At 44.9% G+C, this 141,953-nt stretch overlaps 5 protein-coding genes and 1 long non-coding RNA gene across 14 annotated transcripts; 3 read left to right on the forward strand and 3 right to left on the reverse strand.

Moving 5' to 3' along the window:
* The first annotated feature begins 1,989 nt into the window (after positions 1 to 1,989).
* On the forward strand, positions 1,990 to 15,937 carry LOC133063538 (uncharacterized). Its single transcript, XR_009694431.1, has 3 exons — positions 1,990 to 4,160; positions 11,098 to 11,242; positions 15,377 to 15,937. It is a non-coding gene; the product is annotated as an uncharacterized LOC133063538 (long non-coding RNA).
* Positions 6,203 to 16,152, reverse strand: NDUFAB1 (NADH:ubiquinone oxidoreductase subunit AB1). The gene is made up of 5 exons (XM_061153014.1): positions 15,948 to 16,152; positions 9,089 to 9,211; positions 8,189 to 8,276; positions 7,159 to 7,258; positions 6,203 to 6,371 (listed from the first exon to the last, which is right to left on the reverse strand). The coding sequence occupies exons 1-4, from the start codon at positions 16,113 to 16,115 to the stop codon at positions 7,167 to 7,169; spliced, it is 471 nt and encodes a 156-aa protein (XP_061008997.1). The 5' UTR covers positions 16,116 to 16,152; the 3' UTR covers positions 6,203 to 6,371; positions 7,159 to 7,166.
* Positions 16,153 to 21,512: 5,360 nt separating this feature from the next.
* PALB2 (partner and localizer of BRCA2) lies at positions 21,513 to 44,615 on the reverse strand. Of its 2 annotated transcripts, XM_061153011.1 has the most exons (13): positions 44,405 to 44,615; positions 42,210 to 42,269; positions 41,971 to 42,073; positions 38,149 to 39,639; positions 35,129 to 35,943; positions 34,725 to 34,796; positions 32,633 to 32,794; positions 31,473 to 31,558; positions 31,058 to 31,219; positions 29,975 to 30,091; positions 27,377 to 27,464; positions 25,162 to 25,310; positions 21,513 to 22,019 (listed from the first exon to the last, which is right to left on the reverse strand). In XM_061153011.1, the coding sequence occupies exons 1-13, from the start codon at positions 44,450 to 44,452 to the stop codon at positions 21,812 to 21,814; spliced, it is 3,561 nt and encodes a 1,186-aa protein (XP_061008994.1). In that variant the 5' UTR covers positions 44,453 to 44,615; the 3' UTR covers positions 21,513 to 21,811. The 2 variants fall into 2 exon arrangements, with proteins under 2 accessions (XP_061008994.1, XP_061008995.1); XM_061153012.1 differs by lacking the exon at positions 32,633 to 32,794.
* A 113-nt stretch (positions 44,616 to 44,728) lies between these two features.
* DCTN5 (dynactin subunit 5) lies at positions 44,729 to 69,547 on the forward strand. Of its 2 annotated transcripts, XM_061153016.1 has the most exons (6): positions 44,729 to 44,883; positions 45,603 to 45,671; positions 55,973 to 56,091; positions 59,108 to 59,219; positions 64,993 to 65,095; positions 68,185 to 69,547. In XM_061153016.1, exons 1-6 carry the CDS (start codon positions 44,836 to 44,838, stop codon positions 68,280 to 68,282), a joined length of 549 nt encoding a protein of 182 aa, XP_061008999.1. In that variant the 5' UTR covers positions 44,729 to 44,835; the 3' UTR covers positions 68,283 to 69,547. The 2 variants fall into 2 exon arrangements, with proteins under 2 accessions (XP_061008999.1, XP_061009000.1); XM_061153017.1 differs by lacking the exon at positions 45,603 to 45,671 and having other exon boundaries at positions 44,735 to 44,883.
* An 11,459-nt stretch (positions 69,548 to 81,006) lies between these two features.
* Positions 81,007 to 91,797, forward strand: PLK1 (polo like kinase 1). Its single transcript, XM_061153025.1, has 10 exons — positions 81,007 to 82,037; positions 82,694 to 82,862; positions 83,954 to 84,098; positions 85,059 to 85,152; positions 86,374 to 86,593; positions 89,216 to 89,371; positions 90,357 to 90,434; positions 90,625 to 90,779; positions 90,880 to 91,062; positions 91,302 to 91,797. The coding sequence occupies exons 1-10, from the start codon at positions 81,636 to 81,638 to the stop codon at positions 91,506 to 91,508; spliced, it is 1,809 nt and encodes a 602-aa protein (XP_061009008.1). The 5' UTR covers positions 81,007 to 81,635; the 3' UTR covers positions 91,509 to 91,797.
* A 90-nt stretch (positions 91,798 to 91,887) lies between these two features.
* ERN2 (endoplasmic reticulum to nucleus signaling 2) lies at positions 91,888 to 115,232 on the reverse strand. 7 transcript variants are annotated; one of them, XM_061153019.1, is made up of 23 exons: positions 115,094 to 115,232; positions 112,682 to 112,787; positions 112,297 to 112,330; positions 112,001 to 112,073; positions 106,978 to 107,050; positions 106,766 to 106,873; positions 106,341 to 106,442; positions 104,788 to 105,052; positions 102,200 to 102,278; positions 101,960 to 102,107; positions 101,739 to 101,860; positions 100,898 to 101,049; positions 100,460 to 100,625; positions 97,634 to 97,721; positions 95,610 to 95,694; positions 95,292 to 95,481; positions 95,111 to 95,210; positions 94,836 to 95,035; positions 93,203 to 93,350; positions 92,986 to 93,113; positions 92,342 to 92,465; positions 92,191 to 92,258; positions 91,888 to 92,100 (listed from the first exon to the last, which is right to left on the reverse strand). In XM_061153019.1, the coding sequence occupies exons 1-23, from the start codon at positions 115,175 to 115,177 to the stop codon at positions 91,888 to 91,890; spliced, it is 2,856 nt and encodes a 951-aa protein (XP_061009002.1). In that variant the 5' UTR covers positions 115,178 to 115,232. The 7 variants fall into 7 exon arrangements, with proteins under 7 accessions (XP_061009002.1, XP_061009001.1, XP_061009006.1 ...); XM_061153018.1 differs by having other exon boundaries at positions 94,836 to 95,210; XM_061153023.1 differs by lacking the exon at positions 97,634 to 97,721 and having other exon boundaries at positions 100,894 to 101,049.
* Between the last annotated feature and the right edge of the window lie 26,721 nt (positions 115,233 to 141,953).

Here is a 141,953-nt window from a genome sequence, read left to right on the forward strand (position 1 = left end):
AGCAGTGACTGTGGTTCTCAGAACTGGTTTTGACCCAGCACTGCTCCCATTGGACCCTCTCTTCTCGTCGCCCTACTTGGTAAATGTTCCTGAAGGTTCTGGTCTCTCTGCCCCTTCTTGGCTCTTTGCAGTTTCCCATTACCTCATAATCCTTGAACCACACCATTAGATTCTTAAGATTCTGACTGTTATGGGGATGGAGGCTGCGCCCCATGCTGTATGTGGCCTGATGCCCCCTGGGAATCTTCTGTCTGTATAGAGGGCACTTCTGAACTGTTACCGCAGGCTCCTTAGACCAGGTAGGGTGATTGAGCCTCCTCAGACGGAGAATGAGATGAACTCCACTCTGAATATCATACCATATTTTGGGGGGAGACACCTTGGCATTTTCTCCACTCTGGGTAGCTATCAGAACACTCGACAGCAGGGACCCCACAAACACGGTGTCGTGAGGGCAGGAGGACTTCTGCCTGCTTTTGTCCGAGGTGGCCTATCTAGCCTGTCCTGCTCATAGGAGGTTGCTCTGCTTTCCACCCAGGAGGCCTTTGCCAACACCACTGGGCTGTTTTCAGCTGGGATTAACCTCTGCCTTTTCCAGTTTCTCGAGGCTATTTTTATTCTGAAGCCTTATTAGCCTGTCTTATTTTACTGATAGGCCCCTCCCTACTCTTCCCTCCATTTTATAACTCCTAACTTTCAAGTTTCTTCTAATTTTACCACTTTCCTCTCTCTCTCATTGTAATCACTTGCTGTCTTCCCTTTTTTGTACATTTTCTTTTTTTTCCCTTTTTTGTACATTTTCAAACCTACAGAAAGTTGAAAAATGCTAGTGACCACATCATGCTTTCATCTGGGTTGACCAGTTGTTAAAACGTTAACTCCATTTGCCTTCTCTTCACGTGCATACTTTATTTTGCTGGATCATTTGACTGCCTTGCAGATGTCATGACATGTTTCGTGTGGATACATAAGCAGCATCTCCGAAGAGTAAGGCCATTGTTACATCTTAGCATGACATGGGTACCTCACCTAAGAAAACGAGTATCAATTCAGTAATATCACCTAATATGTAGATGATGAGAAATTAGTAATACTAGTTAATACATCTTCTAGAATGGTTCTTCCCAATCAATAATCCTTATGTTTCTGAGCCCTGTATTTTTTAAAAAATATCCTTTTAACTTGGTCGTTGCTAGCCTTGCTCTCCCTTTAAAGAAACCTCCCCCGCCATGTGTTTCTAATCATCATTTGTATGCTGACCCACTGCTCTCTTCCCTTCCTGTCTTGAGTGTTAAACTGTTAATTGTGGCTTCTGGAGCTGTGGTTCCGGAGGAGGTGGCCGGGGAACTGGCGCCCCCACCTGGCAGAGTCACCTTGTCCTCTGGCCTCCCTCCCACATGTGAGACTTGCCGACTGCCGGGATCCATGATTGAGGACTCGGTTATTGGTGACAAACCGAGTTCTTGTGAATTACACAAGGGGATTTGGCTCATGTAACCGGAAAGTCCAGTGTCAGACCTAGGCCTGTGCGGGCACCCACGTCACATCGGCACCTGACCCTCCAGCTCCCAGCTCTCCTTTGTTGACTCAGCTTCTAGCAGACGCAACCCCAAGGGGAAGAGAAGTGTTTTCTTCCCCAAGAATTCCAGAGTAGAAATACCAGACAGGGCTCTTAGGGGTGTGTTACCCTGCCCTCCACAAACACACGGACACAGTAACCTTAGCATCCGAGACGTGTTGTTAGCGTTGACCTGAGTTCACTGTGAGCCTGGGGCTTTCAGGTGAACCCTCCAGATTGCAGAAAACAGCAGCTGCGGCAAGGCAGACCAGCCAGCAGGGCTTGGACCTTCATGCTCTGTGCCAGGTCAGTTCCTGGGAAAGGACCTCCTGTAGGGCTCCAGCCTCGGTGAAGAGTGGGTGCTCCTGAACTCTCTCTCTGGTGAGGGGCGGGGGGGTGGGTGGGCACGTGGTTTGACATCATCTCTTTGAGTCTGTCCATTGCCAGGCACTGGGACAGATAAAGTATGTGCGTTCCATTGTCACCACTCCACCACCTCTTGTCAGCCCCTTTACCCATAGGAGGAAACAAGAGAAGGGACCTGGCCAAGGTCACATGCCTGTCACAGACCGAGGCTGTGCTTCAGAATCCAGATGTGCCTGACCCCAGAGTCTGTGCTCCCAGATGCTGGTCTTACTGTTGAGAACTTAGGAAAGAGCTTGGCTACTTTGTTTTGCTTTCATATTTTTTTCTTTTTTCTCCCCGGTTCATTTATCTTAAGGGTACTAACATATATTTGTGAGTTGTTTTTTAAACTTCGAGCCTTGATATTTACTGCTTGGCCACCGTTTAAAAAATCGAGGTAGTAAATAGTACACACACTTGATAAAGAAATCTCAAATAATAAGTAAAGTCTCATGTAGTTCTAGCTCTCTACCCCAGATCTGTTCCATGCCTGAAGGAAACAGAGTTCACTTTAGGCTTAAGCACCAAGAGGCCATCTCATGGGCAGAGGGTGAGTCATTCCCATGTAAATCCTTTATCAGAGTCGGGGTATCCACAAAGGAACTTCAAAGCAGGAGGGAGCGGGTCCAGAGGAAGCACCTCACAAACATACGCCAGCCTAGAGTTCTAGATCATTATCTGTCATCTGATTGGGTATCCCACATGTAAATCCAACATCCCCAAATGAAATGATATCCCTCTTATTTTTCCTTTATGGCCACTCCATGTGGCATGCCAGATCTTCCTTCCCTGATCAGGGACTGAACCCGCATCCCGGTGCAATGGAAGCATGGAGTCTTAACTGGCTGGGCCACCAGGGAAGCCCCTGTATCCCTCTTCAGTCTGACCCTCCTCTCTTCCCTCTTACAGACAGCTTCTCACCCAGGACCAGTAGCCCCAAGCCATGAACTTGAGAGACACCCCAGACTCTCACTTCCTCTGTCATCTGACCACCTGCTATTTTTATCCCCAGAGTATTTTTGCAATCTGTCTCCTCTTCATCCCAACCCTCAAATCTGCATCTTTCTCTTGGGCTCTTCTAGTACCCAACACTTTCATCCCGTTCAGTTTACCCTTTGCACAGCCAGCCGCCAACCACTGAGCTCAAGTATAGTTGGCTGCATCTACTCTGGGAAATTGTGTGCCTACTGCCTGTAAGTTCCTTAGACAAGTGAGGCCCTGCTTCGTGACCTCATTCCAGCCACAGCTTTAACCAGAGGCCACCCCACCCAGGATTTCACCCTCCAGTCAACCCCTGCCTGAACCAATGGCATTTCACCTGTGTGCACGTGGTGCTTGTGGCCCCTGCCCCTGCTACGGGGCTGACCCCGGCGGAGCCTTAGAACACGGCCCAGGCTTCACTGGCTGCGAATGCCTTTCCCAAACCTCGGCTCCTAATGAACCACTCCCAGTTTTCACAGATTTCTTACTTTTTACACAAAATGTGTTTATATTTAGAAAACACTGATAAACAAAAATAAGCCAAGTTATTTCTACCACATGGTGGTAATCTAGCATTTTGGTATGTGTTGTATGGAAGTGGAATCCTGCTGTTTATAGTCTGTTTTGTGGCTCAGCTGGTCAAGAATCCACCAGCAATGCGGGAGACCTGGGTTTGATCCCTGGGCTGGGAAGATCCTCTGGAGAAGGGAAAGGCTACCCACTCCAGTGTTCTGGCCTGGAGAATTCCATGGACTGTATAGTCCAGGGGGTTGCAAAGAGTGGGACACAACTGAGCAACTTTCACTTTCCAGATAAAAGACCAATTTTTCATTGTGTAAAATTGTTCCCATTTAACCAATCCCACACTGTTGGATATCCAGCTGAATGCCATCCATATACTTTTTGTTATACATATCATGTTATCTTCTCTTTAACAAACTTCAAACAGGATAGCTGACAGGCTGTCACTTAGTCACCACTTGTTAACACTGTGCTACCGTCTCTTTTGTTTCTGAACCATTCAAAAATTACCTGGAGGGACTTCCCTGGTGGTCCAGTGGCGAAGGCTTCGAGCTCGCAGTGCCAGGGGCCCAAGTTCAATACCTGATCAGGGAACTACATCCCACATGCCACAACTAACACCCTGAGCAGCCAAATAAACAAAGTCACCTGCAGACATCTTGGTGCTTCACTTCTGAGTTCTCCTGAGAATAAGGTTAGTTTACTACTTAATACTGATTATATGTAAGAAATTTAACATTGATTTATCACCTATGTAGAGTCCAATTGTCCTGAAAATGTCGTTTTTTTCCTCAAAGCTTTCAAGCTTCACATTTCCCATGAAGTTAACGTGTCTCTGGCCTCCTTTAATGTAGTTGCCCTGTCCTTTTTGTTCCACATCACTGAGTGTTTTTAAAGTCCCACCTTCTGGATTTGTTTCATGATCAGTTCGATGAAGAAGACCACAAAGGTGATGTGTCCTCTCATGACTTCAGGAGCAGCTCAATCAATGCTTGTTTATCATTGATGATGCTGAATGTGAAACATCACGTGGATTTTTTTTCACTGTCTCCCTTACCAGATGGTGAGCTTCCTGTAAGCAGACTTTACACTTGTGACCCGAGGCCCAGCCTGGAGGAGTGCTCCGCAATGGCTGGCACACCATAGTTACATTGGGTGCATGAGTGCCCTGGCTCTTTGGGGTGACAGACAAGCACTGGGCCCAGACACAGGTCACAACAGGCCTCCCAGCCACCCTTTCCCCAAGGGACCTGCCTACAGCAGACACACTGATTCTCCTGTTTGTTCTGATTGACACACTTTGGAATGCTGTATTTGGCCAGTTTGCTGCCCATGTATAGGGGCACACCAGTTTCTCAAAAAACTTTACAGCAAGTTTTTAGACCAGAAGGGCCTTTGCTGTTTGAACATGCACCCGATGCTAAATACCACTATCACCAAATCATGTGTGACTGTTTTTCCCCCCTCATTCTGGCTCCTTTAAGACTTAGAACAGTGCTTGCTTCGGCAGCACGTATACTAAAGTAAGACTTAGAACCACCACAGAATGGTTATGAGTGGGCCATTTCACGGCAGGTATGTGGTTAAGATTTTAGCAATCTCTTTAGTGGCCGTACTACTGACTTCAGGATTTTAGGCAGCAACAAACACATCTACAATTTTTGGCAACATGTGTAGCTGCTGTGGGAGATAAAACAGCCAGGACATTTACCCCAGATACTAAATTAAGGTACGTTCCAATTAGGAGTCCTGTGCAGCCTGTTTTTTTGCCTGTTGGATCTCTCGTGCCTAATAAGCACTCAAACTATTTGTTGAATAAATGCAGTTGGGAAAAAGGATGAGGCAGTCCCTTATGTTCCAATTTCGCAGTTTTGCAAGAATATCTTCTTAAGTGCTTAAAAAAATGCAGCATAGCAATGAATACCTCCTGTTGACTTAAAAAGGAGGGAAACATGACCGCTTTCTTGTCAATAGTAGTTCTAAAGCGAAGGACAGAGAAGGAACTGGCCACACTGGGTACCTCCAGGAGCAGGTGTGGCCCAAACCCCAGACCAGACTGCAGAGTCCTGTCACCTCACCTCAGCCATGAGAGTCTCTGCCGGCTGAGGATCACGCAGCCAGTCCCTGCACCTCTGCAATGATGCTACTTCCTACTTAACTACAAGACTTTGAATTCCTTCCTCCTGCATGCCAGAAGTTCCCCTAAAAGTATAGCAAGTATTTTAGGATACGTCTCTCAAGTTAAATCTCCACAAGAGCTGGGCAGTTGCCTACATCAACTCCAAAGACCTAATACAGTGCTGGGAATAACAGGAACAGGGTTGTTACTGATGTATGACAAACAAGACACAAAGTCAAAGTAACCTAGGGGAAAAGAGAACCTTTTATCTTCCCCAAAATTACTAAGTTACCAAAATTACTAAATGCCATTAATTCAGAAATGGATCCTTACGACAGGATGAAAAATTAGTCCCACACACTGGTGTCAACTGATACGAGGAATAATCAGTAAACTAATGGGGGCACAAAGTTTTTTGAGGCAAAACATCCTTTTATCACTAATTCATTCCTCATACTGAAGGTGGTCAGAGAGAAACTGATTTCAAGCACTCTGCTGAAAAAGTTGTACTTCTGATATCCATGAACACCAATGACAAATCAGACAAATCTTTAAAAATGCTAAGCAATGTCAATCTATTAAAAAAAGCACTCTCGACATAAAAAACTGAAGACTGAGAAAAATCTTGGTTTTACAGATTTATTTTCAAAGGGCAAAAACACTTAAGACAATTTAAATACAAGTCTAAACAGAATTACTCTCAAAGTCAGCAATGATGCAGAAATGTGTTCTCACTGCCAGACACTCGCCAGCATCTTCTGAGCCTTCTGAGTGAGGAAAAGGGGTCTGGCAAAAGACAAAGTAAATTCAGTGCCTCTCTCTGGTGTTACTAACTTTAAGTAATAATCTCTGAGTTGCTAAATCCAGGGTAACTAAAGTTATAGACACAAATAAAATGTTTAATTTTTAAAGTCTGATCACTTATTCTACAGCCTAAAGAACAATAGCTAATAGTAAGAGGCTTCTTTACTTCAAGCACTGTATTAAATGACTTACATACACCATACAATTTTACCTTCACAAAAGCCCCAGGTAGGCTCTATCATTACCCCCATTTTACATATGAGGAAACCGAGGCTTATGGAGGCTACATAGCCTACCCAAGATCACAGGCTTACAGGATGTGGCAGAGCTAAGAGTCAACTCAGGTGCCTGCTGCCGGAGTTCATTCTCTTACCCAGACGGCCTCTCCTGCCTAATTAAGAGCCAGGCCATCTCAGCTTCCTGGACAGTAGGCTGCAGGCCTTGGTGGGGGTGGGGTAACTGAGGGAGGCAAAGGTCTCCACTTCGGGGTGACCTTGCTCAGTTTTTTTGTACAAGTCTGCTTTTATGAGGAGGGCTGACAGTCAAAGAGAGTCCTGTCCAGGAATGAAATGCTGTCAATCCCGCTGGAGGAGAAAGATGATCACTAGGGTTGGCCCCCATGGAATGGCAGATAACCAGAAGGTACCTGCATTTTGTAACTACTGAAAATCTTGTCAAGCACTTCCATTTTTCCATTTCTTCCTAAGTTTTTATAGATGAACCATGGAGAGATTAATTCTATGGGAGAACAATAAGTCAAATTATTTACCTGATATTTTATTCATATACATCCTTCTTATCTGCAATGTAATCTACAATTTCTTGTGGGCACATTAACTTCTCCGCATCTATATCAGGAATTTCAAACCCTGAAAGTGAAATTTACAGTAATGCATGAGTGTAGAAAAGGCAAATCCTTTAGGACTGAAAACATCTAACCCTTCAACAACAAGCATAAGCACATCAAAAATGTCCAGCAACCCTGAATCCCATTTAAGGTGTGAGCCTGTTATGTACCAGATGATGTATTTTTAGACATAATCTGCATACTAGAAAACCCCCCATTTAAAGCGCAGCATTCGATGGTTTTCAGTATATTCACAAGGCTGTGCACCGTCACCAGTATCTAATTCTAGAATACTTCCATTACCCCAAAATGAAACCCCAAAGCCCTCACCAGTACCACCCCGCTAGTTAGGATGGTCTCTGAGGAACTGTAATTAAGTTCTGCTCTGTGGGATGGCATACAAGTCCCTTGGCTTCCATTCAGGCAGTTTACCCCCTAAATAAGCCGTGGACCCTTGTAACAGTCTCATTTGTATAACTAACCATCCCAGACAAGGATAACTTGGGAATGTGCATGGGAAGCGCTGCAGGAAGCCGAGACGTGTGTATGGGTGTGTGTACAGGCACACATCCTAACCTAGGCGCACCTAGCACTTTTCTGGACATGGACATTTAGGTCTAGCTCACTGGTCGGGAGGGTGCTACAAGGTGTCATCAGCCCACCACAGGTGGAGGCTATGTCCTTCATCTAGGAGCCCCACCCCAAGAATCTCAGGGCCATGCTCCCCCAGGCCTCTTCTCCTCACTGAGCCCTTGGTACTGCACTGGGCGCTCTGTGGACCTGCTTCCCAAATATTATTAAGTACACTGTCCCTGACGTTTACTTCATCCGATAGTAAGCAGGTGGAGGTGGGGGGGTAGCGCACTACAATTTCAAGTCCCAATCAGACTCCCAGCATTTCTCTGCATTTAATCCACCTAAATCAAGAATCAAGACCCAGCCTGTGCGTTACCAAATTCGTCCTCCATGGCCATGATAATCTCCACTTGGTCCAAACTGTCTAAGCCCAGGTCTTTCATAAAATGGGAATTTACTGAAAGCTGCAAGAAAAGAACACCAAATGCAAAATTCAGTCTATGAGAACACTTGCTTCTCAAATTAAGTGAATGGTGAAATGTCACTTAATCATTACAAAGAATTTTTTTTTTTAATATAAAGAGGTCATATTTTAAATATCAAGAGTCTGTTAAGTAATTAGCCTCCAACTAATAAAAAAAAAAAAAGAAAAAAAAATAAATATCAAGAGTCATAACAAATAATAATATACTTTTAACCTGTGGCAACACACCCTTGGTGTGCTTTGTATGTTAACTTATTCAACCTTAATTTTGAAATAGTTAATAATACATATAAAGCTAATAATGAAGTGACTTTGTACATTTTACAGTGATCTTTGATCACTGTTCTGAATGACATCTGAGAGTCTGCTTCCCTTGCTGCCGGACTGACCACCAAGACACCACACCTCAGAAGTGACGTCCGGCTCCCTCAGGGATGGCACACAGTGTCTGTTACCACCTTGTCTTTAATTCAGACCTCGCCATCACCAGAGAATCCTTCAAACAGTATTCACAGTATACCATCAGTTGTGTTTTATTTTTTAGACGGTGGGCAATAACAGATCACATAGTATGTGTGATATAAACACATGTACTTGTGTATATATGCCCTTCCACATGCATTGAGAAGTCTCCAGAAACACACTCAAGAAGCCAGGTCAGCTGGCACCTCCCAGAAGGAGAACAGGGTTCCTGGGAGCGATTTTTTGCTATATGTCCTTTAGACACTTGGGATTTGTACCATGTGACTGAATACACATTTAAAGAAAAACCATTTAAACCACATCAATTACCTTTTCTGGGTCAATCTTGTCATAGAGTTTCAAGACGTAAAGAACACGGTCCTTGATTCCCTCCAATGTCAAAGGCGGTGCGTCGCTATACTGGCGGCACGGCTGTGTAACTCTGCCTGGAACCTAGAGCAAGGGAGAAGGGAAGTGCTGCTGTGGAGACCCAAATGCCTCTAGAGAAGGCACCGGCTACAGATGTCTTTCACAGAGCTTTCACGGGGCTAGCAAATCCACCTCCAAGGAGTCTCACTGTGGCCACCAGGACACACAGAGGCCTAATGCAGGGTAGAGTCAGAAGCCATAGCAGTTCCACAGCATAAAAATGGATTTCTTGGGACTTCCCTGGCAGTTCAGTGGTTGAAACTCCATGTTTCCAACGCAAGGTGCTCGAGTTCCATCCCGGGTCAGGGAACGAGGATACCACAAGCTGCACGGTGTGGCTGAAAAGAACATCTCCTTTCCTCTCAGAGTCAGGACAGGCACTCTTCTCTCCTCTGGTCGGCCTTCAGGCTTTGGGACATTTGTCCTCCTCAGTGAAACTGCCATTAAAATCATCTAGAGTCTGCAGAGGACCCTAAAGCTTCTCACAACATCTCAAGCAGCCCACTACCACCTTTTAATACCCAAGGCAAAATAACACCTCCAGAGAGCTGTCAGGGTGAAGTGACACTGAGAATCACACCCCAGAAGGGTCTAGTCTGGCCCTGGTGGTCATTATAGACTTTGGCCAAGACAGATGAAGCCAGCTATGAACCCAAAGAAGAGGATGATGAGTTCGCAGGCATTAGTTTCCAATCTGGTTCCCTTCCAGGTGGGCTTGCCTTGTTGCCACCAACTAAATAATGAGACATTCTAATCTTTGCTATGATTGTGTAATATCTCAACTTTCTGATCTTAGCCCACTTGGAATTCAACTAGGTAGAAGGGTCTTGACTGGATTCCTTCACAGAGAGTGAAAGGGGCTCCAAGTCACAGATCAGCAGACTTAAGGCCATGGAAGGCATGGGGCACAAGAGGGGAAAACGAGACAGCCGTCTGGCAGTTCTTAATACAGAAGTCTTTAACCTCAACTGGTGGTTTACCTTCTGAAGCTGATTTTAGGTCTGCAGTTTGGAGTTCTTAGGGGATAGAAACCCATAGAAAGTGGGTTTCCTTTTTGGAGTTAAGGTCCTCCAGTCACAAACGTCTATGAAAAATTGTAAAAAAAACCACTAAAAACAAAAAACCCCAAAAACCAAACAACACTGACAAGACTTCCCTGGTGGCCCAGTGGTTAAGAATCCACCTGCCAGTGCAGGGGACACAGATTCGATTCCCGGCCCAGGAAGATTCCACGCGCCTCAGGGCAGCTAAGCCTGTGTGCCACCATTACTGAGCCCTTGCCCTAGCGCATGTGCCCTGCAGCAAGCAGCCGCCTCAGTGAGAACGCATTTCCGTTAGAGAAGAGCCCCTAGCACAGGCTAGAAGCCTGTGCGCAGCAATAAAGACCCAGTGCAACCAAAATAAAATTAATGTATTTTTAAAAACTGCCAGGACTTCCCTGGTGGCTCAGTGGTAAAGAATCCGCCTGCCAACGCAGGAGACATCAGTTTGATTCCTGATGCGGGAGGATCCCACAGGCACTGAGCAACTAAGCCTGTGTGTCTCAACTATTGAGCCTGTGCTCTAGAGGGGGGAGCCACAGTTACTGAAGCCCGAGCGCCCTAGAGCAGCGAAAGAAACCACTGCAGTGAGAAGACCATGCATTGCAACTAGAGAGCAGTCCATGCTCTCTGCAACTGAAGAAAAGCCCTCACAGCAACAAAGACCCAGCACAACCATAAAAATAAATGATTAAAAAACAAACAAAAAACTGCCAATTAACCAAATCAGTACACATCTGTTTAAGAAACATTTATCTTGCAAAAAAGAAAAATCAAGCGTTGACATCAGGTTTAATCAGCAAGCTAAAGAGATCAGAGCACTTGTTCTTTTTGTTTCCATTTATGGTCTCCCTTCCTTTCCAATTACAGCATGTGAGATTAAGACCGCCTCTGATCTGGAGATGCCTCAAGCCAACTTATCAACAGTGACTAGAAAAGGTTTCCAAACCACAAACAAAAGGGAAGAAGCAAAAAGGACTAAAGAGAAAGAGGGAGAAGACATGAGTTAATACTGGTAATGACAGAAAAGAAATCTGAGGTGGGAGGATCTAACAGCAGCGTCGTCGGGTGTGCACAGCAAGAAGGGGTATGAGGTGAATTACCGCTGGGAAAGGGTGAGAGACGGGAGGCTGACGGGCATGGCACCCAAGGGAAGAGGCTGGTGAGGGCACGTTCACATGCAGCTACCCAAGCGGCCCACCAGGTGTCAGCATCGACCCCAGCAGTGCTGGCAACTGCCTGCAGGGCCCAGGTGAGTTCCCCGTGATTAAAGGTGATTAAATGGGGCCCCACCTGAAAACCACAGGCCAGTCTCAAGAGGTGGCTGCAGCGGGCTGTGCAGGAAACAGGAGGGTGCACCACGTGGGAACTCAGGCTCTGGAAGGAGAAAGTATCCTAGCACTAGCTCTTTGTTACCAGCTGTTTGGCCTTGGGCAAGTTATTTAATCTTGCTATGCCCTAGTTTTCCTTATCTGTTAAGCGACCATAAACAACAAAGGTCCGTTTAGTCAAGGCTATGGTTTTTCCAGTAGTCACGTATGGATGTAAGAGTTGGAATAAAAGGAAAGCTGAGCACAGAAGAATTGATGCTTTTCAACTGTGGTGTTGGAGAAGACTCTTGAGAGTCTCTGGGACTGCAAGGAGATCCACCCAGTCCATCCTAAAGGAGATCCGTCCTGGGTGTTAATTGGAAGGACTGATGCTGAAGCTGAAACTCCAAAACTTTGGCCACCTGATGCAAAGAGCTGACTTTTGAAAAGACCCTGATGCTGGGAAAGATTGAGGGCGGGAGGAGAAGGGGACAACAGACGATGAGATGGTTGGATGGCATCACCAACTCAATGGACATGAGTTTGGGTGGACTCTGGGAGTTGATGGACAGGGAGGCCTGGTGTGCTGCGGTTCATGGGGTCGCGGAGTCAGACACGACTCAGCAACTGAACTGAACTGAAATAGTACCCAAGTTCATAGGATTGTTGTGAGGCATCAAGGAGATAATGAAACGTAGAGGGCTTAGAATACTGCCTGGCACATACAGAGTAAATGTCACTGAGCGCTGTCTAGTAGCCTCAGGATGGCAGTGACCTGCCAGTTTGAGAATGAGGCAATAGTGTAGCCCAAAGTACTTGATGGACTCCTTCCCTTTCTCGCCCCGCTTTCTAGTCTCTTTACTGATTTCCTATCAGGTTATAGTACTGCCAATAGCACTTTAGATATGTCGTCTCCTTTAGAGCTAATAATAACTCTGTTTTACAGATGAGGAAACTGAGACAAAAAGGTTAGGTATCTTGCCCCAGGTCTCCCAGAATGGCCTCCTGAAGGGTCTTACTGCCTCCTTTCCTGCTGGATCTCAGCCATTAAAAACAGATATAGAGTGGACAAGCACTTCTGAAAAGTGTCCCCAACGGCCAACATTGTTTCTGGTGTTAGTCTTCCCCAAGGTCTACACTTAACAATTATATGCAACAAAATCACCTCCCTCAGACATCAGAGAAGCCACTGTGTGCAGGAAAAGAATGAGGACCTGATGCTGTGAACTAGCAGGAATAAACCTGAGTAGTTTCCATTAACATCCATCTTCCCTCGAACTGGGTCCATCTCTGAGGGGAACTCAGAGGAACCTAGGTGGCTTTAAAGCCCATCTCTGCAAATTACCCCCAGGACGGCTCTACCCAGGTAGCAGACATCCCACCCTCAGTTTGGTTATAAATCCCTTACCTGTCTCCAAAACACCTGCTTGCAACCTTCTGTTCCTTCCCCGCCCCCTGGGGCTCCAGCCAGAACCCTCAGCGCCAGCCTCCACTCTGTCAATGCTCTCACCAGCATGTTTACTGTGTCACCCGGCCAAGTGGGAGGAAAGGTCTCAAATGTTCCTTCAACAAACTGCATTTAATCTTTACTCCCTGTGACCCAGACGGAGAACATCCACATTCCTCAGTGGGTGAATGAGCACCCATTCAGCACCCTTCAATGTACCTGTCTTCCCACCTCAACTTAGGTCTCTCCCTTTCACAGGCACCTGAAGGTCAACACTAAGTAAGTGCTGGGCTCATCCTGGCCTCTGCATGTGCCATTACCTCCTTCCCCCACTGCATGAGACACTGCTGCCTTCAGGACCATGCTCACTGGGGTTTTCATCAACCCACTCTTCTTCTGGACTGTACACACACCTGTCCTCAAATGGCAGTACCTTGCCTTTACCTATTACCTGCCTGTCTCAGCAGCCTTTGAGCTCTACCTTATGTGCCAAGCATGGTGCAGTGGGCTGGATCCACAAAGATAAATAAGACATCTACCTTCACAGAAGCCTATGGTCTAATGGAAAAGACCAATCCAAACAGATTTCAATTATAATAAAAATGTGGCTAAGGGCCATGACAGGTATTTGTAGGTTGCTTCAGTAACAGAAGTTGTCATTCAATCCTTGAGAGCCAATGAGGGTACAGATACCAGACTTGGAAATGAGTGATGTGGTCAGATCGCAGCCCCAAGTCCATCACCACCACACATGTCAGTCTGGTTCCAGTACCAGGACCAGCTGAGCTTTCCCTGCACAAGAACTCTTTGGAAATTCTCTGTACTCTGGCTGCCTGTCTAGATTCAGGGCTCTGGGTCAAGTATAAGACTTCAAGGTCCCATTTTAGGCCACTGCATTTTTTTTTTTTTTGGTACCTTCTATTTTCTATTGTTCTATTTTTATACCCAGGAAAGCTGCCTCATCTCCTTTTTTTCAGGGGAAAAAAATCAGAATATAAATCAATAACTAGTTGTTCCAGGGTCTGCATAGTGGATGGATTTGAGGGAAAACCTGACAAAACAAAATAGGCAGAATGAGCAAAGCAAATGTTCAGATGAGATGAACAAAGGCTGGAGGGGGAAGTTTGGGGTGACTGGCATATAGGCAGTAACATAAACCAAGACAGCGAAGAGATGGGTGAGGGAGAGTGTGTGGCAAGTGATCTCTTGACCTTACCAACATTTAATGATTTGGTAGAGAAAGTTCCCAACAAGGTGGAACAAGAGATGAACCAAGGGAAAATAAATGTCAGAAACCTGGGGAAGACAGCACAGCAGGGACTAAGCTGGCAAGGTTAACATAGCTGCCACGTGTCCAATGAAGACATGAACTGATGTCTTTCTTTTGTATGCATCTCTGTATCTCTCAACTGCTAGCATAAGGCCTGGCACACAGTCCCTCAATATCTTTGAAGGAACAAGTATTTACTCTCCAGTTCAATCCAAAAAGGATATAAGGTAGCTAAATGGGAGCACTTAGTCAAAACTACTTTGTAAACATAAAGAAAATGGCTGCTCTGCGGTGTATGTAAACCCAGCAGAGGCAGTGGAACCTCTCTGAGCACCTTGCAATTCAAGGCATGGTCCAAGAAGCAGCAGCAGCAGGATCTTCTGGAAGGCCACTGGAAATGAAGACTCTCAGGCCCCTTTCCAGAATCTATATTTCAATGCAAGTGATCAGAATGCACAATCAAGTTTGAAGAGCAATGCTCCAAGAATAAGGAATCATCACTTTGCCTCTTAGCCTGACACTGAAGTTGATCTCAGGAACAAAACAGTAACTATATACAGTGCTCTTTTAACTTCAAGGTGACACTTAACTTTTTGATTCACTGGCAGGACAATGCCCCCTGGATGAATCTACTACACTGTCAGTAAATCTTGACACAGGCTGCACATAAGAATCACTGACAACTTTTAAAAATAGATGACCACCTTGGACTGCTAGAGATTCTAACTGATTTGGCCTGGGCAGTCTTAGGTTTTATTCTAATACCTTAGCAGAGGTTGAAACCACAATTACATGAAGTCCTAGAGTTTGAAAAGGGCATTCTCTACTTAACTTTGGGAATCTAGTCACCGTTAAGATAATAGTTCTTAACCTTGATGCACTTCAGAGTCATCTGGGGAACTTACAGAGCACACATGTCAGTGCCTCATCACAGAAGAGGTAAACCAGATTGGGGGGAGGGGGCGGGCCACCAGGAACATACTTATTTTTAAGCTACCCAGGTGATTTGAATGTGCAACTAAGGTTGAGAATCACTAACCAAAGGAGAGATTCAGCCTCTAAAAGGTTTCATCAGATTTTTAAAAACTTTAAAACTAACTTTCTTCCTATCCTTATTTGCAGGAGACCCCAAAACAGGCAAAAGGTGCCACAGGGAGAAACCTGGGGAGAGCGCTACTGTGGAGAAGGCTGTAGGGCGGCGTGTCTTCCTCTTTGCACCCAGTCATTAGTTTTTCCCTAGAAAGCTATCACAGTATTTCATTATCACTACGATTAACGCCGACCAGTATTTTGAGAGCTTACAAGCACCGCGCTCGGTATTCTACCAGCATGATCTCCTCTAAACATCGTTGGAACTTCACAAGGTAAGAGTTTTACGATTCGGACTGAGGCTGGGCGACGGTACCTGGTTTGTCCGAAGTTCTGGTCAGAGGCAACCTGCATTCGAACCCCGGGGTGTTTGACTCCAGCTCTGTGCTCTTGTTCACAATCTCTAGGTCACCCGAGTGCCGGCAGGGGTCAACCAAGCACCGTTAGGCAGTGGGAGAGGGAGCGAGCAGTTGTCCCCTGGTCACCCCCACCAACAGGAGCCACAGTAGCCACGGCCCCGCGGCCTGGCCCCTTCCCTCTCACCCGAGTGGGCCCGACGCCCGACCCCAGCCAAGCCCCCCCCAACAAAGTCACCGCCAGTCACCTGCGCGAGCACAAAGGCCGGCAGCGGAGCCCCCGGCCTCTTCCGGGTCTCCGCGGCGAAGAGGGTAGTGCTGAGCGGCCGAGCCGCGGCAAGCGTGGGGAGCCGGGGCAGCGGCGTGAAGGCCGTGGGAAGTCGGCGGACACAGGCGCAAAGGACACGAGCCGCCATGGCTACGCCGACCCAGGATGCACTGCGCCGCACCCTCGGGTTCAGTATCCCGTGCGCTCTGCGCAGGCGACGCACAGAGCGGCGGCTGTCGGGAGCGGCTGGCGGTAGCGGCCCCTGGCGGCTCCTGGCCGCACTGCGCCATCGGGCGGGTGGCCCTGCAGTCCTGGTCCAGAGGCGAGTAGATGCTAGGGCTAAAATGGTGTAAATATTGTCTTTCCCCAAATACTAATCGCCGGCACAAGAAAGGAACTTATTTTTACTTATTCTCTTAAAGTTTTGATGTCGGTGATTCTTATAGGGGCAAAGGGACAAAGTAGGTGATTAAATAGTTAATCCCACTAGGGGATTCTAAGTAGAAAAATATGGTAAACCCCTGTAAGTTAATGATCACTCAAGAAAGCAGGTTTTCTTAACCACAAAACCAAACAGGTTTGCTTAGCAACAAAACCATGCAGAAGAAGCAGGAGACATACCCCCAAACAATAAAATAATGGTGCATGAGACCTACATCCTGCCAACTGAGCTGAGTAAGTTAATGACCCCTAGGTCATGTTCTCTGCACACGTAAAAACAATAACTTACCGAAAGCTAACATTTCAAAGTAAAGACCCTCATTGTACTGAGACCTGAAATATTCCCATAGAACCATAACATTCCTGGCTTGACCCTGTAGGGACAAGAAAACTCCCTTGCCCAACCTGCAGGAGCTGATGATGGAAGCATGATGCCTACCCTACCCAAGAATGAGGAAGAAAGTGGTCTTTTCCCCAGCCCTGCTTTTTCCTTTGATTATAAAACTGTAGCTCACTAAGTTCTCAGGGTGCGGCATCTCTTGCCTGCTGGCTTGTGAGCCTCACAAGCCTATTCTAATAAATCAATTATCTATCACTTTGCCTCTCACTGGATTCTTTCTGAGTGGAGACATAAAGGACTGCTATACCTTTATGGAGTCACCTAAAATGACACCAAATGGTTCCGAGTCTTCCATATTAAGTTTATTGAATAGGTCAAAACTCAGTATAAAAGAGGAATGTGCAAATATGAGTCATGTAAATGTATAACTAAGACTAATAAATCTGGGACTTACAATAAAAACAATGTACATATTTAAGAACTTGACAATGTGTAAATTACATAGCTCACAAAAATGGGAACGTGGGAGTAAGCTGGAGTGCTTACTTCATTCATATTTTTCAGCAGGGAAATCAAAACATTTGAACAATGGCTCCAAATTCGGAATACTGCCTGGATTAACAATCCAATCATGCCTTCAACTTACTTCAGTTTCTTTTTACTTTCATTAAATTCAAGTAAAATAAAATGCACTGCCTTGTAATTTCTATTTATGTATTCATTAAAATGTCAATAATCTGTTGTTATGTGCTAGTTGTTGAGGCTATATCAGTGAGCAAGCCAGACTGGCAATCTATTTTCAGATAGCTTGGGTAGATATACAATAAACAACAAAAAATATAACACCCCCCCCCCAAAAAAAAAACCCTCCAGGAAGTAGTGATAAGTACAATGAAGAACAATAAAGCAGAGAAGAGGGTAGTGAGGGCTATGAGAGGTGTGCTATTTTAGATAGGGTGGTCCTTGAAGGCCTCTCCTAGGAGGTAACACTTGAGCCAAGACTTTCATCAATCAGAAGGATGGAAAAGAAACCCTTGGGCATCACCCTGCTGGTGGTGATGCCAATCAGAGTCCCTATGGCTGTGCTAGCAGTCCACCCCAGGCTTCTCCTGCATCCTGTTTTCAACACCACCACTTCACTGCTTATCAAGCAATTGTATCACCTCTTTGGAATGGTCAGTGAGTAACTGGCCAAGCTCCACATCGAGTAGCAGTCTTTCATTTCTGCAGAAAACTGACAGGCACCTAGAACCTGACTGGAGTCCGAGGACTAGGGCCAATAAGATCTGCTTAAGTCACCAGTGACACATCGGCCTCTTGACTGCCTTCCTGGCCACGCTCTGTGGCAGACCCTGGGATAGACCTATGATGGCCTCAGAAGAGGGAGCAGTCAGGAAGAGCTCTATACCTACCAAGTCCACATACAGGACCCTCTCTTCCCATAACCTCTCTGTATTTCTGTGTTACATTTGATTCTTTTGGTCAGACACACCAAATCGCCTCATTTATTTTTTTAATTTTTTATTTTCTACTGGGGTAGAGCCATTAAAAATGTTGTGGTAGTCTCAGGTGAACAGCGAAAGGACGCAGCCATACACAGACACGTATCCATTCTCCCCCAAACTCCCCTCCCATCCAGGCTGCCCCATAACACTGAGTGGAGTTCCACGTGCTATACAGTAGGTCCTTGTTGGTTATCCATTTTAAATATAGCAGAATCACCTCTTATTTAAATGACATATTTTGGGAGAGCTACTTTTCCTTCAGCAAATACATAAAGAGAAAAATGTCAGCCTACACTGTAGGGCAGAGGTTCATTATTAAGATCGACCCTTAGCAGCTGGGGAAGACTTAAGAGCGCACCGGAGCTCTTCACTAGCACTTCCATCAAAGGGGTGTGAACATAAACTGTGTCAGCTTCCTGCACGCATCACCCCACCGGCCCACCAGTCAGCCCTCCCTCTGCCCAGCACACTTGTACTACTGTCCCATCCCCTCCTGGATCCCCTGGCACCTTATACCACCAATTCTCTCTTCTCCCCTCTATCTTCAACCTTCCCTTCCCTTCTAGCTCTTTCCTTTGCGCCCTTAAACATGCCAAAGTTCCTCCCCGCCTAAAAACAAGGCCAGAGGCCTCCTCCAGTGACCTTTAATATACCTCTAATATCACCATTTTCCCTTCCGTTCTTAACCTCTTTAAAAAAAAAAAAATTTTATTTGGTTGATCTGTGTCTTAGTTGCCGTACGCAGGATCCTCACTGCGTTATGAGAAATACTTAGGTGCAGTGTGCAAACTCTTAGTTGCGGCATGTGGGATCTAGTTTCCTGACCAGGGACTGAACAGGAGCCCCCTGCATTGGGAGCCTGGAGTCTTAAGCCACTGGACCACGAGGGAAGTCCCCCTAATCAACCTTCTTGAAGGAATAATCTACTGTTTTAAACCTTCAATTCCTCACTTCCTATTCATTCTTTTTTCAAATTAATTTTTATTGGAGTACAGTGGATTTACAATGTTGTGTTAGTCTCTGTTGCCCAGCCAAGTGAATCAGTTATACACACACATATAGCCACTCTTTTTAGATTCTTCTCGATACTTTACAGAGTATTGAGTAGACTCCCCTGAATTATACAGTAGGTCCCTACTAGTTATCTATTTTATATCTATTTTATATCTAGTAAGTAGTGTGTAATGTCAATCCCGATCTCCCAATTTGTCCGCCTCCTTTCCCCCTTGGTAGCTACAAGTTTTTCTACATCTGTGACTCTATTTCTGTTTTGTAAATAAGTTCATTTGTCCTATTCACCCTTTAATCCACTCTAATCTAGATAATACTTGACCCCCTACTCCCACCAGTTAAACTTCATAAACCTCACCACTGCATCTTAATTTAAGTCCAGTAGATACAACCTCTCTGACCATTCTTTCTCTGCCATCTTCATGGCCCTATTTTCTCTGCTCATCATTTAAATATTGATCCCTGTGGGGAGGTCTGTCCTTGACCCATTCTTGACTTTAAACATATACGTTTTCAAAATTGATTCACTCTAGAGGCTTTAATTTCCACTTCCATCCAGCCTGGCCTCTTCTTTGGGCTTTGTAGTCCTAGATCCAGCTGCCTGTTGCCAGATGATCTAAAAGCACTCTTTCCCTCCTCTTAAACTCAGGGTATCATGTTTCTCAGGGTTCCAGAGTAAATTAAATCTTTATGAAAATCCCTTTATTATTCATGATGTACTTCCAAAGTTATTAACTCATTTGAGGTTAGAGACTGTGAGGACAGAGTATAGCAGAGAAAGTGAAATCTTGTATGCAAAGGTATTAAAGGGTAGTAACGAAGTTAGCAAAACCCACTATAGACATATCATATAAAGGCATCTTTAAAAGAGAGGTAATGGTGCATGGGACTTCCCTGGCAGTCCAGTGGCTAAGATGCCATGCTTCCACTGCAGGGGATACAGGTTCCATCCCTGTTAAGGGAACTAAGATCCTGCATGCTGTGTGTGGTGTGGCCAAAAAAAAAAGAGATCATGCCTATATACTATCAATATACTCAAGTTAGGCAAATAAATACTTGTGGACTCGGATGAAATTTCCAATGATACTATCAGATTAGGGCTTTAAAAATTGCCATCTCTAGGGCTTCCCTGCTGGCCTAGTGGTTAGGAATCCACCGTGCAATGCAAGGGACATTGGTTCGATCCTTGGTCCGGGAAAATCCCACATGCCCTGGAGCAACTAAGCCCAAGTGCCACAACTACTGAGCTTACCAGCTGCAACTAGTGAAGCCTGCACGCCCTAGATCCTCTGTTCCACCGCAAGAGAAGTCACCACGATGAGAAGCCCATGCGCTGATATGAAGAGTAGCCCCCGCTCATTGCAACTAGAGAAAGTCCGCACAGCAACAAAGACGCATCACAGCCAATAAATAATCTGGAAAAAAAAAACTGCTGTCTCTCAAACCACTTAGGGAAAGGTGAAGATGATGCCCTCAGCACAGCCATGCTGTTGACTAAGTGACTCTTGTGAAAATGCAGGTACTGGTATCAAGGATGCACGTCAGAATGCAAATGAACAACAGCATTTCTAAATAAGCATTTTAAATAGACTTTGCGTTACTATTAGTAGGTATGTGAAAATACTACAAACCTCATAAAAGTATATTGCAGGACTTCCCTGGGCTTCCCTGATAGCTCAGCTGGTAAAGAATCCACCTGCAATGCAGAGACTCTGGTTCGACTCCTGGGTTGGGAAGATCCCCTGGAGAAGGCAAAGGCTACCCACTCTAGTATTCTGGCCTGGAGAATTCCATGGGGTCACAAAGAGTTGGACACAATTGAGCGACTTTCACTTTTTCCCTGGCGGTCCAGTGGTTAAGAATCCATGTGCCCACGCAAGGGAAACGGGTTTGATCCCTGATCTAGGAGATTTCACCTGCTGCGGGGCAACTAAGCCCATGCAATGCAACTACTGAAGGCTGAGAGCCCAAGAACTTGTGCTCTACACTGAGAGAAGCCACATGGATGGGAAGCCCGACCGCCCCAACTAGAGAGCAGCCCCTGCTTGCCACAACTAGAGAAAACCCGTGTGCAGCAACGAAGACTTAGCGTAGTGAGAAACCAAAGTATATTGCCTATCAGTACACTGAGTTAACCGAGATTTACTGTGTAATAAGCATTGCTGACTGAACATTCTAGCTGTAAAAGAATTAGTTCTTCTTCCTGAAAATCATCTTTACAGGACAGGAAAAAATATGCCAAACAGGATGTATCAAAATAAATATTTATTAACATTTCAAGCTTTATGTACATATACCTTTAAAAGGAAATGTGCAAATGGGAGGAATCACAAAAATCCACTTATACACCCTCTCTCCCAAAGTAAGTACAAATGCGCTTTCAAGATCAGTAGTGCCCCCACCATCAGAACACTGTCAGAATGAACACAGATAAGTAAGTGTTTTAAAACCCTTTCAAATAGTTGCTCCTTTAAAGTAGCCACTCCAAAGAGTACTAAGAGACCAAAAATACCCAGAACACTGTGTTTTCCAGGTTACCCTAACTTTTTAGTAGCGGTATACAAATATATTTCCATCTTTTTGTCCAGCCAACAAATGAGAATCTGTACCTGACCATTTAACAAAAGACCAATTCTGGCCAGAGACAGGGGGAAGGAGAGCAGTGCAGTGACCCAGGAGTAAGTCCCAAACGGCAATGGTTCCAGAAGTCAATACTGCTGCTGCGAAGTGGTCTTTCACGTCGCCTTCCAGGAACCTAGCAGCAAGCAGAGAAGTGACAATTCAAATTACATACCAAAAACAAACAAACAAAAACCATCAAAACAAAAACAGGCCAAAACCATGGTCTCTAAAGCAACAAGAACAAAGACATGTGGGAACACGAATGTGTCAGCGTGCAATCCTAGGACTGCTGGCTATGATCACTAGAGGCGCTGCCTGTCTCTTTGATGCACCTTTGTATCTCCTCACACCAGCTCACTGTGGCCTGCTTCCCACTCGTCAAACCAGCCGAGCTTGGCCTCACCTTGGTGTCTTTGCTTTTGCTTGTCCCTCTCTTTGACAGGTCTAACCCCAGGGCATAGCCTGGCTGGATTTTGGTCATTGTTCAGGCCTGTCATCCGCATAGAAAAGTCACACCTATTCAGCAATCTGAGCGTGCACACACACACACACTCTGCTCCCTGTCTACTGCAGCACCTTCTTTTTACCTTCACAGCAATGTGAGATTGTTTGCTTCTGTATCTGTGAGAATATGAATGTGAGATTCTCTTGTTTCCATATTTGGGGGCTGTCTGTCCCACAGAAAATGTAAACATCATGAAACAAATCTGGTTGTCTTTTTTATGTCGGGGCTCTGCAGTCAGCTACCAGGGTTTGAAAGAGTGCCAAATTCTAACCACTAGACCATCAGGGATGGTACTGGGGTTTGAATTCCAACAAAGTAGGAGATGTGTGACCCTGGCAAGTTATTTAACTTCATCAGTAAAATAGAGATAGATGATATGAGTATCTACTTCATAGGACTGCTTTGAAGTTTAATAAAACAGTTGATATAAGAAGCTTAGTGCAGTACCTAACACATAAGAAATGCTTTGTTGTTCAGTCGCTCAGTTGTGTCCGACTCTTTGACACCCCATGGACTGCAGCACGCCAGGTTTCCCAGTCCTTCACCATCTCCTGGAGCTTGCTCAAACTCACGTTCATTGAGTTGGTGATGCCATCCAACCATCTTGTCCTCTTTTGTCCCCTTCTCCTCCTGCCCTCAGTCTCTCCCAGCATCAAGTTCTTTTCTAATGAGTCAGCTCTTTGCCTCAGGAGGCCAAAGTATTGGAGCTTCAGCTTCAGCATCAGTCCTTCCAATGAATATTCAGGACTGATTTCCTTTAGGATTGACTGGTTTGATCTCATTGCAGTCCAAGGGACTCTCAAGAGTCTTCTCTAGTACCACAGTTTGAAAGCATCAGTTCTGTGGCACTCAGCCTTCTTTATGGTCCAACTCTTACATGAGTACTGGAAAAACCACAGCTTTGACTAGATAGACCTTTGTCGGCAAAGTAATGTCTCTGCTTTTTAATATGCTGTCTAGGTTTATCATAGCTTTTCTTCCAAGGAGTAAGCGCCTTTTAATTTCATGGCTGCAGTCATCATCCACAGTGATTTAAGAAATCCTTAATAAAAATTAATTATTCCTCACTGCCACATCACCAGTGCCTTGTAGAGGGCCTGGTACACAGTCAAGTCTAAGTGAATATTCTGAGTGGACCAGATGATGTATTTTATCCCTGGCTCACACCCAACTTTTTTTTTTTGCACTCAACTTTGTGTAGCTGTCTCGTAGCTCATCTTTTGAAAATCCATAACGTTTTCCTTGACAGTCTCTCCCCAGTCCTCCATTGCCAATTAAAGTGCCCTTCCATCCCAAACAGTGCAAGCCTCCTGGCATTATGTCCACCAAACAGCAAAAAAATTTGTTTTTCTTTTCTTTTTTGAGCAGAGAAGGATTTACTATGGGGCCAAGCAAACAAGGAGAACGGTGGCTTGTGCTCAAACACCTGAGCTCATGATTTTCTAACTTCCATGAGATTAGGAACAGTAGTGCTTCCTACAGGACTGGCACCAAATAGGCTTTCAAGATTTGCTAAATAGGTTTGAAAAGGGACAAAAGAAATGCTTGACCTAGTTGTTCCATGTGACTTCAATTACTGGACCAATGACTATGCTTTCTTTATATTCAAGAAAACAAGTTTTATGCAAGCACATATTATAGATGAGTTCTGAGGTTCTTGTTGTGCTAAGAACACTTGCAGAAATGCCACAGCTGGCTACACACACAAGAAGACGGACTCTTAGAACATGCATCACCTAGCAAGCTTAGGACAAGACCCAAAGAAGGAGAAATACATGTTGTAACCATCAAGGTTGCTTACCCTTGTGCGTTATTAAAGTTAAACTTTGTGATCCTGGTCTATTAGGTCTAATAGACCTATACTAGGTCTATTTTCAAACATTAATAAAAGCAGTATTTAGAAATGATACCTTCAATGTTGCTTGGTTCACCTAAGAATACTAGCACTACTTCAAGCTTTAGATAGCTCAGGAAACTGTTGGGATGCCAGTAACTGTGGCATTGGTAAACAGATCTCATCAATCAACAGATAAAATATTTATCAAAAGATAAATGTCAACTGCCTACATGACGGAGGTACAGTCAGTATTTCAAAGTACATATATCTTCTTTTTTTTTTTTTAAATTATTTCTTTATTTTTGGCTGCACTGGGTCTTTCTGTTGCTACACGCAGGCTTTCTCCAGTTGCGGCAAGCAGGGGCTACTCAATAGTGAGTGGTGTGTGAGTTTCTTATTGCGGGGCTTTGCTTGTTGCAGAGCACAGGCTCTAGGCAGTGGGCTCAGTAGTGGCAGCAAGGCTTCACTGCCCCACAGCATGTGGAATTGTCCCAGATTGAACTTGGGGTCTTCTGTATGGGCAGGTGGATTCCTATCCACTGTACCACCAGGGGAGTCTAAGAGATCTTCTTAAGTGCATTTAAAACTTCCTTAATTTATCTTTCATGGAAAGAACATAAATGATAAGTTTCTTGCAGAGAATATTAATTACTCTGAATATAATTACACCAATATTAATTGGTGTGGGGAAAAACAAGGCTTGACTATACATAAAATACCTATCTGGTGCCATACTGGTGGGCAATCATAGGGAATCTGAAGTTTGACTCAGATCTAGTAAACTTCACACTTCAACCTACTTCTTAGTATTCTTTACCATGATCTGTAGTATTTGTTTCCATTCACATCAGTCACAGAAAAATATTTGGTTTCTATATTTGTACAGATGTTTCTCACAATGTCACACTCATTGAACGGCAATCACACACTTGCCTTCCAGCTTGCCCGTGAGGAAGGCAGTAGAGCATCACACCCATACTCAGGGCTGTCTTTGGGTTAATCACAATCAGCTGAAACACAGGGCTTCCCAATAACTCGTTCTCTTTGGCGCAAGGGTGGCTCAGAACAACAAACAGGAGGCCCTGATGTAGGAGAAAAATTAATGACCAAATAAATCATCAAGAGTATGTGGGGGGAAAAGAAAGCATTGGCAGAGACAAAACTACAGAATCATAGGAACGGCCAACAGACTCTTAAGTCTCGAGGGTTTAATCCCTGGATCACTCTTTTTCAGGCAGAACCTCTGAGGGGACCACGGAGCTGGACTTTGGGCTTCTCCGGCACAGGGCTCCCCACGACTTTACAGACAGTCTTTGCAGGTGTGAATCGAGCTGACTTATCGGCTTCCTCAACTTTAGAGCCTACTGACATCCATGCCATCCACTTGGGGAAATGCTGGCGTTAAGAAAAGAGGACACAGAAACACCTGGAGGGAGTCCTCAAACCAGAAACGTTCACCTCTAAATTGGTTTTTGAAAATTTGGAACACATTTTCCCATAAAAACAATCTTTTCAGTGGTGACAGGCTTTTCAGGCCAGTTTGCAATAGCCTGTTTATTTATAGACTAAAAATGATCCAAAAAAGGCACCATCACCTATGGTTGTTTCTGTGGGAAAATGTGTTACAGACCTCCCACGACTTTAAAATTACACATGTTCTAATAATAACATATTTGTGTATGAAAATATATATGTCACACATATGTATAAACACACATGTATATTGTTGAAAGTAATTATTTCAGGGGTAAAATGTGAAAAATTAATTACTGAGCCATCTTAGGATTAGTAACATTCATTTCTAATTCATACATTTCTGTAATGACTGAATTCTTATAAGGAAATTAATTACCATTATAATTTGTTGGTTGTTAAAAAAACAACTGAAAGTCAAAAAATGTGAAATGTTATATACTTAACTAGGGGTTGGCAAACTGGCCTACAGGTCAAATCCGGCTCAATGCTTATCTTCATATGGTTCATAAGCTAAGAGTGGTTTCTGCATTTTGAAATAGTTAGAAAAAAGGAAGAACATTTTGTGTCACATGAAAATTATATATGAAACTCAAGTTTCAGAAAGCTTTATTGTCCAAAAAGTTTTATTGGCACAGAGTCACATGATTTGTTTATATGTTACCTCTGGCTGATCTGGGGCTGTAGTGGTAGAAGAGTTGTGACAGAGACCACATGGCCTGCAAAACGGAAAATATTTACTATCTGGCCCGTCACAGAAAAAGTTTGCCCATTCCTATACTGAACTATTGACTATTATTTCTGGAGGTTGGCTTCATGGTGACATTTTACTTCCTATATCACACATTTCTGCATTAAATGTTTTAATATCAAATAGGTATCAATGTAATAACAAAAATGTAAAATTATTTAAATGCTTAGTAGTGTACTTAATCATTCCAGAGATGAACTTAACCCTCTTATTTTAGAATAAAGAAAGTTAGCCCCAAGATGATGTGATAGGTTATCTAAGATCACACAACTGCTGAGTTCATTTCCACAGAAGTCGCTGGCCTAGGGAGAGATGCCCCCTTCGTGTTCAGAGCCTGCGGGTGCTGGTGAACGCAGGGCTGCCACTGCGCTGGGCAAGTCAGTCTCCGCTCAGCGCTGAGCCGGCTCAGCAATCCCTGTTACTCAGGCAGTTACCTCTGACTCCTGGACAAGTACCTTCAGCCTGTTCAGATGTTAAAACCAGACTGTAAGCCAAGTCTACTAACACAGCGCCTAAGAAGCTGTGTTTGTTTCTATATAGGAATGCTGAAGCCTGAGAGAAAAACGTGTCTAGGACACTTTAATCACCCTTCCTAAGGGGATGCATTCACATCACAAATCATTTATGGCAATGCGGTTGGGAGCCAAATCTGAAAATCAGCATATCATTTCTAGGTACAGCCTAGAAATCAAGGTTTGCCCTTAAGTCATACAGTCAGAAATTTTACCCAGTCATATTGTACCATCACTAACACGCACTCATAAATTTCAAGAAAGAGCAAGCAGTGCTATCCAGTTTTGAAAAAAACAGGCACCAGAGAGAAGGCCTAGTAATTATGACTTACTAAGTTATCACCCTCATTCAGTGAGACCCACAGTAACACACAGACTCGACACGAAGTGGTCCCAGCAGGTCATGACTTACCATTTCAGAGTAAGCTTTGTGACAGACTGAAGCTTGGTAGGAATCATCGATGTGCATCTTTTTTAGGAGCTGACCAGTTTTTAAGTTCCTTCGACACCAAAAATAAATAAGCTCGTATCATTCTTCCAACAAACTGGTTTTCACATAATATTCTCTTATGTATCACAGCATCCTTTGGGAGGTGACCAAGGGAAAAACTAAGGGACACAGGACCTTGGTTTTGATTAGCCACTGATTTAGCTAAAAACCGAACTACGGTTTAACTTTGCCAATAGTGTAATTTGATAGTTTAGCTTTAGACTGAACCTGCTATGCCATCAGGGATGAATCTTTTCAAATTCCAGGAGAAAAGTTTTCCAGGATCTCATTTCATTTCTACTGAAATTAGGCACATGGCATAGCTATATCATTACGATTTTATCACGCTTCTTGTTATGTCTAAATTTTCCATGTAAGTCAATGGTCAGGAAACCAAATTTGGTTAGGAGAGAAACTACACCTAAAATAGACTTATAATTATCTCTCTATAATATGTTAATACTAGAGCTAGACTAAGATAACAGAGAGAGACGGGAAGACTGAGATGGAATAAAAAATGGAAAAAGGAAGACAGAAGAGGGTGAATATAAAAGAAAAAAAAGTTTGTTGGAACCACTCCTTAGTTCTATTGAGGATATGTGACACTGATTACCTGTTCTACCACATGACTCCACTTATGAGAAACCCTCAGTTTTTCGGCCGTGCCACGTGGCATGTGGGATCTTAGTTCCCCCAATCAGAGATAGAACCCACACCTCCTGCAATGGAATCCCAGAGTCTTAACCACTGGACCACCAGGGAAGCACTGAGGCGTTGCAACAGAACTTAAGGCAACTGTGGGGCTGAATATTCCCCCTTAAATGTAGAACTTAAACTGATACTTAGAAGCTCTAAGAATAGTCCCTTCCCTGCCTCGAATTCCACTGTGACCCCTTATCTACAAAATGCCAAAAGGCTATTATTAGAAAAAGACGGAAACTGAAGGATGTAATGAAAAAAGGGAAAGAGTAGGCAACAGCTGGGAAAGAACTTTTGTAATGAAACATTAGGGAAATGGAAGGTGGAGAAAGCAAACATGGACCCCGCTGAAGGTTTTATTTGGAGGGGGGGAGGAGGGATGGGCGCATGAGTATTTATAAAGTGATAGTATAACATATAATCTGGAGGTTGAGTATTGAGACTAATCACTAGATTATACTAATAGTTCAGGAGTCAAACAATGAAAAGCAGACTACAGAAATAGCAGAAAGAACAGAAAAGACAAAGTTTACAAAGAACATTGTCTGAAATAAGACCTATGTGCGGAAACCCTGAGGCAAGTGCCAGAAGTGGAAACCTGGTAGATTAGGTCAGGGTCAAACTCCAGAGGCTCTCTGGTGGGGAGGGGACAAAGTTTCTTTCAGGGGCCACACTTGCCTAGTTTATTCCTAGAGGGTCAGGGTTGAACAATGCAGAACAGGCTTGTAGGAATGACACTCATAACTTTCTCTCACCAAGACCCATTCTGGCCTCAAGGGAATAATTAATGGAGAGTCTTCTGAGAAAAAAAATCAACCTCTTCTCCTACCACAAATTAACCTTGCAAGTGAAAAGGCCTGGTGTGGCTCTCCCCTGTGGTCAGGAAAGAGGTGGCTGGGGACTCTTCAACTGTCATTTCCCTATCACAAATTTGTTCATTTGAATCATCTAATCAAACAAGTTTTAGACATCCAGTAATTTTGGACTGTATTCTAGACACAATGACACATCATATAAACTCTGCATTCTGCTCCTCTGAAGAATACTGATTTTGTTTTTAACTCTAGTCAACAGTTAAATTGGCTAAACTCAAATTCTAAATGCTGAAAACCCAGTTCAGTTCTCTTTGCTTTACCTTTTCTTTGCTTCTGCATTAAAAACAGTATTAAAAATCAAGCCTTTTCTACCAAAGCAGTTTCTAAGCAGCCCTTCTACATATTACTGAACAATGCATGTGTGGAGTTTAAAGGTCAGCCAGACATTTAACCAGAGTTCAGGGCTCCTTCTCTGGCTGTCTATTTTTTGGGATTTTTTTTTCTTGCTTTCTAGCTGCTGCAGTCTCCTTGATTTCTATCCTTTGGTCCTTTAAGGCAGCAGGACAGAAGGTTTCCTGTAACCACGTGTGCCTCACCTTCGAATAGGAAACTTGCCCAGTGACATTTCCTTCCTCCACGTACTGAGCTTCCTCCAGTATATATTTTTTTCTCCCTCTTTAGTGCTTTCAGATAGTTCTTTTCTATCTTTTGCACAGAATTCATAGGTATTTGAAGCAGAAGAGTTAATCTCAGAAAGCTACTCAGCCATTAACCAGAAAGAGTACATTTTTGACAACAATAAAATTTCACTTAAAGTAGTTTGCTTGGACTATTTGAATTAATATGATGTTCTCGTTAAGATAAGTATATAGCATCTGACAGTAACCAAATAATTACACAATCATATTTACAGAGCTTCTTATTTAATCTTAATAACCCTGTGAAATTAAGAGGTATATCCTTATACTACAGATGAGAAAAATAGGGCTCTCAAGGGGAAGCTTACCAAATAACAATGTTGTTCATTATAGTGGTACCAAGCAGAGCTTCCTGCATTCCTTGAACCTCGGCAAAAGTTAGTATGGTCTCTTCAGGGGGCATCAAAAGCTGTTTTTCTTTGCTTCTGCATTAAAAACAGTATTAAAAATCAAACCTTTTCTACCAAAGCAGTTTCTAAGCAGCCTTCTGCATGTTATTGAACAATGCATAATAGACACTAACCTAACGACAAAAAAAAAATTCACCCAGAAAACGTGTATTCTAAACATTCTACAGTGAACATATACTTTCATATTATCTACCTGGATATATTGTAGGCACCTCAGATTCATCATATCCAAAATTAAACTTACCAGCTCTCTCTTTAAACCTGTTTCTTTCAGCACTGCTATCTCAACTAACTGTTCCACCACCTACCCAGGTGAGCAACCCTGAAACTTGGACTTTATCCTTATCTCTTTCCTCTCTATTTACTCAAGCACCCAGTCCTAATGACTTTATTATCTCATCTCTCTCAAATCCACTCTTTCTCCCCATCTCCACTAACATTTTCCTAATTTAAGCCAAATGATTATTTATTTCTTGCCTGTTTTATTTCAACGCAGTCCATGCAGTCACAAAGAGTTGGACATGACTTAGTAAATGAACAATTTTACTGCAACAGGTCATGGATAAAGAAGACAAACAAGGTTCATGCCCTCTGTTATTAGGAAAGAGATAAATCCAATAAAGTGTAATGAGTATACGACAAACATATTAGATGCTCTGAGTTCTGTTTTTAGCATGTTCAATTTGAGGTATCCATGAGATATCTAACAAACAGGCATGCAGGTCCAGAGGCTGAGAAAGAGTTCAGAGTTAGAAATGCATGTTTGTATGCTTGCTGGGCCTCTCGGCTCCACCGCCCTCTTCCCTGCCACGGCCGGCTCCGCCTCCCGACACTGCTCTGTGACAGCCCAGGACAGAGGCAGACCCTGTTGGGCTACACATACGGCAGAGAAAACAAGATGCTACTGATTCAACTTCCTCTGAAGCCCTGTGATGAAATCATTTTTGATCTAACAGTAAAATCAACCAACGCTTTTCTTACCCTCCATCTTCGCCAAATGTCGTAATTTCGACTTGCTGATCACAAAGAGTCCCACTGCTACTGACGAGCCTCCTCTTTGCCAGGCCAAGCACAGCTTTGATATTTCCAGAACTCAGGAGCACTTGCTTTTCACTTTTACCATCGGGAGAACAAAAGAGTGCCCTAAACAAATATAAGGAAAAATGCAGAGCAGTCAGGAGCAAGCCTTTAATATGAGAAGACTGGGCTCAAACTTTAAAAGGAAATTTTAGTCAGGGATGTCACTCTATTGATAGCTTTTTTTTCAAAATGAATCTCTCTTTGGACCTAAATTTAGATTCTTTCAAGACTCAAGTCTAGGTTATAATTTAAACTCAAAACAGGATGACAAAGATCCAGGTAAAGAAAAAAAAACCACGCCTTGAGAATTATTTACCTGATTTCTCTGATTTCCAAATTTCCCAAAGCCACACACACAAGATTGCAAACATCAGGCACTACAACTATCTGTAATACCGGAACCTAAATAAAACAAAGTAGCCCAAAATTATATTTGGTTATTTCATTTTTAATTAATCTAAACTTTCCAAAATTTGTCACATTTCTTTCTAATGTCACTGTACCTAGTTTCAAACACTTGAGGAACTGTGAAAAAGTTCAGCAAACATCCTCTTTTTATAAGATGTAAACTCAAATAAGCTATGTGCGTGATAGTGTTTACTGTGGCATTTATTTAACATAATAAATGCTTCTAGCGATGGGAGAATAATTAAATTCTGGTATGTGGACGAATGGAACAACATGCAACCATTTAAGACAAGCTTATGCACTGAACAAATATTTATGAGCAGCACTCTGCCAAACACACTGCTACCAGCTGTGGGTCTACTGGAGAACAAGAATGAAATTTGCTAAGACAGTCGATCTTAAGCATTCTCACCAAGGAAAAAGGGAAACTGTGAGGTGATATGCTGATTAACTTGATTATGGAAACCCTTTCACAGTGTGTATGTACATCAAATCATCACACTATGCACTTTAAATATATTACATTTGTCAATTATACCTCAATAAAGCTGGAAAAATAAAATTCAAAATAAACAAATAAGTAGGAAGAATATGTAGAAATAAGCAAACATATTTATATAGCAAGAAAAGGCAAGCTTAACAATTTTAAGCATACTCAGACTGCAACCATGAAAAATACATACAAAGGTAGACAAGGACAGAAGAAACTACAGCTAGAAAAAAAAAAGAAATAACATTTTGATGAGAGGTATCACCAAGTTTAGAAGTCAGCATAGACAGGAAATTTCAAGATTCTCCAGCAGGTACAACGTAAAAATCCACCTCTGGATAAACATATGATAAAGCATGGTATTAACTCTAGAATCTAAATGCTGGGCACATGGGTGCTCCCTATATCACTTTCCCATATATTTGGAAATTTTCATAATTAAATACTGGGGGGAAAAAACATCATTTCTCTGCTCTGTCTCGCATAGTCACAGACCCTCTATTTTTGGTAAGCTGCCCATCTGTATTTTCATGCAAATGATTGCAAAGATCTCTTTCAGCTATAAGATTCTGATTTACCTCTGTGAAGTGCCAGGAATAAATTTTTTCCCACTGCCAAGCATCCAGAGGTTTCCAAAGAGAAACGACGTATTCACAAGCAGTTACGATACACGGCTCTTTGAAACCAGCTATTTCCCACCACGTGGCACTCACATCCACAGAACAAGAACCTGAAGGATTCTGACACAGAATAGCAACAACAACAACGTTAAAGGGGTTCCTGGGGGCAGAATAAACATGAAAAGTGATGGATTACAAGGATTAGATGAAATACCAACTGAATGTAATTAAACTTTCATGCAGGTCAAAAGAGACTTGTGGGTCTTATGTAACTACAAAAATTGCCCATACACACTCACAGTGAGAGATTTTACAACGGGTAGCTCCAGACTGGAACAGATTCAGATTTAACCATCACAACAGACCCTAAGACCATAAGAACTAATTGAAATGTTAGTTCCTTAAGAACCTCTGGAAATGAAACATTCTCATGAAACACCCATAGGTTAAAGACAGAATAAAACTGAAACAACATACTATTTCTAAATGAAGATGCAGAATGTGGTGCCCAAAGCAGTACTTAAAAAAAGTCCTATAATTATAAAGGTATTAATATTTATAAAAAATTCATACAGATAAAAATAAAGCAAGCAGCTCAAGAAGTTAGTAAAAGAACAATGAAATAAGCACAATGAAAAACAGAAGGACTTACTAACAATAAAAACAGGGAAAAAAATGAAAGAGGAAACCAAAAACTAAATTAACAATCAACACAGCAAAAAACTAGGTTTTCGTGAAGACTTACAGAATGGACAAACCTCTTAAGTTTGATGAAGGTAAAAAATGCGTTCAGAGGGCTTCCCTGGTGGTCCATTGGTTAAGAATCCATCTTGCAATGCAAGGGACACCAGTTTGATCCCTGGTCCGGGAAGATCCCACATGCTGCAGGTCAACTAAGCCCATGAACCCTACAGCCCAGGCTCCACAATAAGAAAAGTCACTACAATGAGAGCCCACGCCCCGCAACTAGAGAGTAGCCCCTGCTCAGTGCAACTATAGAAAAGCCTGTGCATAGCAACAAAGACCCAGCACAGTCAAAAATACAGTAAATAAATTAAAAAAAAAAAAAGAAACTTTTAGAAATGGGGAGTGAGAAGAGAGAGGCGTAACTGCACACACACAGACCAAAAAACTATGAGAATAAGTGACTTTTTACCTACAAATTTGAAAATGAATCAAATGGCTGATTCCTTTAAGAAACTGTTATTAAAATCGATTTAAGAATAGCTTCAAAACAATATAAGTGTATCTTTTACAGAAAAGGAACCTGGGACTCAGAGGCTAAACAATTTGTGCCAGGTCACATAGCCAGTGATCTGGAGAAACAGTTTATGTGGATTTAAATCTCTTTTGGCTACACCAGTTGTTCTCAATTAGGGGTGGTGATTTTGCAACCCTCCCCAGGGGGGACAGTTAGCAATATCTGGAGACACTGCTGTCATCTGGGGAGGGGGTGTGACGAGTAGAGACCACGGCTGTTGCTAAATGCCATACAGTGCACAGGCCTGTCCCCAGCAACAGAGAATAATCCAGCCCCAAATGTTAACAGTAGTAAGACTGAAGACCCCTGCTCTGTACCATCCTATTTCAAGTATAAAAAGTTTACCAGGACACGGGTCCAATTCACTTCACAGGATTTACCAGAATATTATTTATGTTTCTCAGAACCATATATATCACACAGCCTATGAATATTAACCATTCACTATGTTATAATCAAGAACTGTTACCCATTTTCTTATAAAGTAAGTGATTCTTCTAGAAATACTATATTATTTGGGTAGGAGAGTCATGAATAAACCCTCTCTGTCAAAATGCCTGATTTAAACATAGATACAAAGTTGAGCTCCCTAGCTTCAGTTTTTCTTGGCAATAGCTTGACATAAAAACTTCTTCAGAAGATCTCAGAATATATATAACAGGTAAACATTGCAAAAGAGAATTTAAATGATTTTCTCAATTTATTTTATCAAGGATCAAATTTTTCTGAATTTTCCAACCAGTTCATTGCATTTTTTGCATGTAAGACACAAGAGATAAGTCTTCTGACCTTTAACTTTGAAACCAGCTGTAGGGTGCCTGGGTTTAAGCTATCCCAAGCAGGAACCTCTGCTATTTCAGTCTGTGGAGACAAAAACCACATCATTAATATATACATTATATATGGTACCTGTCTGTATCACTCATTCTTCAAACTATTTCCTATGTTTTATTTTCTGTAAAAGCAGCAAAGCTCCAAACGCAACTGCTTCATGAATAACAAAGAGAACAGCATCCCTTAAAAATACACATATTTTAATTAATCCTAATTTCCCCAGAATGAACTTAATATTTACAGCAAAGTCATATCAAAGAAACATGGTAAAACATTTTAAAACACTGAGGAACTGAGTCCATGTTCACTAAGACACTTCATTCCTTCAGAGAAAACTTCATGAAGAATGCAGTCTGTACCTGCTCAGCGGAATGTCTCGGTGATTCCTGGAGCTGACTTGCTTCGTAGGTCAAAGACTCGGTGGGCAGAGTTGTTGCTTGGGGACCAGAGCCAGGGTCACAGGAAGGATGTCCTGCTCTTCCGGCCACATGCTGGCCGCTATCTAATTTCGGGGGGCTGCTCCAGCTGTCGCATTGTTTACGACTGCTAGCCAAGCTGACTGTGGCTTTGAAGTGAGAAAGATGGGGTGGAGAGCAGGTTTGTCCGACCACCTCTGCAGAGACCTTTTCTCTGTGGGCTTGGGAGCCAAAAGCTGGAGTAGCGCCTAATATGGGGAAAGCAGGTGAGCACAGGTCTGCCGTCAGTCTGTCATTATCATCAGAGGCAACAGTATTCAAAGGAGTGAAAAGTAAAATGGATGAAGAAAGGTCCTTTCTCCGAGGCTGGCTTCTTTGGCTTTGCATTTTAGAATGTGCCTTTCCTGGTAGAATAATTAGTTCCTCTTCCACGTCCTCCTTTTCTATATTGCTTTGTTTAGGGCTTGGCTCCTCCACAACAATATAACTTTCCCCTTTAAGATGCCCCTCTCCATGTACTTTTGATCCAGAAGGCTCCATCAGCTTTTCTGAGCAGGACTTCAGTTTTTCAAGCTTAAGAGACCCAAAGTCTTCGTCAGGTAACTGAAAGTCTGTGATTTTGAGAAAAGACGACAGATGCTTTAAACTCAGCATTTCGCTCCTATGAAATGGAGCACTGAAAGCATCATCTTCCGAAGAGAAATAAGCGTAATCACTGCAAGAAAGGGAGCCTTCTCTTTGACAATGACCTTCCTTCCCTAAAACAGAAAGCAACAACAAAAACAGATCCTCACCAATTCCCACCAGAGAGCGAGTTTCTAAACCCGAATGTCATGCAGTGTTTTCCCACCCAGGGCTCTAAAACTTCTGTGGACAGTTCAACAATCAGACATAGGCTAGTGCATAATGAGCAGCTCTCCCTCTCCCTCCGCAGGACCAATCCCCATGTGGTGCTGACAGCGCTGGCTGGGACCAGTCTGGTGCCAGCTCTGCCACTGGTTCGCTATGTTATCCTGGGCAAGTCAAATTCACTTTATTTCCCCTTGTCCCTTCTGAGGGAGCTGGGTTAAGAATCTCTAAAGTCCCTTCTGATCCACAACTGTCATTCCAACAGGCTATCAGAGTACAGTCTACAACATGCTGGCTCTTCTCACTGAAGAAAACACAGTCCCCTTTTCAAACAAAGATTAATTTATTAGACTTCAAGCAACAGGAATTCTGTATCATTCAAAATGTAGCTACATCCAATACCTTATAAATGGATGAGAGCTGTGCTACATGTATACAATGGAATATTACTCAGCCATGAAAATGAATGAAATGCTGATATGTGCTACAATGTGGATGAATCTCGAAAACTAGCTAAGTAAGGGAAAGCAGCCAGACACGAAAGGTCACATCTTACATACTTCCATTAACATAAAATACCCAAAATAAGTAAATCCACAGAGACAGAATACAGATTAGTAGTTGCCAAGGACTGTCAAGAAAATGGGGAGAAACTGCTTAACAGGTATGGGGTTTCCCTTTGGGATGATGAAAATGTTCTGGAACTACATAGGGGTCATGGTGATAAAACACTGTGAATGTAACTAAATGCCACTGAATTGTTCACTTAACTTAAAATGGTTAACTATGTTATATGAAGGTCACCTCAAGAAAAAAAAATTTTGTATGTACCTGTAGGTTACTGAAATCACAGCAGATTATTTCAAAGTATACAAAACAACATTTCAAGCTTATTACTAGATTGTCCTGCTTTCCAATTCCTTTCTTGTTGGCATAAAAAATGATGATTAAAAAAGTCATGATTATTATTTTTTAAAAATATTTTAAATTTATTTGTTTGGCTGCACTGGGTCTTAGGTGCAGCATGTGAACTCTTTTAAGTTTACATGTGGGATCTAGTTCCCTGACCAGGGAATATGGAGTCTTAGCTAACGGACCACCAGTGGAGTCCCCATGATTATTATTTTTATTTAAATTAATTAATAAATTGTGGCTCATAAGTCAAAGCCTGTCCAATGGTACAGAGCAGCTGGCTGCCTGTTTTTGTAAACAAAGTTTTATTGAGACACAGTCACATTTACACATTGTGTATGGTTACTTCCACATTACACTTGAATAGCTGTGACTGAGCACAGAGACTGCATTTTCTATTTGGCCCTTTATAGAAAGTCTGCTGAGCTCTCACACAGAACTGGAGTGAATTATCTAGATTTTGTGCTCAGTTTATCAGGTACAACTCCCGAGTAAATGAATAAAGAAGTTTAAGTTATAACTTGTCACTTGATATCCTCCAAAATCTTGTGTCCCATGAACCTCAGAGACACTATTAGATAGTTTACCTCCCAAAGTAGCTCAGACGTGTTGCATTTTATTACAGTCATTCTCTAAGGGAGTTTGTCAGTGGATTCTTACTCTGACATGGACTTCATTTCAAATATACTTCCCTGTATTAGTCGTTTCTCCCCATGGACAAAAGACTGTATTGTAGTTGAATAAACACTAATTTTAGGTAAACATCCAATACATTTTCCCTCTCAGTGTCACCTTTTTCAACCATATTTGTGAACTCTGACACCATGCAGCCAGATGTGAATCTTGACCCTGTGGCTTTAAAGACACTTTGATCACCTGGCCTTCGATTCCTCATCTGTAAAGTGAGGATAAAAATATATTCTTGGAACTTCTCTAGTGGTCTAGTGGCTAAAACTCTGCACTCCCAATGCAGGGTGCCTGGTTTCAACCCCTGGTCAAGGAACTAGATCCCACATGCTGCAACTAAAAAAGATTCCATGTACTGCCAGAGATATAAGTAATAAAAAAACAGATTCTGCCTCATGTACAGTCGGCGTGATGATTCAGTGAGTTAGTATCTATATAACATTTAGAAAGTGATGCGCATATAGTGTTAGCTACCACCCTCACCAGCCACCACCACCAACCACATCTCGATTTACCTTTAACTCTCTTCTTACTGTGAATAACTGCCTTTTCATTCTGATCTTTGTGCAAGGCAATTTCTTTCTTGGACTTATTAACACCTGATGTACCAGAAGTTGGCAAAAGTAGTTCATGGTGATCTAACGGAGAGGTGCACGCTGACTTTCTTTTTCCTCTGCATTTTCTACCTGATGGCTTGGTAACTGTCTTCCTAGAAAAGTCATCTTCTGTGGAGCCAGTGGAAGAGCTGACTTCAGTTAATGAGAGAAGTTTCTGAGGACTTCTTGAACTTGGTTGTTCTGCCTGTGTGCCAGACACCTTAATTTCACTTTGCTTAGTTTTTTCGTTGGAAACGTTTAATTTTTTAGCAGATTCCGTCCTCTTATTTTTACAGCCTTTTTTTCTGACACCTAAATGACTCTGAATTACGGCATCCAGTGCTACTTTCCTCTGGCAACTTGACATGCGCCGTGTTGTCCTAACGTAATACTCTGCAGGAAAGAGAAGACCTTCAAGCACCGTGCAAGAATGTATCTGATCTTCTGTAGAAACAGGAGAAATTACTTCCAGGCTAAGATTCTTAGACTGACTTAGAACTTCTTTCTCCAGAAGACTTTCATTTCTACCACCAAGAGCATCACTGGGAGATTTAAGAGACATCTCTGTGTGATTTTGTTCTTTTAAGTTTCGGTTTTCATTTTCCACTAAGTTATCACAAGTGAGTTCATTTATAAAATGTGAATTATCTGCCTCTAAGTTAGGACTTCTAGCTGCCTGGCTACTTGTACGTCCAGCTTTGTTTACCTCTGGGTTATCTGTAGAGACAGTCATTTTTTTCTTCTCTACCTCTAAGTTTACAGGTGAAGCAGAGCTAATGTTTCTTAAGCTGTGAGTAGTAAGTTTGCAGTTACTTTTAGGATGCTTGTGTTCAAGGCGCTGACCACTACTGCTGTCTGATAGCGTAGGCAGAGGAAGAGTAGTCACCTTGGGGAAATCATTTCCTCTAAGGAGGGCATCAACATCTCTCTGTGGTTTGGTGCTTGGTAGAATTAATACACTCCCTACATTAGTTTCTGTAACTGGTGCTGGAGAATTTGGAATGGCAGACTTAGGACTTGAAAGGGGGTAAGTTCTTAGTTCAGTTACAGGTATTCTAGGATTCTCTCTATTGATTTCTTCCTGTTCCTTTAGTCTTTTTCCAGAGAGTATGAGTGAATCAGTGTCAGAGACAGATTCTCTCTCCTGTGAAATACATGTTCTCTCCTCTTTCTTTCTTCTCCCCAGCAGCTTACTCTGCCTTTTCTTAGCATCAGGGCCATTGACCCTGAAAGGAAAATGTTCCTGATTATAATCTGATCCTTGTATGCGTGATCCTTCCACTGAGACGCGTCCAGAGCTAAACGACCCAGGTTCAATGTCAAGTGAGCTGGGTGTCTTTTCTCCAGTTTCTTCATCAACATGGATATTGATTTGCAACGTGTCACGAGGAGATACTATATTTTTAGGTTCTGAAGAAGAAAAATTATATAGTTAATATTTTTAAAATGAAACAAAAACTACCCCATATTTATTTCTAAATATTACATATAAATATTACTAAACATTCATTTAAAAGAGAGTCAATGGTATATCATTTAGGCAGATCAAAGTAAGTTTTTAATAATCTTACGAACTATACTAATATTAAGTAAATGTAACAAAAATGGAATTGTGCTGGAAAAATGATTTTCAAACTAAACAATTATCTATTCTTGGGACTTCCCTGGTGGTCCAGTGGCTAAGAGTCTGTGCTCCCAATGGAGGTGGCCCAGGTTTCATCCCTGGTCAGCAAACTAGATCCCATATGCTGCAATTAAAGATCCCACATGCTGCAACTAAGACCCGGTGCAGCCAAATAAATTGTAAATATTAAAAAAAGATTATTCTTTATTGTAATCGTCTTTTCTTAGTTTTTTCTTCTTTCAAACTTTACTGAACTACAACTGAAAGGTAAACATTGCACATAGTTAAAGTGATGTTTTGATATATGTATACATTGTGAAACGGTGGCACAATCAAGCTAACATATCCATCACTTCATATAGCTATGATTTTTTTGTGTGTGATGAGAAGACTTAAGGTCGGTTCTCTTAGCAAATTTCAAGTATATAATATAGTATTATTAACTACTGTCACCACGCCATACATTACCTCTCTAGGACTTTTTCATTCTGCATAATTGTAACTCTTGACTCTTTGACCAACATATCCCCATTTCCCCCATCTCTTACCTGATTTTTTACTTCATGCCCCCTTTTGGGCTCAAGTAATTTTCATACCACTTTTCTATTTCATTAGCTTCTGATTTTATGATTATAAATTAGCTGACTTTTAATATGAGAAATGACCATTGTTTTTTATTAAAGTATTTTCAGCCAGACTTTCATCTTTTTGCACATATAAACACTTAACTAAAAAGACCATCTTTCCATATTTAAGCAATAAATATAATTTCTAAAAGTTAAAATAGAGAAAAAGAGCAACTAAATAAGCAATCCAAATAAAGTATAGTTTCTTGCTCACAGAATGAGAGGAAATATTTACAAATCATGTGTCTGATAAGGGTCCAATAGCTAGAATACATGAAGAACACTTACAACTCATCAATAAAAAGACAAATAACCTAATAAAAACAGATATTTCTCCAAAGAAGATATACAAACACACGAAAAGATGTTCAATATCATTAGTCACTAGGAAATGCAAATCAAAACCACAATTAGATACCACTTCATATCTATCAGAACAGTTATAATTTTAAAAATAGAAAATCACAAGTATTAACAAGGATGTGGAGAGATTGAAATTCTTGTGCATTGTGGTAGGAAAGTAAAATGGTGAAGTTACTGTAGAAAACAGTTGGGTGGTTCCTCAAAATTAAACACAGAATTATCATATGACCCAGAAATTTCACTCCTAGGTACATATGGAGAGGACTGAAAATATATGTCCACAGAGACAACTTGTACATGAATCTTCATAGCAGCATATAAGCCAAGATTTATAACAGCCAAAAAAGTAGAAATAACCCAAGGGTTCATTAACTAATGAATAAATATACAAATTATATCATATCATATTATATTATGGCTCAGAGCTTCACTGAGTTACACAAGCCCCTTCACCATGACAAGGCTGTGATCCATGAAGGGGAATGAAATATTATTCAGTTGCAAAAGGAGTGGAGTACTGATGCACGCTTAGATGAATGTATAGATGGATAAATAAAGGTTAAAAACATTATGCCAAATGAAAGAAGACAGTCACAAAAGGCCACGTATTGTATGGTTCCATCTATATGAAGTGTCCAGAATAGGAAAATCCACAGAGACAAAAAGCAGATTAGTAGTTGTCCAGGGGTTAAAGGTAGGATGGATACAGGGTTTCTCTTTGAGGTGGTGAAAATGTTCTAGAATTAAGACAGTGATGATGGTTACACAATCTTGATGATAGTTATATAAAGAAGCAATGAATTGTAGACTTTAAAGAGTCTACTGTTACTCCTTATCTTCTGATTGTGAGAAAAAGAACCACAGCCAGGGGATTTCCCTGGTGGCCCAGTGGTTAAGAACCTGCCTTCCAAGGCAGAGGATGGGGGTTCGCTCCCTGGTCAGGGAACTAAGATCCCCCACGACAGGGGACAACTAAGCCTGCGTGCCCCAACGAAAATCCCGCATGCCACAACTAAGACTCGACGCAGCCAAGTCGAGCCAAATATATATATTTAAAAAAAGAACCACAGGCAGATTTACGTGGGAAATGAGTAATCAAGAAAGCATAAGAGAATGGGCTAGCTTTACCTGTGTGGGTTAGCTGTGTTGAAACTTCCTGCTGGAGTGAGGAATCTTGTTCTTCCACTGTTCTCCTAATAGAATTTTTAAACTTCTCGGCTCTTTGGGCACGCTAGAGAAAACAAAAGCAGCTCAAAAAAACAACTTTATGAAAAAGAAATAAATTTTTGTTAATAGCTTAAATAAAGAGCTGTCTTTATATACTTTGTGGCATTAACAGCAATTTGAGAGAATGTGATTTTACTTACTTGAAGGCGGGCCAATGTCTTGGTGTATTCCCTTTTCAGGAATGCTAATTTTTCTTTCAACTGGAAGAGGAAAAATACCAAACAAAACTGAGCAGGTGGAAAGAAGGCATTAGAGAGAAGGGATGCAGGGCCTGTTAGACACCAGGGTGCAGAGGTCAGCAGGTCTCTCAGCTGGAGGTGGGGAGGAAGCAGCACTGCTTCACTCTCCTTTCAGTTCTCACAAGACATCAAGTTCTCTAATGCATCTCTGCATAACTTGTTCTTATCACCTGGAGCAACTCTCCCCAACTTACTTTGCTAATTCCTACTGATTCCTCAAACCTCAGCTTAGATTTTCATTTCCCTGAGAGAAACTTCTAGGCAAGTTTCTAAACTAAGTCCTCCTCCAAATCCAAGTTAGGATTCCACCTCTCCTCTGTGCTTGCTTTATCACAGTACTTACTATACAGACTGTCTACTTCTCTGTTTCCTCCTACCTCACTGGGAGATCCTTGAAGGTAGCAGGGGCTATCATCCTCAGACAATCATTCAACTTATGAGTCAGTTATTCATCCAGGCATCTCCAGTACCAAGAACACTAACTGATGCCCACTATGTCAGTTATAGTTCCAGGTGCTACATCAACAGAGGGGTCAAGGCCACTGCTCTAGGCAGCTTACATACAGTGAGGGATACACATAGTAAGTAAGGAAACAAACAGATAAGATGACTTCATGTGGTAATCAATACCTAGATAAACAGAGTGATGGGAGGTGTCCGGGATACAGGAGAATGGACTACTTTAGAGACAGTGGCCAGGGAGGCATTTCTGAGGAATACCACATGAGCTCCGGCCTGATGGAGCAAAGAGCTAGTTTTGGAAAGATCAGAGGGAAAGCAATTTGTCCAAGACCACACAATTTAAAACCAGCATGACTCAAACCATGCAGTCTGGCTGTAGGATCTGTGCTCGTAACCTCTTCTTACAGCTTATCACCACCCTTATCAACATCTGAGAATTACCTTGTTGATTTGTAAGTGAACTTTTCCACCACCACTGCAAGGCAGGCTGGGATGAGAGGACTGATGAGTTACGGTGAATGAAGAGTTTTAGCACCATGCTTGGAAGAGCCAGTGCAAGATACCTTCAAGTTAACAACACCAGTCAGTTCCCTGGTGGCTCAGTGGCTAAGACTTTGCCATCCCGATGCATCCGGCTGGGTTCCATCCCGGGTCAGGTAACTAGATCCCACATGCCCCAAGGAAGATAGAAGATCCCATGTGCCACAACTAAGAGGGGGGCCTCCAAATAAATAAATATTTTGTAAAAACCACAACGTCTGCTGGAACAAGCACAAGGTGGCATGTATAAGGACAGTCTGAGCAGCACTGTCGTAGAATCAAAACCTGCAAACAAAAGGCTCTCAGCAGAGAAACATATACAGAAAAGATGCCACTTCCATTTGTAGGATACTATACAGAATTTAAAAAATAATTTTAAAAAAGGTAAGTAAACATGACTCAGGTTCCATCCCTCCGTTGGGAAGATCTCCTGAAGGAGGGCATGGCAACCTACTCCAGTATTATTGCCAGAAAATTTCCATGGACAGAGGAGACTCGAGGGCTACAGTCCAGGGGGTCGCAAAGAGTCGGACACGACAGAAGCGACTGAGCAGAAGCAGGAGCAAAGAGGAACTAACGTGGACTTTAAACACGGAGAAGCAAAACGGAAGTTGCAGAACCATCTAGATCATACCATTTATGAACATTCACCTTCCCCCAAAATATATAATTACTCTTTGGTGATTAGAGAATACAAACACGCCCCTCCACACCTCCACCACCCGTCCGATTTGCACATAAAAATATCTGAAGTCCAGATAGTTGAGAGATTTACTTAACGGGTGGGATGGGAAAAGCCAAAACTGACAGTGTGCAGGGTGGAGTGGGGAAGATGTCAAAGAGGACCTTAGCTTTATCTACAGTTTTACATTTTGTACTTTTGCACTTCTGCTGTAAAGAAAATTTGTTCTTTAAACGCCACCAAGGGAGCACGGCGCTCTCCCACAGTTTCACTTCCTGTGTCCCCTCAATCCAGAGAAAAGTGCAGGTTAGAGGTCACTGCCGCCCTTGGACGGTCGAAGGAAGCAAAGACAAGCCTAAAATCCTGGGATGGGGGTCAAAATCGGAGTCAACCCTTCCCGCATCCCCGGCACCTTTTCCTTCTCTTCACAGCTGAGGGTTTTCCCAGGAGGCTCTTCCATCTGGCTGGCGGCCAACAAAAAAGAGCATTCGTCGCTGGCCCCAGGCCTGCGGACAAAAACAGCCCGGCTGGCCCTGGGCCTCAAGGCACCCCGCGAAGGTTTGAGGAGCCCGGAATCCCCACAACACAAGGCCAGATAGCCCACGCCGGACGGGCGCGCCAGCAAACCTGGCCAATCACAGCCGCCGCTCGGCCTGCGCACGCGCAGCCGGAGACGGCAGAGCAATGGAGTGAGGCCGCCTAGCGGAGAACCGAACTATGGATGATAGCCCCGGCCGCGCAGAGCGGAAGTGGTGGAGCCGCCGGAAGTTGCCTGAGTTCAGTCAGAAAGACCGGCGGACAGACTTTGACAGGAGCCAGAGCCGCGCTTGGGAGTTGGTGGTCATGGAGTTGGGCGAGCTGCTCTACAACAAGTCGGAGTACATCGAAACGGTGCGCGTGGCCAGACATCTGCCCTCCCCTCTCCAAGCCTGCGTTCTCTGAGGCCTCCGTCCTGTCTCTGCCCCACCCCTGGTCCTTTCGGCGTTTAGTCCTAGATTACCTAATGAGAGTTCATGTATAGTCTGGTTTTGTTATTTAGTCCTTGCATGGCCAGTTTAGGCTTTTTTAGTTATTTCTGATTTCCTCGTAGAGATAAAATGCCTTCCAGAAAGCAGGACAAGTCTCATTCATTCAGGCCTTGTAAGAAAAAAAAAAATTTTTTTTTTTTTGTTAAACTAATGTGTGGAGATTTATTACTATGTGCTGAAGACTGTTATTAGTTTTTTTTAATAGTCAATACATGATATATGTAAATTGCTCGAAACGGGTTTAGTGCTCAATCAGCATTACTCTTATTTTTTCATTGAATTCTCACAACTCTGTGATATTGGTAAAGTCATTATCCTGGTTTTAGGTCTGTAAAACTGAAGTATGGAAATGAGACTCAATTCATGTCTGCTGCTGCTAGCCTATGTATGTATCACATACAACTCCTGGATCTGATCCTTGAATCCCTAGTTTCCTGATTCATCCTTGCTTTTTTTATATTCTGGACTCATCCCATTGCAGACCTCACCCATCTCAAGTCCTGTTCTCTGCAATATGAGCTTTCTTGGTGGGAATTTGGAGCCTAGAATCCACTCATTTTGCTCACCTCTCTTTTCTTTCAGGCATCTGGGAACAAAGTTAGTCGCCAGTCTGTATTGTGTGGAAGTCAGAACATTGTTCTTAATGGCAAGGTAAGGGACAGAGTCAGCTCCAAGATGCATATTTCTGCTTTCTTTCCACTCATTATCAAATAAGCAAGGCAGATGAAATGTTACCATGTCTCCTGTTTGTTGATGTACATTCTAAAGTTCTGTTTTAAAAAGAATTCTCCAAATTAGATTTATTGGATACAAAAAAAGATTCAGTGAAGGGAGGCAGCAGAAAGTCTTCTTCCTGTTATTCCAGGAACAAAATACAATGGCACCCAGAACTGAAATTATTATATAGTATTGTAGTGTGTTCTATGTTACAGGACACAAAACATAAATAGGCAACATGGTATTTTAGTGTAAAAACTAAAGTGATACTGATATAATTATCCATTTACTAATTAATGGTTCATTGTTAACCAAAACTCTTAAAATTAATGTGAGAATTGGGAAGGATAACTGAAATATGAGATCCTTTTGAAAAAATGGAATGTGAAAGGCTTAGAACACTTAAGAACCAGAGAAAACATCAAGGTATATTTGAGCTTGACAAAAACTGAAGTCCATAGTTTCTTCCTGCCGTTAGGAACACTCAGTTTTCCTTGAAATATTAAATCTCTAACTTCTAGAAGTAAAATAATTTCACTGTAGTCAAAAGGTCACAGATACTTTCAGTAGAGACACAATTACTGTCTCTATTACCCCATCATACCATGAGATTTAATGGAAATATAGTTTGGTGGTTAACTATAATAATTATAGATACACTGTTTCTGCACCAAATTAGAAAATTGAATTAACTCCATCTAACTCTAGCAGGTATGTAGAGTTTTAAGTATACAATTCATTGACATTAATTAGTCACAGTGTTGTGCAGTCATCACCACTATATCTATTTCCAGAATTTTTTCATCACCCAAACCAAAACTCTGTAAGGAACAGCTCCTATTCCCTTCTCCCAGGCCCTGGTAACCTCAGTCCACTTTCTATCTCTATGAATGTGCCTATTCTAGATATGTCGTTTAAGTGGAGTTATATAATACTTGTCATTCTTTGGGCTGGCTTATTGCACTTAGTACTATATTTTAAAGACACATCCATGTTTTAGCATGTATAAGAATTTTATTCCTTTGATGACTGAATAATATTCCATTGTGTCTGTGTACATTTTATCTGTTCATCTGTTGATGAACGTTTGGATTGTTTCTACCATTCTGCTTTTGTGAGTAATGCTGCCATGAACATTGGCATGCAAAGATCTATTTGAGTTGCTGTTTCCAGTTATTTTGTATATACCTAGAGGTGAAGTGGCTGGGTCATATGGTAGTTCCATTTTTTAGCTTTCTGAAGAACTGTCAAGTTGCACCATTTTACATTCCCATGGCCATGCAAGAGAGTACCAATTTCTCCACATCCTCACAAACATGTTATTTTCTCTGTTTTTTTTTTGGATGTGAGTATGAAAGGTATTCAATTGTGTTTTTTTAAACTGATTTTTTTATTGGAGTATCATTGATTTGCAATGTTGTATTAATTTATGCTGTACATCAAAGTGAATCAGCCATGCGTATACATATATCCATTCTCTTCTAGACTCCTTTCCTGTATAGGTTGTTACAGAGCACTGAATAGAGTTCCCTGTGCTATACAGTAGGCTCTTATTAGTTATCTTTGTATGCAGTAGTGTGATTTGCATTTCCTTAATGTCTAATGCGGAGAAGGCAATGGCACCCCACTCCAGTACCCTTGCCTGGAAAATCCCATGGATGGAGGTGCCTGATAGGCTGTGGTCCATGGGGTCGCTAAGAGTTGGACTGAGCGACTTCACTTTCACTTTTCACTTTCACACACTGGAGAAGGAAATGGCAACCCACTCCAGTGTTCTTGCCTGGAGAATCCTGGGGACGGGGGAGCCTGGTGGGCTGACGTCTGTGGGGTCACACAGAGTCGAACACGACTGAAGTGACTTAGCAGCAGCAGCAGCAATGTCTAATGATGATGTGCATCTTTCATCTGATTGGCCATTTGCACATCTGAGGGCAAAAGTCTATTCAGTCCTTTGACCATTTTAAAACTGTGTTGCCTTTTTGTTGTTGAGTTGTATTTCTTTATATATTCTTGATATTAAATCTTTGTCAGATTTATGATTGCAAATATTTTCTGCCTTTCTGTAGATTGTCTTTACTTTCTTGATAATGTTCTTTGATGCACAAAAGTTTTTAATTTTGATGAAATCCAGTTTATCTATTTTTTCTTTTGTTGCTTAAGTTTTTGATGTCACATATCTAAAAATCCTTATCAGACCCAGGATCATGAAGATTTACTCCTGTGGTTTCTTCTAAGAGTTTTATGATTTTAACACTTTTATTGAAATGGTCATCAATTCATTTTAGGCTAATTTGTTTGAATTAAACTTAATTAAATTATTTTTTGCATATGATGTGAAGTTGGGATCCTATTTAATTAATTCTTAGGTGTGTGGAAATTTGCTTGTCCCAGCACCGTTTGTTGAAGAGATTGTTCTTTCCCCATTGAATGGTCTAGTCATCCTTATAGGAAATCATCTGTACTTAATCATTACTGTAGCCTTGTAGAAGATTTTGTAATCAGTAAATATGAATCTTCCTTTCAAGATTGATTTGGTTATCTCGGATCTCCTATTTCTTTTTTGAAAGGTGTTTTATTTGGCAATACTTGGTGCATACAGGAGACTGATGTGCAATATATGTTATGAAGCATAAAAAGTGCATCAACACCATGAACCCACCACCCAGCTGAATAACTGGAACATAATCAATGCATAATAATACAGTACAACCTGAAGTTTCTCTCTTATTTCTTCCCTCCTTCTAAGAGGATAGCACTATTTTGAATTTTTTGTCTTATAAATTCTTTATTTTTCAAAAACTTTTTTTTACCATAAACATGCATGCATGCGTGCTAGGTCACTTTAGCTGTGTCCAACTCTTTGTGACACTATGGACTGTTTTAGTCAGTCATGTCCAACTCTTTGTGACGTTATGGACTGTAGCACACCTGGCTCCTCTGTCCTTGGGATTTTCCAGGCAAGAATACAGAGTGATCCCTCCACGGGATCTTCCTGACCCAGGGATCAAACCTGCATCTCTTATGTCTCCTGCATTGGCAGCTGGGTTCTTTACCGCTAGCACCACCTGGGAAGCCCCACCATATTCATATGTGCTTCTAAATAATATATTTTGTTCAGCTTTACTTGGTTTTCTGTGACTCACTATTATTACACTCAATTATTATAATGATGACAATAGGAGACATACATTACACTTACTAAGTAACATGTTCTCAACTCTTGTTTCTAAGATTCATTGTGATTTATGCATTTTCACTGTTGTGTACAATTCCATTTATCCCCTCTTCTATGGGTGGATAGTTATTTTGTTTCCAGCTTTTTGTTAGTATGAACAATCTGTTTTGTTTTGTTTTTTCCCAGCCCCTGTCCCTTTCAGAACTTTGACATTTCTGTTTTCCTAAGCCCTTGTATCAGGAGTCACAGTGCCTGCAGGGAGAAACAGGGTTTATGTGAGTAAAGAGGACTGGTATAAACCAGAGAGAGTGGTGGGGCCTGGTGAATTGGAGAATACAGGACCTAGCTCGACTCAAGTGGATTGTTGTTGCCACATGGGAATGCAGACATATACTTCCAGAGCGTCTAAATATCCCAAACTGGAAGTCTGGATTTTTAAAAAAATGTAAAATACCCTACTATTTAAATAACCTCTAACTTAAATGATAAAAATGACTGAAGGGCTAAACAAAATGGTTTCTAGGTGCAACCCTTAGACCTCCAACTTGCCACCTCTGCCTTGTCCTTGTTGAGTTCAGTGAGCTCTGCTTTAGCACTGTTTTCCTCCCTCTAAGGTCTTTTAAGGCACTTCCTTTTGTGTTAACACCCTGTTGCTCCTATTTTTCATCTGACTTCTCTTTAGCTCCATTCTTCTGAGATAGGAACCAGAATTTGAATTCCTCTTGCTAAATCTCTTTGACCATCTGTGATATCATTTCCTTCTTATGTTTTTTTGTGTTTGCTTCTTCAGTGCGAATGTAATTTAGGCTGACTGAGGGACTTATATGGATTTTATTTCCAAATTAATATTGTTGTCTTTATTTACAACACAATGAAACAATAACAGCCATTACCAGATACTCAGAACTCTTGATATTCTGTTTTCTTCTAAAAGAAAAAGAAGTCATTTTCTCTGATTGTAGATGGACACACAAGCAGAAAACAATGACTGAAGTAAATTAAAAATCTTAGATGAAAGAATTATATACTAGAAATAGACATCTCTCTAAGGTTGAAGATACAGCTTTTTTTTTTTTTAAAGAAGATAGCTTTTAAAACCAAGAGAGGAATTCCCTAGTAGACCAGTGGTGGTGGTGGTAGTGGTGGTTCAGTCGCCTCGTTGTGTTTGACTCTTTGCAACCCCCCATGGACTGTAGCACGCCAGGTCCCCCTGTCCCTCACCATCTCCTGAAGTTTGCCCAATTTCATGACCATTGCATCAGTGATGCAATCCAGTCATCTCATCCTCTGATACCCTCTTCTCCTGCCCTCAATCTTTGCCAGCATCAGGGACTTTTCCAGTGAGTCAGCTGTTCGCATCAGGTGGCCAAAATACTGAAGCTTTAGCTTCGGCATCAGTCCTTCCAATGAGTATTTAAGGTTGATTTCCCTTAAGATTGACTGGTTTGGTCTCCTTGCTATCCAAGGGACTCTCAGAAGTCTTCTTCAGCACCACAGTTCAAAGGCATCAATTCTTTGGTGCTCTGCCTTCTTTACAGTCCAGCTCTCACATCCATACGTGACCACGGCAAAAGACCATAGCCTTGACTATACGGACTTTTGCTGGCAGAGTAATGTCTCTGCTTTTCAACACACTGTCTAGGTTTGTCATAGCTTTCCTGCTGAGAAGCAATCGTCTTCTGATTCCAGTCACCATCCGCAGTGATGGCTTGGGCTTCTTTGGAGCCCAAGAAGAGGAAATCTGTCACTACTTCCACCTTATCACCTTCTATTTGTCAGGCAGTAATGGGACCAGATGCCATGATTTTAGTTTTTTTTTTTTTTTTTTTTATATTTAGCTTTAAGCCAGCTCTTTCACCTTCCTCCTTCACCCTCATCAAGAGGCTCTTTCGTTCCTTTTCACTTTCTGCCGTTAGAGTGGTATCATCCACATGTCTGAGGTGGTTTTTTCTCTCAACAGTCTTATTTCCAGCTTGTTACTCATCCAACCCAGCACTTCTCATGATGTGTTCAGCGTGTAGGTTAAAGTAACAGGGTGACAGCACACAGCCCTGTCGCACTCATTTCTCAATCCTGAACCAGTCCTTGCTCCTTATCGGGTTCTAACTGTTGCTTCTTGACCTGTGTACAGATTTTCTCATGACATTTCTCATGTACAGATTTCTCATTTCTCTCTTACCTGTGTACACGTAAGATGGTTTGGTATTCCCATGCTTTCCACAGTTTGTTATGATCCGCAGTTAAAGGCTTTAGCGTAGTTGATGAAACAGAGGTGGATGTTTTTCTGGAATTCCCTTGCTTTCTCTATGATCCAGTGAGTGTTGGCAATTTGATCTCTGGTTCCTTTGCCTTTTCTAAACCCAGTTTGAACATCTGGAAGTTCTTGGTTCACATGATGCTGAAACCTAACAGGCGTGATATAAAGTATGACCTTACTATCGTGGGAGATGAGTGCAATTGTCCAATGGTTAGAACATTCTTTAGTACTAGCCTTCTTGGGAAATGGGATGAGGATTGACCTTTTCCAGTCCTCTGGCCATTGCTGGGTCTTCCGGATTTGCTGACATATTGAGTGCAACACTTTGATATCATCATCCTTTAGGGTTTTGAATAGCTCTCCTGGAATTCCGTCACATCCACAGCTATATTAACAGCAGTGCTTCCTAAGGCCCGCTTGACTTCACACTCTAGAATGTCTGGCTCTGGGTGGCTGAGCACACCATCGTAGTTATCAGGTTCATTAAGATCTTTTTTGTACAGTTCTTCCGTGTATTCTTTTCATCTGTTCTTGATCTCTTCAGCGTCTACTAGGTCTCTACCATTTCTGTCCTTTATTGTGCCTGTCTTTGGGCAGAATGTTCCCTTGATATTTCTGATTTTCCTGAGGAGATAGCTAGTCTTTCCCCTTCAGTTGTTTTCCTCTTATGTTTACGCACTGTTCATTGAAGAAGGCCTTCTTGTCTCTCCTTGTTGTTCTTTGGAACTCTGTGTTTAATTGGATGTACCTTTCCCTTTCTCCCTTGCTTTTCACTTCTTTCTTCAGCTATTTGTTAAGCCTCCTCAGACAACCTCTTTGCCTTCTTGCTTTTTTTTTGCTTTGGGATGGTTTTGTTTGCTGCCTCCTGTGCAATATTATGGACCTCTGTCCATAGTCCTTCAGGCACACTGTTTCCTAGATCTAATCCCTTGAATCTATTTGTCACCTCCACTGCATATTCATAGGGGATTTGATTTAAGTCATACCTGGCTGGCCTAGTGGTTTTCCCTGCTCTCTTTAAGCCTGAATTTTGCTGTGAGAAACTGATGATCTGAGCCACAGACTAAGCTTTGTTTCCTCTTTGACCCTCCCTCCTAGAGTAATGGAAATAAAAACAAAAATAAGCAAATAAGACCTAGTTAAACTTTAAGCCCTCATAATGTTGACTGTCTAGGTTTTAATACACTGTCTAGGTTTGTCATAGATTTTCTTCCAGGGAGCAAGTGTCTTTTAGTTTCACTATCCACAGTAATTGTGGAGCCCAAGCCACTTTTTCCCCTGTCTATTTGCCATGAAGTGATGGGACCAGATGCTATGATCTTCTTTTTTTAAATGTTGAGTTTTAAGCCAGCTTTTGCACTCCTCTTTCACCTTCATCAAGAGGTGCTTTAGTTTCTCTTCGTTTTCTACCATTAAAGTGGTATCAACTGCATATCTGAGGTTGTTAATATTACTCCCAGCAATCTTGATTCCAGCTTGTGAGTAGTCCAGCCTGGCATTTCGCATGATGTACTCTGCATATAAGTTAAATAAGCAGGGTGACAGTATACAGCCTTTACGTACTCCTTTCCCACTTTGGAACCAGACCGTTGTTCCATGTCTGGATCCAACTATTGCTTCTTGACCTATATGCAGGTTTCTCAGGAGGCAGGTAAGGTGGTCTGGTATTCCCATCTCTTGAAGAATTTTCCAGAGTTTGTTGTGATCCACACAGTCAGAGGCTTTAGTGTACTCAATAAAGCAGAAGTAGGTGCTCTTTGGAATTCCCTTGCTTTTTCTATGAGCCACGAATGTTGAAAATTTGATCCCTGGTTCTTCTGTGTTTTCTAAATCCAGCTTGTACATCTGGAAGTTCTCGGTTCGCATACTGCTGAAGCCTAACTTGAAGGATTTTGAGCCTAATCTTGCTGACATTTGAAAATGAATGCAATTGTATGGTAATTTAAACTTTCTTTGGCTTTGCCTTTCTTTGAGATTGGAATGAAACGGACCTTTTCCAGTCCTGTGGCCACTGCTGAGTTTTCCAAATTTGCGAACATATTGAGTGCAGTACTTTAACAGCATCATCTTTTAGAATTTTAAATAACTCAACTGGAATTCCATCACCTCCACTAGCTTTGTTGGTAGTTAATGCTTCCTAAGGCCCACTTGACTTCACACTCCAGGATGTTTGGCTCTAGGTGAGTGATCACACTATCATGATTATCCAGGTCACTAAGGCCTTTTTTGTACAATTCTTCTGTGTATTCTTGCCCCCTGTTCTTAATCTCTTCTGCTTTTGTTAGGTCTTTGCCATTTCTGTTGTTTATTGTGCCCATCTTTCCAGGAAATGTTCCATTGTTATCTCCAGTTTTCTTGAAGAGATCTCTAGTCTTTCCCATTCTATTGTTTTCCTCTATTTCTTTGCATTGTTCACTTAAGAAGGCTTTCTTATCTCTCCTTGCTATTCTCGGGAACTCTGCCTTCAGTTGGGTATATTTTTCCTTTTCTCCTCTGCCTTTTGCCTCTCTCCTTTTCTCAGCTATTGGTAAGACCTCCTCAGACAACCACTTTGCCTTCTTGCATTTCTTTTTCTTGGGGGTGGTTTTGGTCACCACCTCCTGTACAGTGTTACAAACCTCCATCCATCCTCCCCCGCCGCACACCGACCCCCGCCGGCCCCACCGCCGATCCCTTCAACCCCCCGCCGGCCTGGCGCCCCGCCACCACCCCCTCGCCCCCACCCGAGGTCGCCCTGAGGAATTCCCGGCTGTTTGGGGGAGGGATCAAGGTGCTCGATGCCCCCCAGATGGAGTGCCCCAGCCGGATCCAATGCCCTTCCTCCTGAATTCGACCCTCCAGGAGGGAGACTGTGACTCCGAGAGTTCTTCAGGCACTCTGTTTATCAGATCTAATCCTTTGAATCTATTCATCACCTTCACTGTGTAATCATAAGGAATTTGATAAAGGTCATACCTGAATGGCCTAGTGGTTTTCCCTATTTTCTTCAACCTGAGCCTGAATTTTGAGTAAGGAGCTGATGATCAGAGCCACCGTCAGCTCCAGGTCTTGTTTTTGCTGACTGTACAGAGCTTCTCCATCTTTGGCTGCAAAGAGTGTAATCAGTCTGACTTCGGTATTGACCATCATCTGGTGATGTCCATGTGTAGAGTTGTCTCTTATATTGTTGGAAGAGGGTGTTTGCTATGAGCAGTGCATTCTTTTGGCAAAACTCTGTTAACCGTTGCCCTGCTTCATTTTGTACTACAAGGCCAAACTAGCTTGTTACTCCAGGTATCTCTTGGCTTCCTACTTTTGCATTCCAGTCCTCTATAATGAAAAGGACATCTTTTTTGGTGTTAGTTTTAGAAAATGTTGTAGATCTTCATAGAACCATTCAACTTCAGCTTCTTTGGCGTTAGTGATTGGGGCATAGACTTGGATTACTGTGATGCTGAATATACACACAATGAAAAGGCAAAAAGATATGACATCAGGAGATGAGCTCCTCAGGTTGGTAGATGTCCAATATGCTACTAGGGAAGAGCAGAGGAACAGCTCTATAAAGAATGAAGGGACTGGGCCAAAGGGGAAACAGCGCTAAGACGTGGATGGGTCTGGTGCTGAAAGTGAAGTCCAGTGCTGTAAAGAACAATATTGCATAGGAACTTGAAATGTTAGGTCCATGAATCAAGGTAAATTGGTCAAGCGGGAGATGGCAAGAGTGAACACTGACATTTTAGGAATCACTGAACTAAAATGAATAGGAATTGGCGAATTTAATTCAGATGACCATTATATCTACTATTAGGGGCAAGAATTCCTTAGAAGAAATGGATTACCCCCTCACAGTCAACAAAAGAATCTGAAATGCAGTACTTGGAGGCAGTCTCAGAAACAACAGAATGATCTCTGTTCTCGTCTCCAAGCAAACCACTCATTATTAGAGAACTGCAAATCAAAACAACGTTGAAGTATCACCTCACACCAGTCAGAATGGCCATCATCCAAAAATCTACAAACAATAAATGTTGGAAAGGATGTGGGAGAAAGGACTCCCTCTTTGGTGGGAAAATAAAATGATACAGCCACTATGGAGAACAACATGGAGGTTCCTTTAAAAGTTAGGAATAAAACTGTCATATGACCCAGCAATCCCACTTGGGCATGCACCTTAAGAAAACCGTAATTCAAAAAGACACATGTATCTCAGATTTCATTGTAGCACTGTTTACAATAGCCAGGACATGGAAGCAACCTAGATGTCCATCAACAGATGAATGGATAAAGAATTTGTGGTATATATATTTATACAATGGAATATTATTCAGCTATAAAAAGGAGCAAAATTGAGTCAGTTGTAGTGAGATGGGTGGACCTAGATTCTGTCATACAGAGTGAAGTAAGTCAGAAGGAGAAAAACAAATAGCATATGTTAATGCATATATATGGACTTTAGAAAAATGGTACTGATGAGCCTACTTGCAAGGTAGGAATAGAGACGCAGATGGAGAGAACAGACTTGTAGACATGGGGGAAGGAGAGGGTGAGACGAATTGGGAGAGTAGTACTGACATATGTGCACTACTATCTGTAAAACAGATAGCTAGTGGGAAACTGCTCTATAACACAGGGAGCTCAGCTCGGCGCTCTGTGATGGCCTGGAGAAGTATGACTGTGAGGGTGGCAGGAATGCTCAAGAGGGAAGGAATATATGTATACTTACAGCTGATTCACGTTGTACAGTAGAAACCGACACATTACGGTAAAGTGATTATCCTCCAATTAAAATAAATTTTAAAAATGTGCTGCTTTGTTTTATAGACCATTGTCATGAATGACTGTATTATCCGAGGTGATCTGGCAAATGTAAGAGTTGGACGTCATTGTGTTGTGAAAAGTCGGAGTGTCATAAGGCCACCGTTCAAGAAATTCAGCAAAGGGTATGTAGTTTGATCATTTGTTTCAGTCTTGGGCGAGACGCTGCTCCTGGTGGTGAAATCCATGTGTTGAGTCACGGGAGAAGGAGCAGGCCTGTACTTCTGTTTGGAACTGAGTGAGAACAGATCATGATGAGCACAGTTGGTGGTGGTTGTCAGTCTAGTTGGCGGTTAGTTGCCAGAGACAATCCACGTTAGCTGGCAGAAGCAGTGGTGGGGGGGGGGCTTCTGATTAAACAGACACAGGCTGTTTAACACACACAAAAATTCCATATTTGATGGAATTTCAGGGTAGAAAACGGGGGCCAGGTTTCACAAGGGACTGGAACCTGGAGCTGGACAGCTCGCCAAAATCAAGACCACTATTCTGTCTGTCTGCTACTCTGCCAGTGAGACAGTTTCTTATCTGTCCTCCTCTCTGTACTTCTTCTTCCCTCTTTTTTTCTTCCTGCTGTATCTCCCCACTTTCCACTTCCCACTGGAGCCAACTTTGCTCCCTCAGCCTTTTAATTACATCACTTCTTCATTTAGGCTTCCAGCGGAAGATTTTAAATCAGAGATTTTTAAATTGTCCTATTAACAAAATCTTGGTTAGAGTAAATCTGATTGGCTTAGTTTCAGTTAGGTGCCCACCCCTAGTCTACAAACAGCTTTGACCCAGAGGGTATGGTCAAGTCAGGCTGACTGATCTCTCAGTGGGAATAAGGATTGTCAAAGAAAAGTTGTGGACAGGGCAGGAAGACTGCCCACTATGCTTGATATGGTAGTGTTCCCTTTGCCTCCCTCTCTGTTGGCCCTCCTGGCTCCTACACATGGCACCATCTGCTTCCCATCCAATAATTCAACAATCATTTATTGAGTGTTTTCTTTATGCCAGTCACTAGGTTATAATCTGGGCATATAAAATATGGATAAAATGCAGTCTCAAAATCTAGTGTTAGAAATAAAATAAACAAGTGAATGTAACAAAAAAGGGAGATTCACAGATGTATAGAACAATCTAGTGGTTACCACTGGGAGGTTGAGGGGTGAGATAGGGGATGGGGATTAAGTACAGATTACTGCATATAAAATAAATAAGCAACAAGGATATATTATACAGCACAGGGAATATAGCTAATATTTTATAAGCCTCTAAAATTGTGAGCTACTATGTTGTATGCCTGAAACTTATATAAAATTAGCTATACTTCAGTTAAAACAACAGCAATCACCACCACGTTGTGGTAAAAATGATTGAATAAACAGCTACTGTAGAATAGAATGCTGCAACAGGATAGCCACTATGTACGGGGGTACTGCTGACCCTGGGGTGTGAACATGGTTAGGGAGGAAGAAGAGGGCAGTTAATTCAGACAATAATACTTGGATGTATATCATGCAGGAATCGTCTGCATTTCTTGTAGTGATGCTAGACTCCAGGATTTCATTACATACAAGAATTGGAGCAGGGAGTCATTGTATATCATATGAAATTCGAATGAAAACATTTGCTCATTAGTTCAGAAGGTGCTCATTCTTCAGAAGGGGAGCCAGAAAGCCTTTTCATGATTTCATACAGTAACTGATGCTCTGCTAGAATTGTTGACTCCGCCTCCTGATAAAGGCATTATTGGGCTGGATATGGTCCAGGAAGAAGACTGAAAATGAACAGTCTTTTCAGTGTATGGAGGGATGTATAAATAAGAATAGTCCACATGTGGCAGTCTGGATGGGAGGGGAGTTTAAGGGAAGAATGGATACATGTATGTGTATGGCGGAGTCCCTTTGTTGTCCACCTGAAACTACCACAAAACTGTGAATTGGCTATATTCCAATATAAAATAAAAAGCTAAAAAGTAGTCCTCATGAGAAATACAGAAATGTGAAAGTGTAAATAACAACACATGCATAGAAGGTGAATGTCTATTTCCTCCCCTGTATGTCTCAATACCAGAACCAGATAAGAGTAAAGAGTTTTGAATTTTCAGTTTAAAATTGAAAAGTTGACAACCTGCTATAGACTATGATAAAATTAAGGAATCCATTGTTACCCAAGGGGTCTAGACCCAAGGGGTCTATGCAAATAAATTAAGGAAGATTTAAATAAGTTAAAAGTGTGTGGAAGACAGGTATCATCTCTGATAAAATATTCCTGACAAAATAGAACACAGGACTGGAAAGAGCCAGTGGGTATCCAGCTGATTTGTGCTAGTTCTAGTCCAAATATTTTACATCCCAAGTACTGAAATTTCTTGGAAGTATGATCTCAGACCACTGTCAGTTACATTTGAGGAGTCTTGGAGAATGGGAATGATGTCACAAGTCTAGAGAAACCCTACTAACTCCTTAAGTCTTGGCTTAAATGTCACTTTCAATTAAGCTTTTACCAAACCTCCAGTCTGAATAAAGTCTCTTTGTCATGCCCTCATGATGTGTTATTTTTCCTCTGTAGTGCTTATCACAGTTATAACTAATTACTTATTTAATCATTTATTTAATCTCTCTTCTCCTGATTGTAATCTCTTCATGGACAGGATCATGTCCCTTTTGCTCGTCATTGTATTCCCCAGTTCCTAGCATAGAGTCAGGCATATAGTAGACACCCAGTAAAACCAGACAATATATAAATTTTCAGCATGTTGGGAATTATATCCATGAACCTTACATCAGACCCCTGAAGCATTATAGAGCAGATTAATGAAAATGTGATCTGTGGGCATTTTCAGAGGAGGCTGGAATGAGCAAAATGTTCATTTGTTTTTATTTGATGCTAGCTTTTCTAATTTTGAAGGTCTTGCCCTTGCTCTTTGGCTATTTCCTTGCACATTTCTGTAGTCTAATATTTCTGATTTCGGCTTAGTAGTCACATGCATCTTCTTCAGTGTTACAGAATTCCTCAAATGTGAGGATTCTTTCCTTGCTAGGAGCAGTCGTATTAAGACAAGATGGAGTTGCAGTTATGATCTTTAGTTCTGTAAACCTTGACCAGAAGTACATCACCTTGACTGTTCTTTGTTCTCTTCTTTTTCTTCTATAGCGTTGCGTTTTTTCCTTTACATATTGGGGACCACGTGTTTATTGAGGAAGATTGTGTGGTCAACGCAGCTCAGATTGGCTCTTATGTTCACGTTGGCAAGAATTGTGTGATTGTGAGTATGCTGACTTGGCTGGCTGAGCAGCCTCACTCCCCTTTGAGCTCTTGTCCCTCCCATCAGTGGGCCTTTGCTTCTGTCATCAAGCAGGATAGAAGTTTTTTCTGGTCTACTAATTTACCAGAATTGTTATTAAATTTGGAATTTTTCCTAGGCATTAGTAATCATGGCTAACCTTTATGGAATCTTTTCTATATGATGTTAAACTCTTTCCTTTGATTATTTCATTTAATCCTCACAGCCATCCAACAACGATAGACTGTAATTATCCCTATTTTCAGGTGAGGAGACTGAAGACCTTTGATATTAGGGGATTTGACAAGGCTAGTGAATGCTAGAGTTTGAATTTGAACCCTAGTGGTATGAATAGGCATGCCACTATGTGGCCTACCTGTCACCTCACCTTAAGAATCTTACAGTCTAGTGGGATGAGGGGATCTTGAAGGGTGAAGCAAAATTGGCTCATAGACAAGAGGGGAGAGAGTGTTTCAGGGGAGAGATTGGTATGTGTAAGGGTCACACTCACCAAAGGACATGACAATAAAGGAGCTGCACGTAGTTCAAGATGCTGGACCTGCCAGGTGCTCTTGAGCCCCTCACTCAGCAGAACCTGTAGGACACAGGTCCACAGGCGCCACGGCATTAGTTTGTTAATGCCAAACATTAACCCAGCCAAAGCTTCCCAAGGCTGAATTTCTTGATATTTCTTAGATGAAGAGGTTGATTTCAGTTAGGATTTCTGAGTCCATCCTGAGTGAGAATGATCAGAGCCAAACTCCCTAAATTTTCAGGGAAAATATTTCCTACATTTTATATTTGTCCCTCAGATTCTGGGAAAAGCCAAGACCCCTTTCTTGTTTTTAAATGGCTGCTCCTGTTAACACAGAGTCAGCTATCTGCTCTGGATAAGACTCAGACCCTAAAGTATCACAAAATCTGCAGAAACCATGCAGTCACTTTCCAGGAGCCATGAGGCTACAGCAAAGATGGACAGTGCAGAGAACCACATTGCTAAGAAAAACATTCCAATCTGACTTGTTACTCAGAATTAAGGGGAGCAGTTGTTTTGCCAAATATTCTCTGGAGGAGTTCCTTAATATGTATTAGAGACAGAATGTCTTTGGTTCAGCCTGATGTTGAGGAGAGGGAGAAGATGGTGAAATCCATCCTCTTTCCTCACTAACTGCTTGATTAGAGCAGGCTTTCCAAGCCACAGCTGAATTTTTCTGATATTTCCCTCAGTAATGTGAAGACATCAGCATAGTAGCCTAGTCCTTTAGGTCCAGAGCCAGATGTCTGAATGGTTAATAACCAAATGCTATTCCCAATGCTTAGGAAATTCTAGTCCTATTGATCAGTGGTCTGCTTTTTGTATCACTTTTCAGTGCATCAACTCCTGGTATTGTCATTGTTCGGTACTGGCTGTACTTATTTGCTGAACCTTTACAAATTCTAAGGAGAAAGATGCTTTGAGAATCTCAAAGCTAGTAGGAACTCTTTAGAGTCGAGCTGTCCCCATGACACACGGATCCTTCCTGTAGCATCTCATGTAGTACTGTAACTTATGCTTGGATATGGGAAGGTATGAGTGTTAATCAGAATTGCCCAGAAAGTCTTCAGGAAAAACCTAACAGGCATTACAAACCAACTGTTATCATGCCTTGAGGTTTACATTTATCTTTAGTCTTAATAGCATCCCGGCAGGCTTGGTTTTACATGCTGTGTCACAGGATGGAAGAAATTTGCTAAATAACTTGGATAAAGAGATATGGGATTTTCCTTGTAGTCCAGTGGTTAAGACTCCACGCTCCCAATGCAGGGGGCACGAATTTGATCCCTGGTCGGAAAACTAAGATCCCACATGCCATGTGGTACAACCAAAAAAAAGAAAAAAAGGAAGAAAAAAGAAAACAGCAAAAAAAAGTAGATAAGGGTAGCTGTAATACCAGCAACATGTAGTTCTTAACTCCTTGAAAAGTTCTCCAGGAAGGAATAAAGAAGCAGTTACAGCTCTTTACCTCCTCAGCTATTGCCAACTCATTCATGCCTAAGAAGTACCTGCATTTATTATTTTGCTGCTGTGGAGTTGATCGATTTACCCAGATTTCTCTGAAACTCAGATGAGCACATTTCTCTGAGTGGGCAGAATGGCTAACTAGACAAGCAGGTGCCCTCGGGCTGTTTGGTAACCGGGGTACACAGTGGGAAAGCTCATTTCCACTGCTCTTCTTTTCCAGGGCCCTTTGTCTGTGGATCCCTGTCTGTGAGTGTATCCTGCCATATGCAGCACCTTATTTCCTTTTGCTCAGTGCCCCACGTGCTTGGTCTGAGTTTTTAGGAGCCTGTGCATCTTAGGGAATCTTTGAGTTAATTTGGGAGTCACCAAGGGAGCTGGCCATCTGCTCCATTTTTGATATTGCCAATAACAGGTGATTCATGGAAGAGAGTTTTCCAAGGAGAAGTGAAGATATGCTGTCATAACTTGCTTCTGACCTAAAGATGTTGCCCAACTTGGCTATTATCCACCCAGCTGGAGACAACTTAGTTAGCCCCTGAAGAAATTCAGACCTTAGAGGTATAAGCTTTTTAAAAAATTCATTTGGCAATCTACCCAGGAGCTCTTGGACATACATACAATTTAGGTATTTAATATTGGGGGAAAATTTGAACACAACGAAATCAAAGTATGTTTCCTATTCTTTGGTAAAGTCTGAGATCTAGATGGGTTAGCATCATCTTGGTATTTGTTATGTGTTCCACATCCTCAGCCCAGTATGTTTTATCTGATACTCTGACCAGAACACAAGTGAACTATAGGCTTGGATGATGTAAATGCAACTGGTAAAGACCAAGACTTTCATTTACTCAGCAAGTCGTCTGAGACACATTGTTGTTCAGTTGCCAAGTTGTGTCTGACTCTTCCCCAACAGTGTGGACTGCAGTACGCCAGGCTTCCCTGTCCCTCGCCATCTGAGTTTGCCTAAGTTCATATCCACTGAATCGGTGATGCCATACAACAATCTCATTGTCTGTCACCCTCTTCTCTTTCTGCCTTCAATCTTACCCAGCATCAGGGTTTTTTCCAATGAGTCAGCTGTTCACATCAGGTGGCCGAAATATTGGAACTTCAGCTTCAGCATCAGTCCTTCCAATGAATATTCAGGATTGATTTCCTTTAAGATTGACTGGTTTGATCTCCTTGCTCTCTAAGGGATTCTCAAGAGTCTTCTCTAGCACCACAGTTCAAAAGCATCAATTCTTCGGCGCTCTGCCTTTATTGTCCAACTCTCACATCTGTACATGCCTGCTGTAAAGACCATAGCCTTGACTATATGGACCTTTGTCAGCAAAGTGATGTCTTTGCTTTTTAAACACACTGTCTAGGTTTGTTATAGCTTTGCTGCCAAGAAGCAGTCTTTTTCTAATTTCATGGCTGCAGTCACCAACCATATGATTTTAGAGCCCAAGAAGAGGAAATCTGTCACTGCTTCCACCTTTTCCCCTTCTGTTTGCCATGAAGTGTCGGGACCAGATGCCATGATCTTAGTTTTTTATTTTTGTGTTTTAGGCTAAGTTTTTCACTCTCCTCCTTCACCCTCATCAAGAGGCTCTTTAGTTCCTCTTCGCTTTCTGCCATTAGAGTGGTATCATCTGCATATCTGTGGTTTTTCTTGCTAAGGGAGATGCCAGGAGGAAGGCATCTGAGATATAGCTTTAACCATATACAGAAGCGTCTCCTTTTCCTTAAGTCATGAAACACATGACTCTCCCAAACCTTATTTCTTGCCCCCAAAATGCTGTGGGTGCTGGCAGAATTGAATGACTACCTAATAACTACCATTTACCCATGGCAGAATAAGTGGACTGTTAACTTCATATCCAGAAGAATTTCCCAAGACTTGTCCAGTTGGAGTTTACAGAAGAACAAACAGAGGCTTCCCTGGTGGTGCAGTGGTAAAGAATCCACCTACCAATGCAGGAGACACGGATTCGATCCCTGGTCTGGGAAGATCCCACATGCTGCAGGGCAGCTAAACCCACGGGTCACAACTACTGAACCTGTGCTCTGGAGTCATGAGCTGCAACTATTGAAGCCCATGTACCTAGAGCCCTTGCTCCACAACACAAGAGAACCCACTGCAATAAGAAGCCCATGCACCACAACTAGAGAAAGCCCACACACAGCAACAAAGACCCAGTACAGAAAAAAATAAATGAGTAAATAAATAAATCTTAAAAAAAAGAAGAGGATAATAATAATAAACCTTTAAAAAAAAGAAAAAAACAACAGACCTTAAACTAATAGGTGCAAAACAAACGTACTGGCTAATATGAACCAGGGTCACAGAAGTAGATCCTAATTTCATACACAAATGGTTCCAACTGACATCTCAGTTGATGTCATGTGAATTAATCTCATTCCTGTTTTTGTTTTCCTCTGGAAGCCTCTCAGACAGGTCCTTTCGTGATGGAAACCAGTGGCTGGTCCAAGATTCTGTCCTATCCTCTAGAATCCTTACTGGAAAGAGCTTCTTTTCCCAGTAGTCCCAGCAGAAGCCCTGACGTTGAGATTCATCACGGTTCATACACTGATTCCCTAAACCAATGGCTGTGGCCAGGCTTGAGGTTTAGAGTTTGGATGAGAGATGAACCATATGAACTGAGATAGGGATGGGGTGGTATCCAACGAAAATATAAGTTCCGTTATAAGAAGAAAGGGAAATGGATGTCAGACAAGCACAACAACAGATATCCACTAAGTAAAAGCAAAGAAAATTAAACAGAATTGTTGCAGGAAGGGGGACCCCTTCCAGGGCCCGAAACTGGGCTCTTGTCTAACACTCGGAAATGAATTGTCCGAGGAGACACATGCTGACAAAGCAAGAGATTTTATTGGGAAAGGGCACCCGGGTGGAGAGCAGTAGGTAAGGGAACCCAGGAGAACTGCTCTGCTGCGTGGCTCGCAGTCTTGGGTTTTATGGTGATGGGATTCGTTTCCGGGTAGTCTTTGGCCAATCATTCTAATTCAGAGTCTTTCCTGGTGGCGCACGCATCACTCAGCCAAGATGGATGCTAGCAAGAGGGATTCTGGGAAGTGGATAGACAGCGGTGTTTCCTTCTGACCTTTCCCGAACTCTTCCGGTTGGTGGTGGCTTATTAGTTCCGTATTCCTTATCAGGATCTCCTGTCATAAAACAACTCATGCAAATGGTTACTATGGTGCCTGGCCAGGGTGGGCGGTTTCAGTCAGTGTGCTTCCCCTAACAGAATTCTTGAAGATCAAATTTCATATAGTCTGAAATGCCTAAGATAGCCTGAACTGTCCCTAGTGTACAACTCCCACTTCAAATTTAAACACACACACACTCACACACATCACACACACACACACACACACACACACTAACGTTTCTACCTCATGCTTGTCAGGTACCACCTGCAGTAGGGAATTGTGGCCAACCTTTTTGTCCCTGACCATGAAGATTATAGGCTTCCCTGGTGGCTCAGACAGTAAAAAAATCTGCCTGCAATGCAGAAGACCTGGGTTCTATCCCCTGGTTGGAAAGATCCCCTGGAGAAGGGAACGGCAACCTACTCCAGTATTCTTTCCTGGAGAGGTCCATGGATAGAGGAACCTGACGGGCTACAGTCCATGGGGTTGCAAAGAGTCAGACGTGACTTGGAAACTAAACAACAATAACATAGCAGACAAGACAACTTTTACTCCCATTTCCTGGTCCGTTTCCTATTAACAAGATTTTAATTCCAGGGGCGCCGGTGTGTGTTGAAAGACTGTTGCAAAATTCTCGACAACACAGTATTACCCCCAGAAACTGTGGTCCCACCGTTCACCATCTTCTCAGGCTGCCCAGGTAACCCATGGGTGTTAATTATTAAAATTCAAGTTTATTTTCTTTCACAAAAGTCATGCATGCATTTTCTGTCTCTTAACAGTATGTTAGCCTAGCTAACTGAAATAGTCTCCTGATACAGAGTACCTAGGAATGCTATTCAAAATATAACTTGTATCTTTTTACATGCATAATTGGATTCATAAGGAAATTACTAAGGATCAGAAGCAAAGTGGAAACTAAATCCAGACTTTCAAGGATGCTTCGGTGATGCCATCTCTATAGTAGTATGGTTTAGGCTTTGATGCTCATTTGGGATGAGAGATAAAGCCTCAGATCCACACAGGGCAACGAGATCCTCTTGAAGGGCTTTCCCTCAGTTAAAAAGTTGATGGAGGTTGAATCTGCCCCCAGCACTGGAAACGTACAAAGAAGAGTGTCTCTCTTGGCCTGGGCTCTGGGTGGAAAAAGAAAGTCTCTCCAGATTATGGCCTTACCCTCACAGTGGTTGGGGGTTTGAACTTGTACTTCCTGCCTGCTCAGAAATGCCCTAACTGAAAAATTACCATAAAACATGGCCAAAGACCAGTGAGAGCTCTGGGATACCTGAGAAAAGCAAATATATTATCATTTGACCTTGGCCGATGGAATACCCACAGGCAAAGTCCTTATGAGCCCAAGAGATGCAGATTACAAATGTGGGGAGACAGAAGCAATCCATGCTCATTGTAGAAAGCTTGGAAAACACCAAAAAGCAAAAGGAAAAGGAAAACCTCACATTCCCCCACCCCCATCTCAAGACAGTCTCTTTTCTTCTACCTGTTGTTTTACCCAGTGGAAACATCATAGAACATACAGAGGTACATGACAGATTCACAGATGGAAGACGATAATGAAGAGAGAGATTTGACAGTATATGGTATCTAACCACTGGGTGGTTTAATTGTTTTTCCAATATAAAAAAAAAATCTCATTACTCAGATCATTGAATATGAATTTCAAAGAGATACAAAAACCATCCACTAAGATTCTTTGGGGAGGAAATGAGCCATTCTGCACTTTGATGCATCTCTGCATTTGCAGAGGAGGAAGAGACTCATTTAGTAATTCTCCCGTACTAAGTTCCCACTGTGAAACAGTTTAACAGCTCTTAGCAAGCGCTAGATCAGAACAGCCTTAATTGTTTTGAGTGGTTGTGAGACAGGCATCTGATCTGAGGTGAGAAGTATGTTGTTGGAGAAATAGTTTAATCTCTTTTAACTTATTCAAGGCCCTTAGAACCAACTTATGATCTTTGAGCACTGATGGCAGATTGCAGGGAAGCACTTCTAGGTGTTTGAAATCCCAGTAAATTCTGTGTGTGGATCTTAGAGATCTTAGAGATCATTGTGTAGGTGCGGAAACAGGCCTGGAGAGGTTGAATTTTCCAGGGTGTCAGTGCTGGTTAGGGGGGATGCTTTAACAAACACTTAAGACTCCTTATTTATTTATTTATTTATTTTTATCTGGCTATTCAGTTTATGTAATCTCAGTTCCCCAACCAGGCACTGAACCTGGGCCAGGGCAGTGAAAGCAGCAAATCCGTTAGACCACCACGGAGCTCCCAAGACTGTTTATTTAGAGTCATGTACTTTTTGCACTAGCAGGGTACTTCTCATGTTTATTTGTGTAGTTTCACAAAGAAATGCTAACCATCTAGATACTACTGTTGACAACCACTCTCTTTAATCAAGAGGCGTGGGGTGGCAGGAAAACTAGCATATTTTTGGAAGGCTCCCAGAATGAAAGGCAAGGCATCCAGAAAGATTCTGAGTTAGGAACCAAAAACTCAGATGCCCACAGGAGCCAGACAAAATATGTAAATGGTTGAAGTAATCGCCTATTATAGATGTTTAAGAATACAGGCATGATATTATGTGAACTTCTGTTGTTTCATGAGGAGCTAAAAATCTGAATTTTTATGTGATATTTCTGAATTTTTAATTGTTGAGTACAAGTTTTTTTTAGTAGATTAAATACTGTACAGATTCAATATATATTTGTAAAAGGTGCCTAGGAGAGTTGTGTATTTTTTTAAGACCATTTTTTCATTCCTGTTTTCTCTCTGTGTGTATACAAGAGTATATGTGTTTTTGTGTGTCTATGTATGTGTATGTATTTGTGTATATAATATGAAACTGATTTTATATATGTAAATAGAATCACACTCTTCTGTTAGGAAACTTGCTTCCTTAGTATATCTTGGGCATCTTTTCTTGTCAGTATGGAGCAATTTACCTCATTCCTTTTAATGGCTACAGGGTTTGCATTGCATAAATATCCCATGGTATAACTAATCATCCTCTAGTATAGTGGATCAAAAAAAGTTATAATTGGCTTTTCATAATTACAGACTTTGCTGCATTAATGTTTTTGTATCTATATTGTGCAATTGGGCAAGATTATCTGTGGAATAAATTCTTAAAAGTTGGATTATCAGGTCACAGGGTATGAACTTTTAAGTTACGCTAGTTATTCCTACATTGCTCTTCAAACATCTGTGTGAGTTTATACTAATACTATGCTGTGTGAGTGCCTCTTTCCTGGCAATTCTTCATAAGTTTCCCCCATCTTTTGTCTATTGGGGCATTTCTGTTCTACTCCCATCTATGATTCAAGTATATGTAGCTGCTCAGGCCTTGGATTCAGTTTCATTGTATGAATAGCAGGGCGGTTTCTCCCCTGAAGAGCACTCACCTTGGCTTGCTCTACAGGCATCACCCAGAATCCAGGGTACAGATGAATCCTTGCCTGGAACAGCCTCTGAGGTAGTCAGAATTGCCTTAACTCTTCAGGAATGTACTAACTTCTTTTACTTGGAATATATTTCTGCATTTTGAGAACAGTATTACTCTCCCCCCACTCCCCCGCCCGCCCCCCCCGCCCCCCACAGATTCATAGTATCTTGAATATATGGTCAGGAAATATTCTGTTAGCACCAAAGATGGAAAACCTAGTATTTAGACATTTGCAGCTAAAGAAAGAAGGCTTCTAGAGGTTTCAGCAGAAGTCAGAGCTGCCTGTGGGCCTCCTCTGGCTCCTTTTGGTTGACCAGGTCTTTCTTTCCCCAGGACTCTTCTCAGGGGAGCTCCCAGAATGTACCCAGGAGCTGATGATTGACGTCACCAAGAGCTACTACCAGAAGTTTTTGCCCTTGACACAGGTCTAATGTCTGCCTTGTGTCTCGAATTCGCTTGAGCTCTAAGATGAACTTGGGGACAAAGTGCGCCAGACAGCATCTACAAAGAGCTCTTGTGTCTTTGACACCTCCCACCCTCTTTTTTATTTTTTTTTTGTTTCGTTCTTTAGAATTTCTCAATCCTCCCAGGCTCTAAGCTCTTAGGGCTTTAATAACAGAATGACTGGAGGGTTGTCTCCAAATGCTGTGCTTAAACTGTATCTATTCACTGTCACTCTGTACCATGATGTGGGGAGCACAGTCTCATCTGTTCCCAGCACTCCTACCCCTTGGCCCTGCAGACAGCCAGATGGAGCAGGGCACTCTGCCCCAGCAGGGAAGTTGTGCGTGGCCCGTGGCCATGAGCTGCCGCAGTGAGCGCCACTCGCAGGGGTCACTGTTGGTGTCCCTGCTCCTCATGCAGTTAGCCAGTTGCCACAGCTGCTTGTCATCTGCAAAAAAACTGTTTGCCAATTTTCAGAGCCCAGATTCCTCTAGGCTACTAAAACCTGAAGAGAGGGTGGTTAGTATTTCTCTTCTTTCCAAAATAACCTGATCATCTTAATTCAGGGTGAATAATTAAAGACTCATTGGCATTCTATTCTAGGGCATTGGCTTTTACTAAAAGCTTAGTGAAAGCATCCAGAAAGCATCCCTTAGCATCCAGATTTTATTTTTGCAAAGAACCAGGTTTAAGTGTCCCATGTGGATGGACTAGACTGGCAGCCACTCCTTGTCTCATGGTGTTTAGGGGCAGCAGTGTATGCCTTATTTCACTGGAGATGTAGCGTTTGTGACTTTTGCTCCCTGGCCTGGAACCATTCAAACAACACTACATTTGCCATAAACCTCACAGTTCAGACCAAAATGTCTATGCTTGGGCCCAATCTCATGTGTACATGGGGGCCTCTTAAAATCATTCTGGGGGCATGGAGCCCTGAGGAGTAGACAGAGTTGCCAGTGCTGTCCTTATCTTCTGGGCAATAGCACAACCCTTCCTGTTCTGCTCTGGTAGGAAGACTTAGAAGTGAAGGCCTGAAAAGGTTGGCCTTGCTTGATGCTCTAGTGCTGCTGTGAATGGGGTAGGGCAGTTCAGCCTCAGAGATTAGAATCCAGCAGCAACTGTCTTGACTTAACATCTGTTTGGGGTTTGCAAAAAGAACTGTATGTAGTCATCTTTGCTAGTTCAATGTAAAACTGCTTTCTGGTTTATTATTTTTTATGTTTGTACATTAAAGGCGTGACACATGAAACAAGTCATTTGAAGATGATCACTGTCCACCTCCAGCAATGGCGACCTGTCTTCCTTGGGCAGCTCACTGTGTTCCCAGTGTCCTCCTACAGGCTTTATAGTCACTTGCCTGCTTAGAGCTCACACCAGCCCTATAAGCTGGACATTATCGCCACTTTACTGGTGAGGATAAAAACTCAAACATGTTAGATAACTTGGTGTATTGGGCATGGTGAAGGAGTCACACTCGAGTGTTTGGCTCCGCAGCCCATGCTCTTCAGCTCTGCCCCGGTGAGATGGGACAGTCCAGTGCATCCTGTCTCATGCCAGCAGTCTCTGATGGTTGCAGCTGTTTGGGGAGCTGTATACCCCAGCTTCCTTCTCTTTTTGGACCACCAAAAAGGAGGATCTTGGAGTTGGCAAAGCTTGGATGTGCCCTTGGCTAACCTCTTGCTCCCTAGAGAAATCTTCCAGGGCGTGTCCAATAGATTCCCTTCCAGAGTGTGTTTGAATACCTCCAAAAGTTAGTCACTTGATGTGACTGTCTGTTTTCTTCTTTTATTTACTTATTTTATAACTGACATGATTTTTTGACTATCCATTTTGTTGATGAACAACCAAAATTAAGAGAAAGTGGGAAATAAACATTTTCCTGAGCTTTTTAAAAATCTTTAGGTAATTTCAGCTGTTGTCGTTAAGTTGCTAAGTCATGTCCAACTCTTTTGCAGCCCCATGGACTGCCCCACCAGGCTCCTCTTGTCCATGGGATTTCTCAGGCAAGAATACTGGAGGGGGTTACTAATTCCTTCTTCAACGGACCTTCCTTCTCTTCCTGACCCAGGGATCGAACCCATGTCTCCTGCACTGCAGGTGGATTCCTTACTGCTGAGCCACTAGGGAAGCCCAAGTAATTTGAGTACACAATTCCAAAAATCCTATCCAGTTACTAAAGAAAGGACGTACAACATAATAGATTTTGCCAATCCAGAATCCAGTCCTATGCTCCTTCCCATGGGCAACCACTCAGAATAATTTTCAGTCTGTCATACTGTTAGTCTGTTCTTGACATGGACAGATACACACGTACACACTAGCCTCTGCAGTCATATGGATGTGCTATCCCACATCTTTCTCCTTTTATTTAACAATATATCTTAGAGGTTGTTCCATTTTGGCACATACAGGTGATAAAAATAGCAATTGTTAACATATATGTTGTTTACCATGTACCAAGTACTCTTCTGAGTTCTTTTTTTTTTGGCTCTGCGGGGTCTTAATTGCAGCACGCATGCGGGATCTTCTGTCTTCATTGAAGCATGTGTGGTTTTTAGTTGCGGCATGTGAACTCTCAGTTGTGGCATGTGGGATCTAGTATTTCCCTGACCAGGGATTGACCTGAGGCACCGTGCATTGGAAGCTTGGAGTCTTAGCCACTGGACCATCCAGGAAATCTCCCTCTTTTGAGTTCTTTACCTTTATTGACGCCTTTAATCCTCACAGTATATATGAGATAGGTCCAGTTTTTCTCCCTAAGGAGCAGAGATAAATTGTCCAAATTTCTACATCTACAGTGGTGAATTTAGGCATTCTGACCCTAGAGCTCAGACTTTTAATCATTATGCAGGAATCCTTCCATGTTCTAATACCTTTTGTAAGTGAAAGTAAAAATCGCTCAGCTGTGTCCAGCTCTTTGCGACCCCATGGACTATACAGTCCGTGGAATTCTCCAGGCCAGAATACTAGAGTGGGTAGCCTTTCCCTTCTCCAGGGGATCTTCCTGACCCAGGAATCGAACCAGGGTCTCCTGCATTGCAGGCAGATTCTTTACCAACTGAGCTATCAGGGAAGCCCAGTACCTTTCATTGCCCCAGATGGAATCATTTGGCCAGCCTTTGCTGCACAGAACGCATTTCAGGCAGGCACAGAAAAGAGGGTTGGGACTGGGTATTATTGACCCATCTGGCAGTGTCTGCCACAGGCAGGAAGCCTAGTGCCCCCTCTGAGAAGATGGTCTCCTGGCTCTGGGCCCTGTTGTAGCTACAACTGTGTTCTGACTAGTTAAATGGGAGCTGGTTTCTTGCAAGAATTGTCCTGCTTGCAGCCTTTAAATAGTGTCTTACAGTTCTGTAGCATAAGTTAGCAAGCTATAAAAGAATATACAAACTAGATTAGACAAAAATCTAATTTGAATGCTTTGTTGCAAGTGGCAGAAATCCAGCTTGAACCAATTTAAGCAAAAAAAGGGGTTTCATTGGCTTACACAACAAATTATGGAAAGGACTAGCTTGAGAAGCAATGCAGTGTGAACCCTGGGTGAGTTACTTAATCTCTCTGTGCCTTCACATCATAGGCTGTACAATGGGGATCATAGGATGTAACAGTGGGGATCCATAGAATTGGAATGGATTAACTAAGGTTTTTACTACCTCATTTAATGGATTAACTATAGCATTTACTATATGTAAACAGTAGGGGCAATTCCTGGTACTTAGAAGCACTCTGTAAGTGATAAGCTATCATTGTAGGGACAACCCTATCCAGAGATACAGGGCACTTTGCTTTTGTATCTTTACATTAGTGGATGTATAGACTGCACTGTGGTAACAAAGAAACCATCAAAATACAGAAGACTATTTGAATATGAGAGAGAAGGTAATTTCACTGACCTCACAGCGCAGGGATAGGCAACTGGTCTAGCGGAGGTAGGTGGCTGGGCTCCACAATGTCATCAGGCACCCCGGCTCCAACTCTCTTGTCACATGACCGCATGTAACTGCAGAGGAGGCTGTAAATTTAGTGTCTAGCTGGGCAGCCAAAACTCGGAGGAAAAAGGTTCCGGTAGTAGGAAGGAGAGGGAGAGAGTGGACCTTGAGAGTCAGCACCAGACTCTACAGGCCTGTGTGTTGGTTCCTTTTCTTCTGCTGCACATGGTCTTCCTCCACGCATTAGGGCACGTGGCAGCTGACAGCCCCAGACATGCATCCTCCCAGCTTGGTGGCCCTGAAAGAAAGGTTTCTTTCCTCCAGTTCTAATTTGGACAATTCCAAAGAAAGTTTCTCATTGGGCTTTCGTGAGCCCCCTGTGGCCAAGGGTGTATGGCCCTATAATTAACCCCATCTGGGTCATGACCTCCTCCCACCCACCACCGTCCTCACCATTACAGAGAAACAGCAAAGCATATTTCCACAATAAGGTGCTGGCAAGACAAAACACTAGCTACCATAAATAGTAAGTGCGTTTTTAATTATGGACTGATACTGCTTGAAAGGTGCTGACAGTCGTGTGTGTCCTAGGAAAAGCCAGCTGGATTCTGTCTCCATGGTGGCTCTCACCCCAGGGAAAATCTGTCACCAGACAATTACTTTTTTAACCCCAGAGAAAAAAGTCTCTTTGTCCTCCGAATACTCCCAGAAGAGCGAGCAGGTGGAAGAGTCCTGGGTTGGGACACTTTCCATTTGGCTTAGGGCAGAGAGGGGATTATTGGCTCATTTAGCTGATGAGGCCAAGTCTAGAGCTGCCATCCAGCTGGATCCCAGGACTCAGAACTCACCGGGTCACCAGGGACCTGACTCTCTTCAGCTCTTGACTCTGCTTTCCTTTGAGTTGGCTTCACTCTCCAGCTTCACAATGTGACCCTGCAGCTCCAGTTATTGGTAGAAAGAGCTCTCCTCCTCCAATAAGCCCATGGACCTGACTATCACTGGTCCAGGATGGAAGTGTCCAGCTGCAAGTAACCACTGTGGCCAGGAAGGTGGAATTCACTGATTGGCCGGGCCTGGGGCATGTACCCACAGGGATTGGGAGCTGGTGCCTGGTGGCTGTATTTTACCAGAACAGGAGATGCATGGGTGCTGGGCAGGAAAGATTCTGAGGTGTCTAGTTCAGACCTTTTCCCCTTCTCCGGATTTCTTTCTTGCCCAGCCTTACCTCCTGTCCAATCTCTCATTACTCTTGGTCTTGGGAAGTACCTCCTGAGGGGTATCTGGGCCTGGACTGGGGGCACAGTTGCTTAGCCAAAGTGGAGTGTTCAAGAAAGAGCCGTTTGGAGGACGCTGCTCTGCCTGGAGGGGCTTCCCAGGTGGCTCAGTGGTAAAGAATCCACCTGCCAATGCATGAGATGCGGGTTTGATCTCTGGGTCAGGAAGATCCCCTAGAGGAGGAAATGACAACCCACTCCAGTATTCTTGCCTGGAAAACCCCACGGACAGAGGAGCCTGGCAGGCTACAGTCGATGGGGTTGCAAGAGTAGGACATGACTTAGCGACTGAGCGCATACGCACTTCTGCCAGAAACCGCTTCCCCGTGCACCTTACGAAGGGGCCCTTTTCAGAGTCTAGGTAGAATTCTGGTTACATGCCTGTGCTCTTGTCTGAACCCACACTAGCTGTGAACTCCTGAGGAGTCAGGCGTGAGCCTGTGGTTTTCCAGCACATACTTCATGGGGTGATTACCTGGATTTGAGTCCCCCTACTTCTGGTCCCCACCCCACCCCAGATAAGTCTTATGTTGCAGGATCCTGGGTACAGGGAACAAGGTTGAATGATTGACTTATGAGCCTCCTGTTGGCCAGTTCTGTTTCACATGGCTGCACGGGGCCCTTGTGGTTTGCTGGGGTCTGTGGTGGGTTCTGAGTTAGTCACTTCTACATGAGCCTCACTCAGAGCTGAGACCACAGTTACTTTCCTAGTCACTTCTGCCCATCTGGGTGATAACAGACTTGGAAATGAATCAGACAAACATTGCTCCTATTTCCGCATCCTTGGAAATTTCTCATCTTTAAAGCAGGGATCTTGGTGGCTCGGGAAGCTTTCCCTGGTGTCTGGATCTGGCTGGTGAGCCCACAGGGTGTCCAGAACACGGAGCTCCAGTCCCGTTCTGAGTCGCCCTCAGCCATTTGCCAGGACAGATCGCGTCTAACAAAGCTGGGTGGTTGCTCTGGGTGGTCACATCAAGCTGGCTGGTCTCCTAGTGATAGCTGCTGTAGGGCGGTAAGTCCCCTGTAATGGCAACGGCAATGTTAGAACTGTGTGTTCAGAGGCGTGGTTATTTCAAAACAAGTGTTGGCAAAATGTCCTGCCAGCTTGGACCAGTTCCCATAAGTCCATGATCACGGAAATGCTTCTAGAGCCCCAGTGATGGGCTGTGCTTTGGTGCTTTTGCTGCTCTTTAGGGCTAGGGGCGGGATGGGGGGGTGGTGCCTGACTACACGCTGCAGCCCTCATTTATTCATTTAACAAATACTCACTGAGCTGCAACTGAGTGCCAGGCGCTGGCCTAGTGAAGAATAAGACAGAGCCAGTCCCTGCCTGTAGGGGTCTTACGGCTTAGCTTGGTAAACAGAACAGTTCTCCAGTGCAGGCCTGAGGGGCTCTTCTTGGGGGTCACCACAGTGGTGAAGTGTGGGTGTTGGGGGCAGCAGATTGAATCCCAGCCCTGCTGTTCTCTAGCCATGTGAATTTGGGCAAGTTATCTCACCTTGTGGAAACTCAGATTTCTCATCCTTAAAATGGGGACGATTCATAGGGGTTATTATGATTAAATGCATTCATACATGTGATGCATGTGTAGGGGCTCAGGGTGAGCACTCAGTAAATGGTAGTTATAACTAGTATTATTAGAAATGATACATCTTATAGTATATGGGTGTATCATACTATTATGTATGCATGTAAGCATGCTAAGTCATTTCAGTTGTGTCCGACTCTTTGTGACTCCACGGACTGTAGCCTGCCAGGCTCCTCTGTCCATCGATCTCCAGGCAAGAATACTCGAGTGGGTTGCCGTCCCCTCCTCTGGGGGATAATCTTACTGACCTGGTGATCGAACCCCAGTCTCTTATGTATATCTTACACTATTATTAGGAAGTGAACCCTTTATAGTATAAGGTGCAGCATTCCTATATATTTTTTAAATTTAAAGTGAAATTAAGACCATGTTTCCCTATCATCTTTCCCTTCATCACAAAGAAATCACCCTTCCTTGCTTTGCATCTGTGGGGTGTCAGGCACTTATTAGAAAACTTTTACTCCTCCCAACTGTCAAAAAATGTAGGGATTTTTATAACCCATCATACAGTGTCAAGGAGGCCAATCTTAAGAGAGGTTAGGTAAATTTGCCCAATGTCACATAGCTAATAAATGGCTGAGGTGGAGTCAAAACCAAGTCTTATCTGGCTGCAAAGTCCATGTTTTATGCAGCAAAGCACTTAGCCTGCGGACTATACTCGCTGCTCTATTGGTTAGTCCCTTGCTTTCCTGAAGTTTCTGCTGCATGTTGGCCACACCTGTTCTCATTATGCACTCTGACCTGGATCCTGAAGTGAGAAGAGGTGGCCCAGGACATCCTACTTCCCCAAGGAGACTGAACAGCTTGTTCTGTACCTCCAAGGCCATTGGATATCAGGCAGATGGTTGTGCATACGAAAATCATTCAAGAGACACAGGAATGGAGTTCACTCTCTGACTTTCATCTTAAGTCTGAAGCCCGTGTGGGTTTTCTTGGCCCTTCCATCTTTTCTCTAGCTACGTTCATCTCAGCCTTTCCTTTCTGCTGGTTGGAGTTTCTGGTTTTCTTTGGAAGTAGCAAGAGGCTGAGGAAACAGTATGACCAGAGGAGGGGGACAAGTATGGGAATTCGAGAGGCCCAAGGACTGGAAGGTCCTGTCGAAGACTCTGCGCTCCCTGGGATTAGGTGCGGGTTCTTTTTATTTCAGTAATAATAACAACATTATTCCAAGAGATTCCTCTTAGAATTTCTCCACGAAAACCTTAGGAGACAGGCATGTCTTCTCCTAGATAGAATCCTAGGAGAAGGGCACCGTAACCATCCCTGTTTTATAGACCTGGAAATTGAGGCAGAGAGAGGTTCAGTCACTTACTGAAATCACATGGCATTTGAACCCAGGGTTTCTTCAGACCGTGAGTTTAACCAACATGTCATATTGCTTTTTGGTAGGAGTGAATGAGTGAGCGAGTGAGCAAGTGAACCAAAGGAGTCTGGGATTTGGTTCTTTTTTTAAAATAATTTTATTTATTTATTTTTGGCTGTGCTGTATCTGTTACTGCACGCGGGCTTTTCTCTAGTTGTGAAGAGCAGGGTATCTACTCTTTGTTGCAGTGCTCAGGCTTCTTGTTTCCGTGACTTCTCTTGTTGCAGAGCATGGTCTCCAGGGCACACGTGCTCAGTAGCTGTGGCTCCTGGGCTTTAAGAGCACAGGCTCAGTAGCTTTGGTACACAAGCTTAGTTGCTCCGCTGCATGTGGGATCTTCATGGACCAGGGGTTGAATCCGTGTCTCATGCATTGGCAGGCAGATTCTTTACCACTGAGTCACCAGGGAAGCCCTGGGATTTGGTTCTTGCCAGAACAACAAGGCCCTGAGAGGCAGTGTGCAAACAGGTGTGCTTTGGAGTCAGCAGAACTGAGTTGGAATTCAAGCTTGCTACCTCCTGGCTACATGACCTTAGGCAAGTAACCTGATGTACAAGTGCTCCTTTCCTTATCTTTAAGTGGGAAAAGTAATCCTTTTCTCCTAGGGTCTTCGTGTGGATTAAATGAAATCATCTCTATAAAGCTCTTAGCCCCGTGCCTGGAATATAGTAAGTCCATAAAGGCTCACCGATAGTGTTACTATTACTGATACCATGCAGATAGATTGATTAACATGACACAGTTGCAGCTATATAAATTCGAAACTCCATGTTGATAAGGACTAGAAGGGAGTATGAAAACAGCTGTTAAAGGATGGCTGAAAGAGAATTCAAGTTTCTCCAATGCTTCATAATTTTTTTAATAAGTGTTCCTGAATGAAATAAATAAAACATACATGCAATGGGTGCTCAACCGGCCTTTGAATGTATGAATGAAAAACAGTCTTAACTTTTTAAATTAAAAAAAAATTTTTTTTGACCATGTCCTGAAGCTTGTGGGATCCTAGTTCCCTGACCAGTGACTGAACCTGTGCCCTTGGCAGTGAAGGCTAGGAGTCCCAGTCATTGGACCGCCAGGGAATTCCCTAATTTTTTTTTAATTGGTTGAATCTGTTGCTTAAAAATGTATGATAGTGGATACCCTTGGGGGGGTTATTACTGAAAGGGGGCCTGTGTAGGAAAGAGTGAACACTGCTGGCCTGTGATGATAACCCTGTAAATGCTGAATTTACTACTAGGGGTTTGAGTAAATTTGCAATGAGAAAAAAAGGGAAGTTTTTAAAAAATGGCTTTGTATTTTGTGGCCATTGTATCTGGAGCTACGATAAAATTGATTTAAAATGTTACATGCTTGTAATTTCATAAATGCTAGTGGAGCCATCTCAAACATGCAAAATTTAAATTAAGAAGGTATTGGTGGGGTATAGCTTCCTTGCTTTTCCTATCCATAGGTAGGTAGGAATTTAAATTCTTTGGATTTTAGAACCAGAACAAGTCTCCATACCTGATGAGTTTTGCTAAGATTTGTGTCTGTTGGAACCTCTGGAATGAGGGTGACAACAGAAGAAGAGAGGCACTCTCTGAATAGAAATACACATTTGGATTTTGAAAAAGCAGTTAGTTAAGTTTCTCATTGGTCCTTGTTGAAATCAGATGTCTGACCCTTAGAGGCTGATGATTGTCCAGTCTGATGGGTGTGTTTTTGAGTGGGTCAGTTTGGACTCTGAGACTGACAGAAGGGGTACTGTCTGTCTGGCGTTGCAGCACGCCTTTGCTACTGCTGAAGAAAAGTACCCGGCTTGATTGGAATCCCAAATGCATTGACCCTACTTGCCTGGACCTCACTCTAAGCTGAAACCTGACTCTAGCTGTCAGTGCACTCTTTCCGCTTCCCAAGGAGCAGTGCTGAACTGGAAGCAGACCCAGGCTCCGTGAACAGACCTCAGTCAGACTCTGGGACCACTGGAGATTTAGGGCCCCTCTGTGGAGCTCCAAATGATGCCAGCATACACTGTGGATGCTGGCTGTACCAACTGGGTCACATACAAATGCCCACAGGAAAGAGCCATTCTTTGATGGGACCGTCTAAAATCAAGCTGCTGATCAGCTCTTTTATGTAATGCAGAGACTGATTGCATCCTGACTTGTGATCCCTGCCAAAACTTGCAAGTTGGAGGAGGACACATCACAGGGACTCTGACCGCCAGCCGCCTCCTGCTTTTGACATATCAGATTCTCGGCCTTCCCTGGGGGTGGCTCGATGCTTTTGATTTGTGTGCTCAGCCTCCTGGGTGAGCTGCAACTTACCCCCGCAGGTTGATAGGCTTATTCCTCCTCCTCACTTTCCCCTCTGTACACACACCCTGTAAGGTTAGAGTGACTACTCCAGTGTAGCTGTCTCTGGAAAAGGACTGATCTTTTCTAGGCTGTCTCGGGGGAAAAGGGGTGGAAGGTTATATAAACTCACTATGAAAATTTTTACATTCAGAACTTCATCTATTAGTGTGCTAGGGCTGCAGTAACAAAATAGCACAGACTGGATGGCTTAAAAAATAGAAATGTATTTTCTCACAGTCCTAGAGGCTAGAAGTCTAAGAGCAAGCAGTTGACACGTTTCTCCTAAGGCCTGTGTCCTAGGCCTGCAGCTGGCAGCCTTCTCACTGTATCTTCACATGGTTGCCCCTCTGTCTGAGTGTCTGTATCTTAATCTCTTATAAGAACACCAGTCATATTGGATAGGGCCCACCCATTTTACTTTAATCACCTCTTTGAAGGCCATATCGCCAAATACAGTCACATTCTGTACTAGATGTTAGGACTTCAGCATATAATTTGGGGAAAACACAGTTCAGCCCATAACATATCCTGATCAATTCCTGAATATCTTTCTGGTTAAATTATATTAAAATATTTATATGGAAAATTATTCCCATGTCCCTTACACACAGCCCTTCTGGATGAAAGGCCTGGATGAGAATAAAAGATTATTGAAAAAATGTCAGGTTAGTATTGCTGATCAAAAGCCTGGCACCCAGGGAGCTTTGGGGGGCAGGGAGAGCATTTATGATCTTCATTTCTCAGAACTATTCTGGAAACTTTCCCCTTTTCCTGAAGGAAAGCTCCCAGTGCCATCAGCTAGAAGATTGGCCCTTAGCTGGCATCTGGGTTCTTGAATTTCAGGAGAGTTCTCATCATTCCCTAAATGATAGGAGTTGCTTACTGAACTTAAACTGTGTAAACAGTGTGGTTTATGCTGCATGCCTGCTTTCCTCCCAGGAATGTGGAATTTTGGTGTGTTACAGGCAGAGGGTGCCTATGTGACCAAGCCCCAGAAAAGCCCTGGGCTGGAGTCTCTAATGAGCTTCTCTGGTAGATAATATTTCACACATGTTGTCAAACTCATTGCTGGAGGAATTGTGTCCTGTGTGACTGACTCCACTGGGAGAAGACTCTGGGAAGCTTGTGCCTGGTTTCCTCTGGATTTTGCTCTATGCACCTTTCCCTTGGCTGATTTTACTTCATAACCTTTCACTGTAATAAATCCTAGCCATCTATGAGTAGGACTATATGCTGAGTCCTGTGGGGGGATGGTCTTGGGGCCCCCCAACACAGGGCACAGGGGGGACTTCTGGGGTTGTTGGTCATGTACTCTTTCTCAGTCTGGGTGCTGTTTACATGAGGTGTACTCATTTTGTGAAAATTCACTGAGCTGTCCAATTAACAGATGTATACTTTTTTGGTACATAGATTCAACTTTATAAGAAGATAAAACAATATTACACACCACAGGGGTTAAAAAATAATAATTAAAAAAAACAACTTCCTTTTATTTATAAAGCATTTTAGCCACTCCTTTTTGCCAGGCATTGTGCTGAGGGCTTGGGACATGGGGTAGGAAGGATGTCTTCATTGCCTCTCAGTTTATTGGGAGTTATGTAAAGAGATAACTGTGATATGACCGACTTTTGCTGAGTCCTTGCAAAGACATCATAGGATGCTGGGCTTATAACTTGAGTGATTCTCAGGGTTGCCACTTAAGTATCTATGGAAGCCAGACCAGCAAAGGGACAAAGGAGGGTTAGCAGGGAACGCTGACAAACTGGGAAGGTATGTTAAGCATAGAGTTGCGACAGCTAATAGTTTTTTCTTAAGGAAAAGCCACAGAGCTGAATTTTTATGTGAGCTCTCTTGATTTTTCAGTCCTGTATATGAATCCAAATTTTAAAAAGTGAAAGACCAAACAAAACACCTCTGCAGGCCAAATTTGACCTTGGCTTACCAGTTTGCCAGGTATTCTGCCAACCTGTCATTTTTCCCTCTTATAAAACAATTGAGGGTCCACTATTTTAGGCACTGGGAAATAGAGCAGCTGAGCCAGCCAGACAATTTTCTTGCAGAATGACCCTGACGGGGGTGGTGGGATTCTGGTACTGTGCTTCTCAAACTTCAATATGTGTGGGAATCACTGGGTGGATTCTGAATTGGGGGTGGGGGGTGGGGGGTGGGATCTGCGTTGAGGCCTGAAGCTTTGTCTTTCTAACAAGCTCCCAGGTGTTAGTGATGCTGGTGGCCCCTACTGTTATTTGAAGGAGAAAAGGAGGGGGTTTGTCTGGAAGATGCGTTTGCTTGGCAAGCATCCTCTTTATACTTCGATTTTAGTTTATGGGGTGATTTGGAAGAGAGTTGGTGACTTCTGAAGCGGATATTAGGGCTCTCCCATGTTGTCTCTCATGCCAGGTTTCAGTTCTCAGAGTTTATAATCTAGAAGGCGGGGTGGCGGTGGAGGAAGGTGCTAGGAAAAGTTTCCCGGAGGAGGTGCTCGCGAACTGCAGGAGCTTCCCTTGCCGCCGAGAAAGGAGAAACTCCGAACTCCCCCTCTCCTGGGGCTGGGTCTCAGCAACCTCCCACCAGCTATGGTTTCCCAGGCATCCCACGTGTCTTCCGTCCGCGATCCCTGTCAATCAAGCTCCCCCTAGGGCCTGGGTGAGGGTTTAAAGGCGGCCGCAGTGCAGAGCGCTCCCAGAGTGCCGCGCGGCGGGCGGGTTTGGATTTTAAATCCCCGCGGCCAATCAGTAGCGCGTAGGCTCTTGTAACGTTCCCGGCGCCGCGTTTGAATTCGAGGAGAGGCAGAGCCGTGCCAAGCCTCTGCCTGGACCCTGCTAGGTCCGCTGAGCAACTCCAGGAACATGAGTGCGGCGGCAACTGCAGGGAAGCTGGCGCGGGCACCAGCCGACCCAGGGAAAGCGCCCGGAGTTGCAGCTCCCGGGGCTCCGGCGGCTGCCCCGCCGGCGAAAGAGATCCCGGAGGTCCTAGTCGACCCGCGCAGCCGGCGGCGCTATCTACGGGGTCGCTTTCTGGGGAAGGGTGGCTTTGCCAAGTGCTTTGAGATCTCGGATGCGGACACTAAGGAGGTGTTCGCGGGCAAGATCGTGCCTAAGTCGCTGTTGCTCAAACCGCACCAAAAGGAGAAGATGTCCATGGAGATATCCATTCACCGCAGCCTCGCTCACCAGCACGTCGTCGGCTTCCACGGCTTTTTCGAGGACAACGACTTCGTGTTCGTGGTGTTGGAGCTCTGCCGCCGGAGGGTGAGTGTCGCTGCTGGGGAACTGGAGCTGCCCTGGGGGAGGGGTTGGGGCGCCGGGAAGCGGAGCTGCAGGGGAAGGGGCGCCCGGGGGCTCAGAGCTGCTAGGGAAGAGTTGCTGGGAACCTGGAACTGGAAATGGAGAAAGTCTTGGGGAGAGAGGTTCTTGGCACTTGGGCCCTTTAGGGAAGGAGGCTTCTGGACGCTAGCAGTTGGGTGGATTGGGGGAGGTGCGGGAGAACCTTGCTTATGAACGCCAGGGCTTCCGGAGCTGCTAGGTAAGGGGTATTGCGGACCCTCACTTTCCGGAGTGGGGATGGGTCAGGCAGAGGGTAGTTGGAGCCAGACTTCGGAGCTTCCGGGAGAGGGGAGGGGCAGGAAAGGGATCTGTTGCTGCCAAGAGTTCCGGGACCGGGATACTGGGGACTCTGAGCTTCCGGAGTGGGCTGAAAGAGGGGTCCCAGGTAAGGGACTTGGGAGGGAGCCAGTGGGATAGGGATGCAATGAACTGTTGTGGCCTGGTTTGGGGGAGAGTCTGGATCGCAGTTGTCCTGGAGAAGAAATAGGTAGTAGGGTCCTGACTGCCTTTACCTAATGACAGCCCCTCCCTGCCTTCGGTCTGAGTACCGACTCCCACTTCTCCTTCCCTCCTGCTCCCAGTCTCTCCTGGAGCTGCACAAGCGGAGGAAAGCACTCACGGAGCCCGAGGCCCGCTACTACCTGCGGCAGATCGTCCTGGGCTGCCAGTACCTGCACGGAAACCGCGTTATTCACAGAGACCTCAAGCTGGGCAATCTCTTCCTGAACGAGGATCTGGAGGTGAAAATAGGTAAGGAGCTGGGACTGCAGGGGCACTTGACGCGCAGTGGGAATGAGGAGGAGCTGGGAGGTGAGGCTGGGGAGAGGAAATTTGGAAGGAGAGGAGGGAGGGAGGAAGAGGATGGTAGGAAGTCTGGGCTGTTGATTGCCTCTAGAATCCTCTCTCTAGGACAGAAACTTAAAGAGCTACAAGCCAATGTCTTGTCTGCAGGTGCACTTTGGGGGGGTGTGTTCTTCTATTTTTTTTTTTTTTTAAGAATTTGAATTTGTTTTCACTTTTTTAAAATATCTTTTTTATTTACTTATTTTTGGCTGCATTGGGTCTCCGCTGCTGCATGCTTTTCTCTAGTTGCGGTGAGTGGGGGCTACTCTTCCTTGCAGTGTGCGGGTTTCTCGTTGCGGTGGCTTCTCTTGTGGAGCGCAGGCTTCAGCAGTGGGGGCTCCAGGGCTCTGGAGCACAGGTTCAGTAGTTGTGGCACGTGGGCTTATTTGCTCTGTGGCATGTGCGATCCTCACGGACCAGGAATGGAACCTGTTTCTCTGGCATTGGCAGGTGAATTCTTTACCACTGAGCCATCACGGAAGCCCCTCATTTTCAGTTTTTTAAACTGAGAACCTTGATATAAAATTTTGAATTTGGAGCTCCTTTTAAACACTCGAGAGCTGCAACAGTATAGGGGTGGCATTCCCTCAGGGCAGCTCTTTGCTGTACTGAACAGCAGCTGATCCCTTTCGATCCCCTGTGGTTTGCCGCAGCCCCCACCCCTTCGCATCACTTCCTCGCAAACTTGCCAAGTAGCCATCTTGACATTTTACTTGCTTAATCCCTGAAGGCATTTGAGTTTTGCTATCCCTGTCAATTCCCCTTTAGAAGTGAACCCCTCCTTTCTGAGGGGAAGGGTGAGGAGGGTCTCTGGGAGGCCCCTCCCTGGGGCCAGCATGGTGGGAGGATTCCTGGGAGGGCCTTGCTGTACACCGGGACTAGAGGCTTTGAGAGGTCACGTGACCCTGGTTCTTGATGGTTACATCTGAGCCAGCTGTCTGCATTGACAGACAACAGAAGCTGGCGTCTGAGCCTCCCTCTTCCTCCCTCTGTCCCAGGGGATTTTGGACTGGCAACCAAAGTGGAGTATGACGGGGAACGGAAGAAGACCCTGTGCGGGACTCCTAATTACATAGCTCCTGAGGTGCTGAGCAAGAAAGGGCACAGTTTCGAGGTGGACGTATGGTCCATTGGGTGCATCATGTAAGTTGGGAGTTGTCTCAGGACCCACCAGTCTCAGCAAGGGGCTTTCTGGACCTCTCACCCAGCAGACTTTATCCTGCAGACCTTTCCGCCTTTGGAAAGGCTGCTCCAGAGGACAGATGGCCTCCAAAGGAAGCCTCATTGCTGCATTGGTATATCCTGCAGGATTCCTGCAACCTGGGCTGTGGGTTCAGGGAATGAGGGAGGGAATGTCTCCACAAACTTGCTCTAATCCCTTGCTATTCAGAGTATGGCAGACCAACAGCAGCATCACCTAGGAACTTGTTAGAAATGCAGAATCTCAGGACCCAGGCTAACTGGATCACAATCTTGATTTTAAGACCCTTGAGTGATTTCCATGCACAATAAAGTGTTAGAACCACTGATCTAAAAAGCAACATTAGGTAGGAAGAATTAGGCCAGGAGTGGTGCTGGCGGGAGGAGGTCTTGTGGTCCGCCTGGGTCAAGGCCGTCAGGTGGGTGGTAGGCAGAGAGTTGGGCCTGTTCAGATGTTACCCCTTTTGTTGTTTCCCTGGGTACTGGAGAGTTAGAAATGGCTTTTCTACTTCTTTGCATTGGAATTTCCCAAATGAAAACTTGCAGCCTAAAGTACAAAACTGTTAACTGTGGAGCTGCCTCTGAAGGATCAAGTGGCCCCTGCTTGGACCCGTTCTGTGTTAGCTGGCAGCCTCTGGCCCCTAGATTACCACAGGCTATAGCTGAAAAGTCACTGATCCATTAGAACCCAGTCTCATCACTTGTATTCTACTGAGGGCTCCTCCCTGCCAATGTTGTGGCTCCTGGGGCTACTTAGTGAACTTGTAAATTGTCCTCTGGGACCCCAGTGTCACAGTGAATGCCCAAAAGATGTCTGACTTCCTTTCTGGCCCTGAGAGGATTCCTCCCTGCATCTGGGTTTTGGTTGGGAACCTTGAGCCAAATTCCTCCTTGTGCTTACAGGTATACCTTGTTAGTGGGCAAGCCACCTTTTGAGACCTCTTGCCTAAAAGAGACCTACCTCCGGATCAAGAACAATGAATACAGTATTCCTAAGGTGACTAAAACCACTTTAAGTTTAGATTTGTTTTATTTAATTCCCTCCCCCACCAAGCGATTTACTGAGCCCAGCCATATCGTGGGGACAGAGATGGGTCAATGCCACCTCTAGGGTAAGCGTAAGAGCTTTAGAGGGTCCTGTCTGAAATTGCATACAGAGTCTGACATATGTGCACAGAAACAGTTTTTCTTGGGATGAGAGTTTGTAGGCCCTCAACAGTTGGGCAGATAACCCAAAAGACATGTAAAACACAGAGAGAGACAGCAGGCATGGGGTCAGACAGAGAAGTGCTGCCTATCCTGGCAGTGGACTGTCTTGGTTCAGATGGGCTCTGCCACTTTTTAGCCAGATCACAATGGACAAATGGCCTGAGTCTTCTGAGCTGGAGTCCCTGCCCTAGAGCACCTTGCGCACAGGAGTGCTCATGGAATCTCGAACCACCGTGAATGCAAAGTGGTGTACTTTTGCAACCACCAGCAAGAGTGCGTTGAGAGGGATCGTCTGCAGCAGTCTGGCACTCCGCTGCTTCCCAGTTTGGTGTCTTTGTCTTATGTGAAGCCAAGAGTCCTATCTCCATCAGAACAGATGGGCTGAATCTGTTACAGAGGGTCAGTTATTGGGCAGAGCAGAGTGGTTCAGAGTGTGGGTGTTGCAGCTAACTCTGTCTCGGTGTGGGTGCTGGCTCCACCACTCACTCAGGATGTATCTTAGGCACTTCTCTGTGCCTGTTTCCTCATCTGCAAAAGTGGGATGGTACTAGAGATCTTCACTCCTTGGGTGTTTCTGTGAAGGTTAAGTGAGTTCATCTACATGAAGTGCTTAACAGTATTTTGCTGGTACATAGTAAGTACATAGTTGATGCTAGGCTTTACTGTGCATTTGACCTACCCTGGGTTGGATCTCCTTACCAGGGCTCCAAGCTTGGTGCTGTGTCTCCACTTTATAGATGAAGATGCAAAGGCCCAAAAAGTTGGGTTAGTTGTCATAGCTGGTGTTAAGGGACAGAAGTGGGACTTAAACCAGGTCTTTATGACTTTCAAGCCTGTGTTTTCAAGTGCTGTTGTAGTGGTGAGCAACTTGTCAACTTAGTAAAGCTGCCAGTGGAAACTTGGCACATTTAGAGCCACCGAACATGTATTTGAGGCCAGGTCGGGGGTGGTGGTGCAGTACCCAGGTCCCATGTCATATCCTGCTTATGACTCCCCCTCTCCCCTCCAGCACATCAACCCCGTGGCCACCTCCCTCATCAAGAAGATGCTTCAGCCAGATCCCACTGCCCGCCCAACCATTCACGAGCTGCTCAATGACGAGTTTTTCACTTCTGGCTATATCCCTGCCCGCCTCCCCATCACCTGCCTCACCATTCCACCGAGGTTTTCGATCGCTCCCAGTAGCCTGGACCCCAGCAACCGGAAGCCTCTCACCGTCCTCAATAAAGGTAAACCAGAGTGTGGGTAGACGGTCTTGCCTGCCTCAGTGTATGAATGGCTGGTACCCAAAGCTCAAGTGTGCAGTCGGACAGGCCCCAGTCTTGGTCCCCATCCTCATGTGGCAAATGCCTTTCCCCATAGCTCTGTCAGGAAAGACAGACCTTACCATGACTGAATCAGACCTATCATGTCCTGAGAAAAGAGAGTGGCTAAATGCCATGCCTGAACAATTCTTAACATTTTTAAAAAAATCACTAATATCGCCCTGCATGGTTCATTGGAAAAAATGTTGAGAAGTTTCAAACACACAGAGCACAATGTATGTGGGACCCCCACATTGCCACCAGATTCAACACTTACTAAGATTCGTGATGTTTGCTTCATCACTCCTTGTTTGTTCCTTTGAAGTATTTTTGAAGTTAATTCCAGACATCTTGCCATTTTACCCCCAGGAACTTCTGTACGCATCTGTCTAAAAGGATGAACATTTTCTTACAAAACCACATCTCGTTGCTTGGGTTGCCATTGTTTCTAGGTCTCTTCAGAGAGGAGTATTTGAAAATACGTAACTGGGGTGGGGGGTGACCTTATATTTATGCTATTTCTGATTCACATTTTTGAATGTTTTATTTTGATATTATTTTAAAATATGAAAAGTATAAGAATAGACAAAATCCTCCTGTATCTTGTACCCTCTTTTCTCCACCAATTAACACTTTTCTACATTTACTTTATCTCTCATTGTGTGTGTGAGTGTGTGTATTGTTTTTGTCCCAAACAATATGATAGTAAGTTTTACACGTTCTGGCCTTTATTACTTAGTACTTCAGTGTATGTTTCCTAAAAGCAATTCTTTTACATAACCACAACACAGGACACAGTTATCAAGTTCAGGAAATTGAAATTGATGCAAACTTGTCTTACAGCAGTGTTTTTCTCCACTGTGAAATTACTACTTTAATTTTCTTTTGGTAATCTGTAAGTGTCTAATTTAATATTATAGGATTTTTACTTTAATTTTATGCTTATATTTCTTTTTCTCTTACAATGAAAACCTTGTTTGCTTACACTGTATACATGAATTTTCAACATATATAAAGTACGTTATGAAACTATGTTTATTTCCATGCATGCAGTTCTTTTTGTCCTTAGACTATATTTCACCAAACAAACAAAAACCCAAGAAAAGCCACTTGGAATACTTTATTTCTGTGTGTGGATATAGCACAACTTTGAGTTCATTTGTTTCAGTTATGACACTGCTGTTTTAAGGATTACCTTTTTCTTTTGGCTGTTTTCTCTGGTTATATTAATACTTCCTTTGATTGGCCATCACTTGGTTAAGTGGGTGCCTCCACTGCATAGTTACTGTTTTCCCTTCGGTGATTAATTTATACCCTGTGGGGAGCTTTTCTGAGAAAATACTGCTTCTCAGACTTTAGCTCACTGATGTTAACATCCATGGTGAATGCAGCAGCAGTTATTACTGTGGTATTCTAATGGTGATTTTTTTCCCCTTTTCTTGTTCCCTCTAAATCTATTAATCAAAATTCTTCTGTAAGGAAGAACTGTCACTTCTCTCCCATTCATTTATTTGGTTGGTATGGACTCATGGATATTTATTCTTAGAGCTATAAGGTAATATTGTTATTTTAAAGGATTGCTTTTTTTTTTTTAAATTTTAGATATAAAGCATTTTTTAAAACCCAGAAGTAGAGTGAACTTTTGGGGGAATACATAAATCCCCATTTTTCCTCATCTGTTTTTAATAATTATCATCATCTGCCTATATTTGTTTTTATCTTTTCCACCTTCTTCCTCTTCTTTTTGCTAGATTTTTTTGGGGGAGGTTTTGTTTTGTTTGCTCTGCCCTGTGGTTTGTGGGGTCTTAGTTCCCCAACTAGGTACTGTACCCACGGCAGTGAAAGAATTTGTCCTAACCACTAGACTGCCAGGGAATTCTCTTGCTAGAGTTTTTAAAGCAAGTCTCAAATATTCTATTCTTTCAAACTGAGGTCTTTATCATAGCACAGATATTTTTAATTGAAAATTCAGATCTTTCAATATTGTAAGAATTTCGTATTATACAAGGGGAGCTAGCACATGAAAGAATTAAACTTTTAAGCATAAAAGGCAATAAAAATATCCATAATTCCACCACCCAAATATACTTAGTCTTAAAATTTCAGGGTGTATCTTTTTAGATTTCAGTCACATATAAGTACATAAAGCAGATTTTAGGGGGAAAACCTCTTATGTTTTCATTAAATGTCTGTTAGGCCATCTTATGGGTTGCAATTTACTGAGCCCTCCCATTTTCCTGGATACAGAAGATGCTTTTAATTCTTAGATTGAAACTAGGCAGCTCCAAGCTGCTCAAGACCAGAGGTGCCCAGCAGGGCCCAGCATTGCGTCAGAGGCCTGAGTGTCTAAAGCGTTATGTCTGTGTGTGGCCGTGAAGCCTGTCTACAGGGCCTGGCCTGGCTCTGGCGGTATCAGCGAGTGAGTTCAGGTGCTGTCACATGAGCAGGGCAGCTCCTTCAAAGAGCTTCTCGAGCTGTGGTCAGGGGTCCTGGGCCCTCAAATCCTGCAGCCTTTGTGCCCAACTAATGACCGTTCTCTCTTTACAGGCATGGAGAACCCCATGCCCGAACGTCCCCGGGAGAAAGAGGAACCAGTGGTGCGAGAGGCCAGTGAGCCCGTCGACTGCCACCTCGCTGACATGTTGCAGCAGCTGCACAGTGTCAACGCCTCCAAGCCCTCAGAACGGGGGCTGGTGAGGCAAGGTGGGCACTGGGCCAGGGCACCGGGAGTGGGCAGGGAGGCCTCAGGCCCCTGGCTCCACAGTGCCTTTGCTTCTCCCGTTTCCTGTCCATTACAGCCCAGGGAAGTTGGCCTGCTGGCTCAGGCCCTCCATGGTCAGGCCTCTCCTTTCCTTTTGTGACTCATCTGTCCTGTCTCCGCAAGTGCCGCACCTTTCAGCAGCCCCATATGCTGCCTGCGTGCTTCTGTACACACTGTCTCTTCTGCTCAGGGAATTCCTCTGTGGCCTCAAGACAGTGGAAATAACAGACCTAGGCATGCTGCAGCTTCAGGGCCTTTGCTCACACCGTTCCCTTCCCCCAGCACGTGCTTCATCCAGATCCCTGCATGGCTCACACTCACCCCTTCACGTGCTTCCACCAGCGTTACCTCTGTGAGCATCTCCCTGTCCCTGACTCGTGCATTTCTTCTCCCCCTTACCTGCCTTATGTTTTCCACAACACTTCCCATCTAACATAAAGTTTCCACACTGGTTTATTGTATTTAAAAGAGGGGATTATTGCATGCGCAGAACATCACATTTTCATACCTCTGAAATTAGCTTCTCTTACAATTTTTTAATCACTCAAAACTCAGTGATTCTCACCATGATAGTTACAAGTAACTTACATATTCTGTGCATATTTATTTTGATTGGTCTCTAGCCCTGGAGCCAATATGCAGCCTCCAGGAAGTGGGTTTTGTCTTTGCTCACTGTGCCTGTGATGGCTTCTGGCACACAGTGGGCCTTTGATGCATGGGTCAGCTGGACGCACAAGTAGACTCGGCATGCTGCACTGACTTTCTGCCTCAGTGCTGCCTGTCTAAGCTGCTTGATGGCAGAGGCCCGACTCTGGTCTCCTCTGGGGCCTCAGGCCGCTGGACCGAGTTCCCTGGTGTGGGCCACCCGAGCGGATCAGAGGGGAAGAGGCTGGTCCTGACTGGTTGTCTTGTCTGTTTCTGTCCCAGAGGAGGCCGAGGACCCTGCCTGCATCCCCATCTTCTGGGTCAGCAAGTGGGTGGACTATTCGGACAAGTACGGCCTCGGTAGGTTTCTCCCAGGTGGGTGGGTAGCTTGTGACCCTCTGAATTGTTACAGGCACTTGCTTATCTTGACTCTTGGGTTCGTTTCCCTCCACACTCTTCTGTCTCCATCCCAGGCCTCCTAGTTCCAGCCCCCAGTGCCCTCCCTGCTCCTCACTCCCCCTTTCTGAGGTCTCCTTCCACCTCCCACTAGGGTATCAGCTGTGTGACAACAGCGTGGGGGTGCTCTTCAACGACTCCACGCGCCTCATCCTCTACAGTGACGGCGACAGCCTGCAGTACATCGAGCGGGACGGCGCGGAGTCCTACCTCACCGTGAGCTCCCACCCCACCTCCTTGGTAAAGAAGGTGAGCGCGGGCTGGCCCACGTGGCCCTGTGTCGCCGGGGTGAGGGCTGTGCCTGGGGACAGGCTCTAACTCCGGACTCCCTCTCTCACCCGCCAACCAGATCACCCTCCTGAAGTACTTCCGAAACTACATGAGCGAGCACTTGCTGAAGGCAGGCGCCAACATCACGCCTCGGGAAGGCGACGAGCTGGCCCGGCTCCCCTACCTGCGGACCTGGTTCCGCACCCGCAGCGCCATCATCCTGCACCTCAGTAATGGCTGTGTGCAGATCAACTTCTTCCAGGTGAGCCGGGCCCTGGAAGGTTGGGGTGGGGTGTCTGTGCCTCTCTGCTGGCCCATGGAGTTGGGTGGAGAGTGGGGGGCATGGACCCATCTTTGGCAGCAGCAGTAGAAAGAAATGAAATGTGTCCCCCTCCCGTCAGCTGACCCATATTCCCTCTACTCCTGCCAACACACAGTAGCAGCTGGGTCTTCAATCACCAATAACCCCCTCTGTCCATCTTCTCGCCCTCTTCCTCACAGGACCACACCAAACTCATCCTGTGCCCACTGATGGCCGCCGTGACCTACATCGACGAGAAGCGGGACTTCCGCACGTACCGCCTGAGCCTCCTGGAGGAGTACGGCTGCTCCAAGGAGCTGGCCAGCCGGCTGCGCTATGCCCGCGCCATGGTGGACAAGCTGCTGAGCTCGCGCTCAGCTGCCAACCGCCTCAAGGCCTCCTCATAGCCCCTACCCCCTGGACTGACGCCCTCCTCCCGCAACTAGCACCTTGGCCCACGCTGGTTAGCACCGTGGTGCTGTTTCATAGTGTGTCCCCCAGCCCTGGGGGCCGGGGCGAGAGCTTCATCCTCCCTGCAGGTGGGGGCTGCCGTGTAAGTTATTTTTGTACATGTTCGGTGTGGGTTCTGTGGTCTCGCCCCTTGCCCTCAGGCCCACCCTATGAATTGTACAGAACGTGGCTGTTGAATTCAGGACTGTCCTTGCCTTTATACACATTAAACATACGTGAATCTTCCTTTCCTTCTTGTGTTCCCTGAGGGGTGCACGCCGTTGCTCCGGTGGCCCCAGCAGCCTGACCTCTGCTGGTATGTCGACCCGGGAAGGCTCAGCTCCCCGCTGCCCCCGGGCTCGGCCCCCCGACCCCTGTGGCTGGCGGATAGTAAGGCAGGAAGAGGCTCTCGGAGGCGCAGCTCCTCATGGCGCTGTGCGTGTGTAGCAGCAACCGCGGGAAGCGGTTGGTGAAGTACTGGACGAAGCTGTCAGGGACAGCGCCCAGCGTCTGCCGGACCTCCTCCGGGAGCTCCCTGTAGTGGTGCTTCTGGGGGGTCGGAGCAGAGAGCCGGGGCTCAGCCGGGCCAGGCCTCAGGCCTCCCCACCGGCAAGGCCCCTCCCGAGCCCCAGAACACACCTTGTTCCTCACAGCACGGAGCAGGTCTCGCACCGATGTCCCCTTGTACGACCGGAACCTTCTCAGATCTGTGGGCAGGGAAGGCATTGGCACAGCCGTCCCTGCTGGGGCGTCCCTTCGGCCTCCCGGGCCCCCCGAGTCTGGCCTCTACCTGTCTGCAGTGGCACCGAGATGTGCTTGTGCCAGTCACTCCGGACCACCTCGGAGCCGCCCGCCTCGAGCGCTGTCACCAGGGGCCCCTGCTCAGGCTCCTTCTCCAGCCAGTCGCTGACATCCTAGGACCCACAGAGCTTCTGAGCCTCCTGACCGGGGCTGGAGGCCACAGGCCAGGAGGGTCCAATGGCTGGGGGCGTGCAGCAGCCAGAGCTGCCCGGCTCAGGGTAAAGGATTGTTGCCTCCTGTTGAGTGGAGCTTCTCTGCTATGCAGGGGCTAATCCAACCTGTGACAGAGCTGCTGTTTTCCCCATTTTACAGACATGCAAACAGGCTCAGTGACTCAAGGTCACAGAAGTGGAATGCGCTGTCTGGGCATGGGAACAGCATGAGTGACAACTAGGGCTGAAAGGCATGGTGTATGTCCTCACACCAGGGGCAGCTGGGCCTGGAAAGCGGTGCTGAGGAGACCGTGCAGGGCCGCGAGGGCAGCGTGTGGGAGTCTAGGCTCTGTCTTGGTTTAGATCAAGGAGCTGGGCTGCCTGGAACACATAGATGAGTCTCCTTCCTGCAGCCAATCTGGCTTCCCTTGTTGCTCAGAACCCAAACTCCCTGCGGCCTCTCTCCAGATTTCCAACTGACCTGGAAGAACTGGAGCTGCTTGGCTCTGCTCCAGAAGAAGGGGTGGGCCAGCACCTGGCGAGCAGCGGGGCGAGCCTGCGGCAGGGGGCTGAGCATGGCCTCCACCAGGCTCCGGGCGACGACCTTGTCTGCAGGGGCGAGAGGGAGGAGTGGTTTCAAGCCCCGCCAGCCTCTGCCTTGCTTACCCTCCTCCTCTGCCAGCCCAGGTCCCCCTCACCGTGGGCCTCTTCCTCCAGGTGAGCCAGACGGGGAGCCCCCGCAAGGATGTTTGCCTGACGATAAAGACTCTCTCCGAAGGGGTGGCTGCCACCGGAAAGTACATAGTAGAACACACAGCCTGCAGAGAAGATGTCCACTGCGCTGGTCTGGGGGCCAGAGGGACAGAGATGAGGAGGAGGGCTCTGCTCCAGGAAGTCTGCCTGGCTGCACTCTGCCCGGGGCTGGGGCAGCAGCCCGGGATTTGGTTCAGGCTAGAACTCAAGGATGCTTCCCAAGAGGTATCTTCATGACCCTACATTCCCTCCCCTCTGCACTGGTGAAAGGGATGCGTGGTTTTCATCCAAAGTCTTTGCCCCCACTGAGCCTCTAGTTTAGGTTCTCCACGCGTTATTCCTCCAGGTCTGGTGGGTGATGCTGACACATTCGAGTGAAGCTGGCTGGGCGTGAGGCAATAAGGCAGCACTGGGGACTGTGATCTGGTACCAGCCCTGTCCATAGGTGGCCACTGGCAACTCAGCTGCAGCTGGTTGCCTACAGGGGACTTTCTAGGGTGGCAGAGCTTTTGATTTTGTGAAAGAATCCAGAAATCTAGACTTTTATGTGGAATTTCCCAGAAGTTAAAATGGTGGCTGCAAATTTAAAAATTTAAAACCCGCACAGGCTCCTAACATGAGCGCCCTGGTTCTTGGGCCTCCACGTTGCCACGTCTAGCTCTCAACTTCAGGAGTGGGGGCGACTCTGGTCTCTTTGTGTGTTACTCTCATCCATGCCTATGACTTCCCTCTGAACACTGACTCAAAAATCTATGATCCTGGGTCTCCAAGTGCCTCCGGGGGTCAGAAACTGCTCTATGACAGTTACATTAGCTCATGTGTGTGTGGGGGGGCTAAATCACTTCAGTCGTGTCCAACTCTTTGTGATGCTATGGACAGCAGCCTGTCAGGTTCCTCTGTCTGTGGGATTCTCCAGGCAAGACTACTGGAGTGAGTTACCAGTTCTTCCTCTAGGGGGTTCTTCCCAACCCAGGGATTGAACCTGCGTCTCTTAAGTCTCCAGCATTGGCAGGCAGGTTCTTTCCCACTAGCGCCACCTGGGAAAACCATTTGCTCATCTGATGCTCCCCCAAACCCTCCAATCTGGGTGGCTCTCCACTCTGGCTTCACAGTAAAGTCACTGGGGGTCAGTTACTGGGTATAGGGCCTGGGCACCTGAATTTTTTCAGGCTCCTCAATGACTACAGCACAGTAGAGATGAAAACCATTTTCTAGCTCAATGCTTCTCAACCTCGGGACTTGACATTTTGGACCAGATAATTCTCGGTCCTGTAGGACCGTCCTGTGCATTGGGTGTCTCACAAGCATCCCTGGCCTCTGCCCCCAGGTGGCAGCAGCAACTTCCCTTTCCCTGCCAAGTGGAATGACCCACAATGTCTCCAGACATTGCCCAGTGATGGCAAAAGTCTCCCCTGGTTGAGAACCACTGCCCTAGGGGAAAAAGGGAGGCGTTATCCCCACTTTACAGAAACAGGCTGGGAGGAGTCACTGAAGGCCACAGAGCGGGTGATCCAGAGCCCAGGCAGCAGAGACACTGGGCGGGGAGGCCTGCCTGCAGCCTGGGGCGGCAGGACTCACAGGGCTGTCCGGAGGCGGGACCTGCAGGAGCTCGGGCGCCATCCAGCCTTCTGTGCCCGGGATGCCCGAGCGGAGGCTGAAGCTGCAGCGGCCAGCGGGCAGCTTCTTGCAGAGGCCGAAGTCTGAGAGGACCACTCTGCCCAGGCCCTGGCTGTCGGGCCCCGCAATGAGGACGTTGCCCGGCTTCAGGTCACGGTGCACTGTGAGAGCAGAGCAGAGCTGAGAGCTGAGGGAGGCAGGCAGGGGCTCGGAGGGAGGCCGGGAGGCACCGGTACCTATGTGCAAGGAATGCAGGTGAGCCAGGCCCGCCATCAGCTGCTGCAGCGCCGTCCCGGGCTCCAGGCCCCAGCCGTCCGGCTCCGGGTGTTCCACGTACTGCGGAGCAGTGAGGGGCAGAGCGTCAGCCCGCAGCCCAGGACCCCCGGCCCCGCTCCCACCCCGGAGCGCAGGCCTCACCTCCCGCAGCGAGGCCCGGCAGAGTTCCAGGGCGATGTAGTGGAACTGGGGTCCCCGCTCGGTGCAGAAGTAGCGGAGCACGTTGGGGTGCCTGTCTGACTCCTGCAGCAGCTGCACCTCCCGCCGGACCAGGCTGAAGCACTCACGGAGGAGCCGCTTGACCGCCACCGCCCGCCCCTCAAACTGTCCCCTGGGTGGAGATCCAGAGGGCAGACGGAAAGGGAATCCTTAGGATCCACGCCCGCCTTGGGGGTTCTTTAGAGCGGGGCTCTCCAAGGGACAGTGGCCACCTCAGCCCAGCTCCTGGCTGCCACTCACCGGAAGACAAAAGTCCCACTGGCCCCGCGGCCCAGGACATCCTTGGGGTTGAAGGAGATCTTTCCCACCACGGTGAGCTGCTCGGCTGGGGGAGAGGAGCGGGGGCCTCAGGGGGACTCTGCCCACGGCCGCCACCCCGCCCAGTCCAGACCCGCCCCCCCAACCTTGGTCTTTCTCCGGCCTCCCGCTTCCATGCCCCGCCAGTGCCAGACAGGGTCCAGTGCCTCAGGCTACCGCTTACTCCAGGCAAGTGACCTAACCGTCGTGACCTGGTTTTCTCATCTATAAAGTGGGACTACGTCAAGGATCCTGCATAATATTACTGTGAGGATTAATGGAAAAAAGTGTGGGGACGAGGTCTACTCTGCTGTCCTCTTTCATCATTTTCCCTCTTCTGGCATTTTCTGCCCAGGTTTCTTTCCTTTCCCCACCTCCATCAGTTACTAATATATAAACCCTTTCGACTGAAGTATTAGATTCAAATAGGAAAGTGAATTTTGGCAGCCAGAAGCATGATGAAGGTGAAGGCTGTGGCAGAAAAGACTGTCCTGGGTGGGGATCGAGGGGGGCGGGGAGCGGTGGGCATGTGGATGCTGAACTGTCTAGAATTAGTTCCAGGGCAGCAGGGAGCCCCCAGAAGGCCTTGGCTTCCTGTTACGAAGGGTGGGGTTGGATTTTCCTGGTGGTCCAGCGGTTAAGAATCCGCCTGCCTAGTGCAGGGGAGGCGGGTTTGATCCCTGGTTTGGGAAGATTCCACATGCCCCAGGACAAGTAAGCTCATGCTCTGCAACTACTGAGCCCATACACCTAGAGCTTGTGCTCTGCAAGAAGAGAAGCCACAGCAATGAGAAGCCCGTGCACCGCAACTAGAGAGGTAGCCCCCTGCTTGCAGCAACTAGAGGAAGGCCTCAGAAGCAATGAAGACCCAGCACAGCCAAAAATAATCTCTTTTTTTAAAAGGGGTGGATGGGATTGGCTCAGGTGAGTGGAGGAATTGGGCAGTTACTGCTCTTCCTCTTGGGTCACCTGGGAGAGACCCCTCACAATGACCCAGGCATGGGACAGGCTCCTGCTCAGCTCCAGGGGGCCCCATGCACATAGCTAAGTGTATCTGGTGCCCCTAGAGTTGTGTGCCCTTCCGTGGCCCTGAGAACACTCTCCCTAGGAAGAGCTGCCAGCTTTAGTCTCTCTAATCAGCTCTAGGAAAAGCAAAGAAAATCAGCATCAGGGATCTGTGAGCAAAGTATTAAGTATTAAGCTCAGCACTGCTCTAGGTTATTTGCTTAAACACTCTCTGCTGATGAGATGCAAGCAGTAAGTGAAATGTGTATACCCTGGACTCTCAGGAGTGTGGTCCTGAGGCTTGCTGGAAGCACATCACACACCAGTAAGCTGGGCCTGTCTCTCCGGCAGCTCAGAAAGCAGGGGCAGCGTTGTCGGAAAGCCTGTTTGAACAAACCCTGCTCAGCTGGCTCCAGCTGAGGGTCCCTGAGCTCTTCCGGCTCCTCTTTTGTACCACTCTGTACCACTCGCTTGGTTCTGGTTTCCTGTCTTTTTGCATGTCTGCCCCCCCTGCCTGGGTGCCCTCCACGTGAGGTGAACACTCACTACGTGCTTTCTGGGTTAGATTCAGAACTAACTCTAGATTCAGGAGGACCCTCAGTGTTGGGAGGGAAGCCAGACTTCCGGCCATGAAGTTCTTGAATGCAGAAATAATGAATCAGGAGGCTCAGTCTGCACACACATTTCCACCATCATTTGCTCAGCCTTCTGTATCATGATAATGGAGAAGCAACAAACACAGAAGTTCTAAAGGAATCAAAAGTCGTCACATGGTGGGGAAGTGATGTATGGTCAGAATCGCCTCTGAGATCCCCAGCAATATGAGATGCACTGTGTTGCTTCTTTTACACGGGTTGGGAAACCATTCAAGCCGGTTACCTACTTCATGGGCATTGCCAAAATTCAAACAGAGATACCATCCCAAAGTTGACCTGCTTTTGAGTTCCCGAGCTGCTACTTACTGGCTTTGTGAGTCTGGGGTGGGAGTGTCATGAACCTTTCTGCCTTCAATTTCCTCTTCCATAAAATCAGCATAATGATAGTATCCACCTTATAAATATGAGTTCATACATGCACAATATTTACAACAGGGCCCAGTATACAGTAAGTGCTATATAAATGTTAGCCCTAAGTTTTAGCTGGTTCAGGCTTGATTGTGCCCACTTGCTGCTGAATGTACCATGTAGCTAGTAGTCCTAGAGGACACTCTGCCAAGCACGTGTAGATGCGTTTGTAGAGGTTACATGAGAGTGGGGCAGAACTCCACTGCCAATTTTGTGAACCATGAAAAGGTCCTGAGGAACATTCCTTTCCCTGCACCAAGAGGAGGACCAAGGATTCCAAAGTCAGAGTTCCTGACATAGAGGTCCTGAGAACACATTAGGGGCTGCCACAGGTGTAGAGGGCTTTTTTGGAGAGTGGTTCTCGAAGCTTTCCTGCCATCTGCCACATGTGTTTATTTGACTCTCCCTGAATGAAAGATTTCAATACACTGGACTCCAAATCGCTGCATATTGGATGGGCAAGTCCCAGCCATTAACTCCGTCTGTCCCTCACACCTGCTCAGCACATATTCACTCTGCATATATTTATTGAGTTGAGAGCGCTGTTTAAGAATCTCTGGTGGCCAGTGTCAGTCACTAACTCAACAGGTAATTCCTGGGTCAAGCTCTGGGTCCAGATTGCAGCAGCAAGCAAGGCAGGCTCAGCCCGAGCACCCGTTCTCCGGTTTGCCACAGGCCCCACCACTCCCTATTCTCTCTCCCATGTGACTGCTTCGCTTCTTTGCTTTATTCACCTGACCCACCTGTGAGCATGAGTGCGCAACCCTCCTTTCAGCTTCCAGAATGTGCACCCGGCTTTCTCGCATCTCTGAACCTTCACCTGTGCTCTTGGGGCCACCTGGAAGGCTCCTGCTCCACTCCGCCCTGTTCACCTGGGTAATTCCTTCTTCTCTTTGGGATCACAGCCTAGACTTCACTTTGAGGACACTTCCCATGTCCCCTCATCGGAGCTCCATGACCCTCCTCTATGTTCCTACAGCTCCCTGAATCCTCCCATCCCCATCACAGCATTCATCACGGCACTTAATAATTACCAGTCTTTTCCATGCTTTCCTAGAAGTTATGAAAAAACCAAAGGAAAGCTTACTAAAACTTTAAAGAAAGTAAAGAAATAGAAAGGTTTCTTTTAAAGTGCAGAGGGAACTCAATACTATATAGAGATTGTTACCACTGAGTTTTGTCACAAAATGACCACGCTCTAGCTGGGGATTTTATTTCCTTGGATTCTTGTCCTGAAGCACTGATATTACTTTGATTGTTTTCTCACAGTGAGTAAAGAAGTTTAGGTATTTCATGTAACAGGGGGGCCTGGATGAACCAGGGTTGGAATTCAACCTCCTGTTTTCTCTTCCTCTGTGGGTTAGTGGTATCTACAGACCCACGAGGGGACTGAGGTGATGTCTGGGGGAAGGAATTCCATCCCGTCAGTAACTGGGTCTAGTAGACCGTGGTGGTGAGGGACAACTTCGGGATGATGGGGGGAGGAACAGCAAGGTTTTTTGACAAGAACCAACTGGAACGACGTGGAGTCTGGGTCCTCTGGGGAAAGACTCGGCTTGAGTCAGGAGGTCCAAGGAGGAGTGTTTCAGGGTGCAATGGGGTGAGTGTTATGTGGAACCACCCAGAGCCAGTAAGGTGACCGGAACTGCAACCTTCAGGGCTCAGGCAACTCTGCAGTGGGGGGCTTTCTACAGGAGCTGACCCCCAGGAAGGAAGCTGCTTTCCTCTCAGCACTGGGTGGGGGAGGGGTGGCGAACACAGGGGCAACTTTGGAAGCAGCATGGGAGCATCCCACCAAATGTGGGGCGGACTTCAGGCTGAGTTAGCGATGCAGCAGAGTAGCTCCAAGGTAGGAGGCAGCAGCTTGAGCAGTGCCAAAGAAGCAGGAAAGTAGCCTGAACTGACCAATAAAAGCACACGGAAGTTCCCCTGGGGCATCCCACAGATTCCAGAGGAAGCTTGAAAGGGCTTCTTTATAGGATGAAATTGAGAGAAGAGAGGAAAAATGTTTAAAAAATAAAAAGCCCTAAAGAGAAAAGGAACCAAAGGGTACCTAGGTAATTTACTATTATTATTATTATTATTACTATTACCAAATATGACATTATTTTAACACATATTAATAACATCAGCTTGGCAAGATTTAATAATTGTGGTGATGGTAAACCTGTCATATGAGGTGATGTAATGGAGTAGGTGTTATCATTCCCACTTGACAGATGAGAAACCTGAAGCTCAGAGGAGTCAAGCAATTTATCAAAATTAACAGTTAGTGGACTTAGATCTATACCAGTTCTATCTGTATCCAGGGTCCCTGAACATAATGACAACAGTAAAAATGATGGCAAACATTTCTAGAGGGCTCTACACAGCAGGCACTATTCAGAGTTATCTCCTATTAACTCATTTAGGATTGGCTTCCCTGGTGGCTTCGTGGTAAAGAATCCACCTGCCAAGGCAGGAGACGTGGGTTGGATCCCTGGTCGGAAAGACCCCCTGGAGAAGGAAATGGGCAACCCACTCTGGCATTGTTGCCTGGGGAATCCCATGGACAGAGGAGCCTGGTGGGCTACAATCCAAGGGGTCACAAAAGAGTCGATACAACCTGGCAACTGAACAACAGCAGTCCCACTATAGGGCCTTCCAATAATCTGATTTTAGAGCTAAACCTGCTTCTCTCTTTTCTGTCCCTGATGCTGTCCTTTCTTGTTCACGTGAGCTCACCTTCAGGGTCTTCCAGTGGCTGGCCTTGCTCTGGGGGACTCTGAAGCCTCTTCTGGCTCTGAAGGGTGGCGTTGGAGGGCTGGGGCTGAGTATCCTGAGAGATGTGAGAAGGGCCTGCAGGTGCCAGGGGGGCCTGGTGCTGCTGCTTCTCTGCCAACTGCTGCTGCTGCTGAAACATGGGGACCTATGAAGGCTCGGCTCTCCCTGGCCAGGCCTACCCCATGATGGGCCCAGAGGCTGTGCCTGAGATGGCCGGTCCCTGGAGCATTGGCATAAAGAGCACAGTATCGAGGGCCCTGGGAGCTGCTAAGAGGAAGGCAGGGGACGGAACTGGACCTGGGTGAGGGAGAAACCCGCTAAGTGGTCTTGGAGAGGAGCAGAGTTCCTCTAGGAAGACCGTAAGATGTACCTGAGGTCAGAGGTGATGGGCTTACCTGCCTCATTAGGAAGAGAATCCATCCTCCCAGGAGGAGAGCAGTGAGACTGGCTGCCAGCAGGTCTTGGGGTCCCAGGCCTGGATACAGCTCTGAGGTTTTCTTTTCAGGATGTAGCTCCAGGTTCGGAGTTTCCTCCCGGCTCAGGCTCAGGAGCTGAGGACCAAGGGGCTTTCACTCTCAGCAACCTCTCCTGCTATGGAACCCCTAACCCGTCTTCATCACGTAGTACAGGGCTGGGCTTAGCTTGAAGGGGTGGAGAGTGAGTGGGCTACATGATGGTAAGCCTGGCACTCTCCATGGTGCCCGGAAATCATGGTGCCCCAGGAGACCTGGGGTGTCACTAAAAAACCCTGATACTCTTGGGACTTCACCAAAAAATACAAATATCTACCTCCAGAGATTCTGAATTCAGTGAGGTTGGAGTGGGCTCCTAGGTGATTCTGATGAGCAAGCAGATTTGAGAATTATGTCATTTTGAGAAGAGAGCATGCCTGTTCCTTCTAACCTTGAACTACTGGTGACTCTTGTCCAGTCCTCTCCCAGGAGGGCATACTTTTATAGCTTTTCCATTTTCATTTTCTCACTTGATAAATCTTTTGCCACCTCTAAACTGAAGAATAAAGAAAACCATGACCCATGTTTCACAATTTAGATAGCCAGTACCTTTTTGACACTTGGAACACTTTTTCTGGCAATAACAACAAAAGAAGTGTTTCTTCTGAGAAATTGTGAGGTCAGTTGACCCACCTCAAATGTTATGCCTAGAAGCCTAAGGAAAAGGTGCAAGGGCTGCCCACGCCTGTGGCATCTCCCCACAGGCCCTCTGCCCATCAAGCACTGACCTCCAAGAAGAGAGTTGGAGCCTGGATGCTTTCTGAGGGTCTGGCCCCAGAAGCCCCACTCCCTGGGGCGGGATGGACTCTCAGCATGGTGGTGTGCAGAAGCGGGGGTGGCTCGTGGTGTCCTAAGGGGCAGGGACAGGGTCAGCGGGCTGGAGGTGACCTCAGCCTAGCTCAGAAGCTGGGTTCACAGGTCCTTTCAGTCTGGGTGGAAGGGGTCTCACCAATGAGAAGCCACTGGCTCGGGAGGGCCACGCTGCCTGAGGGGTATCTCACAGCAGTGCTCGGTGAGCCCTCTCGCTCTCCTGAGACTTGCAGTGTCACCTCCTCTGTGGTGGGGCCATCGGTGGGGGCCAGGGTCAGTCCACGAGGCTGTGGCAGAAGATGGGGAGTCATGAGTGGTGGCGGGGGGCTTCTCTCCTGCTTCATCCCCTCTTTCCAGCCCCTCAGAGGCCCCTTCTCACCACTAGGGCCACCCCAGTGTGAACCAGTGCCTTAGAGACATAGAAGCCAGCTTCATCCTTTCCCACATAGAGCGTCATCCTAGTTGGGGGAGAGGAAAGGGGAGAAGGATGAGTGATGGTGGTGGGCGGTTTCAGTCCCATAGTACTGGTGTCTTTATATTGTCCCCGCCCACACTTACTCTGGCCTGGGTCACATGACTTGCACTGGCCAATGAGATGATACCAAATGAGACAATCAGAGGCTTGAGAAATGTTTGTGCATTGGGGCTTGCCTTCTCATGGGGTTCTTTGGAACCCCCAGGCTACCACAAGAGGAAAACCAGGTTACTGTGTGGGGGTATGAGAGACCTTATTTGATACCCCATAGGCCAAATAGTCCATTAACTATGAGATAGGTGAGTGAAGTCATTCTAGATTGTCCAGGCTCAGCCAAGCCGCCGGCTGGCTGCTCAGACCAGACCACTCAGCTGACCCACAGAATCTTAAAAAATAAGGACTGTTCATTCTGAAACCCTAAATTTTGGGAGTGATTGGTTATATAGCAAAAGCTAACGATACAAATTCTATAGTCGTTGCTTCTAAATCTATTTCTAGCCCAGACCTCTTCTAGGAGCTCAGTTTTCTAAATCTGAACTCATCACCTCATTCCTTACCTGCTTCTCTTCCTCCTCCCCTCTTCTTCCTTCTATTCCTCCTCCTCCCCTAATTCCTCCTCCAGTGTGCCCTACCTTTGAAAACAACAGCACTCATGTGCTTCTAAAACCTAAGGGTAATTGGTGACTCCTTGCTCACAATCATCAAACTTTCTAATCACCAAATACAGTCTTTTCCTCTTAATATCTGTTCAGTTCAGTTCAGTCACTCAGTTGTGTCTGACTATTTGTGACCCCACGAATTGCAGCATGCCAGGCCTCCCTGTCCATCACCAACTACCGGAGTTTACTCAAACTCATGTCCATCGAGTCGGTGATGCCATCCAGCCATCTCATCCTCTGTCGTCACCTTCTCCTCCTGCCCCCAATCCCTCCCAGCATCAGGGTCTTTTCCAATGAGTCAACTCTTTGCATAAGATGGCCAAAGTACTGGAGTTTCAGCTTCAGCATCAGTCCTTCCAATGAACACCCAGGACTGATCTCCTTTAGGATGGACTGGTTGGATCTCCTTGCAATCCAAGGGACTCTCAAGAGTCTTCTCCAACACCACAGTTCAAAATCATCAATTTTTCAGCATTCAGCTTTCTTCACCATCCAACTCTCACATCCATACATGACCACTGGAAAAACCATAGCCTTGACTGTTAGCCTCCACTTATTTCCATCTCCAGTGTTTCTGTCCTAGTCCAGAGTGTCTTCATCTTTTGCCTGAACTAATGCAATGTTCTGTGCCTGCTTCCTCCCCACAAGACTAAGACACTCTTTACACTATAGCCAGTTATCTTTCTGAAATGAAAATATGATCAAATCACTTCTTTATCTAAAATATTCCAATGGTTTCTCCTTAACATTACCCTAAACCCTTCAAATGATCTGATAAGATCCCTGTTTAACAGCATCAGACCTTATTCTCTGCTCCAGAGCTGTGCCCCAGCCTTGTTTTGCTAACTGACTCTGTTTCCTGGTTGCCATGATCCGTCTCTTGTTTTCTCTTCACCCTTTTGGTTTCAACTTGTATGTCCCTTCCTCTAGGAAACTTTCTATGATTGCCTCCTGCCCCCAGTCTTGATTTAGGTGCCCTTTTATACATTCCCATGATACACTATACTCCTCTTATCTCATCCCTTGTCATACCATATCATGATTACCTCTTTACATACCCGTCTCTTGCACTAGATTCTGAGATTTCTGTAGGTCGGAACACTGGCTATATTACTGTACTCCCAGAGTCTAGCAAGTGATTGCTATGTAGCAAGTGCTCAATTAATATTTGGAGAACCAACTGAATGAATGGATAATCCCTGGTTTTCCCAGTCTGCCTCCTGGCTCCCCAAGATGGGGACACTAAGGTATTCAGTGTTACAAGGAAGGGTCATTTTTAAGGTTTTTAAAAATCAATAAACACATGTGCCTTTGTGCTTAGTCTCTTCCTGTGTGTTCAACTCTTTGCAAACCTATAGACTGTAGCCCACCAGACCCCTCTGCCCATGGGAATCTCCAGGAAAGAATACTGGAGTGTGTCGCTATGCCCTCCTCCAGGGGATCTTCCCAACCCAGGGATGGAACTCGCATCTCCCGCATCTCCTGCATTGCAGGCAAATTCTTTACCACTGAGCCACCGGGAAAGCCCCAATAAACACATAGTACCTACCAATCAGAACAGATGCCAGCTGAAGCACTGGGGTGGAGATATGGAGGCCCTTCCCTGGCCAGATTTTACCATATCAGTCACTGAACGGTGAGGCTATCCAGGGGTCCTGGGAGCACACGGTGGGCATGCAGAGCACTGCTTATTTACCAAACTGTTTGAAATATTGTGATCCTTGGTTCAGCTGTACTGTTGTATCATGGTTGGACATCACACCTGCCCATTGGACCTGGGCTACACCTGGGCTTCCAGAAGCTCCTCCCCAGCCCCCAGACATGGGTACTTACAGCAGCTGGGTGTCTAAGGCGGAGAAGTGAGTGGCTGTGTCCTGGGGGCCTGAGGCTGGCAGTCGGATGTGGCCCCAGCGGAGGGCGAGGAAGTGCAGGGTGTCTCGAGCCAGTGTGAGGTGGGGCAGCTGGCGCAGGTTCTCTTGGTGCCATGTGTAGATGCCCACCACGGGGACGCCCAAGTCCTGCGTCCATAGCACCGCCCCGCTTCCTGGGTCCACGGTCAGCAGCAGGCCCATCCCACAGGATGCCAGGTAGCTCATGTCTGCCAGGAAAGATGGTTGCAGAGATGTGGTCAGGGTGTCCTGCCCTGAGGCACTTTGGAGCATCTTGGGGTGGGGAAGCTGCTTTGAGGGCAGGCTGTCCGCAGGGCCCCTCACGTGTGTGGTTGGGAGAGATCACCTGCAGGGTTACCAGGACATGGGACGTTCACTGGGTCGCTTTGATCAGGCTCAACGGGACAGTTGTGTAAGATGTAGGGGTGAGCTGGAGTCATCCAAAGGAACTCAGGTGTGTGAATCAGTCCTTGTCACTTAGGATGTGGGGGAGTCAGTCATGGTCTGGCTGTTGGTCAGTCAGGGTGGTCTGGACACATGTGGCTAACATGGGAGTCATTTAATGTGAAGGGGGCTCAGTTAGGGGCCTTGTGGGTGTCAGCTGTGATGTGTCAGGGTCGCCTGTGTGAGTTCTCAGATGGAATGGTGGAGTCAGGGTCTGAGAGTGGCCTAGGGCACCTTCGGGGTCATTCAGGCATTTAGGAAGGGCAGTTACTATTACTTTTTTAAACACAACATGATTATATTTTAATACACAACCAAAATACCGAATACCAGAGTAAATTGATGACAATAAAATACAGTGTTTCATTTGCACTGCATGACAAATGGTTGACACCCTTAGCCATAAATGAGTTCTTAGAAACCAGTAACAAAGATATTGATATACTAAGGGAAATGAAGAAAAAATAACCCCAAAAAACAGAAGGAAATGAAATAACACCAGTGACTACTATGGATTAAGCATATATGAAGATGACTGAGCTGAACAATAACAAAAGTAAAGGAATTTCTTTGTAATATTATATTCCAAAATTAAAAATCTACCCTTTTGTACAGTTTTGGGAAGCATACCCACACATGGAAGGGCAGTCATTGTATCAAGGCAGGGTGGTGACTCTGGGGACGGTCACTCAGGGTCATCTCTCAGGCATCCATCAACACTGGAGGTCAGTTGGGATACACGGGGACTGCTCAGGTGTGTGGGGGTTGCTTGGGGTCACTTGGGGTCTGGGGAGCACCCGGGGTGACCTGGCTGGGCTCACGGGACATGTGAAAGAGTCAGGATGCTAAGAGCTTCTCAGGGTACCGGAGGGTCAGGCTGCGTGTTGAGTGGGTGACTTAGGCTGTCCATCAAGGGGGCATCACTCAGTATGTGGGGTCCCCCAGGGGGTCAGATGGGCCTGAATGTGGTGGGGCTTGGTCGTGGATGCCACTCAAGGTTCCTTGAGTTGGGGACCTTGCTCTAAAGTGGGGCCAGGGCAGGGGGACACTCACATTTACCAGGCGAGCCATCCACGGGGGGTGCGGAGTAGCGGCGGAAGGTGGTGTTCCAGCGCAGGGCCGGGGTCCTGGGGTCGTGCATGGTGACCGTGTACTCTGGGGACACCCAGAAGCAGGGTTGCCAGGAATGCCCATGTGACACTCCTCCACCCCCACCCGGGGGACATCATTCTGTGGAGGCACGGGCTTCCTGAGCACCCAGCCTGGAGGCCAGACTCTGTGAGCATCACTGCAGCCGAAATCAGGTCTGTTTCGTTACTGCCGTGCCCCTGGCTCCTTGTTCAGTGCTCAGTGATGTGTTTGTCGACTGGCAGAGTGATTGACTGGCCCGAACTCAGCGTGGAGAGCAATTGCCAGGCCTGGGCAGAGCCAAAGCGGGGGCTTTCCAGAGCTTGGGGAGCAGCTGGGGTCTGACTCACGCGTCCGGCCGATGTAGAGGCGGGGGGTAGAGGGTCGCTCTGTGGTCAGCGTCATCTGCGTCTTCCCTGACTCAGGGTCCACCACAAACCAGGCATCCTGCTTCCGGCCTGTGGAGGTGGGAAGGGTGCCCGCTCTCTAGGTGAGCCGGAGAGGGCGTGCAGCCTGTCCGCGCTGTGCCCCGCTGGCCCAACGGGACTGGAGGGGTGCTTACCCGTGTAGAAGACGCCATCAGAGCTGCGACACGGGGAGGCGTGAACCAGCTCAGGGATGGTGAAGGGCAGCCTCTGGGGAGCGGGAGGAGCAGAGAAACACACGTAACCTATTTTCTGGGCACAACGATGATCATATCCATTTCCCGAGAGGCTGAGTAACTTGGCTAATGTCACACAGCTGTAGGTAGCAGAGTCAGCTTCCAGAACCCGCACACTTAACCACTCTGCTACATGATCTCCGAAGGAGCTGCAGAAAATCCCACCCCCAGCACCAAGATGCCACCTGATCACGCGCTCCTGAACTAATAACCTCAGAAACACTTGCTGAGACTTGAAAATTTCAATGGCCATGACGGCCTCAGAGATGCTGGAAAACTGTGCCAGATTAAGTGACACCCAGGAGACATGGCTGGCTTCCCTGGTGGCTCAGAGGGTAGAGAATCTGCCTGCAATGCAGGAGACCCGGGTTTGATCGCTGGGTCAGGAAGATACCCCGGAGAAGGGCATGGCAACCCACTTCAATATTCTTGCCTGGGAAATCCCATGGACAGAAGAGCTGGTGGGCTACAGTCCATGGGGTTGCAAAGAGTCAGACACGACTTAGCCACTGACACTTTCACTTTCAAGAGACATGAGGACCAGATGCAAGGGGTGGTCTTGGTTCAAGTTCTGGGCTGAAAACAATAAAGCACACCACTGGGACACTTGACAAAATTAATACGGGACTTCTCTGGCAGTCCAGTGGTTAAGAATCCACCTGCCAATGCAGAGATATGGGTTTGATCCCTGGTCTGGGAAGATCCCACATGCTCCACAGTAGCTAAGCCCGTGCCCTGTAACAGCTGAGCCTGAGTGCTCTGGAGCCTGTGAGATGCAGCCAGAGAGTAGCCCCACTTGCCACACAGCCAAAAACAAATAATTAAGTAAGTAAAGTCTTTTAAAAATGAAAAATTAATATGGACTGTGGGTTAGATAACATTATTGCATCAATGTTAAATCTCCTGATTTTGATAATTTACACTCAGGTTGTGTAGGAGAAAGTCCTTGTTTAGGAATACACAATGATGCTTTAGGAATAAAGGGGCAGAATGTCTGCAACTCTTTCTCAAAGAGTTCAGAAAAAGAAATTTTATATATACACATGTAATAGTATCTATTTATATCTATAAACTATATATCTATAGTATTATCTATCTATATCTATCTATTAAGATAGAATAATATGAATTTTATATATATGAAAGTGAAAGTCACTCAGTCGTGTCCGACTTTTGCGAACCCATGGATAGTCCATGGACTTCTCCAGGCCAGCATACTGGAGTGGGTAGCCTTTCCCTTCTCCAGGGGATCTTCCCAACCCAGGGATCGAACCCAGGTCTCCCGCATTGCAGGCAGATTCTTTACTAGCTGGGCCACAAGGGAAGCCCAAGAATACAGGAGTGGGTAGCCTGTCCTTTCTCCAGCTGGTCTTCCTGACCCAGAAATCAAACCAGGATCTGCATTGCAGGCAGATTCTTTACCAACTGAGCTACCAGGGAAGCCCTTTATATATGTGTATATATATATATACACATAATATTATCTATCTATATCTATCTACTAAGAGAGAATAATACAGTGAAAGTGATAAGACATTAAAAAAATTGATGCGGCTGGGTAAAGGGAATAAAGAATTGCTCTGTACTATCCTTGCATGTTTTCCTTAGGTTTGAAATTATATCAAAGTGAAAAAAGTCCCCAAACTCCACATACAGAGCTCTTAGAAGACAGTGCCCCAGGCACAAACATGGACTGAGTCAGGACGGACGACAAAAGAAGGCAATACACCTATAGTCGGCGTGTAAGATTAGTGCTGTGATGGAAGAGCACGGAAGCTGAGGGGACCTGATGCAGGTGTGAGGGACGGAAGGACTGGAGGAAGACGTTCAGTAGTTCATTCATTCATTCAGTCATTTCACCTATTACTAGCTGGATGCTGGGGCCCAAGTGCCTATCTGTACAGAGTTACATTTCTGGTGTGTGTGATAATAAACAAACAAAAACACATAAACGACAATACCAGGGAGTGGTAACTGTTATTAAAACAAACTCAGAAAACTAGGATAGAGGGTGATTAGAGACGCTGTTTCACATAGCAAGGTTAGAGAGTGAGAACTCCAGCCAAGCGAGTAGTGAGGTTCAGGAGCACGTGGAGGGCAGAGGGACAGAATGCTGAGACCACCGGCAGGGCCACCTACCAGCGAGCCCAAGTGGCAAGTTTGAGGAACAGCCGGTGCACTGGGAGTGGGGATGGAGAAGGGCAGACGGAAGTGGAGGCAAGCAGGAGGCAAGATCATAGGTTGGGAAGGAGTTTGTATTTTAGATTGGGCTTAGGGGGATGAATAGGAACCAGCTTGGGGAGGGGGAGCACGTTTCACAAATAGTCTGGTTCTCCTTCTGGGCTCCTGATGAGATTACCTGTCTTTTGCTGCTTAAAGTGGGCACAGCCATGAAACCCACTTTAGCCAAAGGGAGGGCGCAGAAGAAACCATGTCACTTTCCACTCTCTTCGGTGTGGGAGAAGCTTGGGTTGAGACGGAGCATCTGACAGCTTGGGTCTGCAGGAGACCATAGTGGACAGAGCCCCCGAGGACCCACATGGGTCACACGGTGTGAGCAAGAGAGCAAGCCCTGTGGATCCACGAGGATGTGTGTGCTGTGACTACAGCGAGCGGGAACCCAGGCAGTCTGGAACACTTTGGGGAAAATCTGGGTGAAGCCCCAGAGCTGGCATATTCAATAAATTAATCAGTGTGAGTGTGTGCACGTGTGTGTGCACCTAGGTGCCCGTGGGTGAGTGAAGAGGCTGCAGGAGTGAGCTGGCTCTGATGTGCTTGGTCAGGGCGACTGGACTTTATCCTAGAGGCATGGGGAGTGATGTCACCGACAGCCACACCTGCCCCATAAGACCCGATGGTGGACCCGGAGCTGAATGAACAGGAGGTCTGCTCTCTGCCTCTCTCCCGGGAGACATACGGTGTGGATTCCATCAATGGGCGCCCTGTGCTCTGGCTTCCAGTGGGGCGGGGATCAGGGAAGGGGCAGGGACAGGGAGAGGGTTCCCTGGGCTCCTCTCCCAGAGTCATCGTGGGCTGGCTGTGCCTCTCCCCCAAAGGTCTCCTGTCACGTGGTCCTCTCCCCAAACCCCTCCCAGCTCCAGGTAGTGACAACTGCTTCCCCCATCGGCTTACAGCTGATAAATAGCACCCCACGGTACGGGCCATAGGACTCGGCACCCTGCCTTCTGGTCTCCTACCCTCGGCCCCCTGGGTAGCTTAGCTGGTAAAGAATCCGCTTGCAATGCAGGAGATGCTGGTTCAATTTTTAGGTCGGGAAATTCCCCTGGAGAAGGGGTAGGCTACCCACTCCAGATTCTTGGACTTCTCTGGTGGCTCAGAAGGTAAAGAATCCGCCTGCTATGAGGGAGACCTGGGTTCTATCTCTGGGTTGGGAAGATCCCCTGGAAGAGGGCATGGCAACCCACTCCAGTACTATTTGGGCAAACTTCGAGAGATGTTTCGGAGAGATGGTGAGGGACAGAGAGGCCTGGCATGCTGCAGTCCATGGGGTCTCAAAGAGTCAGATATGACTAAACAACAACAACAGGCCCATCTTTGTAAGTAACCCCATTAATAAAACATCCTTAAGCTCTCCAGTAGGAGTGTGCTGTCTGTTTGCTGGGGCCTGCCTGTAGGACACACCATGGGCACACCAACATTTCTTATCAATTCAGTTTCCTAATCACAGAGTAAGCCCGTCCTGGCAGGCCTCCCATGCCACAGTCAGAGCTCTGACACTTCCGGCCTCTGCGCTTGGCCATGTGACCAGCTTTGGCTGATGAGACATTAGCGAATGTGATACAGGCGGCCTCCCTATCCAGGGGTTCCGAACCCACAGATTCAACCAACTGCAGATTGAAAATATTTTTTTGGGGAAAAAAAAAAGCTGCAGAAAGTTCCAAAAAGCAAAACTTGACTTTGCTACACACTTGGCAACTACTTACATGACATTTACATTGTATTAGGTCTTATAAGTAATCTAAGATGGTTTAAAGTATATGGGAGGATACCTTTAGGTTATATGCAAATACTGTGCCGTTTTACATAAAGGATTTGAGCACCCTCTGATTTTGGTGATGGGAGCTTGACCTGGAACTGATCCTCTGTGGATACCAAGGGATAAGAGAATAAGCAAAGCCTGAAAACTGCTCAGGCCCTGGCCTTGCCCCCTCCTGCTGCTTCCGATTCCCTTGCTGATACCATGTAAACAAGTCCAGGCTTGTCTGCTTAAAGAAGAGAGACCCCTGGCCCAGTGGCCCCTGTCAAAAGCCAGCCAACTACCAACCAGCTTTCAGAAAAAGAGCCAGCTGACCGACAGCTGACCACAGATGCTTGAGCAAGACCACCCGGCTGAGTCCAGCCTAAGTTGTCATCCCATGAAATTGTGAGTTAAATAAATTGTCTGCATTTGAAGTTTGAGTTTTGGGGTGATGTGTTATTTAGCAAAAGGTAACTGATACACGGGTTCTCCAGCAGTAAACAATCCACTGGCCAATGCAGGAGATGCAGGTTCGACCCCTGGGTAGGGAGGATACCCTGGAGGAGGGCTTGGCAACCCACTCCAGTATTCTTGTCTGGAGAAACCCAAGGACAGAGGAGCCTGGTGGGCTGCAGTCCATGGTGTTGCAAAGAGTAGGACATGACAGCAACTAAACAATAACTAATACATAGGTTTCCCCTAAAAACCCTCAGAGCCCCTGGAGAAGCTCCTGGCACTCTCAGAGACTGGAGAGTCAGCCTGCTCTACAGATACAGCCAGTCACCCCCGTCCCCAACATCGCTAGGCCCCCCCAGACAGCCTTGCCCTAGGGCTCTCAGACTTCATCCTCCGCAGGACACTCAGATTCTGGCCCGACAGCCCCCTCAGTGCCCTGGCTAACAGAAGCCCTGACCCTCGCCCATCCAAGCACTGTGCGAAACACACCATTAATCCTTGTTGTTTCTGGGTCCCTAGGATGTACAGGCTGCCATCGGCTGGGTCTGAGAGAAAAACTGTCCTGTGGGGCAGAGGAACAGGGGAAGGTTGGTGCACGCCGCCTGATTCCAAGAGGGCCCCTTCCCTCCAACTTCCCTGCCAGTAGGAGCCCACCCCCCACAGGAGGCACCGCAGAGCTCCAGACCCAAATCTCTTCCCTTCCTTCCAGTCCACCTGCCCCTCCAGGCAACCCTGCTTCCCCATCTCCCAGCTGTCCCTGCCTTGAGAGAGCCCAATCCACTTACTCTGTGACGTACATTGGCCCCTGGATGATGGGATCTGCAGGGACAAGGACATGACCGTGAGCAGTCCCCTCCAGACTCTCCATTGAAAGGCATACCTCACATTGATGCTTACCGTGTGCCGGACATCAAGCAAGCATTTTGTCATGAGCATAATGCAATACCTCTCCTGTAGGTAGGGTCGTCACCCTTGGCCCCATTTTACAGGTGAGGACACAAGGTGAGGCTCAGAGAGGCGAAGTGACTTTTCCAAGGCCACACAGCCTGGGTAAGTGGTAACGCTGCCTGAAGACACCTGCATATTGGATTCTAGACCCCATGTTCTTATCCTGAAGTGACCTCCCCAAGCTCGAGGTCCAAGGAGTGAGATGTGACAGCCCTTCTTTACCATCTTTCAGGGTCCACTTCAAGTCTCCTGTCTGCTTGCTCAGTGCATGGAGACTTCCATCCAGGGTGGACACAAACAGGAGGTTCTCTGGAGTGAAGCTCTGAACCTGCAGTGGAAACAAAGCCACCTCCTCTGAGAGGCCTGGGACCACCCTAGCCTTTGTTCCAGGCAGGGACTCGCTGTCCCCCAGAGGGAAACAGAAAGAAGGTTGGATGATTAGGAAACTTCCTGGCTCCACCCGCTGATCTCCAAGACCCTAGAGAGGGGTGACAGTGGGAGTTGGGGGCCTGGCTCCTTTACAAAAGGACATCAGTGACTCTTATAGCCTCCCTAAGAGACTGATGCTTTTATTAAAAATTTTATTTGGCTGAGCTGGATTTTAGTTGCAGCATGAGAGTTTCCCTGGTGGCTCAGACAGAAGAGAATCTGCCTACAATGCAGGAGACTCAGACTCAGTCCCTGGGTCAGGAGGATCTCCTGGAGGAGGAAATGGCAACCCACTCTAGTATTCTTGCCTGGAGAATTCCATAGACAGAGGAGCCTGGAGGATTATAGTCCATGGGGTCACAAAGAGTTGGACATGAGGGACTAACATGTTCACTTTCACTGGAGGGCTCTTGGTTTGGCACGCAGGATCTAGTTCTCTGATCAGGGATCGAACCCTGGGCCCCTGCATTGGGAGCACAGAGTCGTCAGCACTGGACCACCACAGAAGTCCAGAAGTGGTGCTATTATTCTTACCACTGTATAGGTGAAGGAGACTAAGGCTCAAAAAGGTTAGGTAATTAGCCTAAAGCCACACAGATAAACGGCAGGACTGGGACTTGAACCACTGTCTCTCTGGTTCCAGCCCCTGGTCCCTTTCTCCTTTGCTTCACTGTCTGCCTCTCTGGGGATGACCCATTCTGCCCGCCCGTCCCCCCTCCCTACCAAACCGGCCCAGCTACTTTTGGTGCCAGCCTCCAGGGGGCCCCCTGGACCAAGGCTGGGGGTGGCCACGGCAGGGAGGCTGGCCCCCGCTGGGCTAACTCACCTGCTCCAGCCCTTCCTTGAGCAAACAGGGTGGAGCTGAGCTCCCAGCAGGAACTCTAACATCCGGGTGGCCCCGCCGCACCTCTGCAAAGGCCACATCCTGCCCCCCGGACCCTCAGGATTGGGGACAAGCCAATGGTTTTGGAGTCAGGAAGCTGCCTCTGAGCCCTCTCTTTTTCCTCCCTGTTTTGTGATCTGCCACACGGCAGGAGGGAGACTGTCCTGGGCAAGAAGCTGCGGACTGAGTCCACAGTCGAGTTTTGTTTGATCATCAGTGGGTTTAAAATTTTGTCTATAGTTAGCTACCAGTTTCTAACAACTGGAAAGATTTCACTTAAAAAGTGAAAAAGTCAAGATTTGACTTGAAAAGTCAAGATTTCTAATTTTTGTCGTTTTTAGCTTTTTTTCTCTGTCTTTTTTTTCCTGGAAACACCCAATCTGGCCACACTATGCTCACATTTTTTTCCTGGAAACAACCAATCTGGCCACACTATGCTCACCCACCCACATGGGGTGGGTCCCAAGCTGGAAGTGGCCCTGGGGTAGCATGAGCAGTTGCCTTTGTGTGTGTGTGTGTGTGTGTGTGTGTGTGTGTGTGTGTGTGTGTGTATGAATCGCTCAGTGGTGTCTGACTCTTTGCAATTCCATGAACCCATGTAGCCGGCCAGGATCCTCTATCCATGGAATTCTCCCAGCAAAAAGACCAGAGTGGGCTGCCATTCCCTTTTCCAGGGGATCTTCCGAACCCAGGGATCACACCTGGGTCTCCCAGGTTGCAGGCAGATTCTTTACCGTCTGAGCCATTTGGGCACTGTTGCCTCTGGAAGCCCAGTAACTGTTCTGGGGGTTATAGGTTAGATTCGGGGATTGTAGTCCTGGCTTTTCCCTCTCACTGCATTTCTGTAAGACTGGACTTTTCCGCTCTGGGCACTGTCGAACCAGATTCCCATAGGTCCAGCTTACTTATCCCCGAAGTTGTAAATTCGGGGTCCACTCACTGGTAATGGGAGCGCTGCGATCCGCCTGAACTTGTCTGTAAAAATGGGTGTGTGGGTGCACGTCTCCACAGGGGACCTTTAAAGTTCCAAGGAAGCCGGGTTCCAGAAGTTTTAAGAGGCCCGGCAGGAAAGCGAGGGCCCGCACCCTCGGGCTGTTTCCTGGACCCACACCCCCACGCCGCAGGAGGGATGGGGTGCTGGGTCTCCTCTGCAGCTCGTGGGGCAACTGGCAACTCCCCCAACTCCCCTCCTCCGGCCAGGGGCTGACTTGGAGCCACCCGGACCCGGGGGAGGGCGAGACGCCCCCTGTGGTCCCGCCGCACCCCCGGACGGCTGCGCTCCCAACCCGAGCTTGGAGGCTCCGCGGCCGCCCGCTTCTCACCTGGGGCCTGAGCGTCCCGAGGAGCGCCGCGAGCTGAAGCAGGAGCGGGGGCCACGGGCCGGACCCCCGGGCCGCGCTCGCCATAGCCCGCGTAGACGGCGGCCGCACGGCTGGCCCGGTCCCTCGGTGCCTCCGGGGAACCTCCCGGCCCGCCCGCCCGGAGGAGACTCCGCCCCAGGCTGGGCCAGCTGGGCGCTCGGGGCCGGGGCGCAACCTCAGCGGCTGTTCCCCTCCTTCCCCTGCCCTTCCCATCGCACTCACACCCGCGTCCCCCGGACACCCCGCGAGGGATGGCTCCGAGCTTTCCTGGGAAAGGCATTTTCCCCACGGAGGCCCTTAAGGAGAATTGCCCACCCGCCAAGTATTGTACTAAGTGCTTTTACATCCGTCGTTAACTCACTGACTCTTCACGGCACTTCCAAGGTAAAAACTGAGGCTGCGAACTGGGATTCGAACTCAGACGTCTGACCTCAGAGCTTGTGCGGTTTGTTACTATGCTAGTGGCCTCTACTGACAGATGATGAAATACAGATCAATTACTCGTTCAATAAATATTTATTACGTTAAATTAATTAAATTAAATATGTAATCTCAGCCTGGGAAGCAGGAAAGATAAAGTCCCTGTTTTCACAATACTTACAGATTTCTAAGCGTTAGATGGGCCTCCCTGTTGACTCAGGAGTAAGGAATCCACCTGCAATACAGGAGATGTGGGTTGGATCCCTGGGTCGAAAAGATCCCCTGGAAAAGGAAATGGCAACCCACTCCAATATTCTTGCCTGGGAAATCCCATGGAAATCCCTCACTGCCTTCTCATATAGTTTCCCCATCCCCAGCACTGGAGCAAGAATTCCTGTCTCTGGCTTTGTTTTTAAAAAACCTACCAGATCTAAGACATCCTCTAACCATCAATATGGTTAGCTTTGGAAAACCCGACTGCCTCATGGTGCAAAACTTCTTTTAGAAATAAGTACATCATGAAGCTTTTGGTTCACTTGGTTACTCCCTCATGCTTAGCTGGTCCAGGACTCCCAAATCAGCATAATAAACTTAACGTCATAACAAAAGTGACTGTTTGTCATTCTAGAAACCAACCCAAGCTACAAGCAGTGAGTGAGCCTGCCTTTATGCTTTATATTTTGTACTCTGTACATCAGTTTTAAAATGTTCATTGTGTTTCTTAATTATGCTTGGGTTCGTGGGACTTTCTCATGTGATAAACTTGATTTACATAGAACACAAACAAGTGAACTGGTTTAGGTAATTTGTGTATGTGATGGTATAAGTAACACATTCACCAAACTTAGCAAAATTGTGAAAAATATATGAATTAGAAAACTCATTCATGTTTTCACCTCTTGGAAGCACAGCATCTCTGTTAACATTCTGTTTCATTTCCCCCATTATTTTTTTCCCTGTGCCTATGTGTCTGGTGGGTACTGTGTTGAAATATTAACAGTGTTTTCCCCACCAGAGCTTCTTTTTCCCCTGACAGCCCTTCGCCTATGTGAATGAGGCTGTTCTGACTCTATTGCCTCAGAGAAGGGATAAGGAAGCAGAAAGAGAGAAAAAGAAGCTTCTTTTACCTTTTGAGTATTTTTGTAACTCGTGGCATGAACCTAGATTTAAGAGAATGAATAATGAGAGTAGAGCAGAGTCTCCAGACATGAAGAGGAAGGAGAAGCAAGGGATGAGAAGATGCTGCAGTCCCTGGGGAAGGGGGACCACTCTGTAGCCCTTCACTCAAGGACAAGCCCCCACGTAGACACGTGGGATCCAAGTGCAAGGGGATCTGGGTCTTAATTCCTGGATAGAAATGCTGCGTGCTGTGTCTGAGCAGAGGGGGCGCTAGGGAGGTTCCCACCGCCTAGTGTGATATGGAGGTGTGGGCTTGTGTGTGCTCAGTAGTGTCTGACTCTTTGTGACCCCATGGACTGTAGACTGCTAGGCTCCTCTGTCCATTGAATTTTCCAGGCAAGAATACTGGAGTGGGTTACCATTTCCTCCTCCAGGGGATCTTCCTGACCCAGGGATTGAACACGTGTCTCCTACGTCTCCTGCATTGGCAGGTGGATTCTTTACCACTGAACCACCTAGGAAGCCCGATATGGAGGTGGGGGGGGGGGAATTTTCTAAATGCCAGAGGGAGCAAGAGGGAGAGAGACAAAGAAGGAGGGGGAAGACTCTTCAGAAAGAAAAGACGGACAATGCAGCACAGACCAGTAAGGACAAGAGACAGGATGCAAGGAGACCGTGGCCATCTCAGGGGATGGCGGCTGGGACAGGGATTCAGTACCCTCTGCTTCCCAGCACTGTGTCAGCTCTATGGAATTTAAACCCATCCTGGAGAAAAGCTGGGAAAAGCCAGATGGAAATGAATTTCTTCCACCTGGAACAAAGGGAACATTCATTCACCACACCTCGGTTTGTGCTCTGCTTCTGGACACATACATAAACCAATAGTCTTTCTCCATTCTAGCAAAAGAATGGAGAAACAGGATTAGTAATGGGAAAAATATTCCAATCATGATAGCAGTAAGAAGGAAGTCCTTAGGAATAAATTTAACTAGAAAGGCACAGTACCTGTATGAAAACTGTAAAATCTTATGAAGGCAATAAAACAAAATGTAAATAAATAAAAAGATATGGCTGTATGGGAAGACTTAAAATGATTAAAATATCCATTTTCTAAATTAAATTGTAAGTATAATGAAATTCTATTATTGCTATATTAAATCTATTTCATGGTCTTTAAAACTGGACTAAAATAGAGATTATATATAAGAATAATGCCTGAGAATAGTCAAGAGAAGTGTGGCAATGAAGAGTAATGAGAAGGAGGCTTGTCTTACCAGATATCAGAAATTTTACATACTGTAAAACTAGAGTTATCAATATAATATCAACACTGCTGCTGCTGCTGCTGCTGCTAAGTCGCTTCAGCCGTGTCTGACTCTTCACGACCCCCTGGACTGCAGCCCACCAGGCTCCTTTGCCTATGGGATTTTCCGGGCAAGAGTGCTGGAGTGGGTTGCCATTGCCTTCTCCAAATATCAGCAAAGGAATTGACAAATACAAAAATATGTCAATGGGATCAAATAGAGAATCCAGAAATATATATCAGCATATGTGAGAATTTAATAAATGATAAAGATAATATTTTAATTCATTGGAAAATTTAATAAATGCCATGGCATAGTTATCCATCAGGAAGAGAGTAAATCTTTTTCACTCTTTTTTGAAAAATAGATTTTATTTTTTAGAGCAGTTTTAGGTTAATAGCAAAATTGAATAGAAAGTCCAGAGATTTCCCATATACCTCTTACACTTCAATTGTAAAGCTGTTCCCATTATTAACATCCCCCACTAAAATGGTAAAAGTGATAAACCTACACTGACCCATAATTATCACTCAAAGTCCACAGTTCAGAGTTGATGCTTATGTTATATATTCTATGAGCTTGGACAAATGGATAGTGATATGTGTCCACCGTTATAGTATATTTTCACTGCCCTAAAAGTCTTCTATGCTCCACCTATTCATTTCTCTCTCACCTCCCCACAATCCCTGGCAACTGCTGATATTTTTACTGTCTCCATAGTTTTGCTTTTTCCAGAATGTCATATAGTTGGAATCATACAGTATGTAGCATTTTCAGATAGACTTTTCTCACTTAATAATATGCATTTAAGTTTCCTTACATCTTCTCATGGTTTGATAGCTCATTTATTTTTAGGGTTGAATAACATTCTTTGTCTAGATATGCCGCAGTTTATTTGTCCACTTACCCACGGAAGGACATCTTGGTTGTTTGCAAGTCTTGGCAATTATGAATAAAGCTGCTGTAAAGATCTATGTGCAGGTTTTCAAGTGGATCTTGTCAACTTTCTACTGAAATACTTCATACTTAGAGAAAAGTGTGCAAGTCGTAGGTCATAAGGTTAACACATCTGTTAAACCCGTACACAGATCCAGAAACAGACTCTGACCAGTACACCACGAAGTTCCTTAAACCCCATTCTAAGACTAACCTCTCCCCTGACTTCTAACACCATAAATTAGTTTTCTTATTTTTAATGTTTATATAAGGGGAATCATACCATATATTCTCTTCTATGTCTGGTTTCTTTTCCTTTTCTTTTTTTTTGGCCATGCTGCATGGCTTGCAGGATCTTGGTTCTCTGACCAGGGATTGAACCCAGTCCCCCTGCAGTGGAAGCTAGGAATACTAATCTCTGGACTGCCAGGGAATTCCCTGGTTTCTTTTTCGATACTACTTTTGTGAGATTGTCCATGTCATCAAGTGCAGTTGTAGTTCATTCTCATTGCTGTATAGTGTTACATTTTATGAACATACCACAATTTATTTGTCTATTCTAATGTTGACCAACATTACCACTTTTTCCCCCTATGCGTTTTTGGCTATGATGAAGTGCTATGAATATTCTTGCACACATCTTTGAGTGACCACATCTACGCATTTCTGTTGTGTAGATACTTAGGAACAAACTTCTAGGTCATAGGATATATAAATGTTCATCTTCAATAGATTCTGCCAAACAACTTTCCAAAGTGGTTGTACCAGCTTACATTTGGTAGTGGTGGTGGGTAAGTTTCAAAATATAAATGCTGTAAAAGAAAACAAAACATACACTTAAAATATATAAAAAATTTAAAATCCTTAGAAGGGCAAAAGATATTGTAAACAAACATCAAAAACATTGGCAGCACAGAATACTAACTGCTATATCTATAATACAAACTGGTCTTATACATTGACAAGAAAAAAACAACCAAGAAATATACAAATGCAATGAATAGGCACTTACATAAGATGCACTCCAAACATGTGAAAAATGTGGTCAGAAACACTAGCAGTTAGAGAAATGAAAAAACAAGATTTTTAAAAAGTAGCAAGTATATCACTTTATGTCCATAAATTTGCAAAAATTATAAAGAAAGCTATAGTAATGGCAGAATGTTGATAATTGCTGAAGCTGAGTTGTGAATATTTGGGGGGCTCATTATGCTATTTTATTTGGTTTCAAGATGTTTGAAAATGTCCACAATAAAAAGAAAATCCTCAAACAAACAAAAATAAGAAGGCAAAGCTGACTGCTGCCAGGCATTTGGAGAAGAACATGCTCTCATATGGCATTGGCGGAAATATAAATTGTAACAGACTTTTTTGGGATGCAATCTGGAGACAATTGTTTAAAATAAGAATTGCATAATCCCTTTGACCTGAAAAACCCACTCTCAGGATCTTTCCCATAAAAACAAAAGATCTTTATATAAAATTATTTTAAAATATAGTTTAAAAGGTTTATGATGGTAGCAGTAAAAAGGGGCTTATTGGAGCACTGTTTTCAGTACAAAGTATAGAAGCAAAGCAGGTAGCCTTTAACTGAAATATAGCTGACCTTGTTACAGAACATCTGTACTTTGGAGTATTAGGCAGCCATTAAAAATAGGAGAGTGTATTTATTAACTCAGAAAGATTTTTTTGAGTTGTATTAAGAATAGCAAGATACAGGGGGGGAAGGGTAGTTAGGGAGTTTGGGACCGACATGTACACACTGCTATGTTTAAAATGGATAACCAACAAGGATCTACTGTATAGCATAGGAAACTGCTCAAGGTTATGTGGCAGCCTGGGTGGGAGGGGAGTTTGGGGGGGAACAGATACATGTATGTGTATGGCCGAGTCCCTTTGCTGTCCCCTTGAATCTATCTCAATATTGTTAATTGGCTATACTCCAATACAAAATAAAATGTCTAAAAAAAGAAAGCATAGCAAGGTGCAGAAAGAGCATTAGAGGAACCTATTTTTGTAAAGCCATATATATGTATATGTATGTAAATTATCTTATATGAATATGGATAATAACACAGTATGCAATATATTAGTTTGCTAACAAGGATTATGTGGTATGCTAGAGATGGTATGTTATACTAAGAAAGAGGTAAAACTATGCAGACGACACCACCCTTATGACAGAAAGTGAAGAGGAACTAAAAAGCCTCTTGATGAAAGTGAAAGAGGAGAGTGAAAAAGTTGGCTTAGAGCTCAACATTCAGAAAACTAAGATCATGGCATCTGGTCCCATCACTTCATGGGAAATAGATGGGGAAACAGTGGAAACAGTGTCAGACTTTACTTTTTTGGGCTCCAAAATCACTGCAGATGGTGATTGCAGCCATGAAATTAAAAGATGCTCACTCCTTGGAAGGAAAGTTATGACCAACCTAGATAGCATATTTAAAAGCAGAGACATTACTTTGCCAACAAAGGTCCGTCTAGTCAAGGCTATGGTTTTTCCAGTAGTCATGTATGGATGTGAGAGCTGGATGGTGAAGAAAGCTGAGCACCGAAGAACAGATGCTTTTGAACTGGGGTGTTGGAGAAGACTCTTGAGAGTCCCTTGTACTGCAAGAAGATCCAACCAGTCCATCCCAAAGGAGATCAGTCCTGGGTGTTCATTGGAAGGACTGATGTTGAAGCTTAAGCTCCAACACTTTGGCCACGTCATGCGAAGAGTTGACTCATTGGAAAAGACCCTAATGCTGGGAAGGATTGGGGGCAGGAGGAGAAGGGGAAGACAGAGGATGAGATGGCTGGATGGCATCACCGACTCGATGGACATGGGTTTGGGTAGACTCTGGGAATTGGTGATGGACAGGGAGGCCTGGCGTGCAGCGATTCATGGGGTCACAAAGAGTTGGACATGACTGAGTGACTGAACTGAACTGAACTGAAAAATATGTATCTATCCCTTTTATGTAAAAGTAGATGTATATATGTGGAATGTGTGTATACATTTTAATGTGCATTTAACTCCGTGCACAAATGAAATAGCTGCTTGTATATTATTCAGAGCAGTTTTAATCCCCATATTTCCACACTTGTCAGTTCTGTGCATAACCTTCACAAACAAAACAGGAGTCTCCTTTTCATTCTGATACAGATAGTACTTCTGAAAAAATACATGACCCTCCCGTTGCTTCATATATAGTATCTTACCTAGTCCATCACCTAAGCAGCTAGGAGGGTTTTCTTGTTCCTGTTCTATAGATGAGCAAACTAGGTTTCAGAGAGGTGAAGTAAAATCTACCCAAGCTTACAAACCTAGTGCATGAAGAGGCAGTGATTCAAACCTAGCTTTGTCCTACTCGCTGTGAGCTTGAACTCTGTTACACTTCCTTTCCCCTATTCTCTCCACGTGCTTTTCCACGGGTTCACCTGGTCAGCTGGCTCAGTGAGGACCGGGTAGGAAGCAGTGCTCTTTCATTTGCCCGCTGGCTCACGAGCAGACCACACTAGGGCTCGACGACAAAGCCCCATTTGGGACTCCTCTGCCAGAACTTGGTCCCTACATCTCCCCTGGGACATCTGTGGCCCCAGATGTCCTCCAGAGACTTACCAATGCTCAGATTTATCACTCAGTTGTTTCTCTATTTCCTCCCACCCTGGGTTGTGAGTAACAGAAGGTGCTCTTAGTGGAGAGAGGTGAGTAAGTGCCAGGGGACTGGATTGAAAGGATCTTTCGAAGTCCTGCAGGCAGGGTATTCTGTCTGGGCCTCACGAGAGTCCTCTAGTGGTAACACTTCAAACTGCAGGTTTACAATTCCACTGGTGTAACCTGCAATGGAAACAGTGACAGACTTTCTTTTCGTGGGCTCCAAAATCACTGCAGATGGTGACTGCAGCCATGAGATTAAAAGATGTTTGCTCCTTGGAAGAAAAGCTATGACAAACCTAGACAGCGTTTTAAAAGCCAGAGACATTTCTTTGCCAACAAAGGTCCCTATAGTCTTAGCTATTGTTTTTCCTGTAGTCATGTATGGATATGACAGTTGGACCATAAAGAAGGCTGAGCGCCAAAGAATTGATGCTTTCGAACTGTGGTGTTGGAGAAGATTCTTGAGAGTCCCTTGGACTGCAAGGAAATCAAACCAGTCAATCCTAAAGGAGATCAATCCGGAATATTCATTGGAAGTTGAAATGAATTGATGCTGAAGTTGAAGCTCCAATACTTTGGCCACCTGATGTGAAAAGCAGACTCATTAGAAAAGACCTTGATGCTGGGAAAGATTGAAGGCAGGAGGAGAAGGGGACAACAGAGGATGAGATGATTGGATGGCATCTCTGACTCGATGGACATGAGTTTGAGCAAACTCCAGGAGATATTCAAGGACAGGGAAATCTGGCATGCTGCAGTCCATGGGGTCGCAAAGAGTCAGACATGATTTAGCAACTGAACAGAAACAATAACCTACAAAGCAAGCAAACAGATCCATTGGTTGAAAGTCGGGGTGTGTTGGTGATTCACCGAGGGTTCTGGGGGAAGGAGTCCAGAGGCGACAAGGAGGGCCGAGGGAGTCTTCTGAGATCTGATCATGCTGTGTTGCTTCTTTGTGTGTATTTCATAGGTGTGCTGGAGTCCGTTCATGAGAGCAGGCTGTTACATTTTCCGGAGTTTTGAGAGTCGTCAGTTAATCACAGCCATTGTAAAAAATGAAATTATATTAACTTACAATGAAATGTACATTTTTGGACAAATATAATAAATACTCAGAACTCATCACTTCCTAACTATTGTACTCTTCTCTCTGCCCTTGAGATTATTTACAACTTTGGTATGTGTATGGTAGAACTACGACATAATGGTTGCTACCCGCATCGAAGTGACCCAGTTCCACTACCATGAACATCACATTAGCAGCTTGTAATCGTCATAGCGGGAGTATTTACACCATGGAAATCAGCAGATGCTATAAACCAGGGCTTGTTTTATTGTTCTGTTGATTGCCTAGAAAGAAAATGTTCTCAAAGCATGTTAAATTTGAAGCTGTTCTGCATCTGTGAATAGTGCAAAAGAAATCAAGGAAATATTCTTCCTATTTGAAGTGTGTTATCTGATTCAGCAAAGAAGACTGAGTGACGTTTCAAAACAGGTCTTTGCTGTTTCATTTCCCTCTTCCTTGTCCGTGTAAACAAGAGTATCAACCAAGGTACATGTCAGAACTACATTTAGAGAGCCGGTTGTTAAAATTTTATCAGCACACCACTGCTGATACTTCAATAAAAAGTTAAAAACAAATAGAAAAGCTGGATCTACACTCTTACGGTCAAAGTGTGATGGGTCTCATTCACAGTAGTTTTGTTTAATTTCCTTAAGAAAATCTAATAGTATTGTAAAAGAAAACCGCATTCCCAGCAAAAAACAAAACTTTGCAGTCTCCACTCAAGGTTTGTTGAGCACCCAAGCGGCTGAGCAGTATCTGCTTATGGGGTCAGGGGATGTTGTCTTGTGTATCAGACACTGTGATGTCCCACCGCTGCTTCCCCAAAGCAGCAAGTGGTGGCTGTTTAGAGATCACAGCTGTCTTCCTTCTGCAAAACATCGCTCTGGGCTCCTGGGAGCTGCGTCTCCAGAAAGTCACCCCACCCCTCCGGTCTCCGTTGCCCTCCTGGCCTCAAGGAGGGACCATTCTGCAGTATTACTCATGCTCCACCACTCCCCACCAACAGACCACATCTTTGCTTTGCCTCTTCTCAAGCCTTACCCTCTTTCTCACTCCCTGACAGGTTTCCCTTCACGAGATTCCCTCAGCGACCCCCTTCTCTTAGCTCTGCTTCTGGTGGACCCTACCTAAGATTCCCTGGATGTTCAGTCTTTGGGAGTAGTACCACTTTTTGAGGGCAAGCTCCCAGCTCGAGTGGGCTGTGTTGGTGCTTAGTCACTTAGTCTGACTCTTTATGACCCCGTGGACTGTAGCCCACCAGGCTCCTCTGTCCATGGGATTCTGCAGGCAAGAATACTGGAGTGGGTTGCCATGCCCTCCTCCAGGGGATCTTCCCAACTCAGGGACTGAACCCAGGTCACCCTCACTGCAGGCAAATTCTTTACAGTCTGAGCCACTGGGGAAGCCCAAGTATACTGGAGTGGATAGCCTATCTCTTCTCCAAGGGATCTTCCTGACCCAGGAATTGATCTGGGGTCTCCTGCACTGCAGGTGGATTCCTGACCCACTGAGCTACTTCAACTCTTGCAAACGAATTTGTCTCCTGGGTCTTGTCTCTAGTACAGAATCTGGAAACATGTCACAATGATCAATTCTTGCCACCCCTCCCCCAACCAGACCTATTGAATCAGAAATTCTGGGAACTTCCCTGGTGGTCCAGTGGATAAGAATCCACCTGCTAATGCAGGGGACATGGGTTCGATCCCTGGTCCAGGAAGATCCCACATGCCACAGAGCAACAAAGCCTGTGTGCCACAACTACTGAAGCCTGTGCGCTTAGAGCCCATGCTCCACAACAAGAGACGCCACCGCAGTGAGAAGCCCGAGCCGCCTCTAGCTACAACTAGAGAAAGCCAGTGCACAACAACAAAGACCTAGCATAGCCAAAAGTAAAAAAATAAATAATTTAAAAAGAGAAATTCTGAGGGTGGGGCCCAGCAATCTGTGTTTTAGCAAACCCTCCTGATAATTCTGAGGCACACTAGGGTTCAAGAACCATGGTAAGTGTGTAAGATGTCACAGGCTCGGAGAGATGATACACGCCATGAATAGTAGATTTTCTTTCCACCTCACACTCAGAAGAAGAAGGGATTAACCACTTAATGGGGGATTTCCCCCATGAATTTAAAATCAGAGGTGGATACATTAGGACAGTCGGCTTCTTGGCAAAGCTAAGAAAGCAAGAAAGCTTCTCCTCTGCTTTCTTGCTTCTATCTCCTTTGCCTACAGACTTTCCCCCTGGCTGGTCACAGCAACATGAGTTGAGACGTTTGGATCAGGGAATCTTGCTTTGGGGTTGGAAAATGCTACTTTAGGAAGGAGTCCATCATTTGATTTTAAGCTGCTGCTGTAGTAATTTTGGTCCTCCTATTTGCTTGTGTTTTCTAAATTTTGGGGTGTCCTGAGATATCATTCTGGATCCTACTGACTTCTAGCACTTTGGAAAAGTGAGGCAGGTCAGATGCTGGTTGAAATAAATAACTTGATTCTGGAGGTGTTGATGGATCCACATGGTTCAAGCTGGCTCCTGAAGAGGAAACGAACACCGCTGAGTAAGTCCTTCCAGCCCATCAGGACTGGAACTGAGAGGAATGAGAAGGGAAAGTGGTGAACAACACGACAATGGTAAAGACACTGAGGGTGAGGTGTGCTGGCCACACAGAGGATATGACATAGTTCTTGACTATAATCCACACACTGTACATTTCATACCCGGGACTCACTTATTTTGCATCTGTGAGTTTGTATCTCTTTCTCTCCTTCACCTATTTCTTTCCTTCCCTCACCGCAGGTCTCCTTTTCAAGCACCTATAGGATTGCTTTTCATAGTTACCTTTTCTTGCCCCCTTGCCTGATGAGAGGCTGGGTTTTCAGCCTTTGAGTTGCCCTGAGAAAGAAGGAAGGGGGCTGGCCCCGAGAGGAGCCCGAGACCCTCCTCCACCCCCATCCTCCCAGTGGAAGTGTTTTGAAGCTCAGACTTTGGCAAGATTATTTCACTTTTGTTTTTTCTTATTCATGCCTTTGAATAGTTCCTCTTTTATCTCCCTTGAGGCTGGTGTGGCAGAGAGATCTGGAACTGCTTCTTGTTGTGTGTATGTGTGTGTGTATGGGTGTATATGTGTATGCATGGATATATTTATGAGGCTTTTGTGTGTGTATATATGTGTATGTGTGTATACATGTATGTGCATATATGTGTATATACATATATGTGCGAGTGTGTATATATGTATGTGGGTACATGTGTAAATATGCATATGTGTGAGTGTGTATATGTGTGTGTGCATATACATTTGTATATATGTGTGTGTGAGTGTGTATATATGAGTATGTACATATATGTGTGTGTATGTATATGTGTAAGTGTGTATGTGTGTGTATATGTGTGCATATATGCATATGTGTGAGTGTGTATATGTGTGTGTGGGTACATGTGTGTAAATATGTATATGTGTGATGTGTATTTGTGTATGTGCGTATACTTATGTATATATGTATATGTGTGAGTGTGTATATGTGTATGTGTGTATACATGTGTATATCTGTGTATGTGTGAGTGTGTATGTGTGTGTATGTGTGAGTGTGTATATGTGTTTGTGCATATACATGTGTATATATGTGTGTGTACATGTGTATGTGTGTATACATGTGTATATATGTGTATGTGCGAGTGTGTATGTGTGTATATATATGTATGTGTGTATATGTGTATGTGTGTATATATGTGTATGTGTGAGTGTGTATGTGTGTATATATGTGTATGTGTGTATATGTGTATGTGTGTATACATGTACGCACTGTAGATGTTTGTGTGTATGTGCACATGCACATGTATGTGTGTGTCTGTGTGATTTAGAAGAGTTTGGTTATAGATACAGAGTTTTGATAAAAACTTTTTGCCCCTGGAGTCATCTTTCCTGGTCATTGACTCTTGGTAACTAGGCTAGTCGCTTAGTCGTGTCCGACTCTTTGCGATCCCATGGACTGCAGCCCGCCAGGCTTCTCTGGCCGTGGAGCTCTCCAGGCAAGAATCCTGGAGAGGCTTAAGGGTGGCTACAGCACCCACGTACAGCAGGGGGCAGTAGAGTGTAGCAGCTAAAAGTCACGGCTTTGCCACCGTAGCTGGGTTTAACCCTGGCTTCAACCAGTCAGGCCCCCACGCATCTGTGATCATACAGTTCTCTCAGCGAGGAAGTTTTTGAATATGCACCCTCAAATATATGTAAAATTATTGATAATTATATACATAACTCCTGTCCTTATAGAAGAACTGTACATACTATAAAATATAACAAAATTGAAATTAAAAATAGAGAAAAATGGTGAAAACGACTTTTAAAAATGCTTTGTTAAGATGTAATTGAACAGGGACTTCCCTGGTGGTCCAGTGGTTAAAAATCTGCCTTGCAATGCAGGAGGCATGGGTTCAATCCTTGATTAGGGAACTGAAATCCCAGATGCCCCAGAGCAACTAAGCCTGTGTGCTGCAGCTACTGACATGGAGTGCTCCAGAGCCTGCGGGCCACAACTAGAGAGTCCACGCGCCGCAAGGAAAGATCTTGCATGACGCCACGAAGATCCTGCCTGCCGCAACTGAGACTCGGCGCAGTAAAATAAATAAATATTTTTCAAAAGATGTAATTGACCATAAACTGCACGTGTTAAAAGCGTACAATTCTATTCAGTTCGGTTCAGTTCAGTTGCTCAGTTGTGTTTGACTCTTTGTGACCCCATGGACTGCAGCACACCAGGCTTCCCTGTCCATCACCAACTCCCGGAACTTACTCAAATTCATGTCCATCAAGTCACTGATGCCATCTAACCATCTCGTCCTCCATCATCCCCTTCTCCTCCTGCCTTCAATCTTTCCCAGTATCAGGGTCTTTTGTAATAAATCGGCTCTTTGCATCAGGTGGCTAAAGTACTGGAGCTTCAGCTTTAGCATCAGTCCTTTCAATGAATATTCAGGACTGATTTCCTTTAGGATGGACTGGTTGGAGCTCCTTGCTGTCCAAGGGACTCTCAAGAGTCTTCTCCAACATCACACTTCAAAAGCATCAATTCTTCGGCACTCAGCTTTCTTTATAGTCCAACTCTCACATCCATACATAAACAGTGGAAAAATTTTACAGGTTTTGACATATGACTACACCCATGAAACCATCACCAGTCAATCACCCTCACACTCCAAAGTATCCTCGTGTCTCTTTGTGACGCTCCTCTTCACCCTCTCCAATCTCCGACCCCCTGATTTGCACACTACAGATTAGCGCGCAGTTTCTGGAGCTTAATATAAATGGCATCACACAACATCCATTCTATTTCAGGGAGTCTGGCTTCTTTTACTCAGCATAATTAATTTGAGTTTCAAAAAAATCATGGATTAAAGCATTAGGGCACTTTTAAAATAACGTTTCGTTCATATCCTGGCATGAAATACTTTGCACTCAGACTGGAGAGGTTCGTCTTCATGTTCTGGATGCTAGATTCTTTTCCCTTTTTACATTGAATTAAAAAAAAAATTGCAATTAGATATTTGAACAGGGAACACATTCTAACCAGATAAAAAGGTAAAAGTGAAAAGTCCCCCTTCAGCTAGTACCCATCCTCCTAAATTGCATTGTGTCCTCCCACCTTCCAAGTCGCCACTTTGATTAGTTTCTGAGATGTCTTCAGGATTTACTTATGCAAACATGAATATATTGTTGTTGTTTAGTTACTAAGTCACGTCCTACTCTTTGTGACCGCAAGGACTGCAGTGTGGTGCCAGTCTCCTCTGTCCATGGGGTTTCCCAGGCAAGAATACTGGATTGGGTTGCCATTTCCTTCTCCACGGGATCTTCCCAACCCAGGGATCAAACCTGCATCTCTTGCATTGGCAGGCAGATTCTTTACCATGGAGCTACCTGGGAAGCCCAAATATGAATATATATGTGCACATATCTTTTTGGATTCTCTCAAGTTTCTACAGAAAAGAAGCATGTTTATTCGTAATGAGACACATTGTTTTGCAACTTACTTTCTTAACTTCATCTATCTTGGTGATCTCTCTATAAATGTTTGTTGGAAGTACATATTTTTTTTTCTTACAGTTTCATTGTGTTCCAGAGTCCTGTAACTTATTAATCTGATGAATACTTGGGTGGTTTCCAGGGTTATTATTTTTTTTTTTCCTGGGAAAAATAATGTTACATCAAATAACCTTGTGTACATGCTATTTTACAAGTGTGCAAATGTATTTGCAGGGTGAACTTTTAGATGTTGGATTGCTGGGCCAGGAGTGTACAATTTATAACTTTGATAGGTAGCACCTTCATAACCTTCACAGAGGTTATGCCAAACAACACACCCACTTTCTATGGGAGACTCCCTATAGTCTCACCAACACTGTTTAACCAGCTTTTGGATTCTTTTCCAATCTCAAAAATGAATATCTCAGGGCAGTTTTAACTGGCATTTATCTACATGAGACTCCAGTTGAATTGGATGCTTAGTTTTTAAACATCTTGCTAATTGTGATGATTTCATTACATTATCTAACATCTCAAGGCATGAATCATGTCAAGTGCCTAGCTTTTGTGGTTTACCTGAACTTTCCTTGTGAAAGGAGATGTTTGTAAGAGTTGAAATTCTGATCTACTGCAGTTGAATCAAGTGTGTGTTTACTTAAATTCTTTGAATTCAATTATATACCTAGAAAAGAGGGAAAATAATACTTTAAGTGGTGTTGTCATGAAACAAGGAAGATTATCCATCAGGGTGTATAGCACTCTTTTTTTCCTTACCTCATCTTATGACAAATATCACTCACCTAGTTGTATTTATCAAACACAGTCATAGACAAAAACCACATATATGGAGTTTCATGGTAATGGATAATTTTGTCTGCACTTCATTTTTGAATTATGTGTTGACTTAGGAACTGAATTTCCTGCCTAAAAGTAGCCTATTGTCCTGGTTATGAGAGTCTGTTTCCCTTAATTCTTAGCATGGAAGAACTGCATGGTCGGATGAGACAGTATGCTAAATTCTCTGCTTCATGCCTTCTTGTGCTGAGGGAGGAATCACTAGTGCATTTGTGTGAGACTGGTTGTGTATTTGGTGTGGTACATTGTGGTTTAGGAGCTTCCCTGGTGGCTCAGCTGGTAAAGAATCCACATGCAAGGCGGGAGACCTGGGATCGATCCCTGGGTTGGGACGATGCCCTGGAGAAGAGAAAGTGTATCCACACCAGTATTCTGGCCTGGAGAACTCCATGGACTGTATAGGATCGCGAAGAGTCGGACACGACTGAGCAACTTTCACTTGCGGTTTAGGGAGAGAAAAGGTGAGTGTGGAACATGCTTTGGGGTCACAAGTCTCATGCGTAATTCTTTCTGTGAAACTGACCTCATGGTCCCTGCAAAAGGAGTGGACTTCGGGAGTCATGTTTGCCTCAAATTGACCAAGACTCTTAGGCTACAGCTGAGTGGATCAGACATGGATACCTGATCCTGGTGAAGCCTTAAAGTCTGAACCAAAGGAAGGAAAGTTTAGGGGCATTGGAGCTGTGATCTACTGTAGGATTTTGGCTAAAGCTGAGGCCGTGGGACCCAAATTCAAGGACAAGTCTAAATTATGGAGGAGAGAGACACTAGAAGCCTTTCAGAGAATTCTGACCTGCAGACGGAAGACAGGATACACAGAAGGGGAAAAGCAGAGGTGGGAGATGCTGTGTCCCTAGAGAGGAAAAAAGCCAGATTGTTGGGGAGCTGAACACCTCACTCCAGGTTTCCATGAGATTCCTCAAATCCTGACACTAAAATTCCTTTTCTTTAACCATTTAGTTTCCTTTTAACAAATCCTGAGCCTTTGGATTATAAATGTCTAGGACAGATGGCAATAGTGGTAAAGAACCTACCTGCCAATGCAGGAGACTTAAGAGATGCAGGTTCAATCCCTGGGTTGGCAAGATACCCTGGAGGAGGGCATGGCAGCGCACTCCAGTATTCTCGCTTGGAGAATCCCATGGACAGAGAAGCCTGGCAGGCTGCAGTTGGGTTGCAAGAGTCAGACACGACTGAGCGACTAAACATGCATGCATGCACGAAGCGACTTAGCATACACACAGGATGCTAAGACTATGCCGGGGAAATGTAAAATCACAGCCAACACTTTTGAAAGAGTTTGAGTTTATCTCCTCAAGTTGAATATTCGCATATTCTGCGACCCAGAAATTTCACCAAGAAAAACTCTTTTGCCAAGAAAAACTCCTGCCTGTGTAAACAAGGATGTTTGTACCAGCATTGTTTATAAGAACTGAAATCTGGAGGCCCATCAATGGGAGAGAGGGTGGATAAAGTTTGGCAAAGTCATGCTATGAATGTTAGCAGTCAAAATATGGATTACTAAACAATACGGCTGAATATAGGCCCCACGATATTAAGTGAAAAAAGTGCACAGCCGGGACCAAGTCTGTTTTGTTCCCAGCTCTAACACTCCATCCAGCACACGCCGGCTCAGTAAATATTTCTCAAATGAATGAATTGGTAGAGCAGCCTCCTAGGGAGACTGTCATTTAAGTCCACCGGAGGCGGGGGACATACGCTGCTTCTCTTCCAGCCTCTCATCCCTCCCTCACCCATTTTGTCCTTCTCTTCTGCTCTCTCTTTTCCCCCCATCTTTTCTTCTTTTTGGGCAGGAGATGACCAGTCCCAGTTTTTAGTTTTGTTGACGTTGGTCACTGACTCAACTTCTGATCTAATTGGCCTAAAGTTGGGCCCCTGGCAGCTGACACTTAAAAAAATAACCTGGTGGTTACCATGTGCAGCTAGAATTGCCCATGTGCCTTGCCAGTGTTTTTTTGGTTTTCTTTTGTATGAACGTGTGATGTAGCCTCAGCTGATGAGACGAAGAGGAGGTCTATTGAGGGAGACTTCTGGTTCCTCTTAGGAGGAATCCCCCATTATCCACCCATCTTTCCTTGTGTGTGTATGTGTGAACAACTCAGAAGGAGTCACATGAAAGAAGAGTGTCAGTCGTTACCTCTGGGGATGAGGACTGGGGGGTGGGAGCCCTCAGGAGAAGCCTCGCTGTTGTCCAGGAATGCCAGAGACCAAGCCTTGAGTGTTGTCCAGGATGCCTCCAGCCCTTGGGGTGCCCGATGGCCATGGGGTTCAGTGGAGAGATGGCAACAATGGCCTCAGCCTTGACTTTGGGTAACGCTTCACTGACACAACCTGAGCTAAGAGGTGTGGGAAGCTCCCCACGACCGGGGACACTGCCTCCCGAGTCTGCCTCCAGCGAGGACAAGACCTCACCCACCCTCCCCTTCGTCTTCCTCTCTGCTGGTCCCTCCTCCCTGCCCAGCCTCACTTCTCTGTTCTGTAAGGCTCTAGTGTTAGGCCGAGTTCCCTGGAAGCAGAACCGGAGACAGGGACTCTTGTTCAACTGATTTATTTAGGATGTGAGGGAAGCAGGGCAGGGCAGAGAATACAAATCAAGGCAAGAAAGTGACCTCAGCTGAAGGCTCGCTTTTTTCTGATCCCATGGAGAAGCTCTGGAGCACAAATTCACGACAGAGCAAATCGCCTCAGGGGGCAAAGGGGCTGGCCCGTGGGTTGAGCTCGGCCCTGGAGCGTGTGTGTGTGTGTGTGTGTGTGTGTGTGTGTGTGTGTGTGTGTGTGTGTGACCTCTCAGGAACGGCAGCTCATTTTTTAACCCCCTTTTTTTTGCCACTTCCGGTGGCAGGTGGGATCTTAGCCCCCTGATCAGGATCAAACCTATTTGCCCTCTGCAATGGAAGCGTGGAATCTTAACCACTAGACTGACAGGGAAGTCTAAAAGTGGCTTGTTTTTGACCAAGCACAGTTTTCCAGAAAATGGAGGCTTCATGAGTTACCAGCCAATACAGAAGCTGGGGTTTGGGATGCACTGGGGTCCAAAGGGGACCGAGAATAGCTACTGTGGTCCTCCCTTCACGGATGCAGACAGGCATATAGGAAGGTGTGTGTGAGTGTGTGTGTGTGTGAGAGAGAGAGACAGAGAGAAATTGAGAGTTGGAAACTCAGTTGAGTGTTCCAGACTCAATCATGTGTGGGTGCTCAGTTGTTCAGCCATGTCTGACTCTTTGTGAGCCTTTGGACTGTAGCCCGCCAAGTTCCAATGTCCATGGGATTTTCCAGACAAGAATACTGGAGTGGATTGCTGTTTCATCCTCCAGGGCATCTTCCAGACCCAGGGATCAAACCTGCATCTCCTGCATTGCAGCAAATTCTTTACCACTGAGCCACCAGGGAAGCCCTGTAACTCATAAACTAGACAAGAATTCTCTTCTTCTATTGTCACTTGCGCAGGACTAAGCCTGACCCTTCAGTCCTTTCGCTGCCTAAGAGGCAGAGGGGAAGGACATTCTTTTAAAGCCAGGGTCATTTTAAAAAAACAGCTTTATTGAGGTATAATTCACACACACAATGTGTCCATGTGAAATGTACTATTCAATGGTTTTTAGAGTATTTACAAAGTTATGCAACCATCACCACAATTTCAAAAGTTTACATCATCCCAACAAGACGCCCTATGCCCTTTATCAGTCACTCCCCACCTTCCGTGAGCAGCCCCACCTCATCCGCAGGCAACCAAGGATCTACTTCTGTCTGTATGGATTTGTCTGTTTTGAACATTCCATACTAATGAACTCTCATGACATGTGGTCTTACACGCTCACTGCTTTTCACTTAGCATAATGTTTTCAAGGTTCATCCATGTTGTAGATGCATTGGGTACTTCATTTCTTCCTATTGCTGAATAATATTCCATTGTGTGGATATACCATATTTATTTATTCATCAGTAGTTTCCACCTTTTGGTTTTGGATGAATATGTATTTTCGTTTCTCTTCTACATACCTAGGAGAGGAATTCCTGGGTCAACCAGTCATTTTTGCACTGTTTCTGTGATGGCATCTGCTGTCAAGCTCTCCAGAACTGTCTTCTTGCCTTTTTCCAAACTCAATTCTTTAGCCTTCTTCCCCCTGAACCAGTTTGGCTTTCATTCTGAGATTTCCTCCCCGGATGAACAAAATTGTCCTGAAGGTCTATGAGAACAATGGCTTGGAACTCTTGGGTTAAAGCCAGTGTTTCCATTGGCATCCATTAGGCATGGAGGCGCTCCAGACTGAATGCCCACTGGGTCCTGGTTTGTTTCAGTCTTCATGCAAAATTCTATTTTCCTGGAGAACTTTGAAAAGAAAACATGTCAGTCTTTTACTGAGCTCTGTCTGTAGAGAACGCAGAAGTTATAAGCACATTAGCAAACAATGGTCTGTGTGCAAAATCCAGCCTGTTCCCTATTTTTGCCTTTGTTTTCTTTTAACTTTTTATTTTACATTAGGGTATAGCCAATGAACAATGTTGTGATACTCCCAGGTGAATAGCAAAGGGACTCAGCCATATACATATACATGTATCCATTCTCCCCCAAACTCCCCTCCCATCCAGGCTGACATAACACATTGAGCAGAATTCCATGTGCTATATAGTAGGTTCTTGTTGACTATTCATTTTAAATATAGCACCATGTCCATCCCCAACTCCCTAACTATCCCTTCCCCCATTCTTCCCCCCAGCAACCACAAGCTCATTCTCTAAGTCTGTGAGTCTCTTTTAGTTTTGTAAATAAGTTCATTAGTATCATTTCTTTTTAGATTCCCCATATAAGGGATATCATATGATATTTCTCTTTCTCTGTCTGACTTATTTCACTGGGTATGACAGTCTCTAAGTCCATTCATGTTGCTGCAAATAACCTATTTGTGTATAAAGCTAAGAATAGATTTTACATTTTGAGATCATTGAAAAAAGGAGTAATATTTTGTGATGCAGGCAAATGATATGAATTTCAAATTTTGGTGTCCATAAATAGTTTTTGTTGGGATATAAGCACGTCCACTTGTTTAAACATTGTCTACGGCTGCTTTTTCACTGCAGTGGCAGAATTGCGTTAAAGGAGAAGGGGAAGACGGAGGATGAGATGGTTGGATGGCATCACCGATTCGATGGACATGAGTTTGAGTAAGCTCTGGGAGTTGGTGATGGACAGGGAGGCCCGGTGTGCTGCGATTCATGGGGTCAAAAAGAGTCGGACACGAATGAGCGACTTCACTTTCACTTTTCACTTTCACGCATTGGAGAAGGAAATGGCAGCCCATTTCAGTGTTCTTGCCTGGAGAATCCCAGGGACAGGGAAGCCTGGTGCGCTGCCGTCTATGGGGTCGCACAAAATTGGACACGACTGACGTGATTTAGCAGCAGCAGCAGCAGCCCTTCACAGAAGTGTGCCAACCCTTGATAGCGCCAAGACCCAACTGCCCTGCAGCACTCAACTTGGTCTTAGTAAGCAAAAGGAGAGATGAGTGTTTTCAATCCTCATTTAGAAAAGCGCTCTATACACACAATCTCCAAATTTACCTTATGATTATCCACATTTGAGCCACAGCTACCCACAGTGACTCCAATTTAAGAATGTTATACTGATTCTTATTATCAGACCCCTATTCTTCACTTAGCTGGAAAACCACACTCCTGAGTTTCCTTCTGCTTCACCAGCCACTCCTTCTCAGTCTTATTTATCGATTTCCTCTCTCTTCCCAAATTCTAAATGTTGGAGCATCTTCAGTGATTAGTCCTGGACCTTCTTATCTTCTTCCTTCATTCACATCACAGATGATCCTATTCGATTTCCTTTTTTTTTTTTAAATTTATAAAAAATTATTTATTTCTGGCTCTGCTGGATCTTCGTAGCTGCTTGGGCTTTTCTCTAGTTGCGATGAGTGGGGGCTGCTCTCTAGTTTCGGTTCAGTCTTCTCATTGTGGTGACTTCTCTTCTTGAGGAGCCCCGTCTCCAGAGTACAGGCTCAACACTTGTGGCGCACGGGCTTAGTTGCTCCAAGGCATGCAGGATCTTCCTGGATGGATCAGGGATCAAACCCGTGTCTCCTGCATTGGCAGGCAGATACTTCACCACTGAGTCACCGGGAAAACCCCTCATTTCATAGCTTTAATACCATTTATTCAGTAATAATTCCCAAGTGTATATAGTCCTGTCAATTCTTCAAGGAAATATAGCAATGAGAAAGGCATATATACCAAATAACAGAACTCCCAGATAGATGAAGCCAACATTCACAGGACTGAAGGGAGAAATAGAAAGTGAAAGTGTAGTCGCTCAGCCGTGTCCGACTCTTTGTGACCCTGAGGGCTGTAGCCCGCCAGGCTCCTCTGGGAGAATCCATGGGATTCTCCAGGCAAGAATACTGGAGTGGGTTGCCATTTCCTTCTCCAGGGGATCTTCCCAGCCTAGGGATTGAACCCGGGTCTCCCACATTGCATGTAGATGCTTTACCTTCTGAGCCACCAGGGAAGCCCCAAAGGGAGAAATACACAGCTCTATAACAACACATTGCAACTTCAATATCTCATCTTCAATGCTGGATTGAACATCTAGACAGAGGGTCAATAAGGAAATAGAAGATTTGAACAACACTAGACCAACTAGACCAAACAGACATATATAGAACACCCAACCCAACAAGAGCAGAGTACGCATTCTTCTGAAATGCACATGGAACATTCTTGAGGATAAATCATACGTTGGTCCACAAAGGCAGTCTCAGTAAATTAAAAATATTGAAATCATACGAAGTGTCCTTTCTGACTGCAATGGAAGGAAACTTGAAGTCAATGAGAAGGAAAACTGGAAAATTAATGAATACATGGAGATTAAACAATACACTCAAACAAGCAATAGGTCAAATAAGTCACAGAGGAAATTAGAAAATACTTTGAGATGAATGAAAATAAAAGCAAGCATATAACCCTTGTTCCAACTTCCCTCTTGAAATCCAGTTTGCTATACTCAATTAACTACTTAACATCTTTACTGGGATGTATAATAAGCAGCTCAAGGATTGTAAAATTTTCTCTGTTTGATATGCAATTTTTTTCTTCTATTCACGACCTCAGTTAATAGTAGCTTCTAGTCGTTTGTCACCAAAAGCTTGGAATTATCCTTGACTCTTGCTTTTCGCTCACACCTTATATTCAATATATCAGCAAACCTTGTGGTCTCTTCTTGCAAAATAGGACTCAAATTTGACCCCTTCTCACCATTTCCACTTCTAGCACCCTGATCCACCATTGTCGTTCATCCAAATTATCTGCAGTATCTCCCAGTTTCCACGTTGCCCCAGTTAAGTCTACACATAATAGCCAGAATGATTCTCGTGATGTTATGAAAACAGAAATTGGGTTATCTTTTTCTCCAGCTTAAATCCTACCATCATTTCCTATCCTGAAGCTGAAGCTCCAATATTTTGGCCACCTGATGTGAAGAGCCAACTCACTGGAGAAGACCCTGATGCTGGGAAAGATTGAAGGCAGGAGGAGTATGGGGTGACAGTGGATGAGATGGTTGGCTACATCACTGACTCAATGGACGTGAACTTTAGCAAACTCTGGGAGACAGTGGAGGACAGGAAAGCCTGGTGTGCTGCAGTCCATGGGGTGGCAAAGAGTCAGACATGACTTAGCCACTAAACAACAACAGATGTCCTGTCACGCTTAAAACTTGTGACCTAAAAGACTCTGCAGTACCCTGCAAGATATGACTCATACCTACTTGGTGTTCATGACCTGTATCCTTGCCATCCCTTTTTTTTTTTTTTTTTGACCTCAAGGCTTGTGGGATCTTAGTTCAATCTCAACTTGGACCCTTGGAACTGAAGTCCTAATCATTGGACAGCCAGGAAATTCTTTGTATCCTTGCCATGTTGAGCACATCAAAGATACAAACAGTCTCTTGTTTTAAAATGTACTTTCACTCTTCGTCTTTTTTTCCCCTAGAGACAATATATACTTTGAAACTTCCTGAGGTTAGGCATCTTCTTATGCCATTTACCATTTCTATTTCACATCTTATCCCATTTTTTTCCTAATGAGAAAAATGTGGGGAGTTTGGGGTTTTCTTTTTCTGTTGTTTTGTCATTTTCCTTTTGATCTTTGTATTCTAGGGAAATCATCTTTTGTCTTTTATATAGACTGTGAATATTTCCCCAGCTAGTCTTTTTGACCTTGAAATCTCTATCTCTCTATATATCTTCATACAGAGACTTTAACTTTCACATAGTCAAATTAGCAAATCTTTTCTCTATGGTTTCTGTGTTTTGTTTCATGTTTAGAAAGGCCTTTTTCAGTTCCAGATTATAACAAAATCTAAGATTTCTTCTCAAATTGTTTGGTTTCATTTGTATTTGAACCTTTTTTCTATCTGGAATTAATTTTGGCAAGTAGGGGTACAGCTTTATTTTTTCCCTCAAAAGACAGATGTTCCAAATGACATTTATCCAGTAATCCACATTTCCCTCACTGATTTGAAATGTCACTTTTATTACATACCACATTCCCACATGTATTTGGGTCTACTTCTGACTTTTTTGTCTGTTTCTTATCTGTCTATTCTTGGCCTATTACCACAAAGCGAAGCGTAACTTTATAATATTTACATTTAAAAAATCTGTTAGAATTAGTTTGCCATCATTACTTTTTAATTTCAAGAGCTTTTCTTGCTATTTTTGGTTTTTGATTTTAAAAATCTTTTGTACAGCCGCTAAGTTGTGTCCGACTCTTCACAACCCCATGAACTGCAGCACGACAGGTTTCCTTGTCCTTCACTATCTCCAAGAGTTTGCTTCAAACTCATTGAGTTGATGATGTAAGCCAACTGTCTCATTCTCTGTCGTCCCCTTCTCTTCCTGCCTTCAATCTTTCCCAGCATCAGGGTCTTTTCCAATGAGTCAGTTCTTCACATAAGGTGGCCAAAGTACTGAGGCTTCAGCATCAGTCCTTCCAATGAATATTCAGGGTTGATTTCCTTTAGAATTGACTTGTTTGATCTCCTTTCTGTCCAAGGGACTCTCAAGAGTCTTCTTCAGCACCATAGTTCAAAAGCACCAATTCTCTTTATAGTCATTGTGACTATTGTACATTAGTACATGAGCACTGGAAAAACCATAGCTTTGACTAGACAGACCTTTGTTGGAAAAGTAATGTGTCTGCTTTTTAATATGCCATCTAGCTTGGTCATAACTTTCCTTCCAAGAAGCAAGTGTCTTAATTGTGTGGCTGCACTCACCATCTGCAGTGATTTTGGAGCCCCCCAAAATAAAGTCTCTCACTGTTTCCATTATTTCCCCATCTATTTGCTGCCGGGGTCCAGCCTCAACAGGATCCAGGGGGTACCCTCAAGATGAATGGCGTCGGCAAGAGAGAAGACACGTGAGACCAGCCTTGATAGGGCCAAATCTGCGAGGGAGAGAGAAAGAGAGAGAGACAGAATGACCAGACGGGGGTGCAGAGAGTCTGGAAGAGTCTGGCAGAGTCTGGCCATGCTTTATTTTTTACCATAGCTTTTATACCCTAAGTTAGTACATTTCTAAGGGGAAGATAGTTTAACATTACGTCAGCTTGTCCTTCACGAAACCAGGGTGTTTTCTGCATACTTCTTTGTTTATGAGGGTCTTGTACATTATCTTCTGGCCTTGGGGCCTATTAACATTTTTGCAGGTCAGGTGAATGTAAACCTATTTTCTGTTTCTATGGTGACCTTAACTGAAAGGTAGCAGTCTCTTAGGGCAATAGTACAGAGTAGAAGTATATTCTTGTTAATACAAAAATTAATCCTTCTGCAAAAGTTGTCAGTTGAGTTTATCTAAGAAGTTTACCCCATACTGATTCTGCGACTTTGGTGAGGCAGCTCTGCCTAGCACTCCTGACTGACAATTAACAACCATCTCATTGTTACCACACTAGGGCTAAGTTCTTTTTTCTCTAGATCTTTAACTATATTAACAGTGGTTTTTATAACACAACCTTAGCACATTAAAGGCAAAAATACAGCAAGCAAAAACACAGCAAGCAAATCACAACCCAATAACCACCTATAGAATAATTTTTCTTATGTTTTCTAATAGGACTCCTTTACCCCTTAAAAAGGCTCTATATCTATTAGGGCTTTAATATAATCAGGTTCTTTATGCTATTTTATGATTAGGATATTATAAGCAATCATGCATATTAGTACCAAGTGCATAAATGCATTTGGCTAACAAACAACCGGCAAAGGAGTTTGAATTAAAACACTCCTTTCACCCTGAATAATCTCATAAAATACCACCACCTGGGAAACTTATTGATTAAAGTTTTTAAATTGATTCTTATTTGGGAAGAGATCCGGGAAGGCCTTCCTGCCTGTGTCAGAGAAATTAGGGAGTAGTCCATTGAGGCAGGCATCAGAAAGACAGATATCATCTTTAAGGTGAGAGCCGGGGGCAGCTTTTTTAAATCCCTGAAAACCTGATCTGCCTTGCCTGTCAGGCTTTCTCCTCGTGACCTTGTCATGGGTGGGATCTCGTGAGCTGGCCTTTTCGAAAACCCCTGAAAACCTGATTCGCCTTGCCCGTCAGGTTTTCTCCCCTATGGCCTTTTTAGGGGTAGGGTCTCGTGTGTTGGCTCCCGGCAATTTGCCATGAAGTGAAGTGATGGGACCAGATGCCATGATCTTAGTTTTCTGAATGTTGAGTTTTAAGCCAGCTTTTTCACTTCTCTTTCACTGTCATCAAGAGGCTATTTAGTTCTTCTTTGTTTTCTGACATAAGGGTGGTGTCATCTGCGTATCTGAGATTATTAATATTTCTCCCAGAAATCTTGATTCCAGCTTTTGCTTCATCCAGCCCAGGATTTCTCATGATGTACTCTGCATATAAGTTAAATAAGCAGGGTGACAGTATACATCCTCCTTTCCCAATTTGTAACCAGTCTGTTGTTCCATGTCCAGTTCTAACTGTTGCTTCCTGACCTACATACAGATTTCTCAAGAGGCAGGTCAGGTGGTCTGGTATTCCCATCTCTTTCAGAATTTTCCACAGTTTGTTGTGATCCACACAGTCAAAGGCTTTAGTGCAGTCAATGAAGCAGATGTTTTTCTGAAATTCCTTTCTCAATGAAAACAATTTCTGAATTGCTTTCTCTATGATCCAATGTATGTTGGCCATATGATCTCTGGTTCCCCTGCCTTTTCTAAATCCAGCTTGTACACTTGCAAGTTCTCATTTCACATACTGCTGAAGTCTAGTTTGAAGGATTTTGAGCAAAATCTTGCTAGCATGTGAAATGAGCACAACTGTGTGGTAGTTTGAACATTCTTTGGCATTGCCCTTCCTTGGGACTGGAATGAAGACTGACCTTTTCCAGTCCTGTGGCCACTGCTGAATTTTCCAAATTTGCTGTCATATTGAGT

This window comes from Dama dama, chromosome 10, assembly GCF_033118175.1.
Source record: "Dama dama isolate Ldn47 chromosome 10, ASM3311817v1, whole genome shotgun sequence".
Classification (NCBI taxonomy): domain Eukaryota; kingdom Metazoa; phylum Chordata; class Mammalia; order Artiodactyla; family Cervidae; genus Dama; species Dama dama.

Excerpts from the sequence above, each read along its gene's own strand:
- NDUFAB1 (XM_061153014.1), bottom strand. The coding sequence starts at position 16,115 with ATGGCGGCTCGTGTCCTTTGCGCCTGTGTCCGCCGACTTCCCACGGCC. Across the intron at positions 9,212-15,947 it reads CGGCCTTTGTGCTCGCGCAG|GTTCCAGGCAGAGTTACACA; the intron begins GTGACTGGCGGT and ends CCCTTGCTCTAG. Across the intron at positions 7,259-8,188 it reads GGCCATGGAGGACGAATTTG|GGTTTGAAATTCCTGATATA; the intron begins GTAACGCACAGG and ends TTTCACTTTCAG.
- DCTN5 (XM_061153016.1), top strand. The coding sequence starts at position 44,836 with ATGGAGTTGGGCGAGCTGCTCTACAACAAGTCGGAGTACATCGAAACG. Across the intron at positions 45,672-55,972 it reads ACATTGTTCTTAATGGCAAG|ACCATTGTCATGAATGACTG; the intron begins GTAAGGGACAGA and ends TTTGTTTTATAG. Across the intron at positions 56,092-59,107 it reads TTCAAGAAATTCAGCAAAGG|CGTTGCGTTTTTTCCTTTAC; the intron begins GTATGTAGTTTG and ends TTTCTTCTATAG.
- PALB2 (XM_061153011.1), bottom strand. The coding sequence starts at position 44,452 with ATGGAAGAGCCTCCTGGGAAAACCCTCAGCTGTGAAGAGAAGGAAAAG. Across the intron at positions 39,640-41,970 it reads AACACAGCTAACCCACACAG|AACCTAAAAATATAGTATCT; the intron begins GTAAAGCTAGCC and ends TTTCTTCTTCAG. Across the intron at positions 31,220-31,472 it reads TTGGAAATCAGAGAAATCAG|GGCACTCTTTTGTTCTCCCG; the intron begins GTAAATAATTCT and ends ATATTTGTTTAG.
- PLK1 (XM_061153025.1), top strand. The coding sequence starts at position 81,636 with ATGAGTGCGGCGGCAACTGCAGGGAAGCTGGCGCGGGCACCAGCCGAC. Across the intron at positions 82,038-82,693 it reads TGGAGCTCTGCCGCCGGAGG|TCTCTCCTGGAGCTGCACAA; the intron begins GTGAGTGTCGCT and ends TCCTGCTCCCAG. Across the intron at positions 84,099-85,058 it reads TGGTCCATTGGGTGCATCAT|GTATACCTTGTTAGTGGGCA; the intron begins GTAAGTTGGGAG and ends TTGTGCTTACAG.
- ERN2 (XM_061153018.1), bottom strand. The coding sequence starts at position 115,177 with ATGGCGAGCGCGGCCCGGGGGTCCGGCCCGTGGCCCCCGCTCCTGCTT. Across the intron at positions 112,331-112,681 it reads GAAGTGGACCCTGAAAGATG|ATCCCATCATCCAGGGGCCA; the intron begins GTAAAGAAGGGC and ends TTGTCCCTGCAG. Across the intron at positions 106,443-106,765 it reads CCTCTACATCGGCCGGACGC|AGTACACGGTCACCATGCAC; the intron begins GTGAGTCAGACC and ends GGGTGTCCCCAG.